The sequence below is a fragment of the Taudactylus pleione genome, unplaced genomic scaffold (genome assembly GCF_031769625.1).
Source record: "Taudactylus pleione unplaced genomic scaffold, aTauple2 ptg000507l, whole genome shotgun sequence".
In the NCBI taxonomy this organism is placed as follows: Eukaryota; Metazoa; Chordata; class Amphibia; order Anura; family Myobatrachidae; genus Taudactylus; species Taudactylus pleione.
The window spans coordinates 3,009,736-3,138,281 of record NW_028284909.1 but is presented as its reverse complement, the minus strand read 5'-3'; the positions used below and the strand labels follow the sequence as shown (position 1 = coordinate 3,138,281).

At 46.3% G+C, this 128,546-nt stretch overlaps 2 protein-coding genes across 2 annotated transcripts; both read right to left on the bottom strand.

Annotated features, from left to right (window-relative positions):
* Positions 1-21,722: 21,722 nt before the first annotated feature.
* On the bottom strand, positions 21,723-75,774 carry LOC148501687 (HHIP-like protein 1). Its single transcript, XM_088450169.1, has 9 exons — positions 75,391-75,774; positions 70,478-71,124; positions 63,233-63,376; positions 45,125-45,453; positions 40,759-40,885; positions 40,137-40,282; positions 33,056-33,137; positions 30,324-30,406; positions 21,723-22,594 (listed from the first exon to the last, which is right to left on the bottom strand). The coding sequence occupies exons 1-9, from the start codon at positions 75,772-75,774 to the stop codon at positions 21,723-21,725; spliced, it is 2,814 nt and encodes a 937-aa protein (XP_088306295.1).
* A 24,512-nt stretch (positions 75,775-100,286) lies between these two features.
* Positions 100,287-125,797, bottom strand: LOC148501686 (zinc finger FYVE domain-containing protein 1-like). Its single transcript, XM_088450170.1, has 11 exons — positions 125,560-125,797; positions 113,371-113,875; positions 113,023-113,240; positions 112,774-112,880; positions 111,194-111,302; positions 110,813-110,910; positions 110,274-110,391; positions 107,118-107,288; positions 105,103-105,280; positions 102,352-102,459; positions 100,287-101,866 (listed from the first exon to the last, which is right to left on the bottom strand). The coding sequence occupies exons 1-11, from the start codon at positions 125,680-125,682 to the stop codon at positions 101,634-101,636; spliced, it is 1,968 nt and encodes a 655-aa protein (XP_088306296.1). The 5' UTR covers positions 125,683-125,797; the 3' UTR covers positions 100,287-101,633.
* Positions 125,798-128,546: the final 2,749 nt, after the last annotated feature.

Here is a 128,546-nt window from a genome sequence, read left to right as displayed (position 1 = left end):
TTAGACACTAAGGGGGGAGGGTTAGGTTTAGACACTAAGGGGGGAGGGTTAGGTACAGGAACTAATATATATACATGTGTATATATAGGTAAACAATTGAGGACCGGCACTCAGAAAAAGATAGATGCAGCATGCCTGGATGCCTATCCAAGAGAAACTCTGTATATACTACAAAACTGATGAATGGCACTCCAAGACTTGGAAATAAATGCAAACAGACCGTGTCTTGTAGAAGTTGTATATATATATACATATATATATATATATATATATATATATATATAAATATATCCATGATGACAGCATACCCCCGTCCACCAGTCATCTATCTCAGCCCTCCTCCCACACATATACCCCCCAGGCAAGCTACTTGTCCCTGTTACCAGGTCCTTGGAGAGCCGGCTCGGGCCAATGGGAAGGGACCATGGCCTAATCAAGGGAGGCGTGGTAATGCCCCTGGGGGGGGGGAAATAACCACTTCTTTTGTGGCATGTCCACGATTCCCCGGGCTCCGAGCTGCGTGCGTGGAGGTAACCTGAGCAGATCACTCAATCCATTTTTATCTGAAGGAGGTCAGACTGCCAGTACTGTGTACAGTGGCTGTGTGTTACAGGGGGCGATCGTCCTGATCGCCTCCCCCTGGATCCGCCACTGGGTGGCTGCTGTTCTCCAAGTGATCGTTGTTCAGAGAGTTCCAAAATAGGTTTCTGTAAAAAAGTGAGAAATAGCGCCTCCTAGTACAGTATTTTAGGTAATTCTTATTCCCGTCACCAGACAGTAGCACCCAAAAATTGAGGTGTACCTATTCTAGTGGTAAAATCACCACTATTATAATGGCAGATGAGATCTTTCTCTCTAATTGTAGTTCCCACAGGTAATAGAAGCTCCGGATGCCTCCATCAAAGGATCACCCCACAAATTCAACATCCAATACAAGCAAAAAAAAAAGAAAAACAGATACCATAGTGTAATAACGTTTTACACCATTTATTTAGACTAAAAGACAATTGGCAATGCCGGACACTATCTAAAAACAATTAAGGCTTATCTGGAGAAGAACTTGTCTACGTTCTCTAGATCTCCAACATCAGAGGGATATAGAGGAGTTCACCTCAACGCGTTCCGTCCTTATGCCATCTGCTGGACTTCACCAAAGGTCTCCCTGAATTCAGCAACGCACTTGTGGGATGCCTGAGTATACTGGAATGTATTACGGCAAAGGGGCACAAATTACCTTTTATACCATTTCAGATTATTCACTGGACTTAAATTTCTTAACTTTTAATAAAAATGGAGTAATGGGGATATTTGAAAAAAATTGAGACAGAGAGAGAGAATGTGTGTGTGTATACCTGTGTGTGTATATATCTATATGTATATATATATATATATATATATTTCTCCATTCCATGTCTGCCAGCTGTTGTCACCACAGACTTCACTAAAGGAGGAGCAGAGATAGCAGCAGCAATGACAGCTGCACTCACTGGATCCAGCAGCAGTACTGTAATGGTTTCAGTAGGTGCCCCAGACCACCTTGTTCTTGGTGTGATGACTCCTCAACACTAACCTGTCATTTCCCGCTGATTTCCCACATGTGTATCTGTGTGATATCCAGGGCCGTAGAGAGCCTGGCCGGGCCCGGGTAAAGGAGGGAGCGTGGCCTAATCGCGGGAGGCGTGGTCACACCCCCTTGAAAAAAGAAAAGAAAACAATAACACTTTTGCAGCGCCGCGTAGGGTGGCGCTGTAAGCCCCCCAGCCCGGCGCTAAGCAGGGGGGGGCGCGATCAGTGAGATCGCCCCCCCCCCCACAGCCATAGGAGACTGCTCCGGCTGCTGTAGCCACGAGCAGTCTCACACTGCAGCCCAGCACAAGCTGTGTGCTGAGCTGCTAGGGGGGAGGGGGGCAGCGCCGGACCCAGGCCCAGCCGAGCTCCTCTAGCAAGCCCGGGTCCGGGTAAACTGTACCCGGTCCCCCCCCCCCCCTCAGCGCCCATGGTGATATCAGTGGGAAGATGATGATGTGGGGTATAGGGCAGAGAGCTGATGTGAAGCACAGCCATCACCAACTGCCGCCCGCTTGCCACATTTACATGTAATCATTCTCCATGGTCAGGTGCCCACTGTATGGGCCGGGTATAAAACCCCAGCGCACGGCACTATCACTGGCATTTCCTCAGGTGAAGCTGTTGCTGATGCATGAGAAAGGCCTCACAAAAGAGAACAAGTTTTCCCTCTAGTGTCTGCTTCCAGCGATTCTCCAGTGACCGGAGCTCAGCGCACAGTCACATCTCTGCTTTATCTTTTTTTTTTGTGCACCGACCTTTCTCTCTATTTCCCACTTTCTTACCATCAGCAATGAGCCAGAGGAAATTAGCCCAGCTAATTGGAAACTAAGGTGAGTAAAATGTTTAATTAAATTAAGGGGTCTATTTACTAAGCAGTGTTAGGAGACAGAGTGAAAAGTGATAAGGTGCCAGCCAATCAGCTCCTAACTGCCATCTCACAGGCTGTTAGAAAAATGACAGGAGCTGATTGACTGGCACCTTATCACTTTTCACTCTGTCTCCTAACACTGCTTAGTAACTAGACCCCTGAATCTTAGACCAGTTTCTCATATTGGGGCACGTGGTATCAAGGCAATTTTTATGAAATTGTGAAAATGGCCCTTATCTCATGGTATCCATGCTAATTTATTGTTCACAATATGTATTAAACCGTTAACGCATTAGATATCTGCCAATACATTTTCAAACTGTAAAATATTACCAAACATCGCAGTATTTTGTTTCCAATAAATGACACTTTTTGAATGTATTAGGCACAGAGAAGGATTTTCATTCATGAATTTAATTGCTTTACTTTCCACCATTAGGTAGAATTTCATGAAAATGGATAAGGGAACAAGGCCGCCGAGAGCAGTGACAGGCTTGGGTACAGGGGAGGTGACAGGGCCAGATTAACAATGGGGCGGATAGAGCTGCGTTGACAGAAAAAACTTTTTCCTGCCACCTCATACTGCTGCCCCCGAACACTTATGTAAACTCGGTCAATTCAGTATATGATGTTATGGTGCCTCCAAAACCAAACAGTATATACGTACAGGGACTGAATGTAAAACTTGTCACCACATATTTTACATAATGTATGTGTGTGTGCATATACTGTATACATGTATAAGCTTCACTCAGTGACTTTTTTTTTTAGTTCTCACTATGGGGCCTATTCATCAACACTAAAATAACATTTTTAAGGACATTTTCCTTAAATAACGTTATTTTGGTATTCATGTAGCCACTTAGCACAGGAGATATCACAGATATCACAGATATCTCCTTGCTAAGTTCCCCTGCGCTAATTTCCACACTCCCCATACATTAGTATGGGGATGTGGAAATTGTGGTATTCATCAAATTCCGAAAATTATGAATTTTCGGAATTTGATGCAGTTACTATTCGCCACTGTGAGGTGGCGAATAGCAGAATCGACTTACCTGTATCCGCGTGTGCAGGTCCCCCGACGAGTCCCTCTGGCGCTCTGCTCCGTCCTCAGGCTTCGGAGGCTGGTCGGACATGTGTGCTCCCCAGCAGAGCACAAGAAAGTTTAGAAAAAGAAAATTTTTTATTTTTTTTTCTAATCTGTCATATGGTCTGCTGAATGAGGGCGGCCGCATCTATTTTCTGAGCCAGCCTCCTGGCCGCTCGCTAGGCTGTGGGTGGCCACGAGTGATGTCAGTGGGGTCGCCCCCAAACGGCAGGCGTTCCGTCGGGAATGCCTCCGTTTGGCAAGCCACCCCCCCGCCCCACCTACAAAACGGTGCAAGCTGTCAATCATCATCGACAGCCGCCCCTTTTGTAGTAAGCCCCCGGAGCGAGAGAATTTCTCTCTCGCTCCGGGGCTTGCGCACGCGCAGTGCGGCCGCTGCGCGTGCGCAGGGCCTCTACATCGACCCGCTTGCGAGCGCATCGGTGCTTGCGAGCGGGTCTGAATGAGACCCAGTGTTCCTGTTTTGGTGTTAATGCATAGTAAATCCACATATACAGTATTTAAGCAAGATACCTTTATTTATTTCTTAAACATTATTTTATTAATTCAGCAATGTATAATAATCAATAGTGCATTTCCTGGTGTCACAGCCCGCAACAGAGACCTCAGACTCAGACCCCGACACTTACCTTTGCGGGTCCTATCCCGCTGCGCATTCCGGCTCCCATGACGTGCAGCACTGCCCGCTGTTCTCTCTGACGGGTCCCGCTGTCTTCTCTCCTCCACGCCGGCTACAGATGGCCGCTCCAATACTTACACGCTGAAACATGCTGTTCTCCAGTCCATGGGCGCGGCCATCTTGGCTTGCCCATGTGACACGATCTCCTCCAATGAACATCCAGCACTCCCTTTAAAAGGATCTCCACTTCTCCCAGCAAGTTGCCAGTGCAACAAGTCCCCTAGTTTAACTAGTGAGCCTCACCACTGCGCTCCGTAGGTGTTGTCGCCGGTTCAAGTAGCGTCCGAGCTACCACCGTCTCCATACAGCTACCCAGCCACACCAAGTAGCGTCCACGCTACCACCGTCTCCATATGGCTACCCAGCCGCTCCAAGTAGCGTCCGAGTTACCACCATCTCCATATGGCTACACAGCCGCTCCAAGTAGCTTCCACGCTACCACTGTCTTCATACTGCTGCCCAGCCGCTCCAAGTAGCGTCCGAGCTAGCACCGTCTCCACACGGCTACCCTGTCGCTCAAAGTAACGTCCGAGCTACCACCGTCTCCATACGGCTACCCAGCCACTCCAAGTAGCTTCCACGCTACGACCATCTCCATACGGCTACCCAGCCACTCCAAGTAGCTTCCACGCTACCACCATCTCCATTCGGCTACTCAGCCACTCCAAGTAGCGCCCGAGCTACCACCGTCACTCTACGGCTCCTTAGCCGTACCTAGCAGTCCGTGCTTCCACCATCCACTACACGGCTTTCCAGCCGCATCAAGCAACTCCCGTGCTATATCAATCCTCTACCAGTCTTCTGCATCCTCTCATGCGGAGGAACTTCATCAAACCTAGTCTCCTCCAGCGAGCATCCGAGCTAAGTAATACAGGTCCAAGGCCCAGCCCGGGAACACAGTCCCAGAATCCCACGACTCTGACAGTTTGCACTGGCCCGATTGCCTCGGCAAGTGGTCAAGGATCTGGAGTAGATTCCTCTCAGGGTGTGCTATCTCGTCTGGAAAGACAAGAGGCTTCACAGGCCCAGTTGATCTAATTCATCCAGGATATGTGATCGCATCTGGACAACATTCAGGCCTTGCTAGCCCACCCTGTTCCAGTTGGCGCTCAAGCAGCCCCTCCTGCGGTGTCACCTGCTCCTCCGGTTCCACCTTCTGCTCCTCTTCAGCTCTCACCTCCAAGCAAGTTTGAGGGCAACCCCAAGTTATGCAGGGGTTCTTGAATCAATGTGAAATCCATTTCGAGCTTCAACCCGCTAATTTTCCGACTGCCAGAACCCGAGTGGCATACATTATCTCTCTACTCTCTGGTCAAGAACTCGATTGGGTCTCGCCCCTCTGGGAGAAGTCGGATCCTTTGCTCTCCAACTATTCTGAATTCGTTGCCACTTTTCGCAGGATTTTTGATGAGCCTGGAAGAACCACTTCTGCATTAGTGGATATTCTATGCCTCCGTCAGGGCAGCAGGACAGTCGGCCAATATGTCGTCCAATTCTGGACTCTGGCTTCGGAGCTCAATTGGAATGAGGATGCTCTCATTGCTGCCTTCTGGAGTGGTCTTTCAGAAAGACTCAAAGACGATCTGGCTTCCCGTGACCTTCCAACCAGTCTGGATGATTTAATCACTCTCTGTAATAAGGTGGACCTTCGACACAGAGAGCGTGCCTTGGAGAGAGGCAGATTCGATCGTGGAAGACCATGTCCAGCTTCTCGACTACCTTCTCCTCCTGTGGGCGAAGAACCCATGCAGGTCAACCGCTCCCGCCTGACCCCTGAGGAACGGCAGAAAAGGCAGAGACAGAAGCCCTCATTCAGAGGCAGTCGGAGGATGCAAGCGGTCGCTCAGAAACTGGGCGGCCGCTTGCATCCTGACCGGCCGCCTCTGTTTCGGTCGTTAGGCTGTGGGTTTACACCCACAGCTCTAACGACCGCTAGGGTGATGGTCGCGGTGGTCATAGACCATCGCGACCACCGGGGCTTACGACGAGACCCTAGGGTAGGGTCTCACTTGTCGTAAGCCCCGGAGAGCTTCTGGCTCTGTCAGAGCCGGTAGCTCTCCACTTCCCATGGAAACGCCTCCGTTTGGGCTGCCACCCCCCCGGCCCGCCTTCCAAAAGGCGCGAGCTGTCAATCAACATCGACAGCTCGCCCCCTTTGGAAAGAGACCCGCTACGACCGGCGCTGTCGGTCGTAGCGGGTCTCACACATGCGCACGAAGGAGCCGGCTCCCTCGTGCGCATGCACACTGGACAAACATCGAGGCGGCCGTGCGGTCGTAGACCGTACGGCCGCCTCTGAATGAACCCAGAATCTCTGCATGTACTGCGGATCTTCCCAACATTTAGTTAAATCCTGTCCAATTCGTTCGGGAAACGCCTCCTCCTAACTTATCACAGAGAGGTTAAGTTAGGAGTAGCCATCGAATCACCCAGGAAATCAGATTCCACTATCCAGGCTCAATTGAGACTCCCACAGGGTCCTAAAGTTGTTCCAGCTCTTCTAGATTCTGGAGCAGCAGAAAATTTTATGACTACGGACTTCGTCCATAAATATCGGATTCCTGTCGAAGCACTATCACGAGTCATCACTTTGACTGCCATTGATGGTAGTCGAATTAATAGTGGAACCATCACCATCGCACCAAGCCACTTGAACTTACCATCGGGGTTCTCCACTCTGAGAATTTGTCTTTCCTAGTGATTCCTAAAGCCTCTCACCCTCTATTCCTCGGGTTACCCTGGCTACAGAGACATTCTCCACATATTGACTGATCTGCCATGCAAATAACTTCTTGGGGCACTAACTGTTTCAAGAATTGTCTTCACCGAGTAGTCCCGGTTCGAGTCTTTGATGTTCAGTTACCTTCAGCCTTGCCCGTACCCTACTCGGACTTTTCAGATGTTTTCAGTAAGCAAAAGGCAGACTTATTACCTCCACATCGCAATTGGGACTGTCCATACATTTAATTCCTGGGAAAAATCCTCCGCGAGGACCCACCTATCCGCTTTCACTCCCTGAAACTCAAGCCATGTTTGAGTACATCGCGGAAAATTTAAACAAAGGATTTATTGGGCCTTCTTCGTCCCCAGCAGGGGCCGGATTTTTCTTCGTAAAAAAAAAAGATGGGGGATTACGTCCGTGGATTGACTATTGTGGGCTCAACGATATAACCATCAAAAATCGTTACCCTCTTCCTATCATAACTGAATTATTCGACAGAGTCAAAGGGGCCACAATCTTCACGAAGCTTGATTTAAGAGGGGCCTACAATTTGATCCGTATTCGTCACGGAGATGAGTGGAAAACAGTTTTCAACACCAGAGATGGGCACTACGAGTATCTCGTCATGCCCTTCAGCCTTTGTAATGCCCCAGCTGTTTTTCAATTCTTCGTCAACGAAATCTTCCGGGATCTCCTATACAAGAGTGTGGTCGTCTACTTGGACGACATCCTGATCTTCTCTCGGGATTTGACGACCCATCGGATCCAAGTGAAAGAAGTCCTCCTGAGGTTACGCTCCAGTCAATTCTTCTGCAAATTGGAAAAATGTGTATTCAAAGTAACCACTGTGCCATTTCTGGTTACATCATCTCCGGAACTAATCTTCAGATGGACTCCATGAAACTTCAAGCCGTCCTCGATTGGACTGCTCCAACATCTCTGAAATCGATACAGCGGTTTTTAGGGCTTGCCAACTACTACCGCAAGTTTGTAAAAGGGTTCTCCACGTTGGTGGCTCCCATCACTGCTCTCACACGCAAAGGAGCGAATCCAGCCATTTGGTCTGTGGAAGCTGCCTCGGCCTTTCAACTCCTGAAACAGGCGTTCATCTCTGCCCCCGTATTGAAACAGCCGGATTTAACACGACCCTTCATTCTGGAGGTCGATGCCTCTTCTGAGTCATCTCTCAACGTTTTGAAGATGAAAAACTCCACCCTTGTGGATTTTATTCCCGGAAATTTCTACCAACGGAGAGGAATTATTCCATCGGTGACCAAGAGTTACTCGCCATGAAATTGGCTCTCGAGGAATGGCAATATCTTCTGGAAGGGGCACTATACCCGATCACTATTTACGCAGACCACAAGAACTTACTTTATTTAAAATATGCTTACTGTTGAATCCTCGGCAGACCAGAAGGGCGATGTTCTTTTCTAGGTTCAACTACAAACTCTCCTTTCGTCCCGGATCACAAAATTGTAAAGCTGACGCTCTTTCTCGTTCCATGGAAAGTGATTCCAAGCAGCTTCCTGAGCAGTGTCATCCCATTCTGGATCCAAGGTCCTTTGCTACTGCATCTCCTTGATGCCTCCTGTTGGAAAAAAGTTTGTTGCATCTCATCTCCGCAAAAAGTTGTTACAGTGGGCACATGCGTCTCATTTCTCTGGACACTATGGTATTGAGAAAACTCTCGAATTCGTTCGGCGATCTTATTGGTGGCCCTCAATGAAAGCGGACGTTGTCTCCTATATTTCTTCATGTGTGAAGTGTGCCCAGCACAAAGTATCTCGGCAGGCTCCTTCCGGACAACTTCAACCATTGGCCGTTCCTTCCCAGCCATGGACACACTTGTCGATGGATTTCACCACTGACCTTCCTCCATCTCGGGGACACAACACAAACTGGGTTATCGTGGACAGGTTTTCTAAAATGGCCCACTTTGTACCCCTTACTGGGCTTCCGTATGCATCACTACTGGCCCAGAATTTCATAAAGGAGATCTCTCGACTTCATGGTCTACCACAAGAAATCATCTCTGACAGAGGTGTACAGTTTGTGGCAAAGTTTTGGAGGTCACTCTGTTCAGCCCTTTGGGTGAAACTCAAGTTCTCCACTGCTTATCATCCTCAAACTAATGGACAGACCGAAAGGGTCAACCAGGATTTGGAACAGTTCCTTCGCACCTTCATCTCCTCCTCCCAAGATGATTGGATTGAGCTTCTCCCTTGGGCTGAATTCGCTCACAACAATCAGTATCATACATCCACAGATTCAACTCCGTTTCTTACAGTCTTTGGCCTTCATCCTCGGATTCCAGACTTCCCTTTACTCCTGGCTCTGGATGTGCCTGCTGCCAAAGTATCCCTTCAACAATTCTCTGACATTTGGAGAAGGGTTCACTCTGCTCTCATTAAAGCTTCAGCCCGGTATAAGAAATTTGCTGACCGCAGAAGATGAGCCATTCCAAGTCTTCAAACTGGAGATATGGTCTGGCTTTCCACTTGAAACCTCAGACTCCGTGTACCCTCAATGAAATTTGCACCTCGTTATATTGGTCCTTTTCCAATTATCAAGGTCCTGAATCCAGTAGCTTACAAACTGAGACTACCGCCTTTCCTTTGGATACCCAATTCCTTTCATATTTCTCTCCTGAAGCCACTGGTCCTAAACAGATTCCAGAAGGGTCTTCCCAAAGCTTCTAGTGTCCAGACTCAACAAGGAGAGGAATTTGAGGTTGACAGAATCCTAGACTCCCGTTGTCAATACAATCATCTTCAATACCTCATAGATTGGAAGGGATATGGTCTGAAAGAAAGGATTTGGATAAATGCTTCCGATGTTCATGCTCCTCGCTTAATCAAGGCCTTCCATACGAAGTTCCATCATAAACCAAAAAAGTGTCCAGTGGCCACTCATGAAGAGGGGGGTACTCTCACAGCCCGCAACAGAGACCTCAGCCTCAGACCCCGACACTTACCTTTGCGGGTCCTATCCCGCTGCGCATTCCGGCTCCCACAATGTGCAGTGTTGCCCGCTGTTCTCTCTGACGGTTCCCGCTGTCTTCTCTCCTCCACGCCGGCTATGGATGGCCGCTCCAGCTCCAATACTTACATGCTGAAACATGCTGTTCTCCGGTCCATGGGCGCGGCCATCTGTGACACGATCTCCTCCAATGAACATCCAGCACTCCCTTTAAAAGGATCTCCACTTCTCCCAGCAAGTTGCCAGTGCAACAAGTCCCCTAGTTTAATTAGTGAGCCTCACCACTGCGCTCCCTAGGTGTTGTCGCCGCTCTAAGTAGCGTCCGAGCTACCACTGTCTCCATACGGCCACCCAGCCGCTCCAAGTAGCGTCCGGGCTACCACCGTCTCCATACGGTTACCCAGCCACTCCAAGTAGCTTCCACGCTACCACTGTCTCCATACGGCTAGCCAGCCGCTCCAAGTAGCGTCCGAGCTACCACCATCTCCATACGGCTACCCAGCCGCTCCAAGTAGCGTCCGAGCTACCACCATCTCCATACGGCTACCCAGCCGCTCCAAGTAGCATCCATGCTACCACCATCTCCATATGGCTACCCAGCAGCTCCAAGTAGCGTCTGAGCTACCACCGTCTCCATACGGCTACCCAGCCGCTCCAATTAGCTTCCATGCTACCACCGTCTCCATATGGCTACCCAGCCACTCCAAGTAGCTTCCACGCTACCACCATCTCCATACGGCTACCCAGCCGCTCCAAGTAGCATCCGAGCTATCACCATCTCCACACGGCTACCCAACCACTCCAAGTAGCGTCCGAGCTACCACCGTCTCCATATGGCTACCCAGCCACTCCAAGTAGTTTCCACGCTACCACCATCTCCATACGGCTACCCAGCCGCTCCAAGTAGCTTCCACGCTACCACCATCTCCATTCGGCTACTCAGCCGTTCCAAGTAGCGCCCGAGCTACCACCGTCACTCTACGGCTCCTTAGCCTCACCTAGCAGTCCGTGCTTCCACCATCCACTACACGGCTTTCCAGCCACATCAAGCAACTCCCGTGCTATATCAATCCTCTACCAGTCTTCTGCATCCTCTCATGCGGAGGAACTTCATCAACTAGTCTCCTCCAGCGAGGAGGAACTAATCTCCTCCAACGAGGAGGAACTAGTCTCCTCCAGCGAGCATCCGAGCTAAGTAATACAGGTCCAAGGCCCAGCCCGGGAACACAGTCCCAGAATCCCATGACTCTGACACCTGGGATGTGTACTTCCACAGGTTGCCTACCCATGACCCACTATTTACTTTACTACCAATTGATATCTTTATTTATATTTTAATGTTTAATTTATTATTTGCCATATACAGGTGCATCAATAAAATTGAAAAAATATTTTCCCAAATAACTGTATAAATATGTAAGTTTGACAAATAAGTCCGTCCATTTTTACACAGTTTGTTTTTTATAGTACCAGTTATTGCTGTAAAATTATTCTGTACTATGTCCATAATTTATTTGACCATATAATAGCTTTGAAATAGTTTAAAAATTACTTATATTTATAACATTATAATCACCTTTGCTATAAATGATTTTCGTGGTCTTATATTGAGGCCATTTTTTAACTTGTATTTACTTATAGCTGAAAATACACTTTCCAAATCTCAATTCACCTTGGTATGTTCAGGTGAAAAGTCCTGTATTATTGGCATGATAAAACATAAAAGTGATCATTTTCGCATGAAAAATGCGACTAATAATACGACTAATATAATACATCTGCCCTGCTGTAAACTAACAATATTTGATCTGTACAAGTTACATATGGCTATTTGTTATATCTACAATATATGAAATATCTTATCAGATGGACAATGCCAGAACACAACTGGGACATGGCTGAGGTAAGGACGTCTCAGACCATCCCCAAGAAGACGACCATCGAGAAGATCAAGAAATGAGCCAATTGCTAGCCAGCATGTAGCAGTTGGGCAGAATGGAGAATGCCTCATGCTGAACCCCATCCTGAGGCTCATTCTGCCGCGTCAACGATTTTCTTACAGCACATCTGAAGGACACCGAGAAGAAGAAGGAGACCCAATCATAAGATGAAAAGCTTAAAGCGGTGAGCTTGTTCCTATATTTAGTAATTTATAATAATTTCTACACAGTTTTTCTTTAACTTTTTCCTTTTTTATTTTAATATAGGTGGATCTATGGAGGGATATGACTGAGAAGACATGTCTTTGACCTCTCCAGTTATTTTATATATTTTTTAAATGTGAGATCCAGTTTTGAACATTATACATTATTACAGTCACTGTTTTCTCCTATCTTTGAGGTGACACATGCATCAGAACTGACAAGATTACAGACAGCACTGATGGGACTTCATAATATTCCTAATACATAATGGGCCAGATTCAGAGTTGGGAATAGAGAGATAGCACTTAACTGTGTACCTGGGCAAACCATGTTGCAATGCAAGGGGTGTAAATACATAAAAAAAAATTGCATGTAGGGTAAATACTGGCTGCTATTGCATGTAGCTCACAAATACTGCACAGCTTTATTATTACACTGCACTTTAGATGTCAGTTTGGACACATCCCTCCCAAATGTAAATCTCTCTGCACATTTTAAATCTGCCCCCCCTGCAGTGCAGCATGGTTTCACCAAGATGATCAGTTGAGAGAGATATCTCTCTCTATTCCCAACTCTGAATTAGGCCCAATGTGAGGTAATCTTGTGCCCGCACCACATGTCACTATCATATTGCTCCGGCTGTATTTAAGTCTTTTGTCCACATTTCCTATCTGCATACTTTGTTTTCATCCTGTATTTCTTCATCAAGGCAAAGAGCTGACATTTGTGATGAAAGGCCCACATATATTTCTGTAGTTCGCTTACATACGAGTATTTGATCTGAGTACTAGAAAACTCAAAATTGTCTTTGGTTGTGAGTATTCAGACTCACAACCATGTATGGCAACAAGCATTACATCACTCATTACTTTTTTTTTTTCATTCACACAAAGGTTAGGCCATCTCACACAGTCACAGATATGCAATTTGCACGTTAATGCTGACTCTAGCTTACCTACAACACAGAAAACTTTCCTGCTTACCATTGCATGCTGGATCTTGTTGCTCGGTAGGGGTTATTTGTATTTTAAATTGATGCTATAAATGTAATAGGCTTGTCTACACAGCTCTCAGAGTTAAAGCTGCTGGTATTCGTTGTTACCACCCTAACAGACAAACAATTTGTTCAAAAATAAAGATTCTCTTCAATGATCTTTTTTTATTATCTCCCATAGGAACCAAATTATCAGTGAATGGAAAAAGAGGACCCTAAAAGAAGAGAAGACATTTACTGACCAGAAGGCTGATTATGAAATCCTGATGGAGAGAAAACCACAAGGTTTGTAAGTATTTCAAGAGCTTGCACCTTCCCCTGTCCATCATAGGCACCTGATCGATATTTTGTAATTACCACTTTTCTCAAGCTGGGTACACACTAGATGATATCTCGTCCGATCCCATGGATTGAAGTGACATATTGGGTACATCGACTAATGTGTACTGATGATATTCGCACTCCCGCGGGTTGATAGCGACAATCCCTGCTGGCCCTACTCCAGGAATGTCGCCCGTCGGCTCTACTGTAGAATGCAGCATGGTGCATCCCTCCCCCCATCGGACCCGGCATTGGCAAGTGTGTATGAAATGAAATTGAATCGTCGGACCTGGCATCGTCAAGTGTGTATGAAATGAAATTGTCAGATCTGGCATCAGCAAGTGTGTATGAAATGAAACTGAATCGTCGGACCCGGCATCGGCAAGTGTGTGTGAAATGAAATTGAATCGTCGGACCCGGCATCGTCAAGTGTGTATGAAATGAAATTGAATCGTCGGACCCGGCATCGTCAAGTGTGTATGAAATGAAATCGTCGGACCTGGCATCAGCAAGTGTGTATGAAATTAAATCGTCGGACCCGGCATCAGCAAGTGTGTATGAAATGAAATTGAATCGTCGGACCCGGCATCGTCAAGTGTGTATGAAATGAAATCGTCGGACCCGGCATCGGCAAGTGTGTATGAAATTAAATCGTCGGACCCGGCATCGGCAAGTGTGTATGAAATTAAATCGTCGGACCCGGCATCGACAAGTGTGTATGAAATGAAATTGAATCGTCGGACCCGGCATCGGCAAGTGTGTATGAAATGAAATCGTCGGACCCGGCATCGGCAAGTGTGTATGAAATTAAATCGTCGGACCCGGCATCGGCAAGTGTGTATGAAATTAAATCGTCAGACCCAGTTTGGCAAGTGTGTATGCACTTGCTGCATGCCGGGTCACATCGCCTGCGACTTCAGGCTGGGTGCACATTGTATGATGTGTATCCAGTTTTAGACTCGGTTATGTCTGTTATTTCGATTACTTGTTTTTTTTTTGCAGAGTCCTTCATGGTGTCCTCCACCTTAGTGAGCTGGTTGCTCCTTCTAAATTTTCCAAGTCGCCCCTTGTTTTTTCAGATGTGTTGGTACAACACAATGATCTTATGTGTCACTTGCGGCGTTTCAAGACTGACCAGGCTGGTAAAGGGCGCTAGCTTTCACTTCAGCCAAGCTCTGGCAGTAGCATTAGTCCTGTGTCCTTCGGCATGAGCCTCTCTGCAAACTAGAGTGAGGCAGATGGGAGAATGGTTGATGCATAGCGCAAACATAGGATTTACAAGGGGGAGGGAGGTGTTTATATATATATATATATATATATATATATATATAAATATATATGAGTGCAGTGAGTCACTGACACTCATAGGCTCATGGGAGTGAGACAGAGTAACTGCCTCTTTGTTCTAGTTTTCCCTTCTTCCTGCCTTAGTTTAGGTTCGGTCACTGTGGTTGTGTATGAGGAACGGTAACCTGGCTGTTACAGGTAAGCATTAGGCTTAGTGGGTGCGCTCTCCTTGTATGGGGATACATTATAGGCCTATTGTACTGTCCTGGAGAGGGTTACACCACCTGAGCGGGTAGGATTTATGGTAAGCAGGTGAACACCAATGTTGGGCTGTGTGTGCACGTTTGTTGTCCTGCTCATCCTTTAATGCTGCCACCAATTTGGATTATTACTATTCAATGAAATTTGATATCATTATAACGCCAGCACTGTTGTCCGTGTTTTATTTTTATATGTTACAGTAAGTAATTTAGAATTGTGAGGTTACTCATTGTGACATTTTAGATGCATTACATGAAATACACCAATAGTGAGTTTACTTTAATTTGTTAAAATCAGTCACTAGCATTATCCATGGGCACCCTTGCAAATTCCTTTGGTGACCAGTTTTGTTACTATACTGTAAGGTCACCTCAATCTGTTTCCTGAGCAGCCAAGCTCGTCCCTTCTTCCCTGTCACCTCCTTCCCCTTACTAACATCCCGGTGTCCCCTACTCCATTTTCCTCCTACACTAGTGCTCCCAGCCATACATCTGGATATTATAGTTGCATAATGTACTTTATGTGGTTGTGACTGCTTATTTAGTCAGTGTTGTGTTACTGTCTCATCTGCGGTATCTCAATGTTTAATCCTTGAAGATGATGAAATCTCCTCTGCCCTGCATCCCTCCATTCTTCTATTTCTGTTCCCCTTTCATCCTATTTCTATTTTCGCGTGACTAAAATAATGGATGTATTATTTATTCTATAGATTTGCCATGCTAGTGGTTGTGGCCAGGTGCAAGTGGTTGTGGCTATCAGGTACCTGGCACAGATGCATGTGTGGGAAGCCTATGCCAGGTGCTGTGATAGCCACCTCTACTCACACCTCTTCCCTCTTCCTTCCATAGTGTTAGACATTTCCACTGTCTCACACCACATAAATTGGGTCTGGATAAAGTGATCTTACCGATATCTGACACTTTTACAACATACTGCCTACTCTCCAGCAACAGCCGTGAGGCCCCTGAATCAAGCCTCCCAGTCCTGCACGGCTTCCACCAGCACCACCCACAAGGTTCAGATGGCCAGTGACACGATTCGCACCCAGTCACATCACCCAACTTTACAATATTGGCAATGGGCATTTTTTTTTAATAACCACAAAGGGCCCGAAGCAGCCGCATCTGAAATGTGTCACACTGCGTATGTGTCTGAGGAATACTTATGCACCTCTGAGGGTCTGCGGGTTGTTCAGATTCGCACACAACTAAGCCACATCTCCTGGTGTGGCTACGCGGGGTCACTGGATCTATTATACCAAATGTACGGGTGGTGCAAATGCGCTCTAATAGTGATGGCAGCTAATAGTGATGACAAGCGGATATATGGGGGCTGAGCGGCCACCTAGATGCACAATCAATATTAAAACACACAATGCAGCCTCTTTGTGTGTGACTCTGAACTACCTGTGTTGTCCTCGTTATTGTGTCTTGTGTATGTTATTTCATTCATTGGGTTTCTATGACTTAGATGAACACATTTAAGGCAGAGATGAGCGATTCAGTTTTGATTAAAACGGAACACACCCAAACTTTGGGGTTCCAAATTCCGATTAGAACCGAGTCCCGGCCTGGGTCTTCTTACCAAGTTCAGAACTCGAATCTAAAAACCGGCTCTTGCGTGTTTTGGATTCCATTTAAGTCTCCCTTGTGATTTCAGGTGCTGTGATGTGGTCAAAATTGACTTGAAATTAATGTTATTGATCTTCTTAATAATACTATAGGAACAAAAACAGAATTAAGTTACATCATGTCAGCTGTTTATGTTTATACCAATTTTTAAAGAAAACCAAAACACGAGGATGATTTAAAACCAGAACATGGGGGTCTGCAAACCTTTTAAACATATTTTATATATAAAATATGTATATACACATATATACACATATATATAAAATAATAACAATATCTACATAGCGCTTTTCTCCTACAGGACTCAGGACCTCATTCAGAGTCGGTCGTAGCGGCCGCACGGTCGTACGCCACCGATGTTCGCTAAACTGCGTATGCGTAAAGGTCGCAATGCGCTTGCGCAAACTAGCTGCTATGATCAGAAATTTCTCTCTCCTTGAACACAGCCAGGTCGGTAGTTTGAGTGACAGATTGAGGCGTTTGTGGGTGGTAACAGGGGAAGGTGCTTGAAAACGGGGGAGTGGAGATCCGAACGCAGGCGTGCCTAAATTTGCGAATGGCGTTTTATGGGAGTGCATAATTAACAAAGTAGCTTCATGGCACACGTGACATGGGAGGTTTTTACACTGACATGATCGTAGAGCTTAAGAGAGGGTATGGTCAACCTTAAGCTCTACGACCAGTTCCGATGGTCTCGATTAATCCTTATATGCCCGGAGATGACGTGCAATGCGTACGAGAAGGGGGCGTATATTTTTGTTTTCTGGCCGCTTCCTCCCCTTGGTCGGCCAGCTACCGATCTGATCTTAGGGACGCAACTTGCGAGTGCATCATTTGCATATCCGGCCCCTTTTCCCGTACGACCGTGCGGCCGCAACGACCGACTCTGAATGAGGTCCTCAAAGTGGTTTACATTTGCCTTTACAGCACAAAATACAAAAAAAAGCTTAACAAGGGACATTAGTGAAATGCTTGGGTGATCAGGAAAGCCTTGAGTCTATATTTGAAGGACTCTAGAGTGGAGGCCTCTAGAACTCTGCGGGGAAGTGACTTCCATAGAGTCGGAGCCACAAAGCTGAAAGCTCGACCCACAGACGAATTCCGGAAGATTCTAGGTACTGTTAATAGACCTTCATCAATGGATCGCAGTAATCGAGTGGGACAGTAAGGAATCAGAAGCTGCTTCAGGTAGCCTGGGCCATGGTCATGTAGGGCTGTGAAAGTTAGTAAGCCAATTTTGAAAACAATTCGCCATCTGCCAGGCAGCCAGTGAAGGGAGTAGAGAATGGGTGTAATGTGGAGTGAACGGGGCTGGGGGGTTAATAGCCTGGCAGCTGTATATTGTACCACCTGCAAGCGATGCAATTATTTTGCTGGGAGACCAAGGTAGATTATATTGTATATATATTATAAACCCACTGTGTGTGTGTGTATATATAAGTACTGGAAAAGTGTGTAGTAGGTGTTTATAATCTTTCCATATTTTTAATAATTTTTTTTTTAAACCTACTTTATGATGCCGTTGGTGCAATAGCTATCATGAAAGTCAGTGTTTGTTGTGGATGGGAAATCCACTCAATAGGCCATTCCCTGTTTTTGGCCTGCTAAGCCAATTAATTGCCTGCTTTGTAAGTCTGGGGAACAAGGTTAATGTGACCTAAAGCAACGATTCATGACTAAAAAACTGTCAGTAAAAGTGCAAAGTGTTATTAGCAGAGGTTTTGTAGACTGGGAACAATGGCTGCTATCATTTATCTAGAACATTCTATAAATGATAGCTAGCAGCTGATTGGTTGCTACCTGTCACCTATAGATGGTTTAATACATCTCCCCCTTAGAGAGCTACACCCTCTCTCATATCTACGTACAATCATCTATAAGTCACCAAGTTCTAAAATGTGATCAATCTAATTTCTATGGTTACTCAGGACCCTTAATTCCTGCCAGCCACTGACTGACCAATGGCCCTGTTCATCAAGAACAAAATTTCCCCTGTGATAATTAAGGATTGAACTCGCTGCGAGAACAATCCTAGTATTTATCATGCCTCCTATACTTAATTATCACTTCTACTTTTGCGGAGACAGCTTTTCAGAATACGGGGATTTTTCTCATGCTGTCTGGAATCTTTTCAGCCTATCTTGAAGTTGCACATGCGCAGCTTGAAGACAGGCTGCGGAGAGATGAGAGAGAAGACAGGGGAATGCAGTCCCCCTCCCCCCTGCCCACTCGCTCCCCCCCGGCCAACCCTGCTGCATGTCTCCTGGCAGGGCTGCAGCAGCACTGGGAGTCAGTGACTCACGCTCAGGTCATGCAGCCCCGCTATGTAGGTCCCCGCTGCTGTGCCCTCTCCCTTACGCTCAGCTCACAGGGCAAGAGCACGGGTAGCCGGGAGGGAGCTGCATGAAGGACACAGCAGGGTTCAGATCCCTCTGCTGTATTAGATGCTGTATGCCATCTCAGGGTGGCGTACAGTATCACTGTCAAGTTCTGAAAAAAATGCTTTTTCAGAACTTGATGAATTACATAATTTCCACATCCCCGTATGGGGACTGTGGAAATTATCCGGGGACAATTGTAGATATCAGTGATATCGCCAGCGTTACCATGGCCGTTTCTAGGGGCAGGCGACTCGTGCAATCGCACGGGGCACGCTGCCTCCAACCCCTGCTGCCGAAAAAGCCTGTGAACTGCCGGGCACCCGCTGAGATTCAGTTACCAGCGGGCGCCCGGCAGAGCAGAACAGCCGGAGTCGGGGGCTCCGGCTTTCGGCTCCCCCAGTGTGCACTATGGGAGGACGTCATGACTGCTCGCACTGAGAGCCTCAGACCCTAGAAACTGCCCTGTGCGTTACATTAATGATCAATAACCCTGACACTTAGGCCCCCATTTATCAACGAAGCATAACCCCTTTGGCACTCCCTAAAGGGGTTATGCCAGGTTTCTGGATTTAACAAACAGCTGTAATCTAAGATTAGCGCTGATTGTCAAGCATCGTTCTCGCCATCTTTTAGATCAGCAAAGCCTTCCAGGCATGGCTGGGTCCCCGCGTCATGCACATGCGCAGACAGAGCATCGCACATGTGCATAACACAGGAGTCCCATCGCTGGCAGCATTATGCTGCCAGCAGCCCAGCAGAGGACCTCGCAGAGACTGGGCACTTCGCCGGACCTAACCAGAGGGGTAAATATTGGTAAATACCAGTAAATTTTTGTTTGTATCACAGTGATACTAAACGAAAAATTGCGCTGGTGTTTACTAGGGGTGAATGGATTCGGGAACCGAATCCGCTCACCCCTAGTGTTTACCATCGCTGATAAATGGGGCCTTAATTTCTACAAAAAATGTAAAATCTTTATTTTCACCTACTTTTGTAGAAATTAAGTGAAGAATAATAGAGCCCCAAGTAACAATAGGAACAGGCAATATGTGACTAAAGTGCCATCACACACAGCACAATATGGCTCAGTATCATATGGCTCCTGCCTGGTCTGTAAAAATTTTCTACGGCTCTAAACACTCATATGAAATAATTATTTGCTTAGTATATATACAGAGTATAGGGGGAGATGTATTAACGGCGACATCGCCGTTGCGGTACATCTCCCCCGACTTCGCGTACATACCGCGGTTCATTACCGCGGTATGTACAAAGGATTTTGCAAAGGACAGCTCTCTCGATGAGAGCTGTCCTTTGCGATGCTGCCGGGCAGAGGGACTTCCGGGTTGAACACCCAGAAGTCCTTCTGCGCATGCGCAGAAGGCCGCGGGGGCTCATGGAAGGGATCCGATCGGATCCCTCCCAGCCCCGAGCGTCTCGCTAAGAAGCCCATAGGCTTCTATTGGGTAACGCCACCTGAAGGTGACGTTACCTAGCGACGCGAAGCTGCATTCTGCTGCTTAATACATACGGGGAATGCGGTAAAACCCCCAAAAACTGCATTTTCGGGGGTTTTACCGCATTTTGCCGTTAATACATCTCCCCCATATACTGATAACTGCAATCAGCATACAGAGGAACAGAAGTGGTGCTATACAGTTGTGTCCAATGTATAGTCCAAGTCCATTTCCAGGGGAAGACATCCTAATGCTGACAATTGACAGCTATGCAATAATAGGAGTTGTAGTAGGAGAGAAGCTTGAATTGCATGTTCTATAAAGGAGAAATAAAACAGTAGCTGTACTATGCTGTAATAACTATACTGATAATGCACTTTGCCTTTTGTACAGTTCTATTTATCCAAGAGGACACTGTGTGTTTAGATTTTGCTTACTGCAGTAATGGCCAGGTCACAGCGGTAATACTTTTCTGCTGATTTCAAATCAGGTTTCACAATAGGAGACATGTGACATTAATCAGCCAGAGATTGGAGACATGACTGAGTCATCTGAACCTTTCCATGAGTTAAGACTGAGCTGAGTGTGCATTGTGTGAAATGAGTGCTCACAGCTGGGGTGTCACTTGGATATATTGTCCCCATTATTACACAGAGGAAGAGGAAGGAGAAGCACCAGTCCATTTGGTTGCCTTTGACACCTAAGAAAACTGCAGACCGGCTGCTTTAATGACTGATATATATATATATTACATCCAGATGTCCTATGTACAGCATTCAGAAATTACTGCTGCATGTGGCGCCTTCCTGAGGACATTTAACCACTATTCCAACAGGAAGTAGCAGTACCATCTTTATGTAAAGACAGCCCCTCCAACATGACCTATTCCATTAGGTACAAAGTGCTCTGCTGCTGGACTTCATTCTTAATTGATGATTGCAGCCACTTGTGGTGAAATACCTGTCTCATCAATCACCTAGTTCAACACAGGTGGATGCAATCATACCTAATGGAACCTGTACCTAATGGAACCTAATGGAATGGGTCATGTTGGAGGGGAGGGTAAAGAATGTAGCTTACAACTACTCAAATCACCTCTTCATGCTGCCTCTAGTATCAGTGGTTCAATAAGAATTATTAACAATTTTCATTCTGTTAGTTGCCCAAGAATTGAGGTTATCCAGCTTGGGACAGATGGTTTTGTTTTGCCTCCAGGGAATAGTTCTCCGAAATGTTTCATACCCTCCTTTCGTTTTTTCAGTCTTTCTAGATTTTTATTTTTAGACATCCTAAACAACCACCCACCTGTCCCCACCTATAACAACAGGTCGCTATCGGAATCCTTCTCCTCCATACCACATACTACCCCAACGTCTTCTTCATGGTTACAGTCATGTTCCCCAATTTTTGATCTTCTGCATTCCAGAAGGCTTTTCTCCCACCCTTCACATTTCACCTCGTCTAGCAGAATTCTAAGCCCCTTGCCTTCCCCAAACTCTGTTTTTCTAGCCACCTTCAGCACATAAGGGTACCCCAATTGCTGACAGACCACGTTGCCTGCCATGCTGTCAAACCTATCATTGCAGACTGTCCCCCACTCTCCGTTGATATAAATCTCCACCCTTCCTCGGTCAGGCTGTTTATCCTCATTAACCAAACGAACAGTCCCATGTTTTAATCTCTTGATGACCTTCACCTTTTGTTTCTTCAAGACTTTCTTCTTACCGTGTCTCACCCCATGACCCTTCTTGGCTGCAACTTTTTTCCCAACTTGTGTTTTTCTTCTGGGGGTCTGTGCTGTTGTCATTAGTTGGGGGGTATATCTTGATGGAGATCTTCCCCTGGTGGTGAAGACCTCTTTTAATTCACTTTGCCAACCCTTGGTGGGAATCCATTGACTTGTTGGCTGCGAAGTGGCTGTGACCCTCCCAACTTTCTTAGCAGTAGTTGCACCTTTCTCCATCTTTGGAATAGGAGTTACTACTTTTCTGGGAGTTGCTGGCTTGGGGACTGGGGCAGCTGTAACATACACAGGGGTACTCATTCTCCTATAAGTACTACTCGCAGGAGATGTGGCCGTGAAGTGAGGTTCCACTGTTGTGCTGAATCTGGCTGTATCCTGTAATCTGGCAGAACTGGAGGTCGGGGTAAGTTCAGTCGTTGCAGCGTCTGATTTTAGAATGAGTTCTGTGGAGAACAAGTAGTTAGTGCAAGTAAAACTACTGACACTTTCAAAAATAATCAGTTGCCAAAGCATTAATAATCAGTTGCCAAAGCATTCAAGCGTACACAGACAGAAAAAACAGGATTTTTGTACTTACCGGTAAATCCATTTCTTCGACTCCACAGGGGACACTAGAGATCAAGACAACGGTGATTGTGTAGAGCCTGGCACTTTAAATAATTTAGACGTGCGACTGGCTCCTCCGCCTCTGTGCCCTATCAGCCACAGTTAAGAAACTGAGTCTTAGAAGAGGTGGAGAACAGACAGAAGGAGAACACCCCCAAAAGAAATTCAGCTCCCTGGGGGAACAGAGAAACCTGCTATGGAATCGGTATATCTGTATGAATAGTCGCCGGATGAAATACCGATGCTGAAAGACTGAAGGATGGATCTCTTAACTTGGGCAGGTAAGTACCCTAACCTTCCCCTCTCCCTCCCCTAACCCTCAGTGGTCACTAAACCTAAGTCCCCCTGGTGGTCTCTAACCCTAACCCCCACTTCCCACCCCCTAAACCTAACCCTCCTGGGGGGGTGCTTGACTCTAACCTCCCCCCAGTGGTGCCTAACCCTAACCCCCCTTCCCCTAGAGTAACATTCCCTCGGGGATCCCTAAAGCTAACTCTGCCCCCCCCGCGGCTACGAGCTAAGAAACCTGGCTTACCTTCGTTTGAGATGCCAGCCATCGGGATTTCGGCATGAGGCTAAAGATAGGCGCCGGGATTTCGAAGCCTATCTTTAGTCCAAGGTTGGGCTTCCACTGTTGGGATTCCGATGGCCGACACCCCAGCCGCCGGTAACCTGACTACATCCCCCTGCAACAATCTGTGGCTAAAACTAGACTCAGAAGCAGCAAAGTTATCAATCCTGTAAAAGCAAACAAAGGTGTGAAGAGAAGTCCATGTAGCAGCACGACAGAGGTGAGACGCAGAAACTCCTCTGCGTGCAGCCCAAGAAGTACCCATAGAGCTCTTAGAATGTGCCTAAATGGACACAGACGGGGGCCGAGCGCTGGCAACATAAGCCTGCCGAATAGCCAGACGGATCCACTGGGCCAAAGTCAGCTTGGATGCAGGCCAACTCTGGTGAGCTGCATCATAAAGAACAAAAAGGGCATCAAATTTGTGTAAGCCCGCTGTACAGGCCACATAGACATGTGGAGACCTCACCACATCCAGGGAGTGCAAAGCCCCTGAAAAATGCAGGAAAACCGGGACAGCAATTGGCTGATTGATGTGGAAGGCCAATACCACCTTTGGCAAAGAGGAAGGGCAAGTATGAAGTTCTGCCCGGTCTTCATGAAAAACAAGATAGGGAGATCGACAAGATAGAGCCCCCAAACTCAGACACATGCCTAGCCAAAGCTAGGGCCAAAAAAAATAACCATCTTCTAAGTGATAAACTTCAAATCCACCTCGTGTAAGGGTTCAAAAACCGTGGACTGAAGAAAGGAGATGACAAGGTTGAGATCCCACGGAGAAGTAGGCGGAAGAACAAAGGTAGGCTGGACTCGTAGCACTCCCTGAAGACAAGTTTGAACCTGAGGAAGAAGAGCCAAGTGATGCTGAAAAAATACAGATAGGGCCGTAACCTGTACCTTCAGCAAGCCCAAGAGAAGTCCAGCATCTAGACCCTTTTGAAGGAAAAGGAGGAGACAAGATAAAGAGAAGGAGGAGGTGGAAGAACCACGCCCATCATACCAGGCCACATAGGATTTAAAAAATCCGATGGTAATGGGCAGATGTAACTGGCTTTCAAGCTCTGAGCATAGTAGGAATCATGAATCACAGAATACCACGCTCCCTTAAGATGTTGTTCTCAACAGCAATGTCGTTAAACGTAACTGATGTAAGTCTGGGTACATGAACAGACCTTGCTGAAAAAGCAAAGTGGCCACGGATAATCTGCCAGAATGAGCAGGAGATCCAAGTACCAGGCCTAATGGGGCCAGTCCAGCGCCACTAGGATGACTGTTGTGGATTCGCGCTTGATGCGCTTGAGTACTCGTGGAAGGAGAGGAAATGGTGGGAACAGGTACACTAGGCTGTAGAAATCGACAGCTCATCTGCTCCGATGGACCCTGGTCCTTGAGCAGTAAAGAGGCAGCTGACGATTGTTCCTGGAGGCCATGAGATCTATCTGCAGCCTGCTCCAACGACGGATCAACTGCAGGAAGATCTCGGGATGTAGAGCTCACTCCCTGGGATGAATGTCCTGATGGCTGAGATAATCCACTTCCCAGTTGTTCACCACTTGGATGAAGACTGCGGAGATGGCCTCGTTGTCCTTCTGCCCCCTTTAAGATGAGGCCGGCTTCGCGCATTTGCCATGTAACTGCATGTTCCTCACTGCCGAATGATGTATGCCACTGCTGTGGCGTTGTTGGACTTCACCTGAATGGGCAACCCCAGCAACAGAGGAGCTGCCGCTAACAGCACGTTGTAAATGGCCCTGAGTATGAGAACGTTGAATGGCAAGAGAGATTCCTGATGAGACCAACACCCCTGGAATTGGCTATCCAGGATCACAGCTCCCCATCCGCGAAGACTGGCGTCTGTAGTTAGCAGAAACCATTTCTAGATGCCGAACCGGCGACCTGCCACTAAGTGGTCCATCCGGAGCCACCAGATCAGAGAAATGCGGGCCTGCAGAGACAGTCTCACTAAACGGTGCATCTGAAGATATGACCCCCGACCATTTCGACAGGAGATCCAACTGGCACAGTCTGGAATGAAATCTCCTGAACTGGACGGTCTTGAAAGAGGCCACCATCTTCCCTAGAAGGTGAATGCAAAGGTGTGCTGACATTCTTCTTGGCTAGAGAGCCAAGCGGACCAATTCCTGAATTGCCTGCGCCTTGTCTAGAGGAATGAACACACATTGTAAGGACGTGTCCAGTATCATCCCCAGAAACTGAAGACGCTGAGACGGTACAAGTTGGGACGTCTGGAAATTGAGGATCTCATGAGTAAGCTTCTCCTGGTCTCTTTCCGCCGATGGCGCCTTGATGAGTAGGTCATCCAGATAAGGGACAATGTTCACACCCTGAGCACGAAGATGAGCAATCATCACCGCCATCACCTTGGTGAAGACTCTGGGAGCTGACGATAGGCCAAAGAGTAGAGCCTGAAACTGGTAGTGAGACTCTTTGATGGCAAACCGAAGGAAAGCCTGATGTGGATGTGTTCTGCTGCATCCAACCCCGCAATTACCGAATTAAGGGATTCCATCTTGAATCTGTGAAAGGATAGGTAGAGATTCAATGATTTGAGATTCAGAATGGGCCTGACTGGCCCATCCAGCTTGGGAACCACAAACAGATTGGATAAGAATCCCCAAGTCTTTTGGGGAGCAGTAACCATAACAAGGACTTCGGAGTCCAGCAGCCTGTCGATTGCATGTCGCAGAACCAGTTGTTTCAGGGGATCGACCGAAAGACCTGTGGTGAAAAACCGAACTGGAGGAAGAGAAACAAACTCTATCTTGAGATCCTGGTACACAATATTTTGAACTCAGAAGTCGGAACAAGACTTGCGTGAACCTCAGAAGGTGGGCACCCACCTTGAGATTCCCCAGGTGGGGACTGGCTTGTCTCCTGGCTTGGGGTCCCGGCAATGGGCGCTAGAAGCCTGGCGTCCTCTGGAGTGACCTCCTCGAAGTGTGGAGGATGCACCTCTGGCTTTTCCTTGAAACCTAGTGGGTGCCTAAAAGGAACGAAAAGAAGGACCCCTAAAGGAGTGGCGTGTAGTCGGTGTTGAGGAAGGCAAAAAGGTACTTTTTCCACCCGAGGTCAGAGAAATCCAACTCTGGATCAAATAAAATTTCTCCAGTAAACGGGTGAGCTTCCACCGCACGTTTAGACTCTGCGTTCGCCTGCCAAGTGCGAAGCCATAAGGCACGGCGGGCCACCAAAGCGGAAGCAGAGATCCTGGAACCTACCTGTCCAATGTCTCTCAAGGCTTCACCCAGATAAACAGCCAATTCCTGAATTTGTTCGGCTAGGGAGATAGAAAGCCCTCCGCCAACTGCTCAGCCCATTCTCTACTGCCTTGTTAACCCAGGAGCCGACCAAGGCCGGTCTGAGTAGAATACCAGGAGCATTGTAGATGGACTTGAGAGTAGTCTCCAACTTATGCTCAGAGCCTTCCTTCAAGGTCGTAACTCCAGGAACTGGCAACTAAGTTTTCTTCGAGAGACCAAAGAAACGGAGGAATCCACTGGCGGAGGAGTTTCCCATTTACTCCTGTTATTTGCGGGAAAAGGATAAAGTTAGAGAAAACACCTGGGCAGCTGAAACTTCTTGTCTGGGTGTTTCCAGGCTGCCGCCATCTGCTCATCTACCTGAAGAGAAGTTGGAAAAGTGACAGTGGACTTTTGTTTCATACCAAATAGTGATGGATCCAGAGATTCCGGCATCTTCAAATGTGAGATGTGAAGGACCTCATGAACCACCAGGATAAGAGCTTCAATACCCTGAGTGCCTGAATTGGGATCCTGTGAGAAATCTTCCACGTCTGAATCCTCCTGCATATAAAGATCTTAGTGCAGTGAGGGGAGAGTTACAGTGAGTAGGGGGCGAAATAGACTCCCAGCACTCAGACCCATCTCCATGTGTGCCTCCCCAGCTATTGACCTCGCCGCACGTCACTGCCACACACAGACCTGCAGCACAGCCGCTGGCAGACAAACACTCAGGTAAGAAAGTATATAATAGCACTAAAAGACCCCCACAGAATATGAGAGACAGAGGAGCAGTAAATATAATCAATTTTACTCCCTACCACCTCACAGTATGCAGGTACTGGACTGTCTCCCTAGCAGACTGGCAGCTGGATTTTGAAATGGAGCCAGGAGCTGAACTTGTGCTGTAGCAAAGATGGTGCTGCTCCGAGTGAGCAGGACGTGCCAAACTGCTGTGGGAGGCTACAAGGGGTCGACCATAGCTCTGCTATAGAGACTATGGCAGCTACAGTTAGACCCTGCCCCCCTCAGACGCGGTCAGCGGTGCTTTTCAAACAGCCCGGCACTGCGTTAATACAGCCCTTTCCTCGACAACCCCTTAGGGCTGAAGGATGCAGCTTTTCCTCCAGCTCACTACAGGAGGAGTTAGTGACATCCACCTCCTGCACCTGCGGACGCAGCCTATGGTGCTAATCACTGCGGACGCAGCTGTGGTGCTAATCAGGGACCTGCTGCTCTCCTCTTCAGGGGGCGGGGCCAGACGGTAGACATCATTAGGCCCCTGTGATATGATTTGCACCATTTAGCCCCGCCCCTTCCCTACGGACCCCAAAATTCCAGGAAACATCGGGAGCCTGCCGCGATTCCCAGGAGAGTAGGCATGTATGCCTCACTATAAGAGTGAAAAAATAAAATATTAAAGTAAAAATAAAATTAAATCATGAAAAGAAGGCTGGACACAGCCTAATGTGCACCGGCACTCTCGGGCCCATTTTTAAAACTGGGGCTGATGGGGCATAGAGGGGGAGAAGCCAGTCACACTTCTAAATTATTTAAAGTGCCAGGCTCTACTCAACCACCGCCTATACCCCAGTGTCTTGAGCTCCAGTGTCCCCTAGTGGATGAAGAAGAAAAAAGTGTATTTATTTCCACCCCTTGTAAATTGTCTCACTAGACTTGTTAATGGCTGGAACTGGCTGTGAGTATTTTAACCTCATTTTGTAAATAAATTGCTATTGTAAAACCCTATTTTATTTTTTTAAATGGCATGACAATTAGTAAATAATATTTTCTGCGTATGTTTAGTCAAGCGAGCAATGTTTTTGTTGTGTATTTACTAATACTTATCTTCAGCACTGGTCATTGTGCTCTTATATCTGAGATGATTCAATGTAACATTATTAAGTACAGGTGATTTGTCCCACTGGGGAGAGGCAGTATTATGGCCCCCTGAGTCACTGCAATTGACTCCAATCCAAGTACTAACCAGCCCCAACACTGCATAGTTTCCAAGTACAGACGAGTTTAGGCATGTCCACAGTTAGGAATATAAAGGAATATTGTGCATGACTTTGCAATTCCTATGTAAATGATCCATGTGTCTAAATTTCGGTTTCCAGTCAATAGATTATTATTATTATCTTTTATTTATATGGCGCCACAAGTGTTCCGCAGCGCCTTACATAGAACATAAAACTAATAAGTGAACAAAAACAAAACAAGCAACACAGGGCCTGATTCAGACCCGCTCAAGAGCACATAGAGCTCGCAAGCGGGTCAATGGTGGGGTACTGCACATGCGCAAGCCCCGGAGCTCACAACAAAAGGGGCGGCTGTCGATCTTGTCTCGTCGCAAGCCCCGATGGTCACGACCATCACCTGGCTGCTCGCAAAAGCTGTGGGTGGTCACCCACAGCTTATCGAGCGGCCAGGAGGCCGCAACAAATACAAATAAAAACGCCCTGATGCAGAGCGAGCGCTCTTCAAGAGCGTCCGGCTCTGAATCAGCCCCACAGTATATTATAGTGAAGGACATTCTATACATTGCTGCAATAGTGATTAAAACACTCACAATAAGCAGCAGGGAGTTGGCAGAGACATGTCAGGTGCCCTTATGCCCTTATGTTAGGAGAAGCTCATGTATGTGGGAAGAGGTCCCTGCTCGTGACAGCTTACATTCTATATAGACAATAATTAGACCCGATAGACAATTAGACCTAGATAGACCTAGATAGACAACAGATGTTATATAGGCAATAGGTCGACAGGGACAAAAGGTCGACACAGAAAAGGTCGACTTGGATGAAAGTCGCCGGGGACAAAAGGTCAATACAATAATGGTTGCCAAGTGTTAGGTACATATAATAGATTATTATTATCCTTTCTTTGTATGGCGGCCCAAGTGTTCCGCAGCGCCTTACATAGAACATAAAACTAATAAGTGAATAAAAAAAAAACAAGTAACACAGGGCCTGATTCAGACGATGGTGGAGGGTTAGGGTTAGGCACTAGAAGGAACAGTTAGGGTTAGGCACTTACTCCGATGGTTAGGGTTAGGCCATACTTGCCTACCCTCCCGATTCGGCCGGGAGCCTCCCGAAAATTGGGTGCCGCTCCCGGCCCCCCGGAAAGGCAGGCAAGCCTCCCTGGTATCAGCGACCCGACCACCCCCCACTGCACTTACTGTACAAAATCCCGTCAGCGGAGGAACCGGTGATGCGATTTGCGCTGAATCGCGTCATGGTGGCTCCGTCCCATGCCACACAATGCCATTAATAACGGCATTGTGAAGAGGGGGCGGAGCCGCGATGACGCGATCGTGATGTCACGCCCCATGCTTCGCCCCCAAATACGCGTCACCGCTGGGCCATGCCCCCTTTTTATCGTGACCCGCCCCCCCGCTGAGAAAGCCTGACAGCTCTCTCCCGGAAGGAGGGAGTGAAATGTCGGCATGTATGGGTTAGGCACCAGGAGGGAGAGTTAGGGTGAAGATTAGGAAAAAATGTGTAGACCATTTTTATGTCAACCTTTTGACCATGTCAACCTTTTGTCCCTGTCAACCTATTGCCTGCCTAACATCTGTTGTCTAATTCCTGTCTATCTTTTATACCAAACCCCTAAATTTTTTATGTTAAACACTTCAAACCACCCGCATCAACCCAAGTACCCCAAAACACACATAATATATAAACAATCATTTGTCTGGCTAATACAGGGCTACAAATCATTACTCACTTTGCCTCGGATAGAAATCTACCAGTTTTCCTCTCACAGGGACAGGCCGAGGGCTCAGAGGGCATTTGCCTGGAGGAGCTCTCCTGTGAGACAGACATATAGAGACTTCTCAGATCATACAAATGTACAGGCCATGATACCTATCCCTGCCAAAGATTACCCCAGACATCCTTCATTAGTTTGCAGAATTCTCTAAGGGGCCTATTTATCATTGGTGGCAGTGGGGCCCAGAAAAGTATCATTTGACAACAATTAGAAATGATTCCTCAGGGCTATTAATAATAAAACTTTTGCGAGGACAGCAAGCCATAGCAGGGCGCTAGTTCAATCCGGCATCGACATCAGTTGAGATGACGATGCCGGAATCCCGACAGCCGTAAGTATATCGGGCCGATATAGCTTTTAGCAACAGGGGGGAGGAGGGGTTTAGGTTTAGACACCACAGGGGTGTTAGGTTATGGGAGGGGGGAGGTTAGGGTTAGGCTGCAGGCAGGGGGGGGTTAGGTTTAGGCACCACAGGGGCGGGGTTAGGGCTAGGGACCATGGGGGAGTAGGGTTAGGCACTAAGGGGGGAGGGTTAGGTTTAGGCAGTAACGGGGTTAGGTTTAGGCACCAAGGGGGGAGGGTTAGGTTTAGGCACTAAGGGAGGAGGATTAGGTTTAGGCAATGAGGATTAGGGTGTGGGGGGGGGGGAGGTTAAAGTTAGGATGCAGGAAATGAGGGTTAGGGTGTGAAGGGGGGAGGATTAGTATACTTAACGAGCCCCTGTTGAGATTCTCAGCATCGGGACGCCTCTGTCTGTCTTTTGACGGCCAGTATCCTGTCCCAAATGCCGGTCTCCCATAACCAACCATCCAGCAATAATGCCTCCATAGGGACAAAGCAGCCAGTGCCATCTGAAGATGGCATTGCTTAACGGGACCAAGCCCCAAAAAAGAAAACCACAGTCCTCATTGCAAATAATGGAGACTTTGTTATCTTGTGTTAGGGTGCCTAATTCCTGGGATATATCTCCTGAGTCATACCCCTTTTCCACTAGCTCCAATAACCTGGGTATTTGCACGTGAGAGTGCAGCAACCCAGGTTATTGTGCTGTGTGAAAGGGCAGGGTTTAAATAAGCCGGGTCAAGTGACCCAGCATTTCGAACCTGGTCACAAGAAGGGTTGAACGCACGTTCAACCCTGCTTGTAATGCAGTGTGAATGGGTAACAAGGGGCAATGCGACCCGGGTCCCGTTCTCTGCATAGGAAGAACCGCCACTTGTTGAGGAGATCATCACATGACGATGATGGGGTCGCATGTCTGACAGGAGTCTCAGCCGGGTCGCGCCTGAGATGGGCACGTGAACATAATCCTGGGTGCGACCCGGCAATTTAGTGGGAAAGGGGTATTAGACATTTCTTAAATAGCAACTATAAATAAATCATGTGGAAATGGCAGTTTCTGCATGGTGTAAGTATAGTTGCTATGTAAGAGAGTGAAGCCCTTAATAAATAAGCCCCCTCTTCAGTCAAGAATTCATAAAGGCGATCTCACAATTTTGCAAACATTTTATTTTAAAGTATTTAGGGGCAGAGGCGCTTTACAAGAGGAGGGGGCCCGTGTGCAGGCTTCGATCGGGCACCCTACTCTCCAGCAGCGCAGTAGACTCTGGCATTGTGCCATACTCTACTGCCCATGCGCAGGTCTCCGGGAACATAGTGCCCGCACTATGTTCCCGGGACATCTCTACTGCGCATGGGCGAATCAGCACATGACTTGTGCAGCGCTGCGGCTAGCGCCGGGCCAACAGAGAGGTAAGTATATGTAATTGGGTGCAGAGTGTGCGGTGTGTGGGCCCCCCTGAAAGCAGGTGAAAATGAACAGTTTTTGGGCCATTCATTTCATTCAATGGCCCGCTGTTCCCATACACTAGTATGGGGACCTAAATTCATCAAGCTCCAAAAATACAATATTTTCGGAGCTTGACTGTGGGAGCATTCACCATCTTCAGATGGCGTTTGCTCCCGCACTCGTCGCTGACCCTGCTCCTTCCCTATGGACGTCGGGGCTTTTGTGCGCATGCGTGACCTGTAGGTCACGCAGGCGCACTAGTGTCACTGCTCTGAAAGGAACAGTGAAAAGATTCAAAGGTGCACAGAAACACTTTGGGGAGACAACTGATTTTCGGATCAGCTGTCTCAGCGCCAGAGCATTGATGTATTGCTCCAGCGCTCGCATGGAGTTAGTATGTTAATATGTTAATTATCGGGGTCCATTCAGACCCAGATAATTAACATAATGAATAGAACCCTTAGAGAGACATTGGGGCTGATAGTGTAGGAGGTGTACACACACACATTGCACTAGCCACACCCACACATCACTGGTCACACCTCCTCTGCTTCTTATAATAGGTCCTTGATCATTTTCAGCCCCCGGGCCTATGTGTCCCTAAATCCAGCACTGGCTTCACCACCTAAACAAATGTTAGTCCTCCACCTGTGCGGTCTATTGCTTCACATCTGAAGGACTTACGGTAAATTCGTAGGGAATATAAAATAGTAATATCAAAGTTACAGTGTGGAACTCAAGGGAATACACTGATCCTTTCTGCTCCTGGGCAGGCCTAGCTAGGGAACTCTCCATGGTTGGAGTTCTATTGTGTTCTCCCTTCCAGTGAATACATTCTTACAGGAACTCCTCCCTTTACTTGCAGTACTGATTCATCAATAGATAAAGCATATATTACTTGGATGGGTCCACTATTTTATACATGACGCCACCTGCCACCGCTGCACTGGGGGTCTCTGTGGACAGGAAATACAGTTCACCTGGAAAAAAAGAGAACTTATTAGTGATCAATTCTCTCTCTCTCTCTCTCTCTCTCTCTCTCTCTCTCTCTCTCTCTCTCTCTCTCTCTCTCTCTCTCTCTCTCTCTGTGTTAGGCATACTGTATATTACATACTGGTGTAATACCATATGAGCTTTAAACCCTGCAATAATGACAACTTTCAGATTAGAGAAAGAAGTTTGGAAAAAGAGAAGCAGAACCTTGGTTAATGAAAGATGCAACCAACAAGAGGAAGAGTCTACTTCATAATTGTCCACCTTCAGATGACTTCCATTTATTGGCTTGTATACACCATTCAGAAAATTGTACTATATACATTAATGCTCCTCCCCACACATATTTATTTATTCTGTGCTTTTAAGCCAAGTCTTTACAACATCAGGTAGAGTTGTTTGTTTGTGCTGCCCTGGCTAGTGACACAAGAATGCTCTCAGAATACTTGAGTCCAGTACAGAGACAACAGCAGAGGGAACTATCACATAAAGGCCCCCATACATCAAGCGTCCGATCTCGCAATCCTGCGATCGGATCGGAAACGCTGATCCGCCGGTCGGAAATGTCGACCGGTGGCCATCGATGTCCCATGATCCGTCGCAGGGTTGGTGAAATTCTACGATAATTTATTTATCGTGATCTGCATATATGTGATATCCAACATGTTGGATTTCACCGATCCTGCAATGCCAGGCTGCAAGATTACAGGAACGCAGCGATCCGTCGCTGATGTATGGGGGCCTTAACACATGTCTGAGCAGCACGGGAGGAAGCTGTCAGGGAAAAACAATGTATTTAATAAAAGTCACAGAAGGACGATACAATCTAGACCCATGGACAAAAGTTTTGAGAATGACACAAGTATTGGTTTTCATAAAGTTTGCTGCTTCAGTGGTTTTAGACCTTTATGTCAGATGTTACTATTGTATACTGAAGTAAATTTACAAGCATTTCATTAGTGTCAAAGGCTTTTATTGACAACTACATTACGTTTATGCAAAGAGTCAATATTTGCAGTGATGACTCTTCTTTTTCAAGACCTCTGCAATTCGCCCTGGCATGCTGTCAATCAACTTCTGAGCCACATACTGACTGATGGCCGCCCATTCTTGCCTAATCAATGCTTGGAGTTTGTCAGAATTTGTGGGTTTTTGTTTGTCCACCCGCCTCTTGAGGATTGACCACAAGTTCTCAATGGGATTAAGGTCTGGGGAGTTTCCTGGCCGTGGACTCAAAATTTTGATGTTTTGTTCCCCGAGCCACTTAGTTATCACTTTTGCCTTATGGTAAGGTGCTCCAAAGAGGTGATGGAGAAGGCATTGCACGTCACCAAACTGTTCTTGGATGGTTGGGAAAAGTTGCTCTTGGAGGATGTTTTGGTACCATTCTTTATTCATGGCTGTGTTCTTAGGCAAAATTGTGAGTGCCTCCACTCCCTTGGCTGAGAAGCAACTCCACACATGAATGGTCTTTTTACTGTTGGCATGCACCTGACATCTATTCACAGAGACAGGAGAGCTTGGGGGCAGCCTGGCATGTCCGTAAGTGCTGGACATGCCCCCAAGAGTCATGACCACTCCCCCTTTTCGGGCACACTTTGACTCGCGCTCGAGAGCCCCTTTCTAGGTCCGGACCTAGGGGGTCATTCAGACCCGGTCGTTAGCGCCGATGCGCTCGGACCGGGTCGATGGCCCCCACAGAGCATGCGCACACCGGCGCCGGCGCCGTCGTGCGCATGCGTGTGACCCGCTATGACCGACAGCGCCGGACGTAGCGGGTCTCGATCCAAAGGGGGCGAGCTGTCGATGTTGATTGACAGCTCGCCCCGTTTGGAAGGCGGGCCAGGGGTGTGGCAGCCCAAACGGGGGCGTTCCCATGGGAACGCCTGCCGTTTGGGGGAGGCCCCACTGACATCACTAGTGATGTCAGTGGAGAGCTTCCGGCTCAGACAGAGCCAGAAGCTCTCCGGGGCTTACGACAAGTGAGACCCTACCCTAGGGTCTCGTCGTAAGCCCCGATGGTCGCGATGGTCTCTGACCATCGTGACCATCACCCGAGCGGTCGTTAGAGCTGTGGGTGTTAACCCACAGCCTAACGACCGCAACAGAGGCGGGCGGTCAGGATGCAAGTGGCCGCCCAGTATCTGAGCGACCGCTTGCATCCTCCGACCGCCTCTGAATGAGGCCCCTAGTGTGAACACTAATCTCCAGCATTACCTGTATGATGAATGGCACCAAAACTTAAATTCTACAAAAGTAGGTGAAAATTTTAATTTTAATCTTCTTTTGTATAAATTAAGGTATGATGAATAGAGCCCTTAGAGAGAGATACAATGGAGAAGTTGCCCAAAATATCCAATCAGCCTCTGTCATTTCATAGACGGCAAGATACAGGGCCGGACTGGCCATCGGGCACTTCTGGCAAATGCCAGAAGGGCCGATGGCCACAAGGGCCGGTTTGACAAAGCGCTGGCGTGCCCGGCAGAACTACCTCCCGGGCGGCGCCATGCTCTGAAGCATCGTTACGTAATGACGTCATGACGCAGGTGCGTCATGACGTGGCCGGCGACCAAGCTCCACCAAGGCAGTATCCACCCACGGGCAGGTGAATTGCAATGTGCAGGGTTGTTACAGTGCCCTACACGGCAGCTACTATGTGCGGCCACGTCAGGGCCGGATTATAGACAGCCGCAGGGCAGACGTCCTGGGGCCCCCTGGCTGGCTCCCACGTCCCGGCAGCATCACCCTTTTCTTTATGAAATAATGCCGTGAGTAGGGGGCGTGGCCTTATGCCGCGAAGTGTCCGCCCCTTTAGGAAAGCTGGTACCTAAGTGCTATTGAGAGAGTGTGCAGTGCACACACACACTCCTTTCCTACCACTCAATCTCTCTCTCTTCCTCACTCCACTTCTCTCTCTATCTGTCCACTACTCCTGTCCCCCTCTCCCTCTCTCTTCCTTTATCTCACGCTCTGTCTCCATCTCTCTCACTGTCTCCCCCCTCTCTTACCCTGTCTCCCTCCCTGTCCCTTTCTCCTAATCTCTCTCTCTCTACCGGAATCGGTATGAATTACCGCTGGACCACTGGCTGGTGGTTCAAATCCCAACAGCGGCTGGCCGACAGAGGAGGAAATCCCGATCGTCCCTAGGTAAGTATAAACTAACCTATTTTTCCCCCTAACCTTAACCCTCCTTTAGGGTGCCTAACCCTAATCCCCCCTTCTCCGCCGCCTAAACCTAAGTCCCCCGGGGGGGTGCCTAACCCTAACCTCCCCCCAAGGGTGCCTAACCCTCCCTCCCCCAGCCTAACCCTAACCTCCCGCGGGGGTGCCTAACCCTAAGTCCCCCCGGGAGCCCTAAACCTAACCCCCCCCCGCGGCTGTCCGCTGTGGTGCCCGGCATCCGCTCGATCGGGATGCCGGGCGCCGGTCTCCCAGCGTACGTAAAATGACAGGCGTCTAGATTTAGACGCCTGTCATTCGTCCCTCGTCTGGTTTAAATTGTCTGGAAGCCGTCGGGCGGCATTCCGTCTGCCGGCTTCCTAAACATATACCCTCTCTTCCCCCCCCCTTTCCCTCTCTTAGGGGTCTATTTGATGTTAATTATCAGGGTCGAACGGACCCTGATAATTAACATTTTAATGCTACGCGAGCACCGGAGCAATTCATCATTGCTCCAGCGTGGAGACAGCTTATCCAAAAATCAGCTGTCTCCCCAAAGTGTTTCACTGTTCCTTTCAGAGAAGACAAGTGCACATGTGTGACCTACGGGTCACGCATGCGCACAAGAGTGTATGGGGACATGGGCCATTCCGCAAGAGGAAGGTAAGCAGGAGATATCTGTTATATCTCCTGCTTTACCTTCTTGATGAATGGCCCAAAAACCTAAGTGTCGATGAATAGGCCGCTATATATCTCACTCCCTGTCCCTCCCTCTTTCTCTCTCCCTCCCTCGACTTCTCTCTCTCTCTATTACTCTCTCTCCTCCCTCCCTCTGTCTCTCTCTTTCTCCCTTCCCCCTGGCAATTTTATTGATGGGGCCCCCACAAGTCTTAATACGGCCCTGGGCCACGTCATTACTTAGTGCTGTGGCCTGGTATGTAATGCACGGTGGGGGCTAGGCCTGGGAATAATCTGGGAGGAACGGATGGACGGCATTTTGACAGCTCCTGTGAGCTGCCAACAGGATTGCCCAGTGGCACCATGCTGAGGACATGGTGGAGTAACTGGAGTGTCACGTGCGGCCGCGTTGATGTCATGACTCGGCCGGCCGATGGATGAAAAGGGCGGGCGAGAAGCTGACTGGATGCCATCTTTGGACAGCTCATGATCTGCTGACAGACGCCATCTGCAGATGCCAGGGTATTACTGTGAGTGGCATAATGTGTTTTAAGGGACATTATTGTGTGTGTCATAATGTATAAGGGGCATTAATGTGTAGTATAATGTATAATGGGCACTACCACTGCATGGCATAATGTATAAGGGACACTACTACTGTGGCATAACATGAATGGGCTCTGGCTGGCATAACTGAATGGGCTATACTGTGTGGTGTAATGTGAATAAGGGACACTACTGTGTGACGTAACATGAAAAAGGGACACTACTGTGTGATGTAACATGAATAAGGGACATTACTGTGCAGTGTAGTGTGATGAAGGAACACTACCGTGTGGTGTAATGTGACTAAGAGACACTACTGTGTGACATAACGTGACTATGGGGCACTACTGTGTGACGTAATGTGAATAAGGGAGACTACTGTGCAGTGTAATGTGACGAAGGGACACTACCGTGTGGTGTAATGTGACTAAGGGACACTACTGTATGACATAACATGACTATGGGGCACTACTGCGTGTTGCAACGTGATTGCTGACTCCCTACTGCTTATTTTGAGCATTATGATCGCTAATGCACCATATACTTGTTCTGTATTCTATTGTACTGTAAGTCACTGGTTTCTTGTTCACTTATTTGTTTTATGTACTGTACTTTGTAAGGTGCTGCTAAACACTTATGGCGTCATAGAAATAGAGGATAATAATAATGTGACTAAGAGGCACTACTGTGTGGCATAATTTTAATTGGGGGTACTATTATGTGCTTACGCGTCTTCCCAGGGAGACCACACCTGGATTTTTTTTTCGCGTGCCGAAGGCACGCGCTTTCCCTGCGGCACGCGCTTCCCTGCTTCATCCTGTGGTTCGCGGCACAAACATACTTTTGTCAAAATGTGTAGTTACCGCTCTGCTTTGGTGTGCACAGATGTGTCCTCTGCGTTCAGCACCTCTGCCCTAAAAAATTCCTACAGTGAACACTATCTAATCCTGTACAACTGCTAAGCCAGGGATTGGTCATTTGGGAAATTGCGTTCCCTTTTCTTTGTGTGTGAGCTACACCAGTAATGTCTGACTATGGCACATGTTTGAATCCCCTGCAGGATGAGCTCTGTTGTAGGTATTACATTATTAATACAGAGAATGATGTGTACTTGTACAGTATGTTGTTCTAATATCAATTATATATGTAAGAGAATAGACTAAGAAGTGGGAGGGGCCAGGAATAGTAAGGGGAGGAGTCCAAGCCAACAGCCAGATGCTGACGCGAGGTGGGCCTGTGCGCTCTTTAAATGCCAGGGCCTATTTTTAGTCCCAGTCCGGCCCTGGCAAGATAAATGACAATTAGAAGCTGATTGGTTGTTTTGGACGACTTCTCCCCTTTCTCTCCAGAGCTTGATACATATATCCCTTAATCAATAATAAAATCAGTGGCACCACTATGATATTTACTTGGTTCCTCTCCTAGTATTCTCTATATATTGACTGTAACAGTCTTAAAATAATGATTATACATATTGTGCATCTGCATTTATGGTACATTTCCTATATAAATATTTTGTAATTGTATGGATCTATAGCAGGGGCATAATAAGAGAGGAGGGGGCCTGTGTGCATTCCCCAACCGGGGCCCCCTTCTCTCTCCCTGGCGGCTGGCAGCAGACTGACATGGCTGACCGGTGACCGCAGCATCAGTAGACTCTGGGCAGTAGTCTGTGCCCAGAGTCTAGGGTGCATGCGCAGGTCGCCAGGAAAATGGCGCGGCCGCCAATTCCCCAGGGATTTCCTCACTGCGCAAATGTCAGAAAAAAGCCTGCGGCGGCCATTTTCCGGCGTTTTGTGCAGGGCTGGGACATCTGACGTGTGACCTCAGAGAGGGAAGTATTGGATAATATGGGTGCAGGGTGTGCGGTGTGGGCCCCTCCTGGACCCAGGAGCCCGTGTGCACACCCTGCACCCATTATAGATACGCCCCTGATCGATATACTCTATTATTTTTAACACACCATGGTGTCTGCTTTGTATTCTAGTTCCCATAGGACTCTGCTTTAGATATTGTCATCTTAATGGACTCTTCTGTGTAGGTGATGAGGATGGGTGCTGTATAGTACAGAGGTCAGTAGACTAGATGCCCTGTCTCCTCAGGGGCAGCATTGTTGCTCTGCAGCAGTCTGAGAAGGGGGCAGTAGGAGAAAGTAGGGGCAAGAGAGGGAGAGGAGGACGCCAGACAAACATTTGCATCGGGCTCTCGGTTATGCCACTGCGGCTTATAACTTCCCTTACTGCCCCATATAGCATTTCTCTATAGCTATTATTACGCCATATAATTCCCTCCCCATCTCCCAATAATCCAAAATGGAAAAGCAAAACAAATTAGGCCATGTCCACGTCCCAGGTCTAACCCCAATTCATCCAGATTATTACCATTTCCTGGAAATCCACTCCCGTTCTATGATTGTAGAGCTATTGGGGTTATGCCTATCTATTATTCCTAATGTTTCTCCATATACACCTACTATGATGCCATGTAACACTTCCTTATACCTCCATCTACTCCTACATGCGGTATAACCTCTCCCTATAGCACCTCTTGTTACTCAATATAACACCTCCTTATAGCTCTTATTACCCCATATAATGTGTTACCTGCCTCATCCTCTCCAAATGATATGATATAGGGGTAGTAGCTGTTGATGAGTTTGGGAAAGTTGCAGGTTTGTGCCGCTCCCATACAGATCTCGGTGTAATGCCACTGTTCTCCATCCTTGTCCTGTTTTAGGGACATTAGACGCCTGGAGCAAGAAAGTAAGTGCAGGAGATAAATATTGCATAGTAATAGTAAGTAAAATGGTGACAATGTGGCCCTAGGTCACTGCGGGAGTTTATGTTCTTCTAACTATGGCACTGTGAGGGGCAATCTCCTCCTGTCTGTATCACTAGAGGGACACTGTCCTTCTGTCTTTATCATTGAGGGAGACTGTCCTTCTGTCTTCATCATTGTGAGGGGCTGCATACTTATTTCTGTATCAATACGAAGGCCAATGTCCTGTCTATCTCTGTGACAGTCAATATACCCTTGTCTATGGTAATCCAAGGAACAGTGTCCTACTGATTTGTTAACAAGAGGTGCAATGTCCTTCTATTTTGTCACCATAGTGGTGAAGCTGTACAGTTTGTTACTGCGAGGGACAGTGCCCTCCTGTCGGTAACACCATGGGACAGTGTCATTATAAGGTAGAGGCCATCTAGGCCCAGTTGATCTTCTTACCCACTCATGAAGTCCCCAAAGATGTAGCGTCCCAAGAGATTGGGCATTTGACATCCGCGGTACACATAGCCCCCAGTGACTGACCTTCCCAGTGAGTGAGGATAGGCAAATATTGGTAAGATGTCATCTGAAACAGGAATAGGCAAATCATAGGTGCAAATAAATCTCAGTACAGGAGTAATGAGCACGGTACCAGTGCGAAATAGATGGATAAATGTTTACATGATTATGGGGGAGATGTACTAAGCCTTGGAAAGTGATAAAGTGGATGGAGATAAAGTACCAACCAGTCAGCTCCTGTCACTTTACAGACTGTGGGGTCTATTTACTAAGCTTTGGATGTAGAGTGAATGGAGATATAAGTACCAACCAACCAGCTCCTAATTGTAATTTTTCAAACACAGCCTGTGACATGGCAGTTAGGAGCTGATTGGCTGGTTCTTTATCTCCGTTCACTTTGTTGTCATCCAAGGCTTAGTAAATAGACCCCTAAGTTTGAAAAATGGCAGTTAAGAGCTGATTAGTTGGTACTTTATCACTCTCCAGCATATGATAAATGGTGCTACAGCCAATCAGCTCCTAACTGTCATGTGTTTAAAAAATGACAGTTGGGAGCTGATTGGCTGGAGCACCATTTATCATATGCAGCGAGTTTTATCACTCCTTGTGCATGATGAAACGTTGATAAATCAGGCCCTCAATGTCACATACCTAATAATTACAGGATTTTTTAAATGAAGTAGTTAATCAGCAGGCAATTTCCATGCAATGGCATAGTGGGCAGACACGCCTTGATAGGGGAGAGAGGAGGGTGGGCTCCATGTCAGTCTGCAATTTGAATTGAACAATAAAAAGCCTTCTCTCTCATCCACCCACAAGCATTCTGCAGATCTAGGAAACCATCAGTAACAGATGCCAAATAATCCTGTAGGATTAATTTCTTTTTAAAATAACTGTATATCAACCCCCCTCCTTCCCCTTATTTAAGCATTTATTTATAATTTATAATTCAGTTCCCATGTTACTTCATAGTTCAGGAATGCTTTATATAGACTGGTATGTTTCCCTGTATATCAGTAGCTCTAAAAGTGCATACACACACAACGATTTTTTGAACGATTATCGTTAAACGATATCGTTTAACGATAATCGTTTGTAAGAATCGTTCACTTTCTGAGTCAAACGATGAACGATTTTCGTTCATGCGCGTTCACGTTTGTAGTTTGTAGTTCAGTCAGACTTGTCAACTCAACGATTTTCAGTAAGGGAATATGCAAAAATTGTTTGTAGTTCTAAAAAATCGTTCATTACATTTAAATGAACATAGTGAATGAACAACTTTAGTAAACGATTTTAGTTCATTTTTTCAAGGTAGAAAATCGTTTACTAAAATCGTTCATTAACTAAATCGTTGTGTGTGTATGCAGCTTTAGTTATTACATTCTCATGTGATATATACTTTTTGCATGCAGAGGATGCAATCAGGTCAGTGCCAGATTAAATTTTCCTGAAGCCCAGGGCACTTTACACAGACGGGCCCACCCCCACTCCTCCAGTTCTTCCCCTCTTGTCAGCACTGTCCTCTCTCATCATCCACCCCGCCCCCACAATCCAGCCCACCTCCACTTGTCGTCTGGCCCTTGTACGGGACTGCACAGTGTAGCAGTGTGCTCCGACCGGGGTGGGGGCAGTATCCTGAGAGAGCCCCTTAATCTGGCTCAGAATCAGGTCATGCCGCTGCCAGTACAGAGTACACATCACCTACATACGTTAGGTCCTCTATTATCGCCCTCAGTCTGGAGTATGTAAAAGAGTGTAAGATGGTTCTGTAATGCCAGACAAAAAAAAGTTGGGAGTATCCTAAACTGCAGTACAGCTGGAAATAATACGGTGACTTCACCCAAGATGTGGTTGACTGGAACTCATCTGATTTGGTCCCTCATTCAGGGAAAATTTGCCGTCGTTGTGTATGTATACACTTGCCGATGCCGGCACCCTGTTGGGTCCCGCTGCATGAGACATCGGGCGAGTACACATTGTTAAAGGTGGGTACACACGGCACGATGTGTACCCACCGATGGCCAACGTTTCGGGTGGTCTCTACTCATGGGGCGATCCAGTGCCTGACCGCCCGATATGCCAGCCCCCCCATAGCGCTTCATGGGATCGTCAGACGATTCACCAGATCTTTTGAACACGCAGAAAGATCTGGCGAAGCGACAGATGACCCCACGGGAGTGCACAATGCAAGATATTGTGCATACACACGGAACAATGGAATGGGATTGAAATACCAGCGGCTCAAGAGCTGCCGGTTAAAATACTGACAGTGAGAGGCCGACAGGTGAAGATCCCGACTCCCTGTAGTAAGTATGCTAACCCTCCCTTAGGGGTGCCTAACCCTAACCTTCCCCCTAGTGCCTAAACCTAACCCCCCCCCCTAAACCTAACCCTCCTGGGAGGGTGCCTAACACTAACCTCCCCCCCTAGTGCCTAACCCTCCCTTCCCATAGCCTAATCCTAACTTTCTTCAGTTGGATGCCTAACCCTAAATCCCCCCAGGGGGTATCTAAACCTAACCCCCCCATCACCGGGCTAAGTGTAAACATACCCGGCAGAGAGGACGATCAGTCTGGCGTAGAGACTAACATAGGTATCAGTATTTGGATGCCTATGTTAAATCCCTTGCCGGGATTATGCTATTGGGATTGAGACCGGTCTCATAACTACATCCCTGGAACGATATAGTTGTTTTATCGTTCCAATGCGGATCGTCAGCTATATTGTTCCATTTGTAGGGGCCTTAGGACCTGATTCTGAGCCGCTCACTAGATGCGATCGCTCGCATCCAGCGTATGCAAATTTGTCAAAGCGACGCCATGGGAAGCACTCACTCGCCAAGGCATAAGCACACCCACTTTGGTGGTGCGAGCGATAGCTCTGTGTATGCAGACACCCACTAGCCTATGTAGAGACGCCCACTAGAGCACGTCATCTCCAGGAAGTGTTTTTAAACATTGGTACATCGAGCACCATTGGATGCGATCGCAGCGCTTGTGGTTGCCTTACCCTACTGCAAGCACTGCGAGGACTTCAGTGTATAAATCAGGCATGTGACGTGTACTGTGACGCTGCCTGTTAATGATGCACGCCTTAAAAACAGTGTTGAAACACCTAGGCACGCCTGCGTTCGCACCTCCACTCCCCCGTTATTAGTGTCCTGCCCCTGTTACCACCCACCATCGCACAGAGTAGTTTGCGCACGCGCAGAACGAAGCGTGCGCATACGCATACCATCGGGCCGCTTGCGAGCGGCTCTGAATCAGGTCCTTAGTGTGTACCCAGCTTTACAGTATAGCAGGAAGCTGCCGTCTCCTTACTGCTTAATGTCAGCCTCACAGCGGCTCAATCTCTGTAGGATGTAAGCTCATCTCATGACACTCACATCCAATCCTGGGACACCCTCCTCCTGCACCCGAGGAACCCAGCTAGTCCCTGGATGTTACATTCCGCATATAAGGAAATCCTCACCATCTGTGACCTATTGCTGGTGCATGAGGACAGAGTTCAGAAATACTACTGAAGATAGCCTGGTGGAGCGGATATAGTAATGTACAGAATGTGGCTCCTCCAATTCTATGGCATGGGCTAGGCTTATTTGCTTTTGTAATAAACATTACTGTAGTACAGAAAGCTCCTGATCACAAGCTGTTCCCATGCGATAGATACAGATGCGGTGACGTGGCTTGGTGTCAGTTACGTGACTCAGTGACGTGGCTTGGTGTCAGCCAGTTCACCATACATCCTGGTATGTGCAATTACGCTCTTTCCGTTGTGTAATCTCCCCCAGATTTTGTGAAAAGGAAACTCAGACTGTATGACAGATGATTCTGCTGGATCCCAGGAATTTCTATATATTGAGTGCTATGTATCTGGAATATATCAGCTATACTGGGCACATCTTCAGTCATCTAAAAAGAATTGAACTTCAAAGGCTCATTGAACTATGATGTCCTGGTTTACACTGGATGGTGCTATGATAGGAAGATAGCTGATATTCGGCTTTCATCAACATATCTTACATCTACACCTTAGATACCATGATTGCTGTGACTTATAGTGCTTACAAATGCATCTGATGCATTTATTCAATGATCTGTGGATTGCAGGATTAGGAGTACATTTGCTAAAGATCGATTAAGATCAATTTTAAATCGTTCTAAATCGATCAACATCGACAGGCGTTCCAAACGCAAAATACGAATATATTTCATCCGTACCTTCAACAACCCATTGACTTCACTTTTGTTCCTCAAGACTCATCCTTGAGTATACAGTATGTGCCAACTAAACATGTATTACTCACCAAGGGAAGCGTTGTTACACAGCTTCTTGTCATAACAGGAAAATCCCTCCTTTGCCCTCCAGCCATAATTGCCGCCTTGCTGGATAATATCCACCTCCTCAAACTTGTTCTGCCCAACATCCCCGCATATAATGCGCCCTCGTCCTTTCCTGGTGGATGGGTCACCCCTGTCCACAGAGCATCGCCACATATTCCTGGCGCCATAAGCGAACACCTCTGGCCGTGCTGTGCGTTCTCGCAGAAAGGGGTTGTCAGCTGGTATGCGGTAGGGTGGTCCCTTATCATTGCCTGCAACGTTTATACGTAGGACTTTGCCCAGGAGAGATGACCTGTTAGTAAATAAAACTGTCAGTCATGTTTCAGTGAGTGAAGACAGTATAGGAAAGGTTATATTGAGGACCAGGCATGCTGAGACTTTTAGTACCACAACAGCTAAGGAGCAATAGGTTGACTACCTCTGCTCAAGGGATATGTTCAGTATCCCGGCACAGGGGATGCCGGTGCTTAGAATACCAGTGCCGGAATCCCGACACCTGTCAGAATCCCGGAGTCGGCATCCAGAAGGTAAGTAAAACATTAACCATGAATATTTAGCAAGGGTATAAAATCCAGGGGTTGATTATTAAAGGCTTGAAAGTCCTAATGCCGGTAAGAACAGGCATTTTACCAATGATAGTTTTTTATTTTTTTATTTTGCCGACCACTCCACCAAGCCTATATAGCAGCGATTATTGTACCGCCTCCACTCCGGTGCTGTTATCACCATCTCAAGATGGCAATAATGGATGTAAACCACTAAAACAATTCTTTAGTCTTCAATGCAGGTTTTTTTTTTGTTTAAAGGTTTTTAAATATGTATCATATAAATATATAATAGAAAATATTTTTCTGTTTCTTTTTTTTACCCCATTTTTTTAATCTATTTTAGTTAAACGGACATTCCAAATTCAGGTTTCCAGATCTACTGTGCATACACAAGCTGCCTACCTAACTCCTAACCTCCTAACTACAGAGACTGGCCTGGAGATGTGGTAAGTTAACCTTTCACCAGAGGACTGTTCTGCAGCCCTGGCAATATTTTTGGGGATTAATTAAGGTGATAAAGGATATTTATCCCCGTTGAAAGTAGTCTGTTGAACAATAAAGGGGCCTATCTACTAGGCGACCTGAAAGACTGAATGACTAGCGTTCAGACCTTCAGGACGTCGAGGTGCGGAGCCCACACTGAATGGCGTTCACTGAACGTCATTCAGTGCAGGAGCCAGACCTCCTATCTCGGAAAATGCCGAACCTGACGATCGTCGTCAGGTTGACGGGCATGTTCAGTAGATAGTCGGAGTCGGCAAGGACCCAGCGTGCACGCGCATCGCTGGTCCTTGCCTGCTATCCATTACACGACTTTCTGTACGATGCGACCAAAACCTCTTGGTTTTGGTCGGATCGTGCAAAAAGTCATGTAATGGATAGGTCCCTTTAGTCCCTGTAGTGGTCAGTAAATATAGGGCAGGCTTCCTATTCACAATGCTGAACTACAAGTAAATTGCCCCTAATTTCATGTTTAGATATATTTTAATATAGAAAAAAAAACATATACTTTTTATTTTACATACATTGTTCAATATGCAAATGTTCAGTAATCCATAGTAGCATATCAGAAATTACCTTTTATCTGTCCCATACAAGTTGGACCAGTGGTCGGGGAACAGGGGTAAATTACCCCACATGGGGTAAAAGTGAAATTCCTGGAGGTAATGACGGACAGCCGGGCATGCATATGAATCATTCTATAATATAGAATGATTCATATGCATGCCCGGCTGTGCAGCAGGGAGGCTCTAAGCTGGACGCCCGCTGAGGTGTTATTACCAGCGGGTGCCCGGCTCCTTCCCTGCAGCGCCGTGTTTGCCAGAGGCTGGAGTTCTCTTCTGAACTCCAGCTTCCGCCTCTCTCCATGCGCACTATGGGAGAGACGTCATGACGTCTCTCCTATAGTTCCGAGGAGCAGCCGGGCGGACAGGACGGCGGCTGATGCAGGAGCGGGGATTAAGGTAAGTGTTTTTTTTTTTTTTGTACAAGTAGGTACTACGGGGGCATTATTTGGGGACACTACTACAGGGCATTATATGGGGGCACTACTACAGGGGCATTATATAGGGGCACTACTACAGGGGCATTATATGGGGGCACTACTACAGGGGCATTATATGGGGCACTACCACAGGGGCATTATATGGCAGCACTACTACAGGGGCATAACTATGGGGGCACTACTACAGGGGCATTATATGGGGCACTACTATAGGGGCATTATATGAGGGCACTACTACAGGGGCATTATATGGGGGCATTATATGGGGGCACTACTACAGGGGCATTATATTGGGGCACTACTATATGATTTCCTTCCTTTCAAATCAAGGGGGTAACATTGGCGTATCTAAATATATTTTAGGGTAAAAAAGTTCCCTGACCCCTGAGTTAGACAATGACAGCAAATGTTATGCAATAAACCATAGTAAAATTAAACCTTAATGTATCAGTAAAAAATGCTTGTCAGTATTATTATTTATATGTCGTTACAAACTAGTGTGAATGGTTGGCAACACTGAATTTAACCAACATTGCTAAACCTTGTAAAATGATTGAGGCAGAAAGCAGTGCCAGAGTAGGGCAATTTTGCGCCCTGTGCCAGCCACGCCCGCAGAACATGTGATGTCATGCCAAGAGGACAGAGCCACTGGCTCCAGGAACTACACCATGCTGTAAAGGCTGTATGGTTCGTGTTTGGAAGACATTTATCGGAGCCATTGCTGTAGTGTGGGAGGGCAGGAGTCTTCTGAAATAGGTTGAGACTACTACAGAAGAATAGTGTTGGAGATAATAGCTCCTTGGGATGTGCCCCCAGACATTACCGCGATATCCGGCTCTGCACATAACCATTTATCATGGTGGACAATTTTCGCAAATTTTCGTGGGCACCTCAGTGAGATGTGAGGAACAATTGGTGAAGATGTTGATTGCGAAGGGCCTCCCCGACCATTATTATTAACAGTTATTATTATTATTATTATTACCAGTTTCTTATATAATGCAGCATATTCCGTTTTGCTGGTACTTCGCGCTCATCGTGCAGAATTGAATATCCCCCAAATAAAAGTGCCTTGGGAACCTCACAGTTGACTGCAAACATTTCTAATCTAAGTAATGAAAATAGACTTTAATGAAAATGTACCTCAAAACAGGATGAAAATAAATGGAGCCTCCCCTCCATAAATCAAGCTCCCAGCCATTGTTGAAAGAGTTTGGGCACGAGAACCCGGCACACAGAATACCGGCGCTGTGAATCCCAAATGTATGACAATGCCAACACCTTTTGGTAAGTACCCTAACCCTCCCCTCCCGCAGCCTAACCCTACCCAACCCCTAGTGCCTAACCTGAACCCTAATACTTAACGTCGGGATGTCATCGATCGGGATGCTGGTGCCGGGATTCTGACGACTATCAGGAGTCCGGCTACGGCATCCTGACTGTCGGGATTGCCAACTAAATCCTGTTGAAAGTTCCAGATATCAGTCCACTGTGTTAGTTGGTAAATAGAAATCTGCATAAACTGGATACAGAAAAAGCACCCAGGTCAAGAACTTTGGTATATTTCTACCAAATTACTGAAAGATGGCTCCATGTGGGGTGGATACAATTAAATAGCTGGGTAACAATTTTTGGGAATCGGTATGATTTACCGCTGGACCCATGCCCGGCGGTTGGCAGCGGCATCCCGGCAGAGGAGGAAATCCTGATCGTCCAAGGTAAGCATTCTGTAACCTAATTCTACCCCTAACTGTCCCTTAGGGGTGCACAACTCTAACCTTCCCCCCCAGTGCCTAACCCTAATCCCCCCTCTAAGTACCTAGACTTAAAACCCCCTTCCCCGCCGCCTAACCCCCCCTTCCCCTAGCCTAAACCAAACCTCCCGGGGGGTACCTAAACCTAAGTCCCCCCGGGAACCCTAAACCTAACCCTCCCCCTTCCGCGGCTATCTGCGCTCGGCGTCCCTTCGAACGGGTCTCTCGGCGTTGGTAAAATGACAGGCATCTAGATTTAGACGCCTGTCATTTAACCCTCGCCGGGATTAAGCAGTCGGGAAGCCGGCTGTCATGATTAGGTCTGCCAGCCTCCCGACTGCATACCCAATTTTTTACAGGACTGACCACATTTCATTAGTCGAAATATGACATTATATATATATATATCAATGGTGATGAACCGCACACATAAAGAGTGCAGTACATATCAACCACTAGTTGACAGGATGTGGTTGATATGTACTACACTCACCCATACCTCTAATCAGGTGTGCCAGGCTCCATCTGATTAGAGGTATGGGTGAGTGTTTTCTCTATTTATTCACTACGTTTGTATTGTTCATATTTATGTTGTCTTGAGAAAGGGGACAAGTTCCCCGAAATGTCGACTATGACACAATAAAGTTACCCCGGAGAGGGTCTATCTGCATGGTATATTGAAGTATCTGAGTACCGCCTTTTCGCAAGTTTTGGACTATTTGTGGGGAGCAACACCCCGTTGGAGGGCACCAGAGCAATTTGGAAGTTAAAGGACTGGTGAGTGCCGGTTCCATTTGCTATATATATATATATATATATATATATATATATACACACACACATGTTGAGTCTCCCATATCCAAATATTCCGAAATACGGAATTTTTTGTCATGACTGAGATAATGAAACCTTTTGATTTTTGATGGTTCAATGTACACAAACTTTGTCTAAAGCACAAATTATTAAAAATATTGTATAAAATTACCTTCAGGCTCTGTGTATAAGGTGTATATGACACATAACTGAATTTCATGTATGTACACAAACTTTGCTTGAGACATAAAATGATTGAAAATATTGTATAAAATGACCTGCAGGCTGTGTGTATAAGGTGTATATAACACATGAATACATTCTGTGTGTATATTTGGGTCCCATTCCCAAGATATTTCATTATGATATGCAAATATTCCAAAATACGGAATATTCCGTTATCCAAAATACCCCTGGTCCCAAGCATTTTGGATATGGGAGACTCAACGTGTGTGTGTGTGTGTGTGTATATATAATGTTTTTACAAAAATATAAGAATACTAGCGCACAAATCTTTAGATTCCTTCTGTGAATAGTCTTATGACAGATTGTTACCAATTGTTTCTTTATGACACTCGTGAATAGGGGGAAAAAACACACTCCTGATGATAACAGGTGGCTGCAATCTTCTAATAATCCGTGTGGCAACGGGAAAAATGGGTGCTGAAAAATATGAGATATGGTAAGAACTTACCTTTGTTATCTCTATTTCTACGAAGTCCATAGGGTTCCACAGGATACCTTGGGGTATAGGTGATGACGTCAGGCACCATAGAGTTAAGTTTTTGGCCTCCCAGGATGCACTAGGGTCCCCCTCCTATACCCCGCCCCCGAGCCAAGGCATCTCAGTTACGTACCAAGCCATAGGCCGGAGGAGGAGAAGGAAGAGAGATAAGAAAGATCTGGACACACACAAGAATCACATTCTCACCAGAGCGAGACGGAAAAAAAACAGTGACCAGGGTAAAGCCCATCTGCAGCACAGGTGCGACAGGGCGGGAGTCCTGTGGAACCCTATGGACTTCATAGAAATAGAGATAACAAAGGTAAGTTCTTACCATATCTCATATTTTCTACATCAGAGTCCATAGGGTATCCACAGGATACCTTGGGGATGTCCCAAAGCAGTATCCTTTAAGGGTGGGACGCTCCTGTGCTGAAAGGAGAATCCGCCGCCCGAAGGAAACATCCTGAGAGGCAAAGGTGTCAAAAGCGTAATACCTCACAAAGGTATGGACAGAGGACCACGTGGAAGCCTTGCAGATCTGGACTGCAGATTCACCACGTCGAGCTGCCCACGAAGGACCCACAGACCTAGTGAAATGTGCCCTCACAGAGGAAGGAACCGGAAGGACTTCATGAAGATAAGCTTCTGAAATAGCCATACGAATCCAACCTGCCAAAGTTTGCTTTGAAGCAGGCCAACCCTTTTTACGGAAGCCATAGAGGACAAACAAGGCGTCCAACTTCCTAAAAGAAGAAGTGCGGTCAACATAAATCCTTAAGGCCCGCAAAACGTCCAAAGTGGCCTCACCCACTGAAAGATCAGGTGAGTTAAAAGCCGGCACAACAATTTCCTCGTTGATGTGGAAACTTGAAACAACTTTTGGAAGGAATCCAGGACGAGTGCGCAGCACCGCCCTGTTCCTATGAAAAATCAGAAAAGGGGGTCTACAGGAGAGAGCCCCTAAGTCAGAAACACGTCTGGCCGAAGCAATGGCCAGAAGGAATATTGTTTTAGCTGTAAGCCATTTAAGGTCCACTGAGCCCAGTGGTTCAAACGGCGGTCCCTGGATAGCTCTCAGGACCACAGCCAAATCCCAAGGAGCCACCGGTGGAACAAAAGGTGGCTGAATGCGAAGAACACCTTGCATAAAGGTGTGCACATCAGGGAGCGCAGCAATCCTACGATGGAACCAGACTGACAGGGCAGACACCTGCACTTTCAGGGAAGCAAGGCGAAGCCCATGGTCTAGCCCCGCCTGTAGGAAAGCCAACACTCTAGACAGATGGAACTCCCGGGGGGCATAACCTCTTGGTCGACACCACTGGAAGAACGTATGCCACACACGATAGTATATCCTTGCAGAGGATGGCTTCCGAGCTCTTAGAATGGTTTGCACCACAGAGCTGGAAAACCCCCTGGACCTTAACATGGCCGTCTCAACAGCCACGCCGTCAAAGACAGCCGAGCCAGGTCCGGGTGAAGACAAGGACCCTGTGATAGCAGGTCCGGTCGCAGCGGCAACCGCAGAGGAATGTCCATGGATAGACTCTGAAGGTCTGAGAACCAGTGTCGCCTGGGCCACTCGGGAGCTATCAACAGGAGTGTACCCCCTTCCTGTTTGAATTTCCGGATTACCCGCGGAAGAAGGGAAAATGTAGGAAAGAGATAGGCAAACTGGAATGTCCACTGGATGGACAGAGCATCCAAAAGAGACGCCTTTTTGTCTCTTGTTCGAGACCTGTACACTGACAACTTGTTGTTGTGCCGTGACGCCATGAGGTCTATCTCTGGAAGACCCCACCTGTCAACCAGAAGTTGAAAGACGTCCGCTTCCCAGTTGAGGACTCCCGGGATGAATACTGCCGATATAGCCGGGAGATTGCCCTCCGCCCAGACCAGGATGCGGGACACCTCTGTGAGTGCCGCCCGACTTCGGGTTCCTCCTTGTCGATTTATGTAGGCCACGGTGGTGGCGTTGTCCAACTGGACCTGCATGGGGTGACCTTGGAGAACCCGATGTGCCTGCTGGAGAGCATTGAAGACCGCACGGAGTTCCAAGATATTTATTGGAAGCTCCTTTTCGGAGTCCTTATTGGAGTCCACCTGCCCTGGAACAAGTGTGGACCCGTGACAGCTCCCTAGCCCCGAAGACTGGCGTCCGTTGTTAACAGGACCCAGTTCGCCACCCAAAATGGGCGACCCTTGTTGAGGTGGGTCGTCTGCAACCACCAGGCTAGAGACAGGCGAACCTTCGGAGTGAGCACCATCGTCTGGGACTTTAGACTCTGAGGCAGTCCATTCCATTTGGACAGGATCAATTGCTGCAGAGGTCTGGAGTGAAACTGGGCATATTCCACCATGTCGAATACTGACACCATGGAGCCCAGCAACCTCATCGCCGAGTGCAGAGACACTCAGCGACACTGTAGACAACTGCGCACCCTCAACTGCAAAGCAGAGATCTTTTCCACCGTCACAAAGATCCGCTGCTGCCTGGAGTCCAACAAGGCCCCGAGGTGCAGAATCCTCTGAGACGGGATCAGGGTGGACTTTTGCCAGTTTATCAACCAGCCGTGACGTTGCAACACTGCAATCGTCACGTCCAAATGGCGTAGAAGGAGCTCTGGAGACCCTGCCACCAACAGAAGGTCGTCCAGATACGGTAACATGCGTACTCCCTGCATCCGCAGGTTAGCCGCCACGACCGCCATGACCTTGGTGAAAACTCGTGGTGCTGTCGCCAGGCCAAAAGGTAGCGCCCAGAACTGGAAGTGATCGTTGCGGATTGCAAACCTGAGGAACTGCTGATGGCGCAAAAGAATAGGGACATGCAGGTAAGCGTCCTGGATGTCCAATGACACCATGTAATCCTCAGGTTCCAGCGCCAGAATGATGGACCGTAGGGTCTCCATCCAAAACCGAGGCACCCTCAAGGACTTGTTGAGGGCCTTGAGGTTGAGTATTGGACGGTACGACCCATTGGGTTTCTGCACCAAAAATAGATTGGAATAGAAACCCCGGCCCCTCTGGGAGAATGGAACAGGCACTATAACTCCAGCCTGGAGCATAGTGTGCAAAACCTTCCGCAGTTCCAAGGCTTTGTTCTGGTCTAATGGAAGGCCTGTGGTGAAGAACCGGGATGGGGGCCTGTGCCAAAAGGAGAGTGCATACCCGTGAGAAACCACCTCGTGAACCCAATTGTCTGTCGTGGTTATCGACCAACACTGGGTGAACTGAAGCAGGCGGCCTCCCACTTTGGGATCCCCCAAAGGGAGGTCTGGACCGTCAGGCCGCAGGTTTGTCATCTGACTTAGGGGCCGGACGTCTGGTACTCCAGGCCTGTTTCCTGGGCTTGGCTGATTTCTTGGGCCCAGCCTGACGGGGAAAAGACTGTGCTTTAGGCCTACCCTGGGCCCTGTAAGGCCGAAAGGACGACGTACCAGAACTTGAAGGGACCGCAGCAGACGGGAGACATGCAGATTTGGCTGCTGCCAGCGTAGCTACAATTTTGTCCAGATCCGGACCAAATTGGACTTCTCCATTAAAAGGCGTTACCCTCCCCCTCCGCTATTGGTACATTGCACTTAGTACACATAAGCTGGAGAGGAAATTCACTCTCAGACATGATGGTAAGTATGTGACCCCTCTCACTGATACTTGTTAGTCTAGTGTTGAGAACTACCCTGCAATCACCGCACCGCAAGGGCTTTAGCAGAGGAAGAGCAGGGACAGTAAAATGGCTGACAGTAGAAAGTGAAAGTACAGGCAGCAGACGCTAGCAGAAGTCACATACAATGCAGAAGAAATCAATCCCTGCACTATCAGCGCTGTTTCTCAACTACACAGACCGCGATGCCACCGATCAGCAGCTCCAGCAGCGTTCACCATACAAAGATGGCCACCGAGGAGCAGAGAGGAGGCCGGCCTGGGGGAGGAGCGCTGCCACAGGACCAATCGGCAGCGCAGAGAGGGCTGTGTGCAGTGGGGGAGGCGCCGGCTGTATTCAGGGAAGGCGCGCTCCCCTGGCATGCAATTAACCCCTGGGACGCCGCAGGGGGATACTGGAAACGCAGGTTAGTACCTGGCTCCACGATGCAGCCAGTCCCCAGGGAGCCCCCTGCCTGGGGACTGAGGACCATGTTCTCAGCAGGGACCCACCGCGGGACCCCCGCTGCTTACCTGCTGCCTTTGAATCCGGCCATGGTCCGAAACATCTGGGGACACCGCTAGCCGTGACCCCAGATGCTTACCAGCATCCCCGGATCAGTACCGGCATTCTGGTACCGGCGGGGTGTAGGGGAGACAGCATGGATGTCAGCAGTGACTGTCCATGCTGTACTCCCAGATGTGCAGCCACAGCTGCTTTGAAAAAAACTTCAGGGGCTATTCGTAGCCCCCCTCTAAACATGTGCTCCAACTCCGAGCTGGGCACCAATGAAACTGAGATGCCTTGGCTCGGGGGAGGGTATAGGAGAGGGACCCTAGTGCATCCTGGGAGGATGAAAACTTAACTCTATGGTGCCCGATGCCTGACGTCATTACCTATAGCCCAAGGTATCCTGTGGATACCCTATGGACCCTGATGTAGAAAAAAGAAAATGTGCGCCTAATGCCAATAGGTTCCGGATATCAATCCAAGGACAGGTACCCTCTTAAATGGACCTTAAAAGAGAGGGCTCCAACCAAGCCCATAAACATAATATGGTGTAGTATTTCCTTATACCATTTAGAGTGGATAAAAAGAGTAAATAATTCTGCGTACCAGACAAAGCAAAATGTAGTGCATATAGAGATAATGCTCCTTCCTGTTCTGTGTGTTACCAGGGATCACTCTCTACCAAGGATATCTGGCCTTTATGTTACTTCTCCATGTGGCCGGCTCCCGATTCACCCACGTGCGGCTCAGACTGCACACCTTTCTAGTCACTTCCAAGTTCCCACTATAACCAGTCTGAGGAGACACTGCAGCTACTTCCGTAAACAGAAAAACCAGGCATGAAAACGTTCCTGCCTCAACCAACATCGTTGGCTGAGGCAGGAACGTTTTCATGCATTATCTCTATATGCACTACATTTTGCTTTGTCTGGTACGCAGAATTATTTACGCTTTTTATCCACTCTAAATGGTATAAGGAAATACTACACCTTATTATGTTTATGGGCTTGGTTGGAGCACTCTCTTTTAAGGTTCATTTAAGAGGGTACCTGTCCTTGGATTGATATCCGGAACCTATTGGCATTACTTTGTTTCCTGACCATAGGAGTGTGACCTGGACATCAGATAAGCTTTTTTGAAAGTTACTTTTTGGTACGCACAGTACTTGAATTGAGCACAAATTTCTTATTTTTAAATACTGCGCTATTAGGCGCACATTTTCTTATTTTTCAGCATATATATATATGTGTGTGTGTATGTTAGTGCATGGTCTCCTTGTCCTAATCTGCACCAGTCCTGAGTAACCCTATAGTCCAGCCGAATGGATGGAAGAACTGAGAGGCCGGAGCCATATTCCTTGCATACAGTCGGAGGGTGTGACACGGGAAGTCCACCTGCCCTGGAACAAGTGTGGACCCGTGACAGCTCCCCAGCCCCGAAGACTGGCGTCCGTTGTTAACAGGACCCAGTTCGCCACCCAAAATGGGCGACCCTTGTTGAGGTGGGTCGTCTGCAACCACCAGGCTAGAGACAGGCGAACCTTCGGAGTGAGCACCATCGTCTGGGACTTTAGACTCTGAGGCAGTCCATTCCATTTGGACAGGATCAATTGCTGCAGAGGTCTGGAGTGAAACTGGGCATATTCCACCATGTCGAATACTGACACCATGGAGCCCAGCAACCTCATCGCCGAGTGCAAAGACACTCGGCGACACTGTAGACAACTGCGCACCCTCAACTGCAAAGCAGAGATCTTTTCCACCGTCACAAAGATCCGCTGCTGCCTGGAGTCCAACAAGGCCCCGAGGTGCAGAATCCTCTGAGACGGGATCAGGGTGGACTTTTGCCAGTTTATCAACCAGCCGTGACGTTGCAACACTGCAATCGTCACGTCCAAATGGCGTAGAAGGAGCTCTGGAGACCCTGCCACCAACAGAAGGTCGTCCAGATACGGTAACATGCGTACTCCCTGCATCCGCAGGTTAGCCGCCATGACCGCCATGACCTTGGTGAAAACTCGTGGTGCTATCGCCAGGCCAAAAGGTAGCGCCCAGAACTGGAAGTGATCGTTGCGGATTGCAAACCTGAGGAACTGCTGATGGCGCAAAAGAATAGGGACATGCAGGTAAGCGTCCTGGATGTCCAATGACACCATGTAATCCTCAGGTTCCAGCGCCAGAATGATGGACCGTAGGGTCTCCATCCGAAACCGAGGCACCCTCAAGGACTTGTTGAGGGCCTTGAGGTTGAGTATTGGACGGTACGACCCATTGGGTTTCTGCACCAAAAATAGATTGGAATAGAAACCCCGGCCCCTCTGGGAGAATGGAACAGGCACTATAACTCCAGCCTGGAGCATAGTGTGCAAAACCTTCCGCAGTTCCAAGGCTTTGTTCTGGTCTAATGGAAGGCCTGTGGTGAAGAACCGGGATGGGGGCCTGTGCCAAAAGGAGAGTGCATACCCGTGAGAAACCACCTCGTGAACCCAATTGTCTGTCGTGGTTATCGACCAACACTGGGTGAACTGAAGCAGGCGGCCTCCCACTTTGGGATCCCCCAAAGGGAGGTCTGGACCGTCAGGCCGCAGGTTTGTCATCTGACTTAGGGGCCGGACGTCTGGTACTCCAGGCCTGTTTCCTGGGCTTGGCTGATTTCTTGGGCCCAGCCTGACGGGGAAAAGACTGTGCTTTAGGCCTACCCTGGGCCCTGTAAGGCCGAAAGGACGACGTACCAGAACTTGAAGGGACCGCAGCAGACGGGAGACATGCAGATTTGGCTGCTGCCAGCGTAGCTACAATTTTGTCCAGATCCGGACCAAATTGGACTTCTCCATTAAAAGGCAAAGCTTCTAAGTCCTTTTTGGAATCAGCATCCGCTTTCCAAGATCGCAACCATAAGGTGCGACGAGCAGTAACAGCTGCAGAAGAAATCCTAGAGGTAAGGATACTGATATCCAAGGCCGCTTCATTGATGTAAGTGGCCGAATCCCGGAGATTGCCCACCAACTCGGCCTGTTCAGCCGAACAGTCAGAGTCCAGAGACGCCTCCAAACTATCAGCCCAGCGCTCCCCGCAAGGGAATAAAAGGACTTTAGGCAGATTTCCACCTTGCGGTCCGTAGCATCCTTCAAGGAGGACATGGAAGGCATGGGCAAAGTGGCACTTCGGACTAGGCGTGTCACATGAGAATCCACCTGTGGAGGGGTTTCCCACTTAGAAAAATAATTGTCAGCAAACGGATAAGCCACGGCTAAGCGCCTCTGAGGCTGATACCGTTTTCCGGGGTGTTTCCACGCCTCCTCTAAATGGTCCACTAACTGACCCGAAAGAGGAAACACTGTGGCGTCACCCTTAATATCCTTGAAAAAGGCATATTTGGACTTGGACACCGGAGGATCATCATCCTCAATAACTAAAGCCGTGCGGACTGCCCGAATAAGGCCAGGAATATAAACCTTTGACTTAGTGTCCGACTCTTTAGTACGGAGAGGTTCTTGGTCAGATAGATCCAGAATCTCCCCATCATCGGACGTCACATCGTCATCCTCATAAGGAGCAGACAGAGACGCCACAGGCCACTTATGTGGCCGCAACACAGACTCCCCCTGTAACACTTCCGACAAATGCTGTACTGAATTTGTCAGTGAATTAACCCATGCAGGCTCCTGTGAAACCTGGGGAGGGGAAATAGGGAGACTGTAGGGTACCATCAGCTGTCTCGGGAAACCCTGCATGGGTGACGACACCACTGACTGCTGGGACAATCCCATCTGGGAAAACGCAGCTGGCGGAGCTAACTGGCCCACTAAGGTTGTAAGCGCCTTAGCGAAACAAGCCCAGGGAGGTTCCTGTACCGGAGCCGTGACAGTAATTGGCCGCACCAATAAATAACACTTCCGACATAGCCCCTCCGCGTTACCCTCCCCCTCCGCTATTGGTACATTGCACTTAGTACACATAAGCTGGAGAGGAAATTCACTCTCAGACATGATGGTAAGTATGTGACCCCTCTCACTGATACTTGTTAGTCTAGTGTTGAGAACCACCCTGCAATCACCGCACCGCAAGGGCTTTAGCAGAGGAAGAGCAGGGACAGTAAAATGGCTGACAGTAGAAAGTGAAAGTACAGGCAGCAGACGCTAGCAGAAGTCACATACAATGCAGAAGAAATCAATCCCTGCACTATCAGCGCTGTTTCTCAACTACACAGACCGCGATGCCACCGATCAGCAGCTCCAGCAGCGTTCACCATACAAAGATGGCCACCGAGGAGCAGAGAGGAGGCCGGCCTGGGGGAGGAGCGCTGCCACAGGACCAATCGGCAGCGCAGAGAGGGCTGTGTGCAGCGGGGGAGGCGCCGGCTGTATTCAGGGAAGGCGCGCTCCCCTGGCATGCAATTAACCCCTGGGACGCCGCAGGGGGATACTGGAAGCGCAGGTTAGTACCTGGCTCCACGATGCAGCCAGTCCCCAGGGAGCCCCCTGCCTGGGGACTGAGGACCATGTTCTCAGCAGGGACCCACCGCGGGACCCCCGCTGCTTACCTGCTGCCTTTGAATCCGGCCATGGTCCGAAACATCTGGGGACACCGCTAGCCGTGACCCCAGATGCTTACCAGCATCCCCGGATCAGTACCGGCATTCTGGTACCGGCGGGGTGTAGGGGAGACAGCATGGATGTCAGCAGTGACTGTCCATGCTGTACTCCCAGATGTGCAGCCACAGCTGCCTTGAAAAAAATTTCAGGGGCTATTCGTAGCCCCCCTCTAAACATGTGCTCCAACTCCGAGCTGGGCACCAATGAAACTGAGATGCCTTGGCTCGGGGGCGGGTATAGGAGAGGGACCCTAGTGCATCCTGGGAGGATGAAAACTTAACTCTATGGTGCCCGATGCCTGACGTCATTACCTATACCCCAAGGTATCCTGTGGATACCCTATGGACCCTGATGTAGAAAAAAGAAAATGTGCGCCTAATGCCAATAGGTTCCGGATATCAATCCAAGGACAGGTACCCTCTTAAATGGAGCTTAAAAGAGAGGGCTCCAACCAAGCCCATAAACATAATATGGTGTAGTATTTCCTTATACCATTTAGAGTGGATAAAAAGAGTAAATAATTCTGCGTACCAGACAAAGCAAAATGTAGTGCATATAGAGATAATGCTCCTTCCTGTTCTGTGTGTTACCAGGGATCATTCTCTACCAAGGATATCTGGCCTTTATGTTACTTCTCCATGTGGCCGGCTCCCGATTCACCCACATGCGGCTCAGACTGCACACCTTTCTAGTCACTTCCAAGTTCCCACTATAACCAGTCTGAGGAGACACCGCAGCTACTTCCGTAAACAGAAAAAACAGGCATGAAAACGTTCCTGCCTCAACCAACATCGTTGGCTGAGGCAGGAACGTTTTCATGCATTATCTCTATATGCACTACATTTTGCTTTGTCTGGTACGCAGAATTATTTACGCTTTTTATCCACTCTAAATGGTATAAGGAAATACTACACCTTATTATGTTTATGGGCTTGGTTGGAGCACTCTCTTTTAAGGTTCATTTAAGAGGGTACCTGTCCTTGGATTGATATCCGGAACCTATTGGCATTACTTTGTTTCCTGACCATAGGAGTGTGACCTGGACATCAGATAAGCTTTTTTGAAAGTTACTTTTTGGTACGCACAGTACTTGAATTGAGCACAAATTTCTTATTTTTAATTACTGCGCTATTAGGCGCACATTTTCTTATTTTTCAGCATATATATATATGTGTGTGTGGATGTTAGTGCATGGTCTCCTTGTCCTAATCTGCACCATTTTCCCACAATCGGTGAAATGTAATAAGGCTGTGTAAGAAGCAATCCATGTCTACAAGTAGTGCTGAGATGTCTTAAACAAGCTAAGATTTGTATGAGAATATAGCGATTAGCATTTTTAAAGTTGCAGAAAACTAGCACAAATGTTGTAAATAGTGATGCAATGAATTCTCTAGGAAATTCCAAAATAAGTCATGAAAATGTCATAGTCAAAGCAGGCGTTATGTAAACAGCACATAAGTGCTGAGGATATTTAGTAAGTGCTAAAGATATTTGGTAAATGTATTCAACTCATACATCTGTTACAGAACTGTTCCTGCAGCAGGCTACACAAAGATGCACAGTTATACTCTGCTTTACTGTTGCCTTATATAGCCGGGATCTCAGATCTTGTTGTATGCTCAGAATCACATCCAGTTGTTCTGGGTTAGGAATCGGATTAAAGAACTCCATCTGCATGTGTGTGTGGGTAGTATTAGAGGCAATGAGCTGAGAAAGGTTTTGATCCTGAAGAGCGTCTGTCACTATTAGATGAACAAAGGTCCTGTCACATCTGTAGGTCTAAAAATATTCATTCCGCAGCTACACTATTGAAAGTTATTAAGGACACCATCTCCGTACACAGGTCCTGTTTCAGCGTTGTGTGCTATTCTGATGTTTTCCCAGTTGAGCGTTAATCGTCAATCTGCGCATATGTCTAAGTCGCACGGTGCATGCGTCAGGGTGCATTACCATAGTCACTCGCTGCGACTATTGTGATTGACAGTCAGGGAGCATTTGGGGGAGTGGCAGCAAAGAACGCAGGCATGATGAGACCATTTTGAGGGCTGTGTCACAGGAATGGGTATGAAATACCGCCGGACGCTTGGCCAGCGGTTCGATTCCTGTCAGCAGCAGCCCGACAGGAGCAGAGTTCGAAGCAGCGGAAGCCCGATAGCGCTGGAAATCCCGATCGTGGATAGGTGAGTATCTACTAATCTAACCTAACCCCCCTAACCCTAACCCTCCTTAGGGGTGCCTAACCCTAACTTTCCCCCCCAAGTGCCCAACCCTAATCCCCCCTCTAAGTGCCTAACCCTAACCACCCCCTTCCCCGCTGCCTAAACCTAAGTCCCCCGGGGGGGGTGCCTAACCCTAAGTCCCCCCCGGGGGTGCCTAACCCTAACCCTCCCTCCCCCTAGCCTAACTCTAACCCTCCCGGGGGGGTGCCTAACCCTAAGTCCCCCCCGGGAGCCCTAAACCTAACCCTCCCCCCCCCCCGCGGCTGTCCGCTCACGGCGCCCGGCATCACTACAATCGGGATGCCGGGCGCCGGTCTCCCGGTGTCGGGGAAATGCGGGCATCTACATCTAGACGCCCGGCATTTCACCCTTGCCGGGAAATGACAGTCGGGAAGCCGGCTGCCGGTATTTAGGCAGTCGGCTTCCCCATTGCTTCCCGTGTCACACCCTCCGACTGTATGCAAGGAATATGGCTCCGGCCTCTCAGTTCTTGCATCCATTCGGCTGGACTATAGGGTTACTCAGGACTGCAACAAGCAAATGATCTGCGCATGGTGCTGCGCCTTTGTATACAGATGATGCAACACTGTACGCAGATGCTTGGATTTGCAAAGCGGTGGTTGGGCGTTTCAATACATTTCCCAGCAGCTGAGACATTTGCATATTTTCGCATAGCAGCTGCGAAGGCGGCATTAGCGTACAGCTCTGAATAAGGCCCACCAGTAATATACATAGATTTTGTCCATGCTCATTTGTGAGGGAAGTTTTTGAATGGACAATTCATTTAGTTTAGCAGATTATCATAGAAGTCTCTTGAGACAATCCATCTCCATTTATTGCATACGGCTGTCATACATATTTCTGGGCATGATACAATGTCAGGTGTCCGTCAGTAGCCTGTGAGGATGTAGCACTTACTGTGGAAGCCATCCCACAAACATAGGACTACTCTGTATCCTGGGACAGCCCCAGTGTTTGTCACTTGAATTCTCTTACCTAGAATTTAGACTACATGATCAGAGTTCATTCATAGAGAGATATAGTAGGAATGAATCGTTTAGCCTTTCTAAGTATTATTATTTATTTTTATGACCAGATATAATTCTAAGTATTGATTCATAATCTGTAGGTACAGTATGGACAACTGCTCAGTATCATTTGTTTTATTTGCTGGATGTAATTCTCAGTATGCTTTTTAATTAAGGGATATTGAAGGTGTGTTATTTATACCACTTTCAACCAGAAAATGGCAAAACACCCGGCTTTTACCCGGCATTTGCGTGCCGGGTTGTTTTGCCATTCCCTGCCTGTACCCCTCTTCAAACAGAATAGCAAATTACCGGGTCATACATTTCTACCCTGTAATTTGCTGATTAACACGGGTATTTCTTCTGTCTGAAAGGATCAACCTGGGTCTACATTCTCGGGTCTTCGACCCTCGTAAATTCCAGGGTCGAAGTCCCGGGATTTTTGACCCGGGTTGACCCTTTCAGACAGAAGAAATACCCGTGTTGATTATCAAATTACCGTGTTGAAATGAAAGACAGGGTAATTTGGTTTTCTGTCTGAAATGTACAATATACATATATTTAGTCCAGAGATGGTAGCAGTTCCCTATGTTGTATAAATCACATGACCATGTACATCAGTCCAGCCCAGGTTTCCTGGAAATTGTGCTGAAATGCTGGTAACCAGGGATTGGGAATTGGTGACTCACACTGTAAAACCCAACACTTATTAAGTTATTATTACTCACCTGTTTTGGGCGTTCCCAAATTCTCCAAATGGATCTCCAGCTCGTCCACCATCCCCAGTGAAGATATAAAGATATCCATCCGTTCCAAACAGGATTTGGCCCCCATTGTGGTTAGATGCTGGTTCAGTTATCTCTAGGATTACCCTGGAAGTAGAGACATATGAGGTATGTTGAGGATTACATGTGTCTGCGGTATCGCTATGCCTGGAATCGCACTTGCAGTAGTGTAAATTATGTGATTTCTCTGAGCATGTCCGTACCTGTGTGCGCACGTAGGCACCCATCCAGCAACTTATACCTGCTTATGACCAGGGGGCCTGATTCAGCAAAGATCACAACTGCATTTACGCACACAATCGTCCGATTGTTGTGTTCTGCGCACGTGTATGCATCGCAGTGCGCGTGTGCGAACCATCCACTGCGATCGGGACTGCGATCACAGTGACTGCGCAGACCCATCGCAGAGTGATTGACAGGAAGTGCCGTTTGGGGGAGGTGACGGGGGGGGTGGTCAGCGAAACGCAGGCGTGCCAGTGCGTTTGAACGCAGTTGCATGGGTGTTCATAATTATCCACTGCAATGCCGTACGCAGCTTGAGTATTTATAGCATGCGATGAGGTTAGCAATTTCTGAGTAAGGTCTGACCTTGTGCAAGTGTTCGTGAAGCTGCGATGCTACTCGATGTTACCGATGGTTTCGTCTTGCTAAACATTACGGATGTTTGTATGGTAAGGTGGGTGTCCCTATGTAGTGCTGCGACGGCATAGCGATCACAACTGATTAGCATACTATCGCAGTGAGACTGTGATAAATCTGATATTAAGCTATCCACATTAGACTTCATCTTGTTACAAGATGGTTTGTGCCTTTAAGTTATTCATAGCTTTAAATGCAGAACATTACAGAGAATGATTTTTGCCAAACTTCAAGTTTGTGAAACGTTGGAATATGCAGATGTTGTTAGTTCGAGATAGTGTATGAATAGACTGTGTATTCTAACTACCCATGTATCCTAACCTCCCTTAACTGCATTCCTGAGATGATAAGAAATAATGTAATCAAAGTGAAAATAGTAATATGTTGCAATGTGAGAACACTCTTTATATTATTGTATAACACATAACTATACTCAGAAGAACCTTAAAACACAAGGCTGGTGGTTGTGTGTTGATTTACCTCTCCAGAGTACTCTGCAATACAAGGGTCTGACATACAATAAATGAGCTTTGGTCAGTGATTATCCACAGAAGATTTATTAATCGATCCGTCAACTGTGTGCGTAATCGCTATTGCATTCGCAGTTGCAATCCTTAATAAATCAGGCCCAGAGTGCGCCGTGGGATGTTCTAATGTAAGAAGGTACCTTTAGGGTGTGTATTTACAATTGTGACCACAGGAAGACCAGGGCAAAGATACAAGTGCGCCTGAGAAATGCGTATTATTTGCGGGTGGTCAGGGGGAGGTGCAATAGTACTGGAGATGAAGGCGGTCACCAGCACTAGAGAACAGTTTCTTATTAATAATACACCATCGACGCTGCTAGGTGACAGGTGCTTCATAGTTTTATTGATGCCTAATACCATTATGTATGGCTCTGAATCAGCAAACAGGCGCATATGTTGCTGATTCAGAGCCATACAAGGGTGTATGGCTCAGCACATTGGCGGAAATACGCTAGAAATGGCCATCAACCATCCATGATTCACAATTATTGATGGTTTATGGCCGATGTTGAATGCTTTTACCATCGATGGGGGACAACCCGATGGTTTCCCTCCATTGATGTCTAAGCATAACCGAATGTTTTTCTTTTTTTATTACAAGGTGCTTTTTACAAGGTGCCAGGACAGTGAGAATAGGTCCGCCCCATCACCTGCAAAGCCCTGATCCAGGTTCTGATTGGCCCAAGGGCCAGTCAGTCAAAGAACAGAGATGACCATCGGTTGGTGAAACCATTGGTCATCCATTGCATAGTTGGTAACCATCGATGACCACTTGCTATATGGCCATCCCTAAAATTTGCTATTTTAATGTGCACCTTTTTTTAGCGTAACACAAGCCCATTTTACAACCAACACTGCAACAGCTCCTCTGTGCCTGGAAGTCTCTGGCTAAGCTAATGCAGTAGCGCATGCAAGGGGGGGTTTCTGAGTACCCAGAAACCCCCCTGACAGCCTTGAGAGCAGACACCATGCTATTAAGCACCGCCCCCCTTGCGGCAAAATGCTGCGATACGTGGGTTAAACTGGAGGCGGAGCCAATAGGACACAATAATATTAGAATTGTGTAATTTGGCTCCGCCCCCTATCAATTGCCCCGAGAATCGTGGCATTTTACCACTAGGGGAGGAGCCTAATGACATGGTGCCAGCCTGCCAAGTTCCATCCCCGCAGCTGCTGCAAGGTAAGTGTAATGTATGTGTGACATGTATTTGTGTGACATATGTGTGACATGTGTATGTGTGTACATATATGTAAATGTGTGTGCGTAAACTGCGTATATATGTATGTATGTGTATGTATATATGTGTGTGTGTGTGTGTAAACCCCCCTGGAAAAATCATGCATTTGCCCCTGGCTGACCTGCTATATGTCTCCGAAATGGATGGAGTGTGAATAGTTCCCACCAGTCCAGTCCAGTCCATTTATCTAGTAAAGGCTATGCCAGGTTGCCCTGAAGCAGGGTTGGGTACAGGATCCTGACAGTCAGAATCCCGACAGCGGGGTTGGGGAATACTTTGGGCCTGATTCGGATTTGCACGCAAACCCAATGGTTTACATAGAAATCCGATAATGGAGAGAGTCTGCGCATGCACAGGACCCATTCTGTGCATGTGCAGAGCAGGTCCTGTGTGATCGCTCACATTGCCACCTGAGCCACAGCCTGATTGACATGTTGCAGCCGTTTAGGGGTGGCGTCCGGGTCCATTCCACAAAACATCGCCTCCATTTTGTTGAAATGCCGGAGCCAGAGTCTTCCGACGCAGACTTCCTGACCCTGTCAGCCTGAAACCACCGCCCATCCTGTGTCACCCAAGGGTTACTCATAGGGCCGATGTTCATGTAAGTGTTCCAATGGTTGCGTTCTCCGACACACTGCGAATCACTGAAGCATGCAGGAGGTATCCTTCAGAGTCAGGCCCTTTGTGCTTTGGCAGCTTCAGGAACATGATGCAGCTCTTTGGGCCACAAGGCTAATGGGCATAATTACCACTTTGAACTCTTATATTCTCTGCATTTATTTTTGTAAATGAGAATAAAAAGTGTTCTAAAAGTTGCCAAATATAAAATCTATATTTATGCAAAATACTTAGGAGCATATGAAATATTGAATGCACTAGAAACACCATTATGATATTTTACTGCACAGTACATACTTACTTTTATCCATCTTTAACCAAAAGTGACTGGTAATAATGCTATACATATACAGTTTGTATATATAACTGCACAGCAATTATAAATAAAGTGGTTCTTTACAGGACTGCCTGATAGAATGAAGAGATTTCCAGAGTATAGTGTATAATCCCCGAGGCACATACAGGTATATACAACATAGGTGCATTATGGGAATATCCGTCAGCAAAGGGCATGGGGCCTGATCTAGAGGTGGACGCAGTGTTGATGCCGCAGGCAGTTGTATAAGTAACGATGGGCACTGCACCTATACATACACGTGTGTACATATCTGTCCTCATCACTATCAGTGCGCACTTGTGCAAGACCTGTGTGATATCAGACAAACCTCTGCATGCACCCAACTCTGCACAGCCGCAGTTCCATCTACACGCCCTCATTCAGCCCAGAGCCGCCTATTTAGAGGCAAGTTGCAAATGAAAGGCGCACAGCACTGAATTTCCCATAGATTTGTGCTCACTGCTAAGAGGAGTGAAAAAAATTGCAAGATCCACCCACAAAACAAAATAGCAACGCTGCACCAGCCCCACAGTACTAAGTATAGGTTATGTACAAGGAATTGGCATGGCCGGCGGTTCGATTCCCGTCAGCGGCAGCCCGACAGGAGCAGAGTGCGACGCAGCGGAAGCCCGACAGCGCTGGAAATCCCGATCGTGGATAGGTAAGTATTTACTAATGTAACCTAACCCCCCTAACCCTCCTTAGGGGTGCCTAACCCTAACTTGCCCCCCAAGTGCCTAACCCTAATCCCCCCTCTAAGTGCCTAACCCTAACCACCCCCTTCCCCGCTGCCTAACCCTAAGTCCCCCCCGGGGGTGCCTAACCCTAACCCTCCCTCCCCCTAGCCTAACCCTAACCCTGCCTAACCCTAAGTCCCCCCCGGGAGCCCTAAACCTAACCCTCCCCCCCCGCGGCTGTCCGCTCACGGCGCCCGGCATCCCTACGATCGGGATGCCGGGCGCCGGTCTCCTGGCGTCGGGGAAATGCGGGCGTCTACATCTAGACGCCCGGCATTTCACCCTTGCCGGGAAATGACAGTCGGGAAGCCGGCTGCCGGTATTTAGGCAGTCGGCTTCCCGAATGCCTCCCTGTACAAGTCATGCTGTGCCTTATGGAACATGCTTTGTGATTATTCTGTATTGAAGTATACATCAGGAGACAACAGTAGTATATGCCCCAGACTGACGTGCAGATAAACAGCAGCGTAAGTGCCTAGTTTCTGACTTGATGGTGTTAGCAGTAAATAAATACTAACGTCACAGTGCACAATATAGTACTTTGATACATACAGTATATATGACATTCTGCTAATGCCACGTACGATTATGTTCACAATGAGATGCCCACTTGCAGCAGTGCTGATCTGTCTCGGTGTCCTACAGTAGGCGCAGTTTCGCCATCTGAATATGGCGCCCTGTGTAAGTGACATGCCCGCAAGCCTGGCTAGCCAGCCCCATGTTATACACCTTTTACACCGACTGAAAAATCCCGGGTTGATGCACGTGAACGCGCATCAACCTGGGATTTTAGTCGGTGTAAATGGATCAACCCGGGTCCAGTGACCCGGGGATCTAACCCAGCTAGCTTGCAGGGTTGAGCACGGGTCGTTTCCGTGTCAACCTGCAATGTAAACGGCGCGGCCCAGGTCACAATGACCAGGGTCGCGCCGCATGCCGCCTGATTGACCGGCTTCAGTGGCGCTTGGAGATGACATCATCTCCAAGCGTCCACTGCCGGGCCGACCAGAGTGGAGCAGCGCATCCAACCCACCCTTCCTGCCTCCGGACTGCTGCGGAGTAAGGTAAGTAGGTCACGGAGGGGGAGGGAGGGGAAGAAGCGCCGCTCACCTGCGTCGGAGAGCCGGGTCAGTGCTGACCCGGGACCGGTGTGAACGGTGCCGACCCGGGCTATGCCTGGGTCGGACCCGCGGTGTAAAAGGGGGGCTGTCCCTGGTCTGACCTGGGTTCCAAATCCCGGGTCAGACCCGGGACTTTGGTGTAATAGTGGTATTGCCTATCAGGAACACCCACTACAATCCACACTCCCTGCATCCAAATTCATTCTGCGTCTCCGTGCGGTAACCATCGGGACACATGCATTCTCTGTATTTTGCATATCAGGCTGCACTGAGGCCATTCTGTGCATTGTGCTGATCTTTCTATACTGTTCAGAGCATTGTGTTTATTCAGGTTGCAATAACATTGTTTGCAGCACGCAGAACATTGTGTGCACGGTTCAGTTCAGTCTGTGCAGTGAACAGAACATTGAATATTTCATTTGCTATATCTCTTTACACTGAGGCGACATTGTGTGTGTGCCAAGCTGTACGTGCATCCTCTCTTCCCGTCTATTATACGCTGACTCCTCACCACAAAGTATATACTAATACTCTGCCAGACAATCAGCATGGAAACAGCTCCCTCACATTCTTACTCTCAGATTACAATAAATCAGACATTACTCTACAATTCCCAGATGCCATAAACACAGGCTACAACCATTTCACCCACTGGTGCAGCTGACTGATGAACCAAGTACTGGGCACAAGGCACATTCACTGTGACACTGAGAGGACATTGGGATGCCCGTTTTATAACTCTTATTACTTATTGGTAAAAGACTCCAACAACCACTATTTTATAAGGACAATTGAAGGTATGGCGGGTAAGGGACAGATCCTTAAGTTATACTCATACAAAACATTATTCATCAATGCATGATGTGAAGTTGCGGCTCGTCTTGTAGTCCAGCAAATGGTCACACAGAGCCTGTGCAGGGGGCAATTGGAGAGAAAAATGAAATGCGTGGAACATCCACATATTCTGTGGTCGGTGATTGACATTTAGGGGTAGGGTGTCAGGGGTCCAACCTGTGGGATTTAAAACTGCAATAATATTACATACAAAACACTCCTGGTTTTTGCATCTAAAACTATTGCCCTTTTAAAATCCCCCGGCTAGAAACGCCAAGAGGTGGCTGTGAAAAGCTGACGCTTAGTAAATGTCCCTTAGAGTAGTGGTACCCAAACCTTTTTGAATCACGGCGCCCTATAGTATCAACAATTTTTGGGATGCCGATTCCCTTCTGTGTATATGTGGGCACAGCTCAGGTTAATGCCAATTATTACACCCTCTAATACTTAGGAAGCTTAGTCCATTCAAAGAAGATCATTATTTGAAAAGAAAACACTGTGTTGTTTACCATGGTGCCAAAACTGCCACAGAACAGATGTGGAGTCCATTTAGAAAAGGAAATAGGGTCTCCACATGGATTAAAGACTAGAAACATTCATCTATTGTAAGGGATTGTTCTACAATAGTAGTTACTGTGTAGAATACACCCCTAAGTGAATTATTCTAGGATTGTAGTATCCAGCTTCTTAAACATCAAAGCTTAAAAGCTGTGGAACATGTAGCTAAAGAAGATGATGGTACTGGCACTCAACAGATAGCTGTCAAAGCATCCGAAGCCTGTGAAAATGTGCACATTTGATTTGCATATATTGTAGAACTAAATCTACCATTAATTTAATATGTTGGGGGCTTTTCTGAGATTTCTCCTAGTGCCCATCTATCTCCTTTGATTCTGCATTTAAACCAACCGGGTGGCACTGGCGTCTGGTTCTAAGCAAAGCTACACCTGGATCTAAGGTTCTCTCGCTGGGCAAGGTAATTATTTATTGGACAATATATTTGTTTTGGTTTGCACTGACTTTATAACACCTTTAGTGGTAACCTGTTTTATTACCGGGAGATCAATAGTTGAGTTTGATAGACATGTGTTAATGTGTGTATACTGTGCTATAGGCACACTCAGCAAGTGTTTATACCGCTCAGATTTGTGATCGGCCATATTCCGGTCTTCAGTAGACAAATGAAACTCGGAAATTCGTATCCTCTCCTCCTTCTTTGCATGGATAGAATAGTAGACGTAGAACTTTCCATTGTTTCGGAAGTCAGGATGCATTGCAATACCTAGAAAGCCTCTCTCATCTCCGGCCCAGGGGGACGTAAGTACAGCTTTGGAGACATTAAGAAAGGGTTTGTCCACTCGTGAACCATTCGGCAGATAGACCCATACATAGCCCAACTGCTCGGCTATAAAGAAGCGATGGGTTCCATCATTCGCATGGACCATAGCTACTGGATTACGCAGTCCATTGGCCACTTCCTGTAGGCACAGCTGGAGACACCCTTCTTCATCTTCCTTGACGTTCCCAAGTCCGATGTTGAGTTCAGCATTTGTGAGGACATTGGGGTAACAGTAATTTATATCATCCAATGTCAGAAAGCGGCAGAACTTGGCAACATCCCCTTCTATATCTGATAGGTCCCTGTCTTCGATGATCAGGCTGAGCGTGGACCGACATCGGAACCAGAATTCCATACAGTAGTTACCGCACAGACCAGGAAGGTCACGAAGGGGAGTGTTGGCATCTTCTGCATCATATAAATGGGCTGCATAGGGTGAACATTTCTAGTGAGACAAAGACAAAAGCTACTTTATATCAAGGTCCCTCCATCTGTTTTACGTTAAACAAATAAACGCAGACAGGTTTTATCTTTATTTTAACATGATAAATTAAAATATGAAGAATATGTACAATGATGAAATTAATAGTCCCGTTGTTTCATTTCTCGGTCTGGTTGAAGGTAACTTAAAATTCAACATATATTTTGGATATTGTGAAGGTCACATGTTATTTATTACCGTTATCTGTACTACACATGCACACAATAAAGACTTTCGTGGGTTATGGATTGGGGGAAGAAGGGTATGCAGTCGGGAAGCAAGCGGACCTAATCCCGACAGCCGGCTTCCCGACTGTTTAATCCCGGTGAGGGTTAAATGACAGGTGCCTAAATCTAGACGCCTGTCATTTTACCGATGCCCGGAGACCGGCGCCCGGACGCCGGGCACCGAGCGCGGATAGCCGCGGGGGGGGGGGACGGTTAGGTTTAGGGTTAGGCACCCCCCTGCGAGGTTTGGTTTAAGCTAGGGGAAGGGGGAGTTAGTGTTAGTCACCCCCGGGGGGGACTTTGGGTTAGGCACCCCCCCAGGGGACTTAGGTTTAGGCGGCAGGGAAGGGGGGGGTGAGGCACTTAGAGGGGGAATTAGGGTTAGGCACTGGGGGGTAGGCTAGGGTTAGGCACCCCTAAGGGAGGGTTAGTGGGCAGAATTAGGTTAGACAATGCTTACCTTGGACGATCGGGATTTCCTCCTCTGCCGGGATGCCGCTGTCGGGACCCAGAAGATGCCGCTAGAGACCCTGCTGCTGCCAAGATCAAGTAAGATACCACTAGACCACCAGGGGTGGTTTGTCGACAGTCTATCCTGTTGACATGTCATAAGTGTAGACACGATGGATGTCGACATGGTAAGCATGTCGACATTTCGATCATGTCAACTTTATGCATGTCGACATGTTAACTGTCAACCTAACAGACCAGACCCAACAAAACATACTTGAGGCAGAGCAGTGGCACAGTGTTAAGAATTGCTGTCTCAGAGCTCTGAGGTCATGGGTTCAATTCCAACCAGGGTTCTATCTGTGTGGAGTTCGTGCATTCTCTCTGTATTTGCATGGGTTTCCTACAGGAACTGTAGTTTACTCCCACAGTCACAGAAATCAGTGGGTATGTACATGTGGGAATATATATTGTCAGCTGCACTGGTTTGAGGGCATGTGGGGGTCTGAGGGCATGTGGCAGCAAAATGTAATACAATTGTTCTAAACTTTATCTAGTTGAGTATTCTGTAAGATATCACATTTACCAAACAAATGTTGAAAAGGGGGCATAAAAGGGCATATCAAAATTCGTCTAGGGGCCCATAGTTTTCAGCAGTAATGCCCATATCACCCACTAGTGTGCACTGGCTCAAAGTAATGACCTATGGGTCTATGTACTACTAAGCCATCCAATCAGCTGCTGTCACTTTGAAAAATTACAATTAGGAGCTGATTGTGTGGTACTTTATCTCCATCCACTTTCTCTCTCTCCATGGCTTAGTACATAGACTCCTAATTTCACCCTGTAAGGAGATACATCAAGGATGCCCTGATAAAATCTCAAAATTGTTTGTTTGGCAGAAGTGGTTGGACCGGAAACCGCAGCTCCTTCCCTCAGTGCTGTGAGAGGAGCAATCAGAGGGACCATTAGAACCTGCACCCCTCCACCATTGCACCTTGAGATATTCCATTGTTAGCAGATGCTGGAGGTGCAGGCAAACATGGAGAATGATTAGGGATGATTGGTCTGTTCTTATAATGCACAGACAGGGAAACTAACACTTGTTACTGGCCATATTGCCCGCAGGGGTTTCTCTCCCCCTCTTCAGCCTCTTTCCCTACCCTCCGTCCCCTGTGTATATATTTGGCTGCAAGACATAGATTTCCTCTCATCCTCTCACAAGGGGTTTCCGTGAAGACCACAATGGAGCCTTGTGCTGCTTCCTCTACATGCAGAATATTCCCTGTCCGGACGCCAGCTGTAATAGTAACCTTGCATCCAGGCTGCCTGCCTCTGCATCACAGGAGAACGCAGTGGAAAATTGTGGAAGTTCATTAATTATCACCATTTACCAGCTTCTGACTGAAGCCAATAACAAATGACTGTATTATGAGGAGCATCATTAGTGTTAAACACAACTTATTCTCCAGACCAACAGCAGTGACGGGGAAACTAGGCAGGAGGTGACTGACAGCTAAGGAGATGACAGAGGCAGGGTGGCCAGGGGGATCGTATGCCAGCCTCCCTCAGACATGGGAGAGGAAACAGAGGGACAGGGTGGCAGAGAGGGGGTAGAGGTGGGTGACAGAATGGAAAGATGAGACAAATTATGATGACAGGTGGGTGCAGGAGGGAGAAGGGCTGCAGAGGATAGGTGGGAGAAGGTGAATAACTGATCCAGGGAGTGTGGAGGGCAGAGAGGGATGAAAGGGCATCAGATAGACGGTAAAGGGCAGGGGGACAGAATTATCCTGTGTGGGAAAAAAATGGGAGGGGATTTCTTGGGAAGGGAAGCTGGAATGGGATAGGGGCATCAAATGAATAAGGGATGAGAGGAATGTGGGCATGACAGTTACAGGAAAGAGGGTGTGAGGACTACTAAACGGGGAATCACGAAACACAAAGAGGGAGTGCAAGGATAACATGAGACACAAAGGGAGTGAGTGGGACATGGGGGGTAGAGGGATAATGAGACACAAAGAAGGGGGTGAGAGGGATGGGCATGAGAGACAAGAAAGGGTATGACAGGGACACGAGACACTGGGAAGAGGTGAAAAGGACAGGGGATTATGAGAGAGACAGAAGAGGATGATAGAGAGGTAAGCTATAATGAGGAGGATAGAGGTTGGTGTATAGTTAGAATTAGCAAGGCTGGAGTAAAGACAGTCCATGAAGTACTACTGCTATTCTTACATGGACAGGCTGAGCTGATACAGAGTGCGGTAGAAGCTGAGAGCAGTATTAGCAGTAACTACTGTGTTATGCCAGCGGCAGGCATTAGCTGAGCTCTGGGGTTTGGGGGCTGTGACCCTCTCTCACACTTACTAAGCCATAACACCATTAGCAGCACTGCTGTAGGACCACACAGGAACATTACATGGCAGGGCTCTTTGCAGCTCTTATTATTTATGACAAGTATCATCAGACTTCCAGACAGACTCCACAAATCTTCCTTGAAAGGATCTTAATATGTATAGTTGGGATCAGAAAAAGGAAACGGAAGATATGATAGATTCTTTCATAGTGTCAGAACAAGACAACATGCACCGATACTGAAGGGTAGTAATTTTAAAGGATATTAGTGGAAAATTACTTCACTTTAACAGTAGTGGACAGGTGGACCAGCCTCCCTAGATAGGGGTTAAAGTTAAAGATGAATACAGTGCAATTTAAAAGCCCTTTAAATACAAGGCTATCTGAACTCTGAATGAAAACAGGTGAGATTTATCAAATCTTTGAGAGATAAATTGGAGAAATTGCGCATAGCAACCAATCAGCTTCTAACTGTCAGTTTTCTACCACAACTGGTAAAGTGACAGGAGCTGATTGGTTGGTACTTTATCTCTCTCCACTTTTTCTCCAAGATTTGATAAATCTCCCCCAAATAATGTCTGATGTTATTAGGGATAAAAACAAAAGGACAAACTACACAGGCCAAGTGGTTCTCATCAGACATCAAATTCTCTCTTCTGGACCTGGAACCCTAAACCACGGATGGACATCGGAAGCCCGGAACTTTCAATACGATGGTAACTAACCATCGCATCAAAATATTTTGATGGAAAACCATTGCGATGGTTTGCGCATGTGAAAAAAAGCATGTTTGCATATGCACAATATCGACCGCAACCCTTTTCGATGTTAAACAGCTGAATTCAGCTGTATTTTAGCATCGAATGGCCATCGCTGCCACACCATTCAACGATGGCTGCCATCGGAAAGCGACTATCGAATGGTAAAAACACTACCATCACAAGAAATACATTGATGGTGTTAAACCATGGGAATTCAATGTCCATTGCTACCCTACCCACGGTAATTGTATGATAGATATACCGTCTCCTAGACCAAAGTGAGAATTAATGCAAATACTCATAGATTAGCATAATAGGCATAGTTCTGTAGCTGTTAGCTGCAAGAGTGGTGGATACCTGGGACAGCATCCCTGCTGTAGCGGAAATGCTGGTGTAAAAGCCATGGAACCTGTGAAATGACAGGATACACTCCGTACCTGGCACAGGATGTTCCGTATGTAGTCTCCGCAGACGCTGACCCCGGTGTGGTCCAGGAATTCCGTGATGTAGTGAAATCTGTCGGAAATGGTTCGGTCAAGAGCTGTGTCACAGCATCCAAAGGAGGAATAGGCAGAGCAGAAAGCCAGGGGTTTTGATGGCTGGAATGGGGGCTTGTAATCCAAACACTGTGGGTGTCCTCTCACCATACAGGTGGCGAGGACCAGGAGAAGCCACAGGGAAAGCACTGGTCGGCTGGTCATGGAGGCACAGTGAAGGCTTCTGAGAACTGTATGGATCTTTACTATTTGGCTATCTGTTCCTCTCCTCTGTCTGTTCTTTACCCCAGCTGCACTTTTCTTTGTTCCTCCCCCGTTACTCATTCTCTTCCCCCTTCCTCCCTTATATCAGTGTCTCTTGCTCCCACCATACTTGTGGTTTTATGCTGACAGCCACAGGCACTTTATGCTGAATTCATCCACAATGCAGTCAGTCCCTCACCTTGTTTCTAGTACTGTCATTTCCATTCAAACTGTGCTCTCCTCTGTCCTCTCTCCCCTCCCCATGTGTTCTCCTGTGATTCGTGCTCTCTGTGTTCCTCTCTCTCCCACACCCATCTCATCTGGGGACTTCTCTACCTATTCCTTTCCTGATCTGACTTCTGCAACCTCACTCCCTCTGTGTCTCTCTTCCTCCCCTCCAGCACATGGGGCAGCTGAATCAGATCCACGTCTAGCTTATTTCTCCCCTCCTTCCCCTCTGCTTTAATCCAGCCCCAATTGTCTCTCATCACCCTCCAAACGTACATCTCTCCACAGACTGGAGCTTCAGGGATATGCGCTGTTCCTCCATGTCACTGATATAATTTCGGGTGTGGGTAAAAGCCGGAAATCATAGTAACTGCATTAAAAAAGCCGGAAACAATGTAAAGTGTATTTAAAAAGCCGGAAATCATAGTAAGTGTATTGAAAAAGCGGAAATCCAGAGTAAATGTATTAGAAAAGCCGGAAATCCAGAGTAAATGTATTAGAAAAGCCGGAAATCCAGAGTAAATGTATTAGAAAAGCCGGAAACCATAGTAAATGTATTAGAAAAGCCGGAAATCATAGCAAATGTATTAGAAAAGGCAGAAATCCATAGTAAATGTATTAGAAAAGCCGGAAACCATAGTAAATGTATTAGAAAAGCCGGAAACCATATTAAATGTATTAGAAAAGCCGAAAATCCATAGTAAATGTATTAGAAAAGCCGGAAACCCAGAGTAAATGTATTAGAAAAGCCGGAAATCCATAGTAAATGTATTAGAAATGATTTCCAGCTTTTCTAATACATTTACTATGATTTCCGGCTTTTCTAATACATTTACTATGATTCCCAGCTTTTCTAATACATTTACTATGATTTCCGGCTTTTCTAATACATTTACTATGATTTCCGGCTTTTCGAATACATTTAGTCTGGATTTCCGGCTTTTTCAATACATGTAATAGGATTTCCGGCTTTTCTAATACACTTACTGTGGAGTTCCGGCTTTTTCAATGCATTTACTATGTTTCCGGCTTTTACCCTCTTCCTATAATTTCCTCTCTCTGCTAGCAAGCCAGCACCCTGACCAAAATGACTAATTACTCTACCGACTGATTAAGAATTAAAGTGATAGGACATAGACTAAAAAGTGGTACCACTGCCAAGAAATGCTACTTACTATGGGCTAAATGAGCTGAACCGTTTACTGATGCAATCACTTTACACATCGCTGGGATGGGCTCCTATCCCTGGATGAGGTTCATAATACATCCCTGCGTTACAAAATTTCTTAGCATAGCGAATAGCAGCAATAACAGATTGTAATTATCGGGTCTAAAACGCCATAATTAATAAATTTGCCTACTATCATATTAAGCTATTTCCTATTTGTTATTTATCTGATTGCCATATAAAATAATGGTTGGTTCACCCATTTTGGGGTCTATTCAGCATGATATAATTGAGGTAACAAATGCGGAAACACTAGTATCCGCATTATTTAAGCTTTTGCAATATTCAGCAATGTGTATATGGAGAAGATACCGTAATTATCTTCTCCATATTTTCCTAATTCGCAGAGTTCTGCACTGTAGGGATCAGCCATTGATCCCTATAGTGCTTTAACGCTTTTTGCTATTCAGCAAAGCTAAAAGCGTTAAATCACTCCTACAATATTTCCTTTATAGAACGCCATTTCAGAATGGCGTTATATGAAGAAAATACTTAAATATCCCGAAAACTGCAGGGACAGAGGGAAATTTTCCCATAAGTCCCTGCAGCATCTTGTAAGCCCGCCCAGTCTCCGTACCTGCTTCCCGGTGATCGGCGGCAGGTAAGTCCATCTAGAGCATTTAAACCTGCCGAAATTGATTGACATGTGTATACAGGCTTTATACTAGCCTGTATACATGTATATTTATATATAAATGTTACATATAAAAGGTGGCAACTACAGTTTAATGCCAAAAAATTCAAGATAACTCAGGTCTCAAAACTTAAAAAGCTAAATATAGTATTAATGGCACTATACTGGAAAGTACTGAAGAGGAAAGGGATCTAGGAGTCACTATTTCTGGTGACTTAAAGGCAAGCAAACATTGTAACAAAGCAATGAGGAAGGCAAGTCAGATGCTTGGTTGCATAGGGAGAGGAATCAGTAGCAGAAAGAAAGAAGTGATAACACCACTGTATAGGTCATTGGTACGTCCTCATCTAGAATACTGTGTTCAGTTCTGGAGGCCACATATCTCCAGAAGGATATTAATACATTAGAGACTGTACAAAGAAGGGCAACTAAAATGGTGCATGGTCTACACCACAAAACGTACCAGGAAAGACTAAAAGATCTTAATATGTTGTCGAAGCTGGTTTAGTGGCTGAGACAGAATCAGTGTAAAATTAGCTTGGAGCGATGCCATCTTGAGAATGGCAACCAGACTCCATCTTAAAAATAAGAATCTGCAAGACGCCATTTTGCGAACAGTGCCATTTTAAGTTACAACTCACGAGCTAAGTACAGATGGCAATGTTTTTGATAATCTTTTTAGAAGCCATGACAGGCCCATTCTGGGGACAACCTTGCATAGAGAAATACCAAAACAAACACAGTATCAGTTAGCAACTAGAAAAACAGCTTCCTGAGAAAAGGAATTAGAAAAGAACAATACACCAGGAACTGTGGGTGTTTTTGCATGTAAATGGAGAGACCCCATATGTAGACAGGTGTAGCTATGGCAATTGTAATATGGCCCAGACACTTGAATTTGAATGAACAATAGTAAGAAATCTACTCTTTTTAACTCACTGTCAGACAGGCTGGCAACAACACGGTTGGGGGTCTCCACCCTGTTTGAGAGTGAAGCTTACTGCCCATAACACATTTGCATTGCAGTTTGAAAATGTTAGTAGGAAAATATATATATATTGTGATAGGATCATTAGTAAAGTGGTCTGTGGCAGGTACATTTGTCCCAGATTCCTGTCTTATGTGTTTTAAACCCCAGGAGAAAGTCTGCAGTGTAGCAGGCTTGAGTTTCGGCTTTTTGAAAAGCCGGTTTGGGACCTGGGGGTTGTGGGTGAGAGGAGAGGGAGGGCTCCACCCACGGCCACTCCAGGTTTTGGTTCTCTTAGCCTGGTAACAGGCTTGTTAGGGTTTCCACCTGAGAGTGGCCAATATAAGCCTAGTGTATTTAGGGCTGATTGTCTCACCTGGGAGAGCAGACAGGGAGTTTGCTCAGAGACACTTGAAAACCTATCCGTGAGTGTTGTGCTGTGCTTTTGTTGCTGGTGAGGGCATTAGGCCCTGCCAGGTTCTGGTAGTGAGGGAACTACCTGTGAAGTTAGTGCCCCGACAGGGCTAGGATTTATGTTTATGTTTTCTTTATGTTGTTTCTGATATTGTACAATAAAGACTGGTGCCGACCAGCTTGTACTTGCATCCAGTCTGGCGTACTGTTTCCCAGCTGCTGTGTGTGAAAGGAAGGAGTCCTCTACCCAGGAGAGGGACCCCCTAACCTAACTGTGTCACAATATGGTGGAGAATGCGGGCAACCACACACACTGAAGTTGCAGCAAGAGGAAAACTTTCCATTTAAAAATTAAAGGGACAGACACCCAATTTGTGAGTGTGGAAATAACACTGTGTCCTTGGAGTCCCATAGAGGAGGCGTCAGCCAATGCTCAGAGAGGCTAGGTTCAGCTTCCAACCTACACCCCAGGACAAAATGGAGGACATTATTAAGGCCTTGCTCCAAGCTACCAGGGCTCAGCAGGAAGCTACAGCAGCTCAGCAGGAGACTAACAGACTTCAACAGGTCTCCATTGAGGAAAACAGACAGGCCATAAAAGAGGTGATACAGCACCTGGTCGCCCGACCCAGCGATGTTAATACTGGTCCTCCCACCCCCACTCACTCCGTACGAGCCAGTCACTTCCTCCAAAAGATGACTACGGGCGATGATGTGGAGGCCTATCTCGACGCATTTGAAAGAACGGCCGAAAGGGAGAGGTGGCCCAAGGAGCAGTGGGCATGTCTGGTGGCACCTTTTTTGTCTGGGGAGCCACAAAAAGCATATTTCGACTTATGCCTGGCTGATGCCAAGGACTATAAAAAACTAAAACAGGAGATCCTAACTCGCTTGGGAGTCACCACCTTTGTTCGTGCCCAACGGGTCCACCGCTGGGAATTCCATAGGGACAAGCCTCCACGTTCACAGATGCATGACCTCGTCCATCTGTCCTCAAAATGGCTACAGCCCGAGACGCTGACGGGACCACAGATCGTGGAAAGGGTCGTGATGGACCGGTACCTGCGATCATTACCTGTGACTCTGCGCAAGTGGGTGAGCCATGCAGACCCTAAGTCCGTGGACCAATTGGTCGAGCTGGTGGAGAGGTACGTGGCGGCTGAAGAGCTGATGAGTATGCCCCACCGAGCCCCGATGGCGTACCGGCGAACTCCCACAGACACTGGTAAGACTGTTCCAGGGGAGAAGGGTGCTGGGCGGTGGAATGTACCTAAGACTGAGGGTGTAGAACCTGGAGACAGGCCTGCCAGGCCAGGAAGGTTCTTGCCCCGTAAACGACTAGACATTAATGACACAGTGTTACTGATGTGGTGGCTTCGGCCATATTGCCGCTAATTGTTCACTTACAACTGAACCAATGCAATGTGATACTGCTCATGTCTACAGAAGGGGGTCTTTCTTTGCACAGACAGCCTGTATGGCTGACCGACAGGCTGAGACTGATAAGCACATGTGTGTACTTACTGTAGATGGCAACCGAGTAGAGGCACTGTTAGACTCTGGTAGCTTGGTGACACTTATAAAAGCTGAGCTGGTGAACCCCTTGAGGCATACAGGGAAAACTGTTGGTGTGACCTGCATACATGGGGCACCTGCTACCTTCCAAAGAATGATGGACAGGATTCTAAGGCCCCATAGACGGTATGCGGCTGCTTATCTGGATGACGTGGTCATTCATAGTCCTGATTGGCAGTCTCACTTACCCAGGGTACAAGCAGTGTTGGACTCCATCTATAAGGCAGGTTTGACAGCCAACCCAAAAAAGTGTTGTCTAGGCATGGAGGAAGTAAAATATCTGGCATACACCATTGGCAGAGGCCTGATAAAGCCTCAGCTCAATAAAGTTGATGCCATACAAAACTGGCCACGGCCTCTGAATAAGAAGCAGGTGAGAGCCCTCTTGGGAATTACGGGGTACTACAGGAGGTTTATACCCAACTTTGCCACCATGGCAGTCCCACTGACTGACATGACCAAAGGCAAACAAAAAGTCATGGTAGAATGGAGTCCTGAGGCAGAGAAAGCTTTTCAGGAGTTGAAAGTAGCGTTGTGTTCCCAACCAGTCCTGATGACTCCTAATTTTGAAAGGGAATTCATAGTACAAACCGATGCGTCAGAAGTAGGTATAGGAGCCGTCCTGTCCCAGAACAAGGAGGGTGAGGAACACCCTATTTTCTATCTTAGCAGAAAGTTGAATGTACATGAGAGAAATTATGCCACAGTGGAGAAGGAGGCGTTGGCCATAAAATGGGCGTTAGAGGCTCTCAGGTACTACTTGGTTGGAAGAAAGTTCAAATTGATCACTGACCATGCCCCTTTGAAGTGGATGTCCGAAAATAAGGACAGTAATGCGAGAATTACGAGATGGTTCTTGGCATTACAAACTTTTAAATTTTCAGTGGTACACAGGCCAGGAAGCCAGCTGGCCAATGCTGATGCGTTGTCACGCGTTGTTTGGGGGCTTCAGTTGTTCCGCCCCACAGGTCGAAACAAAGGGGGGGGATATGTGATAGGATCATTGGTAAAGTGGTCTGTGGCAGGTACATTTGTCCCAGATTCCTGTCTTATGTGTTTTAAACCCCAGGAGAAAGTCTGCAGTGTAGCAGGCTTGAGTTTTGGCTTTTTGAAAAGCCGGTTTGGGACCTGGGGGTTGCGGGTGAGAGGAGAGGGAGGGTTCCACCCACGGCCACTCCAGGTTTTGGTTCTCTTAGCCTGGTAACAGGCTTGTTAGGGTTTCCACCTGAGAGTGGCCAATATAAGCCTAGTGTGTTTAGGGCTGATTGTCTCACCTGGGAGAGCAGACAGGGAGTTTGCTCAGAGACACTTGAAAACCTATCCGTGAGTGTTGTGCTGTGCTTTTGTTGCTGGTGAGGGCATTAGGCCCTGCCAGGTTCTGGTAGTGAGGGAACTACCTGTGAAGTTAGTGCCCCGACAGGGCTAGGATTTATGTTTATGTTTTCTTTATGTTGTTTCTGATATTGTACAATAAAGACTGGCGCCGACCAGCTTGTACTTGCATCCAGTCGGGTGTACTGTTTCCCAGCTGCTGTGTGTGAAAGGAAGGAGTCCTCTACCCAGGAGAGGGACCCCCTAACCTAACTGTGTCACAATATATATATATATATATTAAATCCATCATAAATAAAATGTCATGCATAAACACCGCACATTACGCACAGTTGCGCTGCTAACATGACGTACATTAGCGAATGCACAATATCCTACATGCGAACGCTGTTTATTAGCTGCATGCACGCACATCTGCCCCAAATCAGATAAACCTAACTAGCGTCTTTTCCCAAACCCCTAATACTTACATAAAGCACACTCACATAAAAGGTTCCATAGCTTTAAAGTATAAGATCCAAGTTTTATTAATTTATTACATATGCTGTGAAATAAAGGCTATTTTGGTATCTAAGGTTTAATACGTGATAAGTAAGCCGTGTTTGGTATTATACTGATCTGCACTTTCTCAACAGCTTACCGGTATCATCGGTGTGAAGATCGCAACATGCATTCTCAACTTATGGACCGTAGAGATATAAAGCACCAAAATTTATTTTGTGAAACTAACAGCTTAGATTTGCATGCAGGGGGAATAGAGGAGACAATAGGCTGTCAGAGGCTGACCTGTGTCCATTTGAATCAACCTGTTAAATATCCTGTAACAGATGCACCCGCACTGGGAACCAATGGGATCAGCAACAAACTTCTCTATTGTGTTGTTTGTTTCTGTAAGGGTATAAATGTGTGTGTTGTGACCCCAGTCTGGAGTCTTCTTGCTGATTGCTGGAGGTTTCTTGCTGATGCCGGTATCTGGTCCAGAGCGCGTGCGTATGTATAACTGTATCTTGGGTCTGTATAATTCTTTGCGCTAAATTGTACTTAGATCACAGCATGTAACTGACTGTACTTTACTTGAATAATACTTTGTGCTTTGGAAACACATGTTCAAGGTCTAAAGTCTTTATTTTACTGCATGACTGCGTACGCAAATAGCGTAAATTTTAGAGGTTTATAGGCAGGGTTTAGAAGGTATAGGTAGGTGCGTATAGAGGTTGAAATCCAGTATCCTTAGTTGGGGGCTCATAGTGTGAGGTCACTTGCCTGTTCACAGGATAAAATACGGTTATCGGTATCTCACCAAAGGGTGGATAGTGGCCACACGCAGTTTTCCCTGCAACCACTCGATGCTGAGAGATCGCTATCCGTTATCGTGTGAGTCAAGGTACGCTGACTAGAATCCAGGGACAAGAAAGGAAAAAGTTTGTTTTCCTTTGTTGATAGCATTTTACGCTAAAAAGGGTACCGTAGTATTGTGTTCATGGCTGAGTCGCATTTTTGCGCATGCAGCAGAGACGCACTTTTGCGCACGCAGCAGAGATGCACTTTTGCCTACACAACTAACGTTAAGTCATACGGTTGTGTAGTAGTCGCATTATTGTGTATGCGACTAGTCGCACAATAGCATATACGTACTTCCGGTAGTGCTGCCACGTGTTTAAACAAAGCCGATAAGGTCACATTGTCAATTGTTGCCAATAACTGGGTTAACGTGTATTTTTCTGCGCAGGAAAAAAGTGTGTAACTGTGAGTACTTGTTTAGGGTGTAACACGGGACCTAAATGTTAAGGGTATCGTAGGACTCTTAAGTGCTAGGCGTAACGAACGGCCTAGTGACTCGGTAGCAGCTTACCGTTTACTTTACACAAAGCAGGTGTATGGGTTGTTATTTTTGTTAGGGTTCGGCTCCCAGCATGATTATAGCGTTCAGTAATCAATGTGTGTGATCTGTTAGGCTTATTTGAACACTATAATTGAACCGCATAATTTTGGTTAGATTATGATTGTGAACTGGTGAGAGGGTGGACGAAATCAACTGGAAAACAAAGGGTACTTTGCTGCCCCCTAGCAGTTGAAACGTAGTCAAAAAGGGATTGCTGAGTGGAAGCGGCCTTTACTTCCGTAGGTGAGTGGAGGCGTCTAGAAGTCCTCCATAGGGTTGCGGATACACCCTTTTTCAAAGGCGTCCGCAGGTAAGTGAAAGTATCTTGATTGTCTTTCACCAGTTTAAATTTTTATTGAAAAACGTAGGAGTTATACCAAGATGCGAACCACGCAAACAATAGAGATGTTAGATAATGATGTGCTGCTAATGGGAGCGTCGCTTGGATCGGCCCGTCATATTATGCATAATAAGTACGGTGCTTATGCAATAAGGTATTGTAACGTATGGTTTAAAATAACGATAAAGAGTGTTAGACCGTTTCCCAGGATTGGTAGTTTTGATAAAGATGTATTGGATAATGTCCGGGATCACATCAGTCTGATGCGCTCTCGAGAGAAAAAGGTAAAATATTATGAATGTTTAAAGTTGTGGCAGCATGAAGGGGATGCGTGGCTTAAAAATGTGCAAGCGACGCAAAATAGCGTTGCGAACGCATTGCCAGAAAATACACCCGCGGCGCTAAATTGCAATGCGTGTGAGCCGCAAAATGGCGCGCACGTGCGGCAAGGTAGCATTGCGGAAGGTATTGCCAACAGTTCACGCGCACCACCACCACCTTATGTGGATGGGGGTGCAGGTACAGTTATTGAAAAAAACCATAAAAATGTAACAAGCAATTTGTACTCTCTCTTACGTAACCATAAAGAAAATGTTTAGGATGTGGATTATGAGCCTATTGTCATGTCTGCCATTTCCCATGCTGTACACGTTAGAAGCGGCACCACGACAAGCCCAAGTGGTGCCGCCATCTCCATCTGTAACAGCATGGAAAGTGTTAAACTCCTCTGCGCCCGTGGAGGAAGTTGTTAATACTATACGTTGCAGCAACAGACTAAACCCCCAGCCAGGTAATAAGGTCAAAGGTAGCAATGCGGCCGGTCTGTATCCCATCTGGACAATAACTGTTCTGAATGGGAATGTGGATGCAAGCGGAGTTGTACCTACAAGGGAAGTGGTAATGCATTGTCCTTGGACAAAAGCGGAGCTAAATTCCATCATAAATGATTTCACCGATCCCAAGAAGGAATTAGCCAAATGTCAAAGATTTTTGAGAAATTTGGGTAGTTCTCACGAGCCCACCAATAAAGATTGGCGTGTGGTGTTAAGGGCCTGTCTACCACGCAATATCGACGTGACAAAATTTATCACGGATTGTGTATTGGATGGTGACGTTCCCTTAACAGACCAAGTAAACCAAGGTAACATTTCCCACATTGTAACTCAATTGGGTATATATTTTCCAGTAGTAGTTAACTGGAACAAAATTTTCACCATAAAGCAAAAGGAGAGTGAATCTGCAGAAGATTATTGCGACCGGGCTCTGCAGGCTATCACCCAGTACACTGGGTTAGAGGATATTAAAGATAGCACTCACCACAGGGGAATGATTGTCACCATACTCATGGATGGCCTTAAAGAGAACCTAAAAACCCGGGTTCAGACCTCACAGCATGGCTGGAGGGGAGTCACAATAGATACCCTCATAGAATCCGCCATAGAACATGACAAAAACATCTCAAAGAAAAGAGAGACCCAGAGCGAGAAACTAATGGCTGTCAGTATTCAAGCTCTGGAAGGAATGACGGTAACATCACAGCCAGCAGACACACCTGCACCCACACACACATGCACCTGAACAGTTATACGCCCTCACTAATCCTACACCACAGCAAACACAGCCTTATCCCACTTATCCTACACAACCACAAGTCCCATACTACCCACAAGCTCCATACCTTCCACAATATCCTTTTCCTCAATATCCTTACCCATACCCACCACCTTTCTCTCCTGCTCAACCCACACAACAATCCTTTCCACGAAAGTGTTTTAATTGCAACCAGCCAGGACACATAAGTAAGAGCTGCATGGCAAAGAGGGTAGGACCCCCAAACCAGGGAGTACCTGGATATCCCCATAAGGGATATGCACAGAGACCAGCAAATGTCCAACAGGCACAAGCTCCAATTGTGGCCGTTAATGCTTTATTGGAGAGTGGGAGCCAACGCTAGGAGTCGGGTCATACTTGTGGTCTGCAGATTGACGGGAAGTACTAGGGAAAAACTGGTAATGGTAATTGATGTAACTGATACCCAATCTCTGTTCTGCTTTCTTCCCTGTGCCCTAACACCCTGTCAGTATTTTTCTTTTCCCACCTAGGGGGAGGTGTACACTACACATGGACACGAGTGTCCCATGGGTTCATAGACAACCCCAGTATCTTCTCCCAGGCCTTATATGACTGTTTACAATCTTTTCAACCTGCCAATGGATCTGTTCTAATGTAAAATGTGGACAATTTATTGTTGTATTTAGGTCATGTTTAAATGATATTAAACTGTTGTGCTTTATCTCTCACACACAGGACACAAGGTTGCTAAGGACAAACGACAGCCATGCCAGGCTAAGGTCAAATACTCGGAATACTGTCCAACCCAGGGGCCCAGGCAATATTTAGAGCAGTAGCTAATGATAACAGGATTTAATTGCAGGAATTTGTATGCAGATACAATATCCCTAGAATTATTAAAAGTGATAGGGGTACTCATTTCACAGGTGATGTCTTCCAGAACATGTGTAAGGTGATGGGTATTAATATCAAGATCATCCCAGACTGTCTTTTTATCTGTCCCCCTTTGAGATACTGTTTAACAGGCAGCCTCATGTGAAAATATGATAATGAGGTTACTGTGCAGTGTCTCACGAAGATGAGTAAGAACTGATAATTGAAAATGTTATTCTCTAACATGTCTGATGCAAACTGTCATGATGTCAAACCTGGGGAATTTGTTATGATCTGAATTTCTTTAGCTCAGGTTGTTTGACTGATCGTTGGGAAGGTCCGTATCAGGTGTTGCTGAAGGTGGCCGAGATACCTGGGTCCATTCCACTCACTGTAGAAAGGTCAACCAACCCGTAGAGATATGGGGCAGAGTCGAGGCAGATAACGTGACCCTGTTGATTGCGAGCCTGTTCCGGGAGGGTTAAAAGGTGCGGTGAGATACCTGAGCTAAAGAAATGTGTAGATCAGTGCTTCCAGCAATGGAGTGGTCTGCTGTGGTCATCCTAGTTCTTTCTTCCAGAGTTTCTGTCGTGATGATCTGTTTGGGGATACCCAGTTTCTGTGATGGAGGACCAATAGAGGAGATGGGAGCTGATGGCAGTGCTGATTGAGTGGAGTCAGGAGGAGGAGTGCTATGCCAAATCAGGGGGGTGTCTGACCAATCTTAGTACCGTAATTGTTATGTTATTTGGGAAGACTACTTCCAGAAGTTATGACCCTTACACATGGTGAAATGCTTGGTATTCATAAAAACACTCCATCACCATATCTTCACACACAGTATGAACACAGAGACCACAGAAATATGATACCTGATGACGTGCATAAAGCCACTCAGTTAATTAGTGAGACAACTGGATTTCAAGTTTTAGTCGCATTGGATCCCACCATGATCGCTCGGGGTATGCTAAATTTTAGATATATCCAAGATCTTGCTAAATTGATAGATAATATCACCGAGATGTATGATGACACCTTCAGATATACAGGTAGGGAATTGCAAGCGTACAAGAAAGAACTGGTGCAACACAGGCTAGTGTTAAATTATTTAACCGCTGTCACGGGAGGGTATTGCGTAACTTTGGCCACCCAGTTTGGAGTAAATTGCTGCACATATATTACTAATAACACCAGTGACCCCAAGGAGGTGATAGACCGGAAGATGGATGAAATTCTGCAGCTAAAATAGGAATTTCGGAAGAACCATAATGCTTCAGCGGCTGAAGTAGAGGAGAAGGTAGAGGAATGGGTTTCATGGTTGAACCCAGTGAAGTGGTTCTCAGGTCTAGGGGAGTGGGTCCAGGAAATGATCACAAGCATAGGTAAACTCCTGATCCTTATACTGGTTGTCATCATAGTAATTGGCATATGTGTCAAGTGTGTTCCTAATGTGTTGAAGTGTGGAAAATTTAAAAATAAGGTAAATCGGAAAAGCAAAATTATGATGGTGGTCAGTAATGACAATATGAATACTGAGGTAAATATAGAACTGCATTACAACCCTGAATTTGGAAATACCATCATATAATGTATTATATTTAGATGTGCATAAAAAAAGTATTATTAAAATGTTATTTTTCTCATTCAAACATCTTAGATGATGTAAGTCTCTATTCCCCATCAAAACTTCCTTTATAGGACTGGTGCATCCCCACATCTTTCACATGATCTCCTAAGGTCCGCAGTGTGCGTATAATGGTAGTTTTATGTCCCCTCCTAGAGACACATTATTGATGGATTAAGAACCACCTTGTGCCATCCCCTAATAACATTAAGTAATATATAAATGTATGCCTAAATTAATTTTAAATCAGAGTGTGATAGCATGTTGTTCGCTATCAAAGGGTGGACTGTCGAAGCTGGTTTAGTGGCTGAGACAGAATCAGTGTAAAATTAGCTTGGAGCGACGCCATCTTGCGAATGGTAACCAGACTCCATCTTAAAAATAAGAATCTGCAAGACGCCATTTTGCAACCAGCGCCATTTTAAGTTACAACTCACGAGCTAAGTACAGATGGCAATGTTTTTGATAATCTTTTTAGAAGCCATGACAGGCCCATTCTGCGGACAACCTTGCATAGAGAAATACCAAAACAAACACAGTATCAGTTAGCAACTAGAAAAACAGCTTCCTGAGAAAAGGAATTAGAAAAGAACAATACACCAGGAACTGTGGGTGTTTTTGCATGTAAATGGAGAGACCCCATATGTAGACAGGTGTAGCTGTGGCAATTGTAATATGGCCCAGACACTTGAATTTGAATGAACAATGGTAAGAAATCTACTCTTTTTAACTCACTGTCAGACAGGCTGGCAACAACACGGTTGGGGGTCTCCACCCTGTTTGAGAGTGAAGCTCACTGCCCATAACACATTTGCATTGCAGTTTGAAAATGTTAGTAAGAAATGAGATCTATATATATATATATATATATATATATACATATATATATATATTTATTAAATCCATCATAAATAGAATCTCATGCATAAACACCGCACATTACGCACAGGTGCGCTGCTAACATGACGCACATTAGCGAATGCACGATATCCTGCATGCGAATGCTGTTTATTAGCTGCATGCGTGCACATCTGCCCCAAATCAGATAAACCTAACTAGCGTCTTTTCCCAAACCCCTAATACTTAACATAATGCACATAAAAGGTTCCATAGCTTTAAAGCATAAGATCCAAGTTTTATTCATTTATTACAAATGCTGTGAAATAAAGGCTATTTTGGTATCTAAGGTTTAATACGTGATAAGTAAGCCGTGTTTGGTATTATACTGATCTGCACTTTCTCAACAGCTTTCCGGTATCATCGGTGTGAAGATCGCAACATGCATTCTCAACTTATGGACCGTAGAGATATAAAGAACCAAAATTTATTTTGTGAAACAGCTTAGATTTGCATGCAGGGGGAATAGAGGAGACAATAGGCTGTCGGAGGCTGACCTGTGTCCATTTGAATCAACCTGTTAAATATCCTGTAACAGATGCACCCGCACTGGGAACCAATGGGATCAGCAACAAACCTCTCTATTGTGTTGTCTGTTTCTGTTAGAGTATAAATGTGTGTGTTGTGACCCCAGTCTGGAGTCTTCTTGCTGATTGACGGAGGTTTCTTGCTGATGCCGGTATCTGGTCCAGAGCGCGTGCATATGTATAACTGTATCTTGGGTCTGTATAATTCTTTGCGCTAAATTGTACTTAGATCACAGCGTGTAACTGACTGTACTTTACTTGAATAATACTTTGTGCTTTGGAAACACATGTTCAAGGTATAAAGTCTTTATTTTACTGTATGACTGCGTGCGCAAATAGCGTCAATTTTAGAGTTTTATAGGCAGGGTTTAGAAGGTATAGGTAGGTGCGTATGGAGGTTGAAATCCAGTATCCTTAGTGTATAGTTTGGAGCAGAGAAGGGAAAGGGGGGACATGGTAGAAACGTTCAAGTATATAAAGGGTTTTAACAAGGTAAAGGAATGAGACATTCTTATTAGAGATAAGGATACCCTTCAAAAGAAGTAAGAATCAATAAGGGTTGAGGTAACAATATGTTTAAAAATGGGGCAGACCAGATGGGCCAAGTGGTTCTTATCTGCCGTCAAATTCTATGTTTCACATAGATATACATGTATACAAGCTAGTGTCAATTTCGGCAGGCTGGAGCTGTACTTACCCCGTCGGCGGTCACCGCAAGCAGGGACGAAGACTGTTCCCGAGCGCATGACTGAGCATGTGCAGAGGAACAAACAGGAGGGATTGTTTTCGGAATCCTGAAAATAATACCTTCTGTGACATTGCAGGGACAGCGTGTTACCACAACCGCTGTGCCTGCTCAAAATATTGCTGAATAGCTTCCATATTTTATCATAAGTGTGAAAACCCGTGACGATGTTGCCCGATAATATTCTGGGCAACATCGTCACTCTTGCTGAATAGACCTTTGTCGTTTAGCATAACCCACTTAAGTGAATGGACACTAGAGCAGCTAATATTTCATATGACAAACATATGCATTTCGGGGATGGCCATCGACCATCGAGATAGTTAACAAACATCGATGGCTAACTTCTGATGGTCGATGGTTTTGCCATCAATAGGTGATATCCAATGGTTCTCTGCCATCTATGGCACAGTAGGACCTAATGTTTTTTTTTTTGTTCGTCGGCAAGGAACTTAGCTTTGCCCCCAGTGGCGCTAAGCCAGGTCCACTATTCTGATTGGCCCTCGGCCCTCCATGCCTCCCTCCCATTAATGGTAATCAACAATGGAACCATCAATGCTAACAATCGATGGACAGCCCACTGATGACCATCCCTACTTCTGAGTTTGGATCAAAGCAAAAACCTTTGCACCTTGAACAAACCATGTTGCAATGCTACGGTGCAAATACATTTCTTGTTTTTGCATGCATGGTAAATAGTGATGAAGCCCACAGATTCTGGGTAGTTTTATTTTTAAACTTGACACGCTAGGACACGCCCCTTTCCAATCTAAATCTCTGCACATTTTACATCTGCCCAGGGATGGACATCGGAGGTCCACCATCAAATGATGGCTGGGCTTCCACAATTAAAACTTTCAATGCGATGGTAAGTAATCATCGCACCAAAAATATCTGGTGAAAAAAAATATTCATTTGATTTGCGCATGCACAAAAGACCTCGATTGCGCACTCGCAATAGCCCTATAGGACGGCTGGCAGGGGACGGGTCTAGGGGCAAGACGGGGTGGGATCAGGGGCGGGGCTTGGACCATTTTCTGTGACAAGATGCCTGATGCAAACAGCTGCAGTAAGGGACACGCAACTCTAGGTAACCATCAGAACACCATCGGATCATTACCATTTTATGGCGGCAAACATCGGAATGCCACCATCGAATGGTAAAAACACTACCATCACAAGAAAAACATTGATGGTCGGCAAACATTGACCATCTATGTCCATCCCTACATCTGCCTCACCTGCAGTGCAGCATGGTTTTACAAAAGTGCAGAATCAGCCCCTTCATGTATTTTACTGCATGGTTCTACTTGTAGCTTCTGTGTGGACTCTATTACTTATGCCTTAATGTGCATTTGAACTTTGTTTTTTTTCTGTTTAAATTAAAGGTCATTTGGATAGTGCAGTGGTTCTCAAACTCAGTGCTCAGGACCCCACACAGGTCATGTTTTGCAGGTCACCCAGCAGGTGCATAGGTGTAGTCATTACTCACTGACACATTTTAAAAGATCCACAGGTGGAGCTAATTATTTCACTTGTGATTCTGTGAGGAGACCTGGAAAACATTCACTGTTTGAAGTCCTGAGGATCGAGTTTGAGAACCTGTGGGATGGTGGATTTGTCTGACATGTAAGTGAATGGGAAGTGCTCTGTAAAGTCAGGCACATCTACAAATCTATGCAATACACCTCTATTAGATTTTTCTGTAAACCAAAACCACCGTATCTTATGGGACATATTGTACCTATCTCTCTGTCCGCTAGTACGCACCAGCTATGCTCATACCACAACAGCAGCCATCTTATCATGCAATCAGATGCCTAGTTCGGTCAAACCTGAGTATATGGCCCACAAATGCCAATTCATGATGTCCCATAGCCATTTGTGTGTCTGGTGTGTGCGACTGAGACTGTAAATGGAACTTGGCCTGGAAAACGCACACAGAGATATACAAGTGCATACTTGCCGACATTCAGCTCCCTCCTTCCGGGAGGGAGCTGAATGTCTGCGCACAGCGGGGGACGTGCCCGGGTAATGATGCGGTTTTGGGGTGGAGCCGGGGCGGGGTCCACACGATCGCGTCATTGTGGCTCCGCCCCCTCTTCACAATGCCGAACATATTGACATTGTTAAGCTGGGGAAGGAGCCACGATGACGTGATTCAGCACGAATCGCGCCATCAAGCCCCCCGCTGCGGGGGTTTCTTGCAGTAACCGGGAGGGGTGGGGGGGCTTTGGCAGGCGGCTGCCGGGAGGCTTGCCTGCCTTTCTGGGGGGTTGGGGGCGGTGCCCAATATTCGTACACATCGGCTCATCGTGTGCAGATCGCTATGTGTGTGGGCTACATTAGTGCATCTCCCCCTTGTTCCTAGAATTCGCTTTTTTCTTTTATTACTGACTGTTATATAAGATATTTCTTAATTTGTATATTTACTCTGCAGTTCCTATGATCAGTTCTTATTCTGTATTAATATTTTAAGTAGAATATTTAAAATGTGAAACTATAACATTATAGCCAATATAGACATAACATTATATATACCGTGTGTGTATATATATATATATATATATATATATATATATAATTATAGACAGTAGGGATAGGTCCGCCTTGACAGTATCACGCGTGAGGCAATAGAATGCACATGCCCGTCAGTGAAAAGTCTTTGGGAATTATTTCAAAATGTAGATAGATCTTTAACCAATCTGGTCTTATTTCCCTTCCAGGCCCTAGGTCAGCCGTAGGCAGACTATCTGTGTTGGAGAGTAACATGCAGGTCAGCCAGGCTGAGCCAGCACAACACATGGAAAAAAATCTGTCTGTTTTTATGTATTTTCCCTAAAAACAACAAACATGCAGTGTTAGTGTTACAAGTCCCCCTCCCAAGCCTGGAGACCCCTCTGACTTCTTGTTAATCCCTTAGACTTTACAATGCTATGTTCAGATCATATTAATTTAGAAATGTTCCAGTCCTAGCTTAATAAAAATACGTTCTCTATTCCCTTTAACTGGTATATTGTTCAGCTTTAATAATGTGAACTGATGATTCCGAAAATACACAAAAACACTAGATAACATACAGTCAGGTGCATAAATATTGGGACATTGACAGAATTTTCATATTTTGGCCTCTATTCACCACCACAATGGCTTTGAAATGAAACAAATAAGATGTGCTTTAACTGCAGACTTCAGATTTAATTTGAGGGTAATTACATCCAAATCAGGTGAACGGTGTAGGAATTACAACGGTTTCTATATGTGCCTCCCACTTTTTAAGGGGCCAAAAGTAATGGGACTATCAACTCAAAAGCTATTTCATGGACAGGTGTGGGCTATTCCCTCGTTATTTCATTATCAATTAAGCAGGTAAAAGGTCTGGAGTTGATTCTAGGTGTGACATTTGCATTTGGATTTACTTGCTGTCGACTCTCAATATGAGATCCAAAGAGCTGTCACTATCAGTGAAGCAAGCCATCATTAGGCTGAAAAATCAAAACAAACCCATCAGAGAGATAGCAAAAACATTAGGTGTGGCCAAATCAACTGTTTGGAACATTCTTAAAAAGAAAGAACGCACCGGAGAGCTCAGCAACACCAAAAGACCCGGAAGACCACGGAAAACAACTGTGGTGGATGACAGAAGAATTATTTCCCTGGTGAAGAAAAACCCCTTCACAACAGTTGGCCAAATCAAGAACACTCTCCAGGAGGTAGGTGTATATGTGTCAAAGTCAACAATCAAGAGAAGACTTCACAAGAGTGAATATAGAGGGTTCACCACAAGATGTAAATCATTGGTGAGCCACAAAAACAGGAAGACCAGATTAGAGTTTGCCAAACAACATCTAAAAAAGCCATTACATTTCTGGAACAACATTCTATGGACAGGAGACAAAGATCAACTTGTACCAGAGTGATGGGAAGAGAAGAGTATGGAGAAGGAAAGGAACTGCTCATAATCCAAAACATACCACCTCATCAGTGAAGCATGGTGGTCGTAGTGTCATGGCGTGGGCATGTATGGCTGCCAATGGAACTGGTTCCCTTGTATTTATTGATGATGTGACTGCTGGCAAAAGCAGCAGAATGAATACTGAAGTGTTTCGGGCAATATTATATGCTCATATTCAGTCAAATGCTTCAGAACTCATTGGACGGCGCTTCACAGTACAGATGGACAATGACCCGAAGCATACTGCAAAAGCAACCAAAGAGTTTTTTAAGGCTAAAAAGTGGAATGTTATGCAATGGCCAAGTCAATCCCCTGACCTGAATCCAATTGAGCATGCATTTCACTTGATGAAGACAAAACTGAAGGGAAAATTCCCCAAGAACAAGCAGGAACTGAAGACATTTGCAGTAGAGGCCTGGCAGAGCATCACCAGGGATGAAACCCATTGTCTGGTGATGTCTATGCGTTCCAGACTTCAGGCTGTAATTGCCCGCAAAGGATTTGCAACAAAGTATTAAAAAGTGAAAGTTAGATTTAGGATTGTTTAGTTTGTCCCATTACTTTTGGCCCCTTAAAAAGTGGGAGGCACATATAGAAACCGTTGTAATTCCTACACCGTTCACCTGATTTGGATGTAATTACCCTCAAATTAAATCTGAAAGTCTGCAGTTAAAGCACATATTGTTTGTTTCATTTCAAAGCCATTGTGGTGGTGAATAGAGGCCAAAATATGAAAATTCTGTCAATGTCCCAATATTTATGCACTTGACTGTATATACTGTAAGAGTACAGATCTTGTGGCTTTGTATTAGGGGCGTCCAAGCTATGGCCTTCAGGCCAAATGCAGCCCACCACCTGCTGACTGGGCCGCAGTTTGGATGTGGGAATGACCCGTCCTCTGGTAGACAGTGGTTTACTACTAGGGCTTAAAAGGATGGGGGGCTCTGGTAGAGACGTGGGTGACAGACAGGCAGCATATGTCATTGCATAGCAGCTTGCAGAACTGACAGCTTTACAGCCCAAGACGGACTGAGGCCGTGGCAGATATCTATCCCCACTGCCCACACTTCTCTCCTTACTGCTAACTCTCCTGTCCTGGGTCCTCAATCTCCTATCCATACTGCCAAGAATCCTGTCCCAAATGCCCACTCTCCCATCTATACCATCACCTAGGAGATACATCTGTACCTAGAAATGCGATTACAACCACAAAGGACAGCTCTCTCGGATAGAGTTGTCCTTTGCGATAGAGGGAATTCCAGGTTATGACCCAGAAGTCCTCTGGCGTCATTCTACGCCTGTGCAGAATGACGCACGTGCCGCGGGATACTGGAAGGGATCTAATTGGATCCCCCGCAGTGCAGAGTGCAATAAGATGCCCATAGGCTTCTATTGGGCAATGGCATCTGAAGATGGCGTTGCCCACCAGGTCTAAGCTCTATCCCATTCCGGAGTTTGGTACATATGATAAATACACCCAAATTCCGAAAACACCAGCATTTTCCTTTTAGTACATGCAGCCCTAAAGGCCCCCACACATGGAGCGATATAGCGGCCGATACAACGGTTTTGAACGATATCGCCGCTATATCGTTTTGTGTGTGGGCATGATATCACCCGCTACGCGCTCCTGTGGGATCGTCCGTCACTCCCCCAGATCTTTCTGCATGTTCAATTGATCTGGGGGATCGACGAACTATCCCATGCAGCGCTATGCAGGTGGGGGAGAGGGGTGCCAGCATATCGGGCGGTCGGCCACCGGATCATTCTGTGTGTGGGGACCTCCCTATTTGTTTGCCATCGGATTGCAAGTTGCATATCGCACCGTGTATTGTACCGTTAAGAGAGGTAAAAACTGGTCAATTCTTTTCAACAGGGGCAAACCATGAACTGGGATTCTGGCATATTATGAACTGGGGGTAATACGAGGGTGGCATAACATAAACTGGGGCACAATCTTAATACTCACTTTGTTAATGATAACATTTCTCCTAAAGCCCTCCCCCCCCCCAAAAAAAACCTGATGTTGTAACTTGCATCTTGTTCAGTGTGCAGTTACTTGGAAAAGGATGAAAATAATTTCCTTATGAACAAAATGTTGTGGTCCTCCATTTAAAGTGAATGTGGCGCTCTCCATGAAAAAAAGTTTGTGCGCCCCTGCTTTAAATTAAACCACAACCAATATTTACTCATTAGCATAAGAGGTGGACAAAATGCTAATAACATTAACAAATATGGAGAAAAACAAACCTAAAGATACATTAAAGGCAAAAGTTTGATACTTGTTAATTATACAGGCACCAGGGAAACTGGGCAAGCAGGAAGGGATGGGAGATTGCGGATGGTACTAGCCCAGCTCATGCGTGTCTCCAGTGGCTGTAATACCAGGCACGAAGTGATGAAGACCCGGACAGCCCTGATCCTTTGTGGTGTGAGAGGTTCTAAATTTTTATGCCCCTAAATATTGGAGAACCAGACGGTTCAGCAAGCTAGGACAGGGTTAATGGAGTGGGCGGTCAGAACTCCTTCCAGGTGCCAAAACGTGAATTTATTCTCTAGAAGCTGAGATGTGTGCTGAGCATGTTATACATCACTAATACTCATCCGACTGACACCACCAAGAGATGAGTCAGTGACCTGAAGAAGATCATGTCCTTATATATGTCTGGGACAGGAAACTGTTTATAAAATTGCAGCACAAGCCAAGTAATGACCTAAAAATCTGTCTAACATCCACCAACCACTGTGACCGAGGACTATTCATATGTAGAATCCGCTAAAAAAAAAAATGTAAATAAAAAGCCAGAAGTAAGACACATCTACAACTGTTGGAATAAACGTTCTGTGCCTGGTTCATGGTGTTCATGTTTCCTGAAGGCAGCATATTACGTTATTTGCAGCACACCCGCATAGCGAGTCAGGAGATGGATGTCTCCTGGATGATGCATGTGTCTGGAAGATACAATGTGACCCGGACTGGTCTGCTCAGTATATAGGATGACAGGCTGTTTATCACTGTTATATACAGAGGAACATCTGGAGCGGACCAGCTCACTGCGACCCCTAGAGGTGACACAGGAGCAATGCTTCATTTTATTTGATACTTAACCTTTTTGGTTGGTTATTTTTTTTATGTGTGTAGATCATTGGAAATGTGTTTTCATGCATTGATAAATATATGAGCTTGTTGCATTGTTATCTAGATCAATGCAATGGCAGAAAACACAGACAAATTACTTTATCATGTTCATTTTCTAGGAACAAGATTTCCATCTCCTCCTAAAGTGTAAGCATCTGATGGGCTAGAAACTTTCTAAATTAAGCTATCTAACTGTATGAAGTAAATGCCCTTTTTTCCCCCTTCACTCGAACAGAAATTGTTTTGGAATAATCACACTGAATGAGCAACAGTGTTAGGGGGGATTCAATTAGCTGCGGTACTTTACCGTCGGCTAATTGATCCCCATGGCTAATTCAATTAGCCCCGAAGCCCAAACTTATCGTCAGGGGTCGTGACCTAATCGCGGGAGCCGTGGTCGCACCCCATAGAAAAAAACAAAAACAAGTAGCAGCGTCGTGCGGGTTGAGGAGGGGGGCGCAATCAGGGTGATTGCTCCCCCACACAGGGAGAGGAGACTGCTGGTCCCACTGCAGCCCAGCACACAGCAGTGTGTGCTGGGCTGCTGACAGGTAAAGGGCGTTGGGCCCCTCCAACAAGACTGGGCCCGGGTAATTTCCCCCCCTCTCAGCGCCCCTACTTATCGGGCATTTCTTTTCAGGAGCTCAGCCGGCTCCGAAAAAAATGCCTGATAACTATCTGTTTTCGGGCAGGTGCCAGCGTTAACACGTAGGATAAGTGAACTTATCACGGATCCTATGTGTATTCGCCTGAAAACAGATATTTGCCCGGAGGCAATTCAAGCGTTAAAATCCCGTTTTATTAGCCCGAAAAAATATTGGGTCTAATTAAATCAGGCGGTTACAAGGGGTGTGATATGATTTACCGCCGAACGTGAGCCCAGCGGTTGTAATCCTGACACCAGCATACCGAAGATCGCGGATACCGACGGAGGGATATCTAACCCTCCCCTCTCCCCCCCCCCCTAATCCTCCCTTAGGGGTGCCTAACCCTAACCTCCCCCCACCTAGTGCCTAACCCTAACCTCCCCCCAGGGGTGCCTAAACCTAACCCCCCCTCCCCGCACCCTAAACCTAGCCCTCCCGGAGGGGTGCCTAAACCCAACCCCCCCCTTCCCCTAGCCTGACCCTAACCCTCCCGGGGGTGGGTGCCTAACCCTACGTCCTCCCAGGAGCCTCTAAACCTAACCCCCCCCCCCCGCGGTTGTCCACTCGCGACGCCCGGCTTACCTTCGTTCGGTATGCTGGGCGTCGGGATTTCGACGCCTATCATTAGTCCCTTGCTGGGAGTTCCAAGTCGGGAAGCCGGCGGTCGGCATTTCGACCGTCGGCTTCTTGACTACCTCTCGGTTACAAAAGGGCAGCGGGGGTGAGTTTCCTAAAATAATAATGATCACAAGCTGGTGGGCAATAAGGAAAAAAGTATAGGGGTCTCTAGGAACTATTAGGAAATGCTGGACACGACTTGGAGAGTGGTGGTGTTATTGGCAGTGGAGGAAGTGCAGGAACACACATCATTATCACATAGAGCCACTATATTACACAGCTCTTACTAAGAACATGTAATCATTCACATTAGTCCCCGCCCCATTGGAGCTTAGAGTCAGAGTTTCATACTAAACACACAGTAAGGTCCAATTCACCTACCAGTATGTTGGGAGGAAGTACACGCAAACACGAGAACATACAAACTGTACACAGATAGTACACAGATAGTGCCTTGATCAAAACCGAACTCATAGCCCCAGCACAGTGAGGCAGCAATGCTAACCACTCTGCTACCTACTTTGCTAGTGGACGGGGTGAGATTTCAAGGAAAATGAGGACGTTCTGAACATTATTGAAACTAGAAATTTATTCTAAGAGCAATGCAAAGAAAAAGTTATTTATGTACATCACGGGCTCTATACAATGAAAACCTACATTATTTAAAGGGAATGTATCACAGATGTATTTTTGAACCATTCTGTACCTATAAAAGTCCACCAAACCTAAAATCCAAGTTGACTTTATATTGGGAAAAAAACGTTCACAAGTGTTATATGAAAACTTGCAGGAACTAAAACCCATGTAAGACAATGCAGCGATTTCAGTCTGTAAGGCTGGCCATGGGCACAATGCTTTCCCACGTTTTCAGAGCAGACAATTGCCTTCATATATAATAGACACAGTTTCAAATCCCAGCAAGTATATTTTATCTGAAAGCATTTATATTAAGAATGATTGACAGCTACATATGTAAAGATGAGCGGTTCAGTTTTGACTCGGTTCTTTCCGCCAAATTAGCGCAAGTTCGGATTTATTCTATTGGCTATCCAAAACACGAGAGCCAAATAGCCAATATGATGTCGTGTTTGAGATCCGAACACAATCGAGTAAAACTGAACTGCTCATCTCTATACATATGACTTCATCAACTGTCCTATAATGCAAACACACGCTTCAAGCACCTCAGTTTTCCATTCTTATTAATGATTAATTCAAACAATAGGATATTAAGATTGGATTAAACTTGTACGTCCCGCTCGCGACTAATGAGGGTCAAATACTTAGAGCAGGGGTGGGCAATAAGTGGCCCTCCAGCTGCTTTTGAACTACACATCCCAGCATGCCCTGCAATAGTTTTGGCGTGGCCAAATGGCAAAAACTGTGGCAGGGCATGCTGGGATGTGTAGTTCTACAGCAGCTGGAGGGCCCAGCTTATTGCCCACCCCTAACTTAGAGCCTATTACGGCTGATCAGCAGCTTCGTAGGTACCCTTGCACTGTCACTTGATGCAAGCATTGTTCAAGTTCTGTAATGATCTGTGTGATCTTTTACACCTCTATACATTGTGAATGTGAAAGCATGTCTTTACATACAGGATCAACAGATAGTGTAGGTTTAGTGGACTGTCTAAGGTTACAGTGATGTTACGAAATACAATGCAGCCCCAAATAAAGTGCCCAGCGTTTTCAGGAAATCTCCTGATTGGTCTCAGATCTGTAGTGGCTGCTACGAATGATGTGACCTGACATAGCGGTATCCGGTCGACTTGCCAATTTTCAAAGTGTCGACAGTTTCTGAATGTCAGCAGTGAGAATATCGACATGGGCAATAGGCCAACAACCGAAATGTCGACATGCATAAAGATCAAGAGGGTTAAAATGTCGACACATTCAGAATGTCGAAACCAAAATGTTTTTTTTTTTTTCATGATTTTTAAAATTAGGGTTAGGTTTTGGTTTAGGCTTAGGGTCAGGATAAGGAATAGGATGAAATAAGCAAAAAACACCATGTCGACATTTTGGTGTTGACATGTTAAATGTCAACATTTTGAAAATGTCGCCCTAAATGCAGGTAGGCACAGTGTTTGTCGACCTATTGACCATGTCTACATTCTATCGACATTCAGACCCTGTCGACATTCTGGCGGCGACCTACAGAATGTAAACCTTCTAAATGTCGACAAGTTGTACCGTACCGGATACAGCAGTGTTCAGAGTCACTTATCATTATTATTATTAGCGGGTATCAATAACTTATTCCCAATAGCATGTAATTACTAAGGAAGGGTTCCCTTCCAACAGATTTGTCAGCCAATAATTTCAACAGATCTATGTGCAGTTCACAACGCTGGTTAGTGCTTATATTGAAGAGATTTTAATTAAGTTACTCTATCTTCCAGTAGAGAATTAGTCTGTGAACTAGGAAATGAGGTTCTAGGTGCTAAGGATGGTGGATGATTCTGCACTTGACCTCAGCCTCCAGTTTCCATTAATAACCCTGCTTTAGCTCAGGAGAAGCAATCAAATGTAGAAGCTCCACGACATGGCGGTAATGGAGTTAATTAAAGTCATTGTGCAGTAATAGACATTATAACAGGTAACTTGCTACTATGATCATTGGAGGTCACCAGGGTTTGTTCTCACAAGGCTCTACAGTCCCTATTATAACCCTCCACATCTCTTCTGAGCTCTATCACGTCCCAGTGCGTGGTGATCAGCCAACACACAGGACAGCGTCCACGTCACAGCTCCCCCTTCTTCAGGTTGCAGCCCCGACACACACGGACTGGGTGATGCCAGCCCCGAGAGGGGACTGGTCGCTGAGCGTCCGTGCACATCTGGCAGAAACCCTGGCCACAAGCACGGCAGTGATGCCTGGACATTTTAGGTGTAAATGGCTTTTTGCATCCGTGGCACTGCGAGATCTCCTGGTCAGACACCCAATAGCTGGGGCGTGCGGCTTCCTTCATAAAACCTATAAGGTATTAGGAAAGAATAATGTATGACAGATACAAGAGACTGATACTGCATCCAAATCATATGGACCACAACATTGACAATGCTTTACCTCAGGTTATACAAGTAATAAGGTAATGAGGAAAGGAGATTCACACAGGAGGGTTAATTTGGCCAAAACCTCACACAGGACCCAATGGACACTTCAATGATGGACAACACATCCCCTCTACAGTTATATCCTAAAGTAGCTCTCTATGGGTTCCTCTCCAAGGCTTCCCCAGTCTCTAAAAGGAATCGCTGGTAAGCGATCTAATAGCATGGAAAGGAGAAAGTTCCCAGGAAAGGGAGACATAGTGGTGTGCGGCTAAATGGGAGGTGGGTTGTCCAAAACTAAAGTGACCAAACCCGTTAAAGTGTGGACTGTTCACATTTTCCACCTCTGTATTGTAAAGTTCAGTCTTTCAATTCAAAACATACTTACAGACAAACGGAGGAACTTACCCAGAGGATACTCCATCACTGAAGACACCATGTCCAGCGAACTCTGAGCCATCTCTGTCACTTTGCGAGGTAACAGATTACTCCCATTATCTTCCACAGTCTGCTGACCTGTGGGAAGAGCCACAAACACAAACTCTATATCAAATCACATTTAACATTTCATTAATGAAAGTGGAATTTGGAGGCTACAGTATTTGGATGGAAGATCGACAGTGGCGTAACTATAAATTTTGCTCCCCCCCTGCCAAAAAAGTTTCTGCCCACCGGCCAAAAAAACCCAAAGAAGACATTTTTCTGCGCGCTCCTCTGGTACGCGCACTCCCGAAAATGTGTGGTTTCGTGATACAGTAATGCCCCTTACACATTATGCCACACTAAGTAATGCCCCTTATAACATATTATGTCACACTGTAATGCCCCTATAACACATTATGCCACACCGTAATGCCCCTATAACACATTATGCCACACCGTAATGCCCCTATAACACATTATGGCACACCGTAACGCCCCTATAACACATTATGGCACACCGTAATGCCCCTATGACACACCGTAATGCCCCTATAGCACATTATGGCACACCGTAATGCCCCTATAACATATTATGCCACACCATAATGCTCCTTACAACACATTATGCCATACAGTAATGCCCCTTATAACACATGCCACAGTAATGCCCTTTATAACACATTATGCCACACTAAGTAATACCACTTATAGTAAATTGTGCCACACAGTCATGCCGATTACATCCCACCCTGAAAGATCTACCTCACCAACCCTCCTCTCCGCTCCTGCCAGTATGTACCTCAGTTGAAGACAGGTTACACAGTTTCTATGTCAATGTAGAACCAGATTATTGGGAACATTGGTTATAACCTGTAAACTCTCTGCGTATCATTTTAGTGCCCATTATGCAGTGCCCCCTGTAGTTGTGCCCCTTATGCAGTGCTTCCTGTAGTAGTGCCTCTTATGCAGTGCCCCTGTAGTAGTACCCCTTATTCAGTGTCAACTGTAGCTGTGCCCCTTATGCAAAGCCCCCTGTAGTTGCGCCCCATATGCAAAGCCCACCTGTAGTAGTGTCCCTTATGCAGTGCCCCCAGTACTAGTGCCCCCTCCCAGTGCAGAACAGCCCCCAGTGGACCCCCCACTACCCTGTGCGGTACTTACCTTACCACGCTGGGCACTGCTGGCTCCACACCGTCAGGGCTCCCGCTGTCTGGATCTAACTGGATCCAGTAGGCGCGCAGGCTCCTCACATCGTGGGTGACATCATGACGTCACCCGTGCACTGCATCACTGGAAACGCTGGCCTCTGTAGCGACCAGAGCCTTCTTTAGCCTCTAATTGCTTCAGAGGCCAACATTCAAAGTTGCTGGATCACAACGCCCCCCACCCCTTAATCTGGCCCCCAAGCCACCGCAGGGTCTGCGGGAGCCGTTGTTACGTCACTGAAGATCAACAGTCAATACATTGACAGTCAATAGGTCAATGCCAGATGGTCAATAGGTTGACAGAGTTAAAAGTTCATCAGGTTCAAGTGGTCGACACGTTTTTCCATGGTTTTTCAACGTTAGGCACTTGGGTGAGGGCTAGGCACCTGTGTGAGGGTTAAGCTTAAATTATAAAAAAAAAAAAAAAGGTCAGACTTTGAACCTCATTCAGAGCCGCTCACAAAATGCAAGCGCTTGCTCTGAATGAGGGCGGCCGCTTCCATTTTCTGATCCGGCCTCCTAGCTTTAACGAGCGACCAGGATGATGGTCGTGATGGTCCAGACCATCGCGACCTTCGGGGCTTGTGACGAGACCCTTGTGGTAGGGTCTCATCTGCCGCAAGCCCCAGAGATCTTTCAGGGTGTGCACAGCCAAATATCGACCCGCTTGCGAGCGCATCGTCGCTTGCGAGCGGGTTTGAATGAGACCCTTTGTGTAGACCATTTGAACATGTCGACCTGTTAACTCTGTCGACCATTTGGTGTCGACCTATTGACTGTCGATCTATTATACCACACCCGAAGGCTACAATGTGGAACTGATACATTATTTTGATCGGTGAAGTACAAGTCAGTTGATGGATAATGACAACTAACCCCAACTGAAACTCTAATCTCTCTCTTATCTGTCCTAGTGATCGGAAGGAAAGATCATGTTCCTGTACACACTACACAGATTTACATCTGTCGGCAGACCGGTCGGCAGCGCGTACACAGATTTATCACATGTGATGAGACCGATTTATCTGAGACAAATGTACTATACAATGCTCTGTGAGATCATAATATTCTCAGATAATGTATCAGACAATTGTACAGTGTGTCCCCAGGTTACCGCAGAGAAAACTGAAATACCCTGAATGTGAAAGTAAATCACATTTTACAGAAATAACCAACATTAACAAGCGGAACAAACTCCTGCGGCTTCGATGCACGGAGGTGGCACCTAAACGTAAGTATTCTGAAAGTTGACTGCTGCTTAGACCAACTGTGGTTGAGAAGTTTTCCACTAGGAGAGTTAAATGCTGGATGAACGGTGGAGCTCATGAATTCTGCTTACAGAATGGATTGTTTCCGAAGCACAATGAGATCCTGGCTAGCAGCCATTACATGCCTCATTCACATCAGTGTCATCCAAGCTGATTAGCACAATATGTTTCTGCCACATTACATTTGTGCTGATGTACAACAGAGACTCAAAATTGTATTCGTCACCGTCCACGGCCCTCATACCTTTCAGTCTGTCTCTCACCTTTCACGGGCCCTTTACTGTGACACTTTTTGCATACACGCACAGGGGAGGGGCCCCAGCCTCTCTCAGGAACGGGCATAGATTGATTGGAGCAGTTGTGACAGAAGCCCTCTCCGCAGGACCGGCAGTGATGTTTCCGCTCAGCTGGTAGGAAGCCTTTCTTGCATCCGTGACACTCCTACAGGAGGGGGAACAATGTAGAGTAATAGATCTGCTAATGACGTATTAGGTAGGCAGGCATGTAAGATGGGGGAACACTCAGGGTTTTTATTGTTCTTTAAGTAATAGAAACAGCTGGAGCAGAAATAATATCATATGAGAGGGGTTTTAAATGCTTCATTTCCTGGCGATGTGCCGCGCAGCATTGCCGCGATGCTCGTCCATGTGGATGTAGTTAAAATGTTGATATACCGACGGCGGAATCCCGACCTCCGTCAAAATACAGACGCCGCTATCCCGAATGACATCAGGATACCAGCGTCGGCATCCTGAACGATGGAATGCCGATCGTCCGGACGGAGGTAAGTAGCATACTGTCCCCAGGGATGGGGGGTGGTTAGGTGTAGGTACCCCCGGGGGACATTAGGGTTAGGCACCCCGAGGGCAGGTTAGGGCTAGGCTGCGGGGAGGGGGGGTTAGGCACCCCCGGGAGGGCTAGGTTTAGGGTGCAGGAAGGGGAGGTTAGGGCTAGACAACACTGTTTATACCCATATTTACCATCTGGACAATTATATATCAGAAGCGTCGCACTGGGGAGAGTATTGATACTATACCGTCAGATTTAGCAGCCGGTCCTTTAATTGCTACAGCACATTGTATTTGGACATTGGTTTCTTTTAATTGTTGCCATTGTTTAGCTTAACACTGTGGTGAAATAAATAGTTTTATATTTGTCTATCAGCGCTACCTTTTCTTTTTCATCCCACAACAGAGGGCCCAATACAGGACCAGTTCTTCATCAGCCCTGCCTCCTGCCCTTATCTGCTTCAGGGCAATGTTTGAGATCCCAGAGGATGACTATCAGCACAAGGAGCTCAAACATCATCATCCTGACTATCACCACTGATGAGAACAAGAGGCAGGGCTGATATATTACTTAGCATAGCCTACTCATGTACTGGGATCTATTCTCCTAGAGTAAATCTGAGCTGGAAGTCCACCAAGACTCTTATCTTTTCCAGGTTGAAATTAAATGTTACTAATATCAGTGTCTGTCCTCATAAAACTCACCCATCTCCCTAAATGCAGCTCTGATCAGTTAGGGACAATTTAGAGGCCCTTAGCTCCATCATCAGACGTTTCCATCACAGCAAACAAATGGATCTCTAAAAAGTCTAAGCTTGAGCTTCAGGTTTGCGTTCTTAATTTGGCAAAAATAAAGTTACTTAAAAAAAAAAAAAAAAAAAAAAGGGGGAAGGCCACGTTGGTGGGGGCAAAGAGAGAAAGGAACTTTTTACAATGTTCTAAATGTTTTCCTGGAAACGCCAAAGTAATGTTGTTGCCTAATAAGCTCCTTATGGGTAACAATACTGCTGCAATGACGGGATGTACCTGATCAGGGAGGAATCTGATATGATGTGATATTATATTGCAGAATAAGCTCCTTGTGGGTAACAATACTGCTGCAATGACGGGATGTACCTGATCAGGGAGGAATCTGATATGATGTGACATTATATTGCAGAATAAGCTCCTTGTGGGTAACAATACTGCTGCAATAACGGGATGTACCTGATCAGGGAGGAATCTAATATAATGTGACATTGAACTATTGCTCTATCTAAGTCAAGGAACACAATGTGCGTATGAAAACACACCCTGCACCTTACATGCCAGCAGCAGTCTGCATGGGTGACAGGTCAATGGATTTTTGGGGCAATATTCTGGTCCTCCCATCATTTGAAACAGAAGGAACTAGGATTTGAGTATTTTTCTTTGTTGTACCTTATCTGGCCAATCCGTGTAAATGAAAACCAAGAGGCACAGAAATGAATTGGGGACCTGACTCTCCTTACTGTAATCTCTGCGTTGGGTCGCCAATATGATGGAGCCACTTGGTCAGTCAGCCATGAGGTGGCGGTACGTGTGGGCCCTGAGCTGTATTCGTTCACAGACTGGATGACTAAGTTCACCCCATCCAGGACACGCTGGGCTGCATTGTGCTGGTCCAGTGAGCAAGAGTCGCCCTGCAGGAAAACATATGAAGAGAGACATGGAGCATCCCTGAGACATGTGGACGAAGGGGTATGGTGCTTATGAGGATGTTTGTGAACCACAACAATGACATGTCATGGTGATGCCTGGTTTCATACAAGCAACAATTCCCAAGTACTGGAGGAGAAATATTATACAGGATGTTTCACTCACTATTGGCCCCAAAGTTTTCTTATAACTTTTAAAGTAAATGACGTAATTTAGTGAAATGTGACACAGATATACCTTGGTCTATGAGAAACATGAGGAAGTCATGGCAAGTGGTGGAGTGTCCGCCATTAGCATCCAGGCCAGCTGTTCACACATGCGCAAAGTAAAGGCCAGCTGTTCACCATCCTAGTCAGCAGCGCAGTCCAAAATTCAAATAGGGGAAACACACCAACTGCCAGTGAGGATGGCAGTGAGGATGGCAGTTGGTGTGGTTCCCCTGTTTGAATTTTGGACAGCGATGCAGCCTCACTGCTAGTCAGTAGGTATTCCTGCTTCTGACAGTGGTGTTGTGTACTGAGGCGTCCACATTCATCGTATCTGTGTGTTAGGTGCTGATATGAACCTTTATCGACTCAGTTTTCCAGAACGTCTGAACAATAAATACGCGTTGTTCAGCTGTGTACCGGTTCATATCGGCACGTAACACACAGACACGAGGTGGGGCTGAGTCACATTTCACTTAAATTACTTCTTTAAGTTATAATAAAAACTTTGGGGCCAATAGCGAGTGAAACACCCAGTAGCATGATGACCCTTCTGGTTGTCAGTTGCTCCCTGTACTGGGTGAAGCTGGAACTAAACTCCCAGAGGTAACCGGCTGCACCGCCTATGGCGTGGCTGCTGTTAGGTCCCTGACCATGACCTGAAATGGTCTTCAGATGTTGTGGGAGATAGATAATTGTCCTATGGTCACGGATCAATTTCCCTGTCTAATCGGATTTATGCTTTTCCTAATACCTCAACACTACGGAGGTGCAGAGGGAGCACTTTTATACCATTTAAATAATCTCACTTCATTAATCTGGTTTTGGCACAGAACCTTCTTATAAGAATCACCCTCACATCTCCCAACAAACCGAACTCTGGCCCTGAAATGTCATATTTAGTTAGCAATGATTGTGCAACAAACTGTGTGGGGGACATTTATTTACAATCCCAGGTTTTATCCAGTTTGTACCAAAACGTTCCGCGTGCCCAAACACTGCAGCAGGCTGGTTGCTTGGACTCTGTAGACCAAATTATTACTAAACCAAGTATTGCTCTGCAATATGTGTACAGATGTGTCCTCATACATCTAGCCTCAATACGCCACGCAGCGCAACTTGCCAGGCGTGAGTGAGCCGCCAGGTCTGGTGCTACTGTGCTGGCGTTGGGCATCTTTGAATTTTTTTTGCCAATAGTGCGTCTATGCTGCAATCTTGTATATCTGTGTGCATTGGAGTCTGTATATGAAGCACAACGGGACGTGGAACGAAAAAAGCTGCGGCCGCTACATTGTAGCACTTCGTATACAGATTCAGGGACTCCGTCGCACGCGGGTATACAAATGTCGCCTATCAAATTAATCAGCAGAGTCTGCTGGTGCATCCTAGTTGCAAGGCATTGCACCTTAGATGCCCTTCCGCCAAAAAAGATGCCCTGTGCTAGCAGAGTCTCACGGGACCTGGCGCGCCGAAAGGGGCTTTTAAGCGCGACTGCAGCAAAGATGTATAAGGACATATCTGTAGGCCTACAAATGTCTAGCATGGGTGAACAATTATGTAGCAGTTATTTTGTGTGTATGAAATTTTCAGTCACAAAGTGAAGCTTTTGCTGTAGATGGTTTTATTTTGTTCACAAATTGCAGAGGCATAGCATGGCGTAATAATACACTGCCGCCCACTGTGACTGCCACAGAACTACTTCCAGACACTGGGGTCCTGATTCAGAGGTGGCCGCAGATGTGCCTGTGCCTTTTGGCAGAAGCCCATCTGAGACTTTATGCAAATGCTGCTACAGAGCCCTTCCCTGGTGTACATCTGTGCGGATGACTGTGCTAGGACTGAGACGCCACTCTGAGCATCTAGAGAGGCTGTAATACCGCCAGGTGTTTCTTTAGACGCCACTATCTATGGCACCATGGAATCTTGCAGCACCCCTATGGCAGATGCTGATTTCCCTCAGAGTATAGCCTCCAATATGAACAATTGAGCATCTGTTTACACAAACACTTCAGCAACACGCCCATTACATGCCCATAAGACAAACCCCCTACGTCAAGGGTGGGCGATAAGCGGCCCTCCAGCTATTGTTGAACTACAAATCCCAGCATGCAACAGTTTTAGCATGGCCAAATAGCAAAACGGTGGCAGGGCATGATGGGATGTGTAGTTCTACAACAGCTGGGGTGCCACAAATTGCCCACCCCTAATCTACGTGCATATTTAGCCACCTCCCAGATACGGCCTAGGAACGCCCAGCACTTTTCCAAAACATCTCTGACACCATGCGTCTAAATGGTATCAGCACCTTCGGGTGTAAACGCTGTATAATGTAGGCGCCATAGGGATTTTTAGGGATTTTTGTGCACACACAGTAGCAAAAAGATGGCTCAGCTTTCTGAGTCGGGCACTGGGTGTACAGGGGTGTATGGAGAATATTTTATAGTTTGTACATAGACTGGTTAATCTAGTCCTAGTTAACCTCTCTCCCCACCTACTGTGGAGCTACAAGTTCCAGCATGCCCTGCTAGCCAAAGCCTGACCAACTGTGGTCAAACGCTAGGTGAGATAGGAAGTTTCATGACAATTGGAGATCCACAAGTCAGCGGGGTATTCTATTATAATCTATGAATATGAGAAATATCAACTTCTATCAAGTATTCTGCAACATGTACAATAACCATGATCTGAACACACATACATGGCGGTGGACGCACACATCAGCAATGGAGAAGGGGATTGGGAGAAGAAATATACTGCAGGTACCTCAGACCAGACGTGTCGAACCTCCTGTCGCACGACTGATCCATCAGGGCTTCGATTTCCATACCAGTGCTGCCGGCTGCGGTAGATGATCCCACAGACGCGGCATTCCAGGATGTACCTACAGATTTAATGGTATAAACTCCTTATATTGAAGAACAGCAGCAATTGTCTTGAGAATCTCCCTCTGGTGGGCAATGGTCATTTCCCCAGGACAGCTGACTTGCTGTGCTATCAGAGTGTTGGGCCCAGGAGAAGTTACAGTTACCCACAGTACTAGGCAGGAGTTCTATGGGAAAAGCAGGACACTGTATGGATTGTAATCTATATAAAAAACACAACTGATTAACTGAAATGTGACTCGCACTAAACAGTGACGTGATCGTAAACTAGCCAAATATAATTACGGAGTGGGCCGGTGCATACAGCGGTCCTGTGAGTTGCAAGAGTGGTCATTACTTAATAAATAGTACTATAAGCCAGTAGAATGCAAAGCTTATTAAGGTGCACATAAACAAAAGCAAAATAAAAACTCAACGCACCCAGACCAGGCGTATTTTGCCAAGCCCATCCAGGGGCTGTCTGTGGATGCCACAGTTTTGGGGATAACGAGCATCTCGCGGCCACTCTCATAACATCGCTGTGGGAGACAAAGTTGGGACTTTATGAAGAATACTTATTTTCTCTGTATTCGGTATATAAAAGCTCTAAAGAACTACTTTATACTACCCTGTTTAAAATCCACATCCTCTTTCCCCATACAACACAGCCCTGCACAGCCTTACCCCATAAAGACCAGTAGCCCTATTCAGTAGAATCCTAGGTCTCTCAGACTGTTCTCTCCCTAAACTTCTGACCTTTCTTCTCATATTGCCCCCACCCCTGTCTAATCATCTCTAGTGGCATTCAGACCCTCCACTCACCTTACAAATCAAAACTTTATTGTTATATTCATGGGCAAATTGGCACAAACCATCTGCCTGGTGGGGGACACTGTCCTTAAGATGGTTCATTCTGTTCTTGCAGCGTGACCTGTGGTTTATATATAAAACATTTACAATGTTAATAATGGATACTTATCATATGCTGGATAGTAAGTGATAACAGCAGTGAAAAGATGAATCCCAGATGTAACTTTTATAAATAGCACCAATTTTGTGGCTTTTGTAGATGATGTCTGCACAAAACAAACACTCCATATTAGATTGGAACTTTTGAGCGTCCTCACTGTGCCATGCTGGAATAGGTGCGGATCTAGTTGAACCCCTGTAGACCATGATGTGTAAACCTATAGGAAGAGAGCCAACAACCCATTTCTCCCCACAAGAATAGTTGTGCCACCCTACTGCGCACGGTATAACATTTGCACAACCCCCAAAAAAGTGCTCCACCCAAAAGCAACCCATGGTACCCCATGCCCTTCTGCCCCATTGGAGGTTTCAGTGCTCCCTCACCTAACCCACAGGACATCTGCATTACGGTTGACAGGTGTACCCTCCCAAGTAAATCTCCCCACCAGCAACTGAATTGGTACATTCACAATTTGGAACCAGGATGTGCCTCTCCACTGATTGCTCACCAATAAGTGCACCACTGCTGTCCTGCTTGGATAAAAGTTGGAAAAGTCACTGCTCCCTGAGGGAAGAATGAGTCACTCAATTGTGCCCCATGGGTATAAGGGCATCACTCCACAGGTAGAGGCACACAAAAATTGCTCTGACCTAAATTGCTTTGACATGAGCTAAAATGGTGGCTGAAGGTGCTGGGTTCACACAGATGTGTTCTTATACCCTATTGCTGAAGTGGCGCCCAACAGCCCTTCTCATCCTGCCCGTGCAACTCGGCTTGCGTTGAGCGTTTTTTCCAGCCTGAAAATGCGTCTTAGTCACAATGCGATCAGACCGCTTCACAAGACTGCACTATATTAAATGGAAATGCACCACTTGTATATCTGTGTGCGACCGAGTCCAATTCTGTATGGGAAGTGATGTGATGCAGCGGCCACAGCTTTTTTCCACTATGAATTCTGTTGTGCCTTGTAACCAGATTCTGATGAACACAGATATACAAGTGTCACATATCAAATTAATCAGTGTAGTCTCGTGAAGCCGTTTATGACCTCCAATTGCGACTAAGACGCGTTTTCTGTCAATAAGAAATTTACACCGCTCAGTGCGGCTCACTTGCGCCAGGTGTCTCACGGCGTATGGAGGCTAGGTGTATGGGGATACATCTATATGAAGCATGAGAAATAAGCTGTATATATGTCTTTTTGGCCTATGCCCCTATATATGGTGTGTCGGCTTTACATAAACATGGATACCTCTATAACTAGTAGAACTGAATCTGTCACGATACTTCATCTAATGGATGATCACCCTCAGAAGAGGAGACCAACCCTGGGTTTATTAGCTTATTAATTAAGATCATTGCATTTCCCTAGTTACTAACTAAACGATAAGAAGTTTATGTAGAAATGACCCCTGTAAAATTAAAGAATTACCGGCAACTTAAACAACGCAGGGAACAAGTGAAGTATTCATCTGGGAAGAAAGAGGTGATATGAACCTGCCCGTCCGGAATATCCCCAGAGAACCGCTCGCTCAGACTCTGCAAGAAAAAACGATGAGATACCCTCACACGCTAGTCACTTCTAAGCATTCCTGCCCCATCCAATTCCATCAAGCGATCACAACCAAATACATCTACCAGAACCAAAATAGACAGCAGCAGTAGTCTTTGTACCACGTACCTGCAAGGCTGTGAAAACATGGGACAGTGGTCTGGATGAGCGGGTGGACGTATCCATCACCTGCTTTTTGACTGTCTCCTTTAACTGGGAGAAGTCAGTAGGTGGGATCACAGTCTTTGTCCCCACATAATGGACTGAGCTAAAGGCTTCTGGAGGTGCCCCCAGGTCATGGAATCTTTTCAGCAGATCCGTCTCTGCCTGGCCACGGACCTTACTTCCTGCAGGACATGAGACAACACACATGTAACAGTGCAGGGTACACACATGCATATACAGCGGGGAAACCTTTATGTCATCACCAGTGACATAGATGATAACTTCAACATACAGTATAACCCAGATCCTCACCATGACCCAGCAGATCTGTCCGGGAGGTCTCATGGAAAATGATGAGAGATGGTCCAAGGCTGGATAAGGTCACCTCCAGCCCACAGCGACTTGACAAGGCTTTCAGTTCAGGGGTGAAGAATTTCAGGTAAGCCTGGGAAGCATTTCCCAGAAACTGGAACATATCGTTGTGTAACCGCTCGGCTCTTGTCCTGTAGATCACCAAGTCAGACACAGCAAGAACCTTCAGAAGAAGACGCAGACGCTGGTTCTGCTTGTCAGTGGCTCCTAGAAGACCTTCTGTGTCCAGGAGGACAAGAGACAAGGCTGGGTTGTATGCGGCCCATACTCCCACAGTGCAGGAATCCTGGGAAGGAGAGGTACTGAAGACCTCAAGACCCTCACAAAACATCTGGTTGAGAGTGTGGGATTTTCCATCTCCGGTGTTGCCAAAAATACTAAGAACTTTAACAGGTTGCTGCGGACAACAGCCGAGCTTATTAATGAAGTCCGACTCATCTTTTGCCTAAAAGAAAAGAATATTAAACACTGAAATATTCCGGGAAACTGAAAATCCTGCTTACATACAGTAACTACTGACACAATGACTGATGTTCTATAGATTTGTTACTTTTCCTATTTAATGCATAAAATACTACCCAGCACTTCTCCATTCCCTGCTCAACTGACTTTACAATCTCTGGTTTCAGAGTTATTAATATTATTATCCTTTATTTATCTGGTGCCACAAGTGATCCGCAGCGCCTTACAAAGTACATAAATAAATGAACAAGAAACCAGTGGCTTACAGTACACTACAATGCAGGACAAGGTTTATACCAGTGGCTCTCAAACTCGGTCCTACTCACAGAGAGCAGGTAGCAGAGGAGCCACGGCAGGCAGCCGGAAAACATAGAAGGTAAGTGTGGCGGCTGGACGCTGGGGAGACACTGAGGTTCAAGAAACACTGGGCTGGAGAGATAGAAGGAGTCTGTGTGGGGGCCACTGCGGTCTTTTTGGAGGGGAACAAGTTAAAGGGCCAATTTATTGGACGGGACCCCCACGACTTAGTTGCCCTGTGGCCCCCCCACAAGCCTTAGTCAGGCCCTGAGTTCAGTCGTATTTGGACTGAAATGTTAAGACCTACCTGTGAGCTGCGGGTGCAGCAGAAACACTGCACAGATCAGTGTGACCTGGGCGGTAAGTGCAGTAATGGGTTAAATCAAGTAATAATATTGTTCTTCATCAGTGGGACTACAAGTCATAGCCAGTCTGCCCTGTGGCACTTGTACCTCATCTGTGAAAATTACTTTATTACACATTCACTCACTCATCCGCACTCATTAACCTGCTCCCTGGCGCTGGTCGGTCCTCTTGTCAACTATGCATAATGCTGCCCTATGCCATGTCCTCCCTCCATCTATATTCTATACTACACATAGTGCTGCCCTATACCATGTCCTCCCTCCATCTATATGCTACACTCCACATAATGCTATCCTATACCATGTCCTCCCTCCATCTATATGCTACACTCCACATAATGCTATCCTATACCATGTCCTATATGCTACACTCTGCATAATGCTGCCCTATACCATGTCCTCCCTCCATCTATATGCTACACTCCACATAATGCTGCCCTATACCATGTCCACCATCTATATGCTACACTCTGCATAATGCTATCCTATACCATGTCCTCCCTCCATCTATATGCTACACTCCACATAATGCTGCCCTATACCATGTCCTCCCTCCATCTATATGCTACACTCCGCATAATGCCACCCTATACCATGTCCTCCCTCCATCTATATGCTACACTCCGCATAATGCCACCCTATACCATGTCCTCCCTCCATCTATATGCTACACTCCACATAATGCTATCATATACCATGTCCTCCCTCCATCTATATGCTACACTCCACATAATGCTGCCCTATACCATGTCCTCCCTCCATCTATATGCTACACTCCGCATAATGCTGCCCTATACCATGTCCACCATCTATATGCTACACTCTGCATAATGCTATCCTATACCATGTCCTCCCTCCATCTATATGCTACACTCCACATAATGCTATCCTATACCATGTCCTATATGCTACACTCCGCATAATGCTGCCCTATACCATGTCCTCCGTCCATCTATATGCTACACTCCGCATAATGCCACCCTATACCATGTCCTACAACCATCTATATTCTATACTACACATAATGCTATCCTATACCATGTCCTCCCTCCATCTATATGCTACACTCCGCATAATGCCACCCTATACCATGTCCTACAACCATCTATATGCTACACTCTGCATAATGCCACCCTATACCATGTCCTCCCTCCATCTATATGCTACACTCCGCATAATGCCACCCTATACCATGTCCTACAACCATCTATATTCTATACTACACATAATGCTATCCTATACCATGTCCTCCCTCCATCTATATGCTACACTCCGCATAATGCCACCCTATACCATGTCCTACAACCATCTATATGCTACACTCTGCATAATGCCACCCTATACCATGTCCTCCCTCCATCTATATGCTACACTCCACATAATGCTATCCTATACCATGTCCTATATGCTACACTCCGCATAATGCTGCCCTATACCATGTCCTCCCTCCATCTATATGCTACACTCCACATAATGCTGCCCTATACCATGTCCTCCCTCCATCTATATGCTACACTCTGCATAATGCTGCCCTATACTATGTCCTCCCTCCATCTATATGCTGCACTCCACATAATGCTATCCTATACCATGTCCTATATGCTACACTCCGCATAATGCTGCCCTATACCATGTCCTCCCTCCATCTATATGCTACACTCCGCATAATGCCACCCTATACCATGTCCTACAACCATCTATATGCTACACTCTGCATAATGCCACCCTATACCATGTCCTCCCTCCATCTATATGCTACACTCCACATAATGCTATCCTATACCATGTCCTCCCTCCATCTATATGCTACACTCCACATAATGCTATCGTATACCATGTCCTCCCTCCATCTATATGCTACACTCCACATAATGCTATCCTATACCATGTCCTCCCTCCATCTATATGCTACACTCCACATAATGCTGCCCTATACCATGTCCTCCCTCCATCTATATGCTACACTCCGCATAATGCTGCCCTATACCATGTCCACCATCTATATGCTACACTCTGCATAATGCTATCCTATACCATGTCCTCCCTCCATCTATATTCTATACTACACATAGTGCTGCCCTATACCATGTCCTCCCTCCATCTATATGCTACACTCCACATAATGCTATCCTATACCATGTTCTCCCTCCATCTATATGCTACACTCCACATAATGCTATCCTATACCATGTCCTATATGCTACACTCTGCATAATGCTGCCCTATACCATGTCCTCCCTCCATCTATATGCTACACTCCACATAATGCTGCCCTATACCATGTCCGCCATCTATATGCTACACTCTGCATAATGCTATCCTATACCATGTCCTCCCTCCATCTATATGCTACACTCCACATAATGCTGCCCTATACCATGTCCTCCCTCCATCTATATGCTACACTCCGCATAATGCCACCCTATACCATGTCCTCCCTCCATCTATATGCTACACTCCGCATAATGCCACCCTATACCATGTCCTCCCTCCATCTATATGCTACACTCCACATAATGCTATCCTATACCATGTCCTCCCTCCATCTATATGCTACACTCCACATAATGCTGCCCTATACCATGTCCTCCCTCCATCTATATGCTACACTCCGCATAATGCTGCCCTATACCATGTCCACCATCTATATGCTACACTCTGCATAATGCTATCCTATACCATGTCCTCCCTCCATCTATATGCTACACTCCACATAATGCTATCCTATACCATGTCCTATATGCTACACTCCGCATAATGCTGCCCTATACCATGTCCTCCGTCCATCTATATGCTACACTCCGCATAATGCCACCCTATACCATGTCCTACAACCATCTATATGCTACACTCTGCATAATGCCACCCTATACCATGTCCTCCCTCCATCTATATGCTACACTCCGCATAATGCCACCCTATACCATGTCCTACAACCATCTATATTCTATACTACACATAATGCTATCCTATACCATGTCCTCCCTCCATCTATATGCTACACTCCGCATAATGCCACCCTATACCATGTCCTACAACCATCTATATGCTACACTCTGCATAATGCCACCCTATACCATGTCCTCCCTCCATCTATATGCTACACTCCGCATAATGCCACCCTATACCATGTCCTACAACCATCTATATTCTATACTACACATAATGCTATCCTATACCATGTCCTCCCTCCATCTATATGCTACACTCCGCATAATGCCACCCTATACCATGTCCTACAACCATCTATATGCTACAATCTGCATAATGCCACCCTATACCATGTCCTCCCTCCATCTATATGCTACACTCCACATAATGCTATCCTATACCATGTCCTATATGCTACACTCCGTATAATGCTGCCCTACACCATGTCCTCCCTCCATATATATGCTACACTCCACATAATGCTGCCCTATACCATGTCCTCCCTCCATCTATATGCTACACTCTGCATAATGCTGCCCTATACTATGTCCTCCCTCCATCTATATGCTACACTCCACATAATGCTATCCTATACCATGTCCTATATGCTACACTCCGCATAATGCTGCCCTATACCATGTCCTCCCTCCATCTATATGCTACACTCCGCATAATGCCACCCTATACCATGTCCTACAACCATCTATATGCTACACTCTGCATAATGCCACCCTATACCATGTCCTCCCTCCATCTATATGCTACACTCCACATAATGCTATCGTATACCATGTCCTCCCTCCATCTATATGCTACACTCCACATAATGCTATCCTATACCATGTCCTCCCTCCATCTATATGCTACACTCCACATAATGCTGCCCTATACCATGTCCTCCCTCCATCTATATGCTACACTCCGCATAATGCTGCCCTATACCATGTCCACCATGTATATGCTACACTCTGCATAATGCTATCCTATACCATGTCCTCCCTCCATCTATATTCTATACTACACATAGTGCTGCCCTATACCATGTCCTCCCTCCATCTATATGCTACACTCCACATAATGCTATCCTATACCATGTCCTCCCTCCATCTATATGCTACACTCCACATAATGCTATCCTATACCATGTGCTATATGCTACACTCTGCATAATGCTGCCATATACCATGTCCTCCCTCCATCTATATGCTACACTCCACATAATGCTGCCCTATACCATGTCCACCATCTATATGCTACACTCTGCATAATGCTATCCTATACCATGTCCTCCCTCCATCTATATGCTACACTCCACATAATGCCACCCTATACCATGTCCTACAACCATCTATATGCTACACTCTGCATAATGCCACCCTATACCATGTCCTCCCTCCATCTATATGCTACACTCCGCATAATGCCACCCTATACCATGTCCTACAACCATCTATATGCTACACTCTGCATAATGCCACCCTATACCAAGTCCTCCCTCCATCTATATGCTACACTCCACATAATGCTATCCTATACCATGTCCTATATGCTACACTCCGCATAATGCTGCCCTATACCATGTCCTCCCTCCATCTATATGCTACACTCCGCATAATGCCACCCTATACCATGTCCTACAACCATCTATATGCTACACTCTGCATAATGCCACCCTATACCATGTCCTCCCTCCATCTATATACTACACTCCGCATAATGCCACCCTATACCATGTCCTACAACCATCTATATGCTACACTCTGCATAATGCCACCCTATACCATGTCCTCCCTCCATCTATATGCTACACTCCACATAATGCTATCCTATACCATGTCCTCCCTCCATCTATATGCTACACTCCACATAATGCTATCCTATACCATGTCCTCCCTCCATCTATATGCTACACTCCACATAATGCTATCCTATACCATGTCCTCCCTCCATCTATATGCTACACTCCACATAATGCTGCCCTATACCATGTCCTCCCTCCATCTATATGCTACACTCCGCATAATGCTGCCCTATACCATGTCCACCATCTATATGCTACACTCTGCATAATGCTATCCTATACCATGTCCTCCCTCCATCTATATGCTACACTCCACATAATGCTATCCTATACCATGTCCTATATGCTACACTCCGCATAATGCTGCCCTATACCATGTCCTCCCTCCATCTATATGCTACACTCCGCATAATGCCACCCTATACCATGTCCTACAACCATCTATATTCTATACTACACATAATGCTATCCTATACCATGTCCTCCCTCCATCTATATGCTACACTCCGCATAATGCCACCCTATACCATGTCCTACAACCATCTATATGCTACACTCTGCATAATGCCACCCTATACCATGTCCTCCCTCCATCTATATGCTACACTCCGCATAATGCCACCCTATACCATGTCCTACAACCATCTATATTCTATACTACACATAATGCTATCCTATACCATGTCCTCCCTCCATCTATATGCTACACTCCGCATAATGCCACCCTATACCATGTCCTACAACCATCTATATGCTACACTCTGCATAATGCCACCCTATACCATGTCCTCCCTCCATCTATATGCTACACTCCACATAATGCTATCCTATACCATGTCCTATATGCTACACTCCGCATAATGCTGCCCTATACCATGTCCTCCCTCCATCTATATGCTACACTCCGCATAATGCCGCCATATACCATGTCCTACAACCATCTATATGCTAGACTCTGCATAATGCCACCATATACCATGTCCTCCCTCCATCTATATGCTACACTCCACATAATGCTGCCCTATACCATGTCCTCCCTCCATCTATATGCTACACTCCACATAATGCTGCCCTATACCATGTCCTCCCTCCATCTATATGCTACACTCCACATAATAATGCCCTATACCATGTCTTCCATCTATATGCTACACTCCACATAATGCTGCCCTATACCATGTCCTCCCTCCATCTATATGCTACACTACACATAATGCTGCCCTATACCATGTCTTCCATCTATATGCTACACTCTGCATAATGCTGCTCTATACCATGTCCTCCCTCCATCTATATGCTACACTCCGCATAATGCTGCCCTATACCATGTCCTCCTTCTGTATTTATGCTGCACTCCACATAATGCTGCTCTATGCCATGTCATCTATAGTGTGATGTACTAGCGAGTATTGTGGCTGTGTATTGTAGTGTAGTTTAGTGCACTGTACGGTGGCTGTGCATTGTAGTATAGTGTACTGTGGCTGTGCATTGTAGTGTAGAGTAGTATAGTGTATTGTGTAGTGTACTGTGGCTCTGCATTGTAGAGTGTAGTGTACTGTAGCTCTGCATTGTAGTGTATAGTGTCGTGTTCTGTGGCTGTGCATGTAGTGTATAGTATAGTATACTATAGCGTACTGTGGCTGTGTATTGTAGTGTGAATGTGTAGTGTAATGTACTATGGCTGTGCATTGTTATGTATAGTATACTGTGGCTGTGTAGTGTATAGTGTAGTGTACTGTGGCTGTGCATTGTAGTGTAGAGTAGTATAGTGTACTGTGTAGTGTACTTTGGCTCTGCATTGTAGTGTATAGCATGTGGCTGTGCATTGTAGTGTATAGTATAGTATACTGTGGCTGTGCATTGTAGTGTATAGTATAGTGTACTATAGCGTGCTGTGTATTGTAGTGTATAGTAGTGTAGTATAGTGTACTATGGCTGTGCATTGTAGTGTAGTGCAGAGTAGTGTAGTGTGAATGTGTAGTGTAGTGTACTGTGGCTGTGCATTGTAGTGTATAGTGTTGTGTACTGTGGCTGTGCATGTAGTGTATAGTATAGTGTACTATAGCGTACAGTGGCTGTGTATTGTAGTGTATAGTAGTGTAGTGTACTGTGGCTGTGCATTGTAGTGTATAGTATAGTGTACTATAGCATACTGTTGCTGTGTATTGTAGTGTAGTGCAGAGTAGTGTAGTGTGAATGTGCAGTGTAGTGTATAGTATAGTATACTGTGGCTGTGCATTGTAGTGTATAGTATAGTATACTGTGGCTGTGCATTGTAGTTTATAGTGTAGTGTATTTTGGCTGTGCATTGTAGTGTATAGTGTAGTTTACTGTGGCTGTGCATGTAGTGTATAGTATAGTGTACTATATCGTACTGTGGCTGTGTATTGTAGTGTATAGTAGTGTAGTATAGTGTACTATGGCTGTGCATTGTAGTGTAGTGCAGAGTAGTGTAGTGTGAATGTGTTTGTAGTGTAGAGTAGTGTAGTGTACTGTGGCTGTGCATTGTAGTGTATAGTGTCGTGTTCTGTGGCTGTGCATGTAGTGTATAGTATAGTGTACTATAGCATACTGTGGCTGTGTATTGTAGTGTACTGTAGTGTGAATGTGTAGTGTACTATGGCTGTGCATTGTAGTGTATATTGTAGTGTATAGTGTCGTGTTCTGTGGCTGTGCATTGTAGTGTATAGTGTAGTTTACTGTGGCTATGCATGTAGTGTATAGTATAGTGTACTATATCGTACTGTGGCTGTGTATTGTAGTTAATAGTAGTGTACTATGGCTGTGCATTGTAGTGTAGTGTAGAGTAGTGTAGTGTACTGTGGCTGTGCATTATAGTGTATAGTGTAGTGTACTGTGGCTGTGCATTGTAGTGTATAGTGTCGTGTTCTGTGGCTGTGCATGTAGTGTATAGTATAGTGTACTATAGCGTACTGTGGCTGTGTATTGTAGTGTACTGTAGTGTACTGTGGCTGTGAAATTGTAGTGTATAGTGTCGTGTTCTGTGGCTGTGCATGTAGTGTATAGTATAGTGTACTATAGCGTACTGTGGCTGTGTATTGTAGTGTGAATGTGTTGTGTAGTGTACTGTAGTGTGAATGTGTAGTGTAGTGTACTATGGCTGTGCATTGTAGTGTAAAGTTGTATACTTTGGCCGTGCAGGGATGCCAACGGTCCAAATACCGGCGCCGAAATCACAACAGGTTGGGATCCCGACACCAGTTTCCCGACCGTCGGCATCATGAAGGTAAGTATCAGGGTGTTAGGGGGAGGTTAGCGTTAGGTAGCAGAGTTAGGGATAGGCATTAGGGGGAGGGCGAGGGTTAGGCACCGGGGAGGGAGTGTTAGGATTAGGGTGCGAGGAGGGGAAGGTTGGGTTTAGGCACTAGGGGGCGTTAGGTTTAGGCACCGGAGAGGGGGTCTTAGGTTTAGGGTGCGGGAGGTTAGATTTAGGTACTAGGAATTGGGGGTTAGGTTTAGGCACCAGGAAGGGTTAGGGTAGGGGTTAGGGTAGAGGTAGGGAAAATACTTACCTTTAGTTCCTATGTGTGTCGGCATGTCGCTGTCTGTATTCTGAACAGCGGCATCCCGACAGCTGGCATTTCATACCCAACCTGGCTGTGCATTGCAGTGTATAGTGTAGTATACTGAGGTTCTGCATTGTAGTTTACAGCCATGGCCAAAAGGTTTGAGAATGACACAAGTATTGGTTTCCACAAAGTTTTCTGCTTCAGTGTGTTTAGACCTTTCTGTCAGATGTTACTATGTTATACTGAAGTAAATTTACAAGCATTTCATAAGTGTCAGAGGCTTTTATTGACAATTACATTAAGTTTATGCAAAGAGTCAATATTTGCAGTGTTGACCCTTCTTTTTCAAGACCTCTGCAATTCGCCCTGGCATGCTGTCAATCAACTTCTGGACCACATACTGACTGATTCTTGCCTAATCAATGCTGGTCTTAACAATGCTGATAGTAACATCTGACAAAAAGGTCTAAAAATACTGAAGCAGCAAACATTGTAGTGTGAATGTGTAGTATAGTGTACTGTGGCTGTGCATTGTAGTGTGAATGTGTAGTATAGTGTACTGTGGCTGTGCATTGTAGTGTGAATGTGTAGTATAGTGTACTGTGGCTGTGCATTGTAGTGTGAATGTGTAGTATAGTGTACTGTGGCTGTGCATTGTAGTGTGAATGTGTAGTATAGTGTACTATGGCTGTGCATTGTAGTGTGAATGTGTAGTATAGTGTACTGTGGCTGTGCATTGTAGTGTGAATGTGTAGTATAGTGTACTGTGGCTGTGCATTGTAGTGTGAATGTGTAGTATAGTGTACTGTGGCTGTGCATTGTAGTGTGAATGTGTAGTATAGTGTACTGTGGCTGTGCATTGTAGTGTGAATGTGTAGTATAGTGTACTGTGGCTGTGCATTGTAGTGTGAATGTGTAGTATAGTGTAGTGTGAATGTGTAGTGTAGTGTGAATGTGTAGTATAGTGTACTGTGGCTGTGCATTGTAGTGTGAATGTGTAGTATAGTGTACTGTGGCTGTGCATTGTAGTGTGAATGTGTAGTATAGTGTACTGTGGCTGTGCATTGTAGTGTGAATGTGTAGTATAGTGTACTATGGCTGTGCATTGTAGTGTGAATGTGTAGTATAGTGTACTGTGGCTGTGCATTGTAGTGTGAATGTGTAGTATAGTGTACTGTGGCTGTGCATTGTAGTGTGAATGTGTAGTATAGTGTACTGTGGCTGTGCATTGTAGTGTGAATGTGTAGTATAGTGTACTGTGGCTGTGCATTGTAGTGTGAATGTGTAGTATAGTGTGAATGTGTAGTATAGTGTACTGTGGCTCTGCATTGTAGTGTGAATGTGTAGTGTAGTGTACTGTGGCTGTGCATTGTAGTGTGAATGTGTAGTGTAGTGTACTGTGGCTGTGCATTGTAGTGTGAATGTGTAGTATTGTGTACTGTGGCTGTGCATTGTAGTGTGAATGTGTAGTGTAGTGTACTGTGGCTGTGCATTGTAGTGTGAATGTGTAGTATAGTGTACTGTGGCTGTGCATTGTAGTGTGAATGTGTAGTATAGTGTACTATGGCTGTGCATTGTAGTGTGAATGTGTAGTATAGTGTACTGTGGCTGTGCATTGTAGTGTGAATGTGTAGTATAGTGTACTGTGGCTGTGCATTGTAGTGTGAATGTGTAGTATAGTGTACTGTGGCTGTGCATTGTAGTGTGAATGTGTAGTATAGTGTAGTGTGAATGTGTAGTATAGTGTACTGTGGCTGTGCATTGTAGTGTGAATGTGCAGTATAGTGTATTGTGGCTGTGTAGTGTAGTGTGAATGTGTAGTATAGTGTACTGTGGCTGTGCATTGTAGTGTGAATGTGTAGTGTAGTGTGAATGTGTAGTATAGTGTAGTGTGAATGTGTAGTATAGTGTGAATGTGTAGTATTGTGTACTGTGGCTGTGCATTGTAGTGTGAATGTGTAGTATAGTGTACTGTGGCTATGCATTGTAGTGTGAATGTGTAGTATAGTGTAGTGTGAATGTGTAGTATAGTGTACTGTGGCTGTGCATTGTAGTGTGAATGTGTAGGTTAGTGTAGTGTGAATGTGTAGTGTAGTGTGAATGTGTAGTATAGTGTGAATGTGTAGTATAGTGTACTGTGGCTGTGCATTGTAGTGTGAATGTGTAGTATAGTGTACTGTGGCTATGCGTTGTAGTGTGAATGTGTAGTATAGTGTAGTGTGAATGTGTAGTATAGTGTAGTGAGAATGTGTAGTATAGTGTACTGTGGCTGTGCATTGTAGTGTGAATGTGTAGTATAGTTTACTGCGGCTGTGCATTGTAGTGTGAATGTGTAGTATAGTGTAGTGTGAATGTGTAGTGTAGTGTGAATGTGTAGTATAGTATAGTGTGAATGTGTAGTATAGTGTACTGTGGCTGTGTATTGTAGTGTGAATGTGTAGTATAGTGTACTGTGGCTGTGCATTGTAGTGTGAATGTGTAGTATAGTGTAGTGTGAATGTGTAGTATGAATGTGTAGTGTGAATGTGTAGTGTAGTGTGAATGTGTAGTATAGTGTACTGTGGCTGTGCATTGTAGTGTGAATGTGTAGTATAGTGTACTGTGGCTTTATATTGTAGTGTAGGCTAATGGTGCTGACCTACAATAAATTACAAACTAATTATAGACTAACGCCCTCCTACATAACATAAACTCAGTGTAGAGGAGTAACACTGGGCACATACAGCACACATGTGCCACCTACTTGCAGGTTCTCATTGTCATCCACCAGCAGGAAACTGACATCCTCCTCCTCCTCCTGACCCTGCTTCTTCCCTGTATGGGCTCTGTTTATGGCCAAAGGGTCCTCTAGCAGTAATGTGGACATGATCAGGTGCCCGGCAGGCGGCACACCCAGCCTCGCAGGTGACTTGGATGCACTGGCAGCGGCACTGCCAGGCAGGTTCACCGAGTGCTTTCACTTTCACTGTTTACAAAACATATCCGGGAACTCCAGTGACACCTTGTGCCCAGTCTCAGAACTGCAAGCAATACTCCAGCTGCCAGTGACAGTCCATGGACAATCTGTTGCTATAAATGTATAACTAACGTGTATCTACTTGTCCCTTATGTCTGTATGTTTTTTGTGCAGTAATCTCTCAGCTGCAGGCCATGTATTATTACTCCTGTCTCCCTTCCTTGCACTGTACACACATCTATATAAAAAAGCAGCCTATGAATCAGAGGATGGATACAATTGACGTATTCAATCAATGGATACTTTAATTTGTATCAAAGACAAATTGTTTCATTATAAAAGATAAAATATATAATAATAATAACGCGTGATCATATACAATGAGTTAAAAAGCATGTAAAACACACCATGTGTATAAATAACATATTCCTCTCTCTAAATATAAAGGCTCCCATACACGGCACGATATACGCGCCGATCCGATGGATCGGCCTGATATAGGTGCTATATATCGTGCAGTGTATGGGCACGATATCATACCTGATACATCGTACATCGCATCCCCAGATCTTCCTGCAGAACCAAGAGATCTGGGATGTGATGTACGATACCATTCAAATGGAGGAGGGGGGAGCCATCATATTGTGCGGTCTGCGGGGACCGCACGACTGCCGGCGGTGCCAGCACGGTCCGTCTGCCGATGGATTGGCGGTCGCCCTACATGGTGCATTACACCGTGTATGGGCACCTTAAGAGAACCGGCAGAGCTGATTGCAAGTGAACAGCAATAGTTTTTCAGAATAACGTAATTTTAAGGAAGTTCTGTAAGCGTACGGTGTATACTTGCCACCAAATTGTGTAGAACTCTGTAGCATTAGTTTCCTTAGTGCTGAAGGCCTTCAGGGTTTGCATTGTTAGACCTAGGGAGCCGACAATTAGGATGTGTAGCCAGATTTAACGGAGGTCACGATGCAATAGCTCTACCCGCTTTACGGGGTGCTTGGATCTCTGTATAGTGGCTTAATTCAACGGCAGCAGAAATTGTACAAAGTTCCAAGTGGTGTTTTCCCTTGGGAGCTTAGAGGTGGGTACACACCTGACAGATATATCTGCAGATGATGGTCGTTCATACAGACTGAATGGCCATCATCTGTGTCTGGCTGCGGGTCCCGGCGACTAGGGGGCGTGTCCCGCCCCCTCCCTGCGGCTGCCGCTGCAGACCGCCCATACACATCTGCTGATGGACAGATATGTCTGCAGACATATCTGTCCATCGGCTGTGCGGCACAGCCAACGCGATATGTCAGCCGACGTTCACCGACATATCGCGGGTACACACTGGCCGACGGGCAGCAGATACATTGGCTGATCAATTGATTGGCCAATGTATTTGTCAGTGTGTCCCCAGCATGAGTCTTTAATCCCACAGTGGTAGACACAAACAGCAAATGGCAGGGACTCCAGTCCACGATCACAGTGGTGGCAATGCGACGGCTGGACTCGTTGTACGGGGAGCTTTGCTCTTCCTATTACCAAGCAGTTGGTGTCCTCTTCATTAAAGATTGTGGGCCTGATTCAGAGCCGCTCGTTCGATGTATCTGGGCTGCACTGTATCCAACCCGCACTATATCCTGCACTGTATATGGCATGCACTATATCAGACTCACACTGTATACCGCACTGTGGGCCTGATTCAGAGCCGCTCGTAAGCGGCCGCTCGTTCGCTCCGAGTGATGTTCGCACATCTGCGCATGCGTATGGGTTGTAATGCGCATGCACCAACCAGTCAGTGCGGTCGGAAATCGTGTGCTTGCAAAATAGCGAATGCCTGCTAATTTGAGTGACAGGATGAGGCGTTTGTGGGTGGTAACAGGGGAAGGTGCTTGAAAACGGGGAGTGGAGATCCGGACGCAGGCGTGCCAAACGGTCAAAACGGCCATTTTAAGGGTGTGCATAATTAACAAAGCAGCGTCATCGACCACGTCACTTGGTTGTCTTTTAGTCTGAACTGCTCGCATGATTGCGGTAGGAAAATGCTACCACAAGAATAGCGAGCAGTTCATACGCCGTTCGATGTACTCGATTAATCTAATAAATAGCGGAGATGACGTATGATGCGAGCGGCCAGGGGGCGTTTTTACAAAATAGCGAGCGCATGTTTCGTTCGCTCGTTCAGACATAGAGGCGTCAACAGACCGCAAAGAGCGAGCGCTCTATTTAAATATCCGGCCCCTTTTTCAGGACGACCGTCCGCAAATAGCGTCCGGCTCTGAATCAGGCCCTGTATCCGGATAATATAGAGGAAAGTCTCTGTTAGTTCAGACTGTGTTCTAGTGCTGCAGGTAGCATCCAGGCAGTGTGAGAGGTGTCCGGTCAGTGAGGACTAATGAAAGGAGGTTTATCTACGCGTTTCAACGCTTCCTGCCGTCTTCATTTGAAATATCCAGAAGATTTCTTGGCGGCATAATGCCCTAAATCTATCTCCCTTCCTGATGGTTGGGGGAATTAATTCTAAACCCAACACCCTCAGAGAGCTGTCATTTCCTTCATGTTTGTTTGCAAAATGATTGTAGACGCTATGTAGCATGTTCTTCTTTTGTATATTCCTCCTGTGTTCTAAAGACGTTCTCGAAGGCCCCTGATCGTTCTCCCTACATATCTAATGTTTTCACAGCTGCATGTTAGCATATAAATGACAAATTTGGTGTCACAGTTAAAAAAATGTTTTATTAAATGAGTTTTTTCATTATAGGCTGTTTTAATCATTTTTTATG

Bases quoted from the DNA above. Each gene is read 5' to 3' on its own strand.
- LOC148501687 (XM_088450169.1), bottom strand. From the start codon at position 75,774: ATGAGTAACGGGGGAGGAACAAAGAAAAGTGCAGCTGGGGTAAAGAAC. The intron at 71,125-75,390 runs GTACGGAGTGTA...TTGTCTCACTAG, and splicing joins TACGGAACATCCTGTGCCAG to AAATGTTCACCCTATGCAGC. The intron at 33,138-40,136 runs GTAACACATTAT...CTTTTTTTCCAG, and splicing joins ATTTGGAGAGGATGAGGCAG to GTGAACTGTATTTCCTGTCC.
- LOC148501686 (XM_088450170.1), bottom strand. From the start codon at position 125,682: ATGTCCACATTACTGCTAGAGGACCCTTTGGCCATAAACAGAGCCCAT. The intron at 113,241-113,370 runs GTGAGGATCTGG...CATGTCCTGCAG, and splicing joins GACAGATCTGCTGGGTCATG to GAAGTAAGGTCCGTGGCCAG. The intron at 112,881-113,022 runs GTACGTGGTACA...TTTTTCTTGCAG, and splicing joins ATGTTTTCACAGCCTTGCAG to AGTCTGAGCGAGCGGTTCTC.